At 34.2% G+C, this 124,693-nt stretch overlaps 1 protein-coding gene across 3 annotated transcripts; it reads right to left on the bottom strand.

Moving 5' to 3' along the window:
• Window positions 1–15,818: 15,818 nt before the first annotated feature.
• Window positions 15,819–81,143, bottom strand: LOC129760105 (POU domain, class 3, transcription factor 3-like). Of its 3 annotated transcripts, none has more exons than XM_055757688.1 (3): window positions 80,723–81,143; window positions 46,099–47,937; window positions 15,819–20,087 (listed from the first exon to the last, which is right to left on the bottom strand). In XM_055757688.1, exons 2-3 carry the CDS (start codon window positions 46,482–46,484, stop codon window positions 20,078–20,080), a joined length of 396 nt encoding a protein of 131 aa, XP_055613663.1. In that variant the 5' UTR covers window positions 46,485–47,937; window positions 80,723–81,143; the 3' UTR covers window positions 15,819–20,077. The 3 variants fall into 3 exon arrangements, with proteins under 3 accessions (XP_055613663.1, XP_055613662.1, XP_055613664.1); XM_055757687.1 differs by having other exon boundaries at window positions 80,734–81,143; XM_055757689.1 differs by having other exon boundaries at window positions 80,951–81,143.
• Between the last annotated feature and the right edge of the window lie 43,550 nt (window positions 81,144–124,693).

Here is a 124,693-nt window from a genome sequence, read left to right as displayed (position 1 = left end):
GCATAAACAACACCTTTTCTGTAAATTTTTATTTCATCAAAAAACGCTTATGTTCTGAATTTAATTTTAAATTGTTCTAAATGTTTTTTATCGTTATTTTATTTGGTATTGTTATATTTGTTTATCAGCAAGTCATCAATCAAATTGATGATTGCAGATTTTTGACTTGTTTTTGTCGCTTATTCCTGACTCCTATTTATTGTACGTTGTTGGTTTGAACTGCAGTACGACTTTCGATTTCATACTTCATATGACTAATGGTTTTGATTTCTCATTCGAGCCTCAATTCTGACTCCGGACCTTCCGATCCTTGACTTCTGATATAGATTCCCGTCTTTGATTGCGGAATTCTGGTTGATTTCACTTTGTTCTGGGATTTTCATCCTACTGGATGTTTCATCTCATATTTTCTAACTTCTGGTTGATGATTTCTATTTGAATATTCATTATTCTGACTGTTGCCTTACTTTCGACTATTGAATTCTGAATGCTGACGACTGTTCGATAGATAGCTTGGAATGTATTACATTTGTCGCCCTACTAACAGTAAATTTTCTCCAAAGTTTCTCAGTGTAGTTATCTGTGACTTGTAACTAATTTCTGACTTGTCTAACGAATGTATCACCTTTTTGATTTAAATATTTCCAAAAATCATGAGGACCAAAGTTTCATACGAACTTCCCTTCTTGGATAGCATGCCTCAAATTATATTGGTTTTGGAGGTTTTGTCTATGTAGTACAGTAAGTAATGATTTATTCGAGAAAAATACTTGGGAATCAAAATAAAAATGGGAATAATTCTCACGACCTTGGTTCGGTTCGAAAATTTCAGCGAACAAAAACCGCACGCAAAATGGACCCGGTCGACCTTGCCGTGCGAGACGATGGAAATTTTCCCCCGAAAAAATTTGCACTTCTAGAACGACTGAGAAAACGCCATAACAGCATGAATCCGCGTCTGAGCACAAAACCCAAACAACCAACAATCGAAGAGAAGAGGTGTGGTGGATCGCTAAATTATGGGAAAATATAGTCCACGCGCCCCCGCCGTTCAGGCGTTTGATGCGTGTGTAGCGGCAATTGTAGTTGTTATGCGCGTGGAGGGGAACCCAGACGCACCACCCGCAGGCCAGCCGTCAAGTTTTAACGTGAGGCGAGACGAAACGATGATCCTATACGCGTAGTCAACAGTCGTAAACACAATTAATTTTAGGCCTAATCACGACTGGTATTGTTACTAACGCGTAACGCCCGAAGAATGTGCACTTTTTACATGAACACACTCGTTCCTTTCCGGTTTATAAAAAAAGGGTTTCCCGGCAAAATTTGGTGCAGTTTGGAGAAAGTGATTGCAACTAAATAAAGGAAGCTACCGGTCGAAAGGAAATGTTTGAATGAATCGAACGACGACGACGTCTGGCAGTGTTGACAATCAACGAAGTCGTTGTTGGCGTTGGCGTCGACGTTTGAGCCCCGATGATGGTGTCCGCCATAATGAGGGGTGATTACGTCAATTTCCATTGTCACAACACCCTGTGCCATACTTAAATAGGGGGGAAAAGGGCAATTAAATTCTCTGAACCGGGCTGGACATTATCGGTTCGATCGGACTGGTTAATTGTGACGACAATTGGCGACGGAGCAGTGTAGTCAGTACCGGTTTAGGGTTGAATTGTAGGTTGTTTTCGATTAAAAATGAAGTATAGCAAACATTCAAAGGGGACGTTTTCAAGCGTCTTCATTTTGAGTTGAGTGCTAAGTATAATTTGAGTGTTTTCCGATGTCTTTGAAAGATTGCATGATCAACTCTTCAGTTCTTTTTTGACATATTACTTCTGACAGTTTATTCAATCCATTATTTCATCCCAGATAAATTCAACTATTCACCACTTCTTTTCCAACAACCTAGTTTGCATGAGTATTTCTTGGCACAATTAGGCAGCCCTAAGTGATAAACACTGATCTTTAACAGAGTTTCGACTGCCAAACCTGGCATCAAAACGCAACGCAGCCCAATTGAACTGTCAGAGGTTAAACGGGCTCGATGCATATCTCTGAAGCGCGCCATTATCGTAAACCTCGCAAGTAAGTGCTAAATTTCCCGGTGTGAGAACCCATCACAATCTAGTCGAAAATATTTTCGCAACATTGTACTTAAATCTGCGAGCAGCGTCTACCACACTTCTCTGAAACTGATTTTATCCACCAAATCCGCAGTCGAGTAGTCATTCAGCGTTGCTGTGTTTACGGCCAGCTCGGAAGCAACTGCAGCTAATTAATCGGTTTTCTGAACCTACAACTACGCTAGACTTTGGCTAATTACGCCCCTATAGATGTGAGCCTTCTAGAAAGAAAAACACACAGCTAATTATGCCCGCCTCTCCCTTCGAGGAGCAAAATCGCAACAACAACAACACTAACATATATTATTTACGAAAAATGTTCTTGTTAAAGGGGTTTGTGGGGGACCCGAGCGAGGGGGTTCAACCTTTATGAATGAATATTCAAAAATGCCGGGCTTCCATTCATCAAAGTTTGCCAACCATCAACATCATCAGTTGGTTGGCTGTCTGGCTGACTGCAAATTGCCGATGCGTACCTTCTCGTTCTCAACTCAACTCAACTCAACTCAAATCCGGTGGTTTCGCTTGATTCTTGTAGGAACATATGCAATTTTCTTATCTGGTTGTTGTTGTGGTCCCAGCCAGAAGCACTTATGTTATGTTTGCGCTTATAATTTTTCTAATGAATTTACAACAGCGCGGGGGCCCTGGCTTAATTTTTTTGAGGGGGGGGGGGGAAGAATCACGGGGAAAAGTGCCAAGATCAGTGGCGGCAAATAGGTTTTATTGGGAGGCTTTGACTTAAGAATCTATGCTTTTCAAATCTTAATTAAAATTTGAGAGCCACAGAAACCAGTATAAAAATATCTGAATAAAAAAATCAATCAATCAGATCGTTGAAACCGAATATTCTGAAAAGAAATCTGAGTAAAAGTAAACGAAATCTAGAATTATGGAGATGGATCTCAGGACCCCTACAAGAAGTGGGAGTTGTACAGTTATAAGAATATCAAATTTAGTATCGGATTTTGTCTAGATAGCATTGTTTTAGAGATACAATGATTATAGAGAAAACTTAACAATTTAAAAAAGTGGCATCATTGGAAGACTTTTTAAAGATATGTATGTATGTATGGGCCTTTCATCGGTAGTAAAAATTATGATTTTCTGTAATTTTACCCTAAAATTCTGTGATGGGAACAGCATGACATTTTTTGAAAAGTCATGAAGAAATTAGTCTTTTTTACATTTCACTTAAGAAAAATCAATTGACATTACGAAACTTAGCATGTTTTTCCAAAACAAAGTAAAGCTTAGTTCTTTTAGAACTGGGACAGTTGCGAATGCGTGTATCTCAAAAACCTTTCGTTTGATCGAAAAACTTTCTATGAAGGAAATTAAGGTAATCTTATGACAATTCATGAAAAAATTTGAAAAAAAAATTTATTGATTTTTTGTAAGAATAAATTCTACTTTATTCTTGGTACCTCCCATCGGCCAGCGCACACTTTTTTTAGTCATGATAATGATCAGTTTTTCCACAACAATTTCCAACAGAACAATTTTTTTTATGAAAATGAAATTATTGTCATGTTGTCAAGAAAAATGGGAAAAAAAAGGAAAATGGAGTTCAGCAAACGAAGTTGAGTTCTAGAAATTCGCACCTTATTAGTCTCACTGAAAAGCTGAATAGCAGTTTTTCAGCTTGATTGTGAAACTTGAAAGTTAGGAAAATATATTTCAAAACATCAGAAGTCAAAATGCGTTGACTTTTATACGCAAATTTAACTTTATAGACTAATACTGAAGTTTCAATTGTTCAAGAAGTGTGTTTCAAATCGACTTGTGCAAAAAATTGATTTTTTTTTTTTTGAATTTTTTTATTATTTTAAACAACTCGAACGGTTTTAAGAAGCCAACATTGTTGAAGTTTCAAAATTCTTCAGATCAAAATCTATAAGAATTTCAATTGAAAGAACAATTTTCTAATAAACATAAACTAAGATTGCCCTGTTTTATCCGGGTTTGCCCGGATATTAAATATAAAATTTGGGAGCAATCCGGCCCGGCCCGTTTTTCCGGATTTCATTTAAAAATTTTATTTGGCAAATCTAACGACAGAAAAAAAAAATTGTGTAGTTAATTTTTTAAGCAAGTTTTATGAAAATAATCATGAATGGTTTTTTGGGATCTTTAAACACGATTTTAAACCTTCGAGTTGTTGAATTTGCTGAGTAATTTCTGGGTTTTGAATCAATTTGCCCGAATATCGGTCGTATTTTTGGTCGTCAATTTTGATTTTGACGATGCTCGGATTTCACAAGGTTTTCATATCAAATAGCCCGGATAAGTCCGGTCCGGATACTTGCTGAAAAATTCTGGCAACCCGTTTTTGTTGTTTTTTTGTTGAAAAATCATTTACTTGATCAAATGTGATGGTTTCATTTATAATTAAGAGTAAATGAATAAAACAAGAGCTGAAAATCCCAACATTAAAATAAAAGAGGAATAATTTTCCAATAGAAAAAAAACTAAACAAAAAAGTGACAACAGTAGGGCAAAATTATACAAAACTTATAAAAAAAAAAAGCAAAAAACGGTTTAAAAAAGCTTAGCAAAGCTGATTTTAAGCTAAAATATGTACTCATGAACCAAAGAAAAGAAAAATAAATAAAAATTATGCAATAAATAAAAAATGGGGAAAAATAAGATAATTAGACAATGTGCTTCATTGCATGTTTTCTTGCTGAACAAAATAACGCAAAAAACTTTGCAATACTGAGAATTTGATAGGGTTGAAAAAAGTTTAGTCGAAAAGTGAGACCCAAACCACTGCTCTATTAAAGCAAAAATTATATACCGAAGAACCAAACAGAAAATGGAACCTTCACCAGAGTTAATTGCCTCGTACGCGAAGAAGCCGAAGTTGCCCACTATTTCCTAATTTTCTTAATTTGAATATGCTGGGTTTTTTTTCCTTTAGCTTCTACCTGATTTATGAAATAAATGCATGATTTTTCCTGGCTTTTGTCTTTTTTCTCACACCTTGTATTTCGGATAAATTTGTTTCTATAGTAAGGTTGCCAGTTTGCCCGGTTTAATCCGGATATATAATACATCATTTTGGAACAGTCCGGACCGACCCGGTTGCCCGGATTTTATTGAAAAATACCCAGATTTTGCCCCGATGTTTACTTTTTTTTTCAAATCAAACTAAAAAAATAAACATTATGAGATGTTATTTTGTTAAATTTATGCTTAAAAAACCGGTTTTTTTCGGGCGAGTTGTATAAAAAAATCAGGAACGGTTTTTTCGAAGCCTAAAATACGGTTTTAAATCTGTCAATAAGTTTCGATGAAAAATTTATTTTTTTTAATTTTTGTTGAGAAATTTTTGGGTTTTGAGCAAATTTGTCTGAATATTGCCCGGGTCAATTTTTATATCAAATGGCCAGATTTTGCCAGGTTTTAATATAAAATGGTCCAAATTTGTTCGGCCCAGATGCTGAAAGCAGAGATGCTGAAAAATTTGGGCAACCTTATTCTTTAAACAGGCAATATGATGCATAAAAAATTATCATCGCCTCGACAAATTGAGGGGAGCAGGACAAGGGAAAAACCAAGTATTATTTGAAAAATTTCCAAAATTTTGGAAAAAAGTTGTTTCAAATTCAAAGTCTTGTGTATTTCCTGATTAGGTGACTGTCTAGTTCTATTTTTAGCCAAATTTGACGTATGACGATCTGATAATGTTAAAACCTAGGCTAATTTGATACATACCAACGCCTCTCATTTTTGAAAAATACGACATAACAAAAAAAAATTGAAAATTGAAAGCAATGAATAGATAAGCTCGTGAAATTTTAGTTCACTTTCCTAAATGGATTATTTTTTTATTTCATAAGTTTATTTCAAGATATAAATTTCCTCTGATTTCTCAATAAAAATATCGTATTTGATTTCCTTTTAAATATTTTTGTACAGAGTGTATTGAATTTTTTTTTTTCAACTCTTACATGTATACTAAGGTGCCAGATTGCCCGATTTTACCCGGACTTGCCCGAATATTTGTCAAGTCACCAAATAAGTTTTACCTCGAAGAGGTGGAAAGTACCTTTTTTTAGATTTACCTTTTTTCTCGGTGAATTGTACTTTTTCATTCTGCTCAATTCGGGTTAACTTCTCCTTGCTATGAGATAAGCTTCTTCATTTTTAAATAAACCTTTTTTCTAGGTTAATCATACCTTTTTTGTCAGCTCGAATCACTTAAATTTTAACTCGTTGAGCGGCGACCTTCACCTCGATGAGGTTAAAGTTTCCTTTTTGAATTTCGCAAGCATTCACCTTTTTATCTCGGTAAATTTTACCTTTTTATTATTTTCCGTGTAAAAAAGCCCGGATTAATTCACTTTATTTGCAATAAGGTAACAAAAAACTCAAAATTAGCTATTATAATTTTTGATTTTACGTTCAAAAACGATTTTATCATGAACGGATTTTTCGGAAGCCTAAAATACGATACATAATCTGCTGATATGTATTGCTGAAAAAAAATATTTCAAGTGTTTTCTTCTTGATTTTTATTGAATTATTCCGTGTGTTTCACCTAATTTTCTCGGATATTGTCCAGATTTTAAGTTCAGAATTTAGAAATCAAATGCCAGGTTTTTAGAAAAATACACCCACAAATCAGACTCTACTTCAATAATGAACTTCCTCGTAGGTAGAATTATCGGTATAAGATTCTATGCCGGAACGGCATTAACAAGCTTTCTAATAAGTGGCATTGTCCGCTCAGCGCAACCGCATTGCATATGTCTGAAAGAACCCAAATAAAACATATCCCATAACCCATCACAAGGCAAAGTACAATGGACGTGCCAATGTAGTGCCTTTTATTGGTAATCGACGGTGGCAGAAGGACTACGACAATAAACATTCCTTTGCTAACCGACTCAGACAGTGCACTGGGTAACATACCGGACTGGCAAGCCGAGATGAGATATTGCAGTGAGTTCGATTCTCACTATGTATTTTTTCTGGGGGATGAATTATCCAATAGGATGAAAATCCTATAAATTTTTATCTTGTTCCGCTTGAATATAGTGGTCACACATCATTCTGCTTGGGAGCTTGAGTCTTTAGTGCTATTGCAATAATATTATCTTTGGTAAGTTAACTTTCAGCGTATTTTCGACACTGAGATTTGCTAAACAGACATTGAATCCATTCAACCTCTTCTATGAGTGTATGCTCGGATTCGCCCGGTACGGATACGTCCGGAAAAAAAATCTGGCAACTTTCATGTAAACATATTAAAATCAACAAAACTCGTTAGTAAAGAAACTTTTAAGGAGAATCCATGAAGTTATTTATAAAATTTTAAAATTTTGACAGAAAAGTACTCTCATCTGTGTAAAGTCCATTTAAACGCCCTTTTAAAAGAACCAAAACATTCCACATAATGAACATGAAGGCAAAGTTGAGGTGTTAACGTCAGTTGATCGTTTTCTATTTCATGCATCCCTTTCATCAGAAGAAGTGTTTGAAAATCAGACATTTGAAGGTTTTTCAAATGCATAGTTTAACAAGTTAGTAGTAAACAAGTCAAATTAATAAATTTTAACCTAATTTTGGGTATTGGAAGCATAATTTATAAGCTTTTATATCGAAAATAGATACTTTTTCTTAAAAAATGTCATTTTGCTCAAAGCTCCTTAAGTATATTGAACGATAACGATAATGCCCCTTGGAGCGTTTGGTACTGGTGGTCCACTCTTCTTCTCTTTCTTTGTTCCTGACTTCTATGCGTTCTCTGCTGCACAATAGGCACGACCAGGTTATGTTTTTGATCATTTCAATGTTTATATGTTTGAATGAGTGGAATGACGAAATAAATAATAAAATATTTTTATTATTTTTCGTTTGCGGACTTAAGTCCTGGCTGTGGAAGTTAGATTAGTGATTATTCATTTTTGACTGAATCAATTGATAAAATTCTTTTTAAACGACGCCCATGACGCCGTTTAACTGCCTTTCTGGTTGAAGAACAAGTGGTCTCTAGTGCTTGTAGACTGAATGTCTAGCAAAATTGCAGTTCTAAGCTGCTGATCTTACTCGAAGCTCCCCTCAGTCAGTAGCTACTACTTCACAGCAAAATAAAACCAGCAGGGTGTAAATTACATTCATTGCGCTCATTCACTACGCGCCACTCCATCTCATTCATGGATTTGGTTCGCGAGCGTCAATCGACGCGACGACCTAACGATTGAACTACCTGCGGCAATGTAAACACACCTCTCTGGGGGGAGGTTTATACCATTGAATGAAGGCTGGGTTAAAGGGTATTAAATTTTGAACTACTGAATCTCAAGAATTGACTGACTTTAGCATCGGAAGTTTAATTGGGGACACACCCAGTTGGTTTAACTTAACATATCTGTGAATAAGACTTCAGCCCAAAGAATTAGAAATTAGAAATAACTCGTAGTGTATAGCTTCATAAAATCTGGAACAGATTTTCTACCAATTTGAGAACAAAAAACACAAAATTCGAACTCTGCGATCATTTCGACATTAAAGGCCTCACGTCATATCCGACGTTTGTTTTCCAAACTTGTTAGTACTCGACGCCAGAGTCACAAGTTCGTCGTGTGGCAGCCACATCCAGTCAAAACCGGCTTCGCTCCCCAAAAGAATCAATAACTTCATGCACGCGTGAAACACGTTGTAGATCTTTCCCCCAGCAGTGTGACTGTTTCGTTCCGGAGCAACAACTTTTTGTAGCTTTCTGGACCAAAACATTTAGCACCGATACGAAAATTAACCTGCGTCAACAATGGCACGTTTTTCGGCTGTCCTCTAGACGTCATACTATGTATGTACAGAAGAGTATCAAAACACGACAGAGTTTGGAATTGAGAAAAAGAGAAAAGTTTGTTTTAACCGATTGAGATTTGTTTGAATATTTTCCTAAAAAAAATGCAAAGATTTTGTTTAAATTCAACTTAAACAGAATGAACAGATGTAAGTTTGAATTGACAAATAGTTAAGTATGTACAAAAGTATCAACAAAAAAATTTCCCTTCAGCATGATCTTGGAGACTTTCACTCCAAACATGATGACAGCAAACAAACCTCCAATCAACATTGAGCTGTGCACCTGTTTTCGTGTTCCTGACAACAATTATGAGAGTTTAGAACCCATGTACGGTCGAAAAGTATCATCGATGCGAGGACCAAAAATGTCTCTGTGGTCTCAAATAATTGCGGTTGTTAGCATAGGTACTTGCAATGCAACCTTGAACAATTCTTCTCTCGTTGAAATTAGTCTTCCTCGTTTAAAAAGGAAGGAAAAAAACACGCCTGGAAACTGGGAAAATTAAAGATAAACAACCAATAATAGCCAAACGATGTCATCATGTTATCATATTCTTTACCATCGATGACACAAGCTGCTGGATTGGAGCAGTATTTATAACGGTCGCCATACATAGTAAGGTTCAGTCCCCAAAACCAACATCGTAACAACAGCCTGCCGCAGCAGCAGCAGCAACAGTTCGCTCGATTTGGTTGATTATATTGATAAGCCATAAAAAAAAACACATCATTCGAGCATATTAATGAAATTGTAGGGAACAAAACAGCCGTCTCGCGGACGTTCCTCCTCACTCACATATGACAGGATATGGACCGATACGATTTCGATGCGTATATTGTGTATCGTTTTTGCCACCCAACCGAAAGAGGGACTCGGCTCACCCCGTTTTTCGTATCCCTATCGAAGCTGTTGATGCTACTGTTGCTGATTTTGTTATTAATATTATTATTATTGTTGTCGAGGACGTTGATGATGATGACGCTGGCGATGGCGATGGCGATGATATGGTTGAACCGCGCGACCTGATATGCAAATTGGGTGTTGTGTAGGATATTCTCATTCAATTATTGGATTTCTATGTAAATGTTTCAATTTTGTGGAATAATTGCGGTATGCAAATCCGCATTATTGTTCGCTTTTCGGCTTGAATGGACGACGGTGGTGGCTTGAATGATGAAAGACGACGAATGAGGGTTGTCGCGAGCTCATTGAGCTTCGGGTGGATTACAATTTTCATTGGAGGAAGCTCAATTTGCTTGATTGGTTTTGCTCATAAGCTTAATTTTGTTTTTCGGAACTCGATTGTTATTTAACGCCCGTGCTAATTTGGGTAGTTTATTCGAGTACCTGGCTTAGTTTGGATCGATTGAGAGTCAGGAATAGGAAAATTTACAGTCATTCTATAAACAACAAGCGTTATAAAATTGTTTACCATGGCTAGCTTCTACTTATTTGTAAGCATCTCAACAAGGGTATTGGAAAGACAGCTTAAAATTGCGAAAACTAGAGTCCTGAGGACAGCTTCCAAAAGACAGCAGAAAACGTGAGCATTTCAAGCAGGTTGAGAGGACATCTTGAAGTTACAAAAATACAAGTCGGGAAGACGACTTCATAAGACAAAAACGACAAATCGAGCAAAAAAGCGTGTCGGGAGCACAGTTTATAAAGAAGAAGGACAGCGAGTCGAGAGAACAGCTGTAAAAAAGTTTGGAGAGATTCGAATACAGGTTAGAGGACACCCAGCAAACATAAAATTGCATTAGAAATGATAGCTCAAGTCGTTAATAACGTTAATGCGAATCACAATTCCTACCAAATAAATGAACAATCGTAATAAAGGTTATTTAAAGTCGGTTCAAATCGGATATGAAAAAAAATCAACCATGTAGCAGATTCCGAAGATGATTTCGCTTAATTTGTTCTCCTGCGCAGGCTTTAAGTGAGAAAACAGCCTCGATTTGGGGTCATTTTTGAATTTCTCAAACCCTGGGGTCTTAAAAGCTTCGTTTTGGTTCAAAACTTATCCATATTTTTTTTCAGAATTTTTAGGTCATGTTTACATAATTAAATTTGAACATTTAAGTTTGTATACGAAAATTAAATTTTTGTTCTGAAAAATCATTTTCATGTTTGTTTCTTCTGTGCAACAGAGCCTGCTAATGATAAACAATAAATTCAATTGACATCACTGCTTGTGCCCCACGAAGTATTGCGTGAAAAGTAGTCACTCAATACCTCGCTAGGCAGCCAGCAGTGGTGTCAATTGAATTTATTGTTTATCAATTCCAAAAGACATACCCCTCTTAAACAGTGAATAGCTTTTTTGCCTAATACGAAGTAACGGTCTTCTACAAAGTTGTACAGCAGAAAATTTTCTTTGGAGAATTTAGAAATTGGCACAAAAATCATAAGCAGGCTCGGTTCCACAGAAGAAACCGAAATGATGTTGATTTTTTAGTACAACATATTCAATTTTCCCATATAAACCTATGTTCAAATTTACTCATGTAAACGTTACTTAAAAATTCTGCAAAAAATCATGGATGAGTTTTGAGCCAAAACAAAGCTTTTAAGGCTCCAGGGTTTGAGAAAATGACCCCAAATACTCAGTCCAAAGAGTCCAATGAGAGAAGCGGCAAAAATCGTCACTGACATAAATGCATGCGTTGACATAAAAAAAAAGTGCTCTCTTGCATTCATTCAGTATTTATGAATGAGGTGTCGAATATCGTCCAATTCGTATAGTTTTTATCGCTTAAGCCAGAAGTTAAAAATATGTAGGGGAGAATGAGTATACTTGATCCCTGGGGATTCTTGATTCCTAAGCTTTATCTTGAAAGTGGAATGTCTTTCATAGATCAAATTTTCTGGAAAAATTTGCCAAATAGAACAAAACAATAAACCTTAATAAATCTTAAAAAAAAAAATACATTTTTTGTATTATTTTACTTTGTTTGAAAAATCTAACCAAACTTGACTTGAAGATCTTTTTTATCACTTTGATATGTTACCCCCACGAAAAAATTACTCTCACAATATTTATTCCTATATGTCAATCGTTAGAGTATAGTGTGAACTTCTTAATAGCATATTTTCTAAGCAATAGTAAACTCCCAATTTTTCAAGAAAAAGTTTTCCAAAATGTATGTTATGGGTAGACTTGATCCCTCGAGTCCAAAAAAAAATATATTTTGCTTCTGAATCATTGCTAGGCACGAAATTATTAACATTTACCCAATAACTTCCTGATCAAAAGGTTTCGAATAAGTGCTTTTATCTAAAAATTAGACAATTGTGCCTTTAAGTATGCAATGAATACAGAAAAGTAGACATTTTAGAATTCTATTAGCCTGACACTTATAAATAAACTGTGAAATGAAAACTCAAATGGGTAATAAAATTAATTGAACTTTTATCGTTAGATTTTGCTTGTTTTTGCCAGAGCTAAGGGCACCCTGAAAACAAGTTCAGGTCTATTTTCTGTTTTAAATCCCCCCAAAAAGGGTTCTAGTTGAAGGTTGTCAGATTGCCCGGTTTTATCCGGGTTTGCCTGGATGTTTAATACAAAATTTGGGAACAGTCTGGCCCAACCCGGTTGCCCGGATTTCCTCGTAAAATGCCCGAATTTTGCTCTGACTTATTTACTTTATTCGGCATATTCAACAAAAAAAAACAAATTGTGCTGTAATTTTTTAATAATCATTAAAAGTTTCTCGGAAGCCTCAAAAACGATTTAAAATCTGTCAATGAGTTTTGATTAACACATTTTCTCAATTTTTTTACTTGATTTTCGTTGAGTAATTTTTGGGTTTTGTCAAAATTTGCCCGGATATTGTCCTGATTTATGATCGGCAATTTTGAAATCAATTACTCGTATTATGTCAGGTTTTGTATAAAATTACACAAATTTGCCGGCACGGAGACGTGCTGAAAAAATTCTGGCAACCTTGTTCTAGTTAATATACGACTTCATCTATCGTTCTTACTATTGGGAAAAAAAAATACATACGCGCAGTCAGAAAAAGCAAAAGACGGCGAGCTACGAAATTTGTCCAAAATGATACGATGAAAATAACAAAATGGGATCAAGTGTCCCCATTCTCCCATATGAATATCGACTTTGGTAGTTAAATACTGTTTTTGTGAGTTTTATACGATCATTCAACAGTGTATTTAGAACGTATAACAAAGTTGTTGAGAATTATACCTACAAAAATGTTTACTGGGGCAGCTTTAAATTGAAAATCATTCTAAAACAGAGAAAAGTGGCGAATCGGAAGGATAACTTAAAAAGGTGAGGTAAAAATTAAATAAGGTATGAGAGCCAAGTATGAATACATTAAATTCATAAAATCATAGTTCTTATATCAAATTTTAACTTGTGAAACACTAACAATATTTAAAAAACAAGGCTCCTTTAACTTCGCACAACATGCTCCATACCACGTATTTCAGTGGTTCCAAAAACAATCCAAAATTAATTTGAAAAAATTAGATAAAAAATGCAAAAAAGTAGAATAATAACAATGCCAAAATCGAAGTTTTTCGTATTAATTCTTCTTAATGTTATGTGTGTAAATCCCCTAAACAATCTAATAGTGAAATGTTGGGATATTTGACACAAAACCCGATATTCACAAATTAAAATGTGAAAAAAAAAATTTCAGTAGAAAATAATTCTAGTATTCTGCGAAATCTCTTCGAATATTGCCACCTTCTTCTCAGTCTTCGACAACAACTTCGCTTTTTATAAAATTTGTTTTCATGATTTGGATTTGATAAAATATTGCTTTGATGTAATGCCATGTGATCCGGAAATTTCAAATTGAAGTTCCAATGATTAATTTGTTTATTATTTTTATATTTGAAATATGTTCATAAACAATCAATTTCTGATTGAATACTGATCTATCCACAAAATTTCAAATTGAAATTCATAATTCTGATTTAAATTTTAACTGTGAATTTAACTGTGATTTTAACTGTGTGTTTAACTGTTCTTATGTTGGCTCAAGGTTCATGTTAGGTGCAATTGGGTTTTTTGTTAGACAACTTTAATTTTTTTTTAATAATGCGTATCTATAGCTTGAGCTCTGGGTGCTAGAAATTAACATTTGCAATATTAATTTAAAAAAAACTAAGAATTTTCCGTCCAACCCAAATATATATTAATACATTGATGAGAACTTTAAATTTTAAATTGTAATTAAAATTTTCAAAACAGTGCTTAGGGTGAAATAAGTAAATTCTTGATTTTTTGTAATGAATTTCTAATAAATATGATTCTGACTCATATGATTAGTATTTTTTCACATTTCTTTCCTAATGAAGAACACGGTTATCAGTAACTGCATAAAATTCATAAATAACACAAACCAAAAAATTATCGTTTTCTTAGATTTTTTTTTAAAATATTTTTATGAATGAAACAAGAACTTGAAGTATGGTTAGGATAAAAATGCATACGTGTACTTTCGTACTCCCAATTAAAACTAGTCGAAAATTAGTCTATTTTATTCCACCCTCATTTGTTCAACATGTTCATTTGATTTTTTGGCCGGACTTTTCAAAATCGTTTCCCGTGCATTTGAAATATTTTCTTTACATTTCTGCTTATTTCGAGTTTTGATTCAGCATAGCGTATCTTTGATGAAGTTTTGAACATCATAAATTTTAGGCCAGTTGTAAGAAAGATGTTAAGCATCTATCTTGAGTTTCGAAATAAGAATTCAGGAAAAAACTATAAACACGCAATTTTATCAATTTTTTATTATTTTTTTTACTTATTTCTGCAGCACGACTTTCAGGTTTATTTTTTATAGGATTTGTAAAGAAAGTCCACTGACTTTAAAATATATAATTCCCACATTAAAAAACGCTATAAAATTCAATTGAAAATAAATCTAAGGTTAATCTTTCATTTAAAACACATTTTTTTACTATTCACAATATCCGTGAGCTAATAAATAGTTTACTGACGAGAAATTGATATGCTACGTTTCGTTATTATCAATTCCCAATATTTTCTCAGTTTTCCTAGTTTTCCCAGTTCGCTAGCCACTCTGCTATTTCAAGGCCAACATAATAGTTGTTCGAGAGAAAAGCTGTAGCTTTGTAAGAGATTTTGAAGTCCTGTCACTCTCATTTTTATTTCGACCCGGGAAGAGGGCTGTCAATTCAAGTTCCGCCTATTCGTCGTAAATCAGAACCTGTATAAACCGCCTGAAATAAATCAATTTTGACTACATATTTACGAACGAAGTCATCACTTGCTCGATTCTACATGTTATGCGCAGGGAAAGCCATAAACGAATCATGAAAAATCACTGCGAACAAAAATTTATACAAGAGCCATGAAAACTTTCAATGTTATCATTTCTCTTGTGATTTCATGTTAGACCCAGCTAACAACATCAAATGAAAGGAAAAGTATATACATATTTATCAAGGGCAATGGATTACACGAAAAAGCATAAACTAAAAAATAAACGAATTGAAAGAAAAAACTACAATATAAAAAAACTAATAAAAAAACAGATCATAATTATAAAAAAAATACAAAAATGGCAAGGATTTTCTGTACTCGAAATAGTGAATTTCATAATGTGCGATTTCATAATTTGCAAATTTATAAGGCCGGAACAAATTTGAAATCCTAAATTTTCCATCTGGAGTTGAGACAACACGAGAAGGAGTTAAAAAAAATAATTCAAGCTTTCAATAAGTTGGAAAAAATTGAACAAAAAGCTGCATGCAATCTATGTTGACTAAAAAAAAAGGTTATTAAAAAGAAAAAAAAATTTGAATACAAAATGACAGAGTTCTAATTTTGTCATAGTAGAATTTTTTGTAAATTTTTGTATTTTTCCCAATTTTGTCATTTATGTTATTTTCAGCACTTTGTTTTTTTTTTAATTTTGTCATTTTTGTTAATTTTTTTTTTTCAATTTTGTCATTTATGTAATTCAATCCATTTATTCCTGTTTTGTGGATAATTTTTCCAATTTTTTCTTTTTGTTATTTTTGACATATTTGGTATGTTTTGTCAGATTAGAAATTTGAATGTTATTTTGTAATTTTTGTAATTTTATGTCATTTAAGACCTTTATGTCATTTTAGCAATCTTTGCATTGTTATCATTTTTAACATCTTTGTATTTTTATAATTTTTTTGCCTTTATTGTCATTCTAGCCGTTTTTGCCAATTTTGACATTTTCATAATGTTTTTGTCATTTTTGAAATATTTATTCAATTTGATCATTTTTGTCATTTATTTTTCAATTTTTTTATTTTTGTCATTTTTAGTGTTTTTGTCGTTTTCGTCATTTTTTTTTTAATTTTTGTCGTTTTTGTCGTTTTTGTCATTTTTTTTAAAATTTTTGTCGTTTTTGTCATTTTTGTCATTTTTTTCATTTTTGTCATTTTTGCTATTTTTGTCATTTTTGTCATTTTTGTCTTTTTTGTCATTTTTGTCATTTTTGTCATTTTTGTCATTTTTGTCACTTTTGTCATTTTTGTCATTTTTGTCATTCTTGACATTTTTGAGATTTATGACATTTTTGTCATTTTTGTCATTTTTGTCATTTTTGTCATTTTTTTCGTTTTTGTCATTTTTGTCATTTTTTGTCATTTTTGTCATTTTTGTAATATTAGTAATATTAGTAATTTTTGTCATTTTTGTCATTTTTGTCATTTTTGTCACTTTTTTCATTTTTGTCATTTTTGAGATTTATGTCATTTTTGTCATTTTTAACAATTTTGAGATTTATGTCATTTTTGTCATTTTTGTCATTCTTGACATTTTTGAGATTTATGTTATTTTTGTAATTTTTGTCATTTTTGTCATTTTTGTCATTTTTGTCATTTTTGTCATTTTTGTCCTTTTTGTCATTTTAATTATCTTCGCCATTTTTGTCATTTTTGTTAAATTTTTGTCATTTTAGGAATTTTTGACATTTTTTAAATGCTTTCGTAGATTTTGTAATATTTATTCAATTTTGTAATTTTTTGAATTTTTTATTTCAGTTTTGTTATTTTTGTCATTTTTGCCATTTTTTCATTATTGTAATTACAGGCCCCTTTCGTTTTTAGCAACACGCCCGAGAATTTTGTGTTGCCTAAATCGAACCGTGCCAAAATTGAACGGTTTTTTTCATCAACTTTTTTCTTACCTATTAACGAAAATAAACCATTATTATTAATATTTACTCAATTTGTTTATAATTTTTTGATAATTTTTATTCTTTTTTTTTTGTTTTTTTTATAATGTTTTAGACAAATTTGAAACTATTTTGTTATGTTCAGAATGTTTGTTAACTTTATCATATTATGACATTCTGTTAAATTTTTGTTATTTGTAATTTTTGAAATTTTTGTAATTTTTACTGCTTTTACCATTCTTGCCATTTTTGTAGTTTTTGTCCTTTTGGCATTTTTTAAATTATTATTAATTTTGTCCTTTTTTGTAACATTTTTCATTTTTGTAATTTTTGTCATTTTTTTCATATCGACCACCCCGTCTCATTTTCTGGAGCTGGAAGTCCCTACTGGGTCTTTTATCGGAATCGGTGTTTCTAAAGTTTCATCCTGAACATTTTAAGTTTTTCTGAATCTGGTTCGTTTTAAGGTTCCTCTAGTTGTTGATTTTATTTGGAAATTCCCTTCCAGGACCGCTAACTTTAATAATCCCAGAAGAATCTTGCTCCACACATCAAAACTAACACACACAACGAAGCGGCACTAATCATCGTACCCATCTCGACGTTCGTTGCCGTTTGCTGGTTCTGATTGACACGGGAGATGTCGTCGTTGTCAACGACAACGTCATTGGCCTCGTCAGTCCTCGTTGTTTCGCCGTCGCTCTTCCAGCCAGCTGGTGGCTGTAGCCTGTCTGTCCTCTGTACTGATACTGGGATACCATCAACCTATTAAGATTCATTAGCACCGTGTAAACAACGACAGTAACAACACACCACGTTTGAATTTGCTGCGGAAAGCAAAAAAAAATCTAATGTCAGCTGCTAGCAGAGCAGCAGCATGTTAGCAGAAAAAAACACTCTCAAGCAAACGACAGCCTCGGCTGTATGTGCGATGCGGAATGATAGCAAGAGTCTGCTACTGGCAGCCAGGCAACAGGAGTCGCGGATTCCTTATCCACGAGAACGCGGATTTACCCATCCCACCCCCTTTGAGTGTCTCTCGTTTCGTTTTAGGAGGGTGGGTGGTTGGATGAGTTGGAATGGTTTGGGCTTGGGAAGTGTCAGCGGCAGCCTTTTGTCAATTTGACAATCATTTTAATTTATAATTTCAACGAGACAATCAACGCGGGAGCTCCTTGAGCTAGCGAGCGAGACTACAACGACGAGATAATATCATCAACAAATAAGAGGGAGAGCAACGAAAAACGGGATGGTTTCCTTGACGGGATGTGGGTGGGTGGTCTGGTTAGAAGGGGGGGAGGGAGCTGCTGTAATCAAATCTTCAAAGTCGGTAGCTCGTCGTCGTAATACCGTGGCGTGGTGACATCGTTCGAGGGATTCCGACGAGAGAGCAACTCCTATGTACATGAAGCTTGTAGGATTTTCCCTTTTTTTCCTCCACTTGTGAAGACGACAGAAGACGCTGTTGAACTTTATCATAACAATTTGTGTATGCATGCATACATTAGCATTGATTATTTTGCCCCGTTTCAACAGACAGGACAAGTTTCGCGGGACTTCAACAGGGTTTTCCTCTAGCGAGAGTTCTCGAGAACGATGAGATGCCAAACTCCGTACCTATCATGTGTCACTCGTATGTCACACGAGAGGCTGTTCTATTTTCTATCGGATTGACAGTATGTAAAATCTGTGTATTTACATTTTTGTCTGAAAACTTGTCTTTTTCTTGAAAAATATGTTGAAAATATTGTGAGTTCAGTATTCTAAGGCACAAACAAGATATAAGTGTAAAATTAAAAAGAAAAGAAAATTATGGGTTAAATCTAGTGTTGACTGAAATTTTGGTATTAAGTTTAAACGACTCGTGATTGCCTCAAAACTTCTTTAATCAGGAATTTCACTGTCCATTTTTTCGCTTCCAAATAATGAAGACGACAGGGCTGGAAAGTGGTTGCATCTGTCAACTTAGCAAAGCCACTCCTTCTCCTGATGCATACACGAATCTGCAAGCATGTGTTTCTGCATGAAACCAATAAGAGAAACAGTAGCAGCCACACCATCATCATCATCATCATCATCAGTCAGTCATTCAGTACATACACAGTAGCAAACGGTTTCCGAAGCTGAAGACGATAATTAGGTATGCATATGAGGAAATTTTGCGGATCCCGCGCAAATGAAGCAATTTAATATTCCAATGTTCACAGTTATAAATACTCTCTCGGCGAAGACGAACACAAGTCGGCATCTTCGCCGTTTTCGTCGTCGTCTTCGTCTTGCTCCCTGGCGGTGCATTTCTCCAGTGTTTATTGTAGGATATGCAAATTAGCACACACTCCTTCTCATACCTTCTAGAGAAGGTACCGGCCTTATGCTGATTCAACAAATTGGATCGAATTCAACACCACCACCGGTTGTCGTATTTTGCATGAGAAGAAATCGTACCCGCCCGTCTTCCTGTTAGCTTCTCAGATTTACAGAGTTATTGTTTGATTAAACTTCGAATAATTGGAACTTCACATTCACCTGATCTGACACGTATTATACGTAAAACTTATTTTTATCGATTTTTAACCTTAATCCTACATATTTCTATAATTTCTGGGAAGTTATTGAGCTGATCAATATTGTTCCTAATCAATCTTCGATTTCATAAAAAAAAACAACCCGATGAAACCTTTTCAATCAACATATAATTAATTTTCAGTGTTCAGCCTAACAACCTTGAGAAAAGCGAGCAAAGGTAAACTTGGTTTCTTGTTGTGAGGCGGGAAGTAGGTAATCGGTGGAACATCGTCGAAGAAATCTCTCATTAGACAATCTGGCCCCCGAAATTGGTGGCGAAGATTTACGGTGAGACCCAACATTGCTTAGAAATGGTTCATCTTTTGACGGGCTGGTTTTGTCACGATTGTGGAAATTTCCATCAGCTTCCTTAAATTACTTACGAATTAAACGATGTGTTTGTTGGTTGGTTAAACATACCTGGAAGAGAGAAAAAATAAAAATCATTAAAATTTAATACAAATTTTAACTACAACTATTTTGTATAATGAAAAAAATGTAATAAATTAGTTATAATTCACGTTCTATGTGTCTATGTGTTCTATGTGAAAAATCATTACAATTCTCAATGTTGTATTTTTTGGAAAAGTAAATTTCTATTCGTTGGAGTGATTCAGTAGAATTATGCTCCGAACCGAAGACTTCTGAATAAACGTTAATAATGACGCCGGTCACGTCCTGTTACTCCTAGCACATTGAAGCAGATAAAGAGAGATTAAGGGTCGCGATTGTGTTTTAGAACCCAGGTTACTTCTGCATCCTACTTATGTAACTGAATTTCAATGAAAAAAAAACATCAATAACATTAAGTTTTGCAAAAATCTATGGATTAAACTAAAATTTTCATCCCAAACATCATAATTTTTTAATTTATTTTTGTTTATTTTTTTAAAGACATATTCCAGCTTAACCGATTTAGGTTTTACAGACTGAATAAATGACGTGGACAACTTAACATTAACATTTAATACCCTGTGCCAAGATGGGAATCTAACCCATGCCATCAGTGGATCCAGCGATTACCGTCTTCCCACGCTAACCACTCGACTACCGAGACGCACAATTTTGATAAATTTCAATGTTCTAGTTAGAATATGGAAGAAATCCTGTGTCGATTAGACAAAAATGGAAATCGAGACTCTAGAGATATAATGTTCAATATTTATTCATTTTGAATCTCTGTTCACTTATTTTTTTTAACATTATTTTTAATGTTTTCAATCAAATTTTCTGCAGTTTATTTTAATGTTTCTTTTGTTTTAATTGAATTTATTTTTCCAGTAATTGTTGATTTTTATTATTATTTTTGTTATTGACATTAATTTCATTTCATTCATTCATATTTTATTTAAGTTAATTTTCCTGTTTTCTGTAACTCCTTTCATTTTTCATGTTTACTAAATTTTTTTAATTTTAACTTGCTTAATTTTTTTCATTTGAATTAAATTTTGTTTTGTATTTTAATAAAATTCTTTTGCTTTTTTTTGTTTTTTGTTTTTGTTTTGTATTTTTTTATGTTTTTTTTTTAGTTTTTTTTTTAAGTTTTAATTTTGATTTTTATTTTGTTAAGTTTTTGTATATTTTCTTAATTTATATCCTTTTGTTTTTTAATTTCTTTTGTTTTATTACCATTTTTTGTTTTTTTTTTGTTTTTTAACAATCTTTAGTTTTTTTACTAAATTTGTTTTTTTTTTGTTTTCAATATACCTCTGTTATTTTTATTTAACTTTATTTTTTATTTTCGTTGGATTTTTTTAATATATTAACTATTTAATTTTTTAAATTGATGCTTTTTTTAATTATTTTCAGTTTTTTTTTTCATTTTCCTTGGATTAATATTTTCTTTCGTTTTAACTTTTTTGCTTGGTTATATTTCTTATGATTTTTATTTTGTTTTGCATTTTTTATTTTTTTCTTTTCTTTGCTTTTTCATTTTCTTTTGATGTTTGCTTGTTTTTTTTTAATATTTTCTTTTGTTTTTTTTATTTCTTTCGATGATTTGTTTCCTTTGTTTTTATATTTGTATTCTTTTGTTCTTTTTTTATTTTTTGTTAATCTATTGTGTTTTTGAATTTTCTTTGGTTTTTTTTTCATTTTTTTCTATTTTATAGTGTTTTTTATATTTTTTTTTATTTTTTTTTTATTTATTTTTATTTTTTTTTTATTTTTTTTTTATTTTTTTTATATTTTTTTTATTTTTTTAAATTTTTTTATATTTTTTTTTAATTATTTTTTTTATTATTTTTTAATTTTTTTTATTATTTTTTAATTTTTTTGTATTATTTTTTTAATTTTTTTTATTATTTTTTTAAATTTTTTTTTAATTTTTTTAATTTTTTTTAATTTTTTTAATTTTTTTTATTATTTTTTTAATTTTTTTTTATAATTTTTTTAATTTTTTTTAAATTTTTTGAATTTTTTTTATTATTTTAATTTTTTTTTATTCTTGGGTTTTTCTTCAATTTCTTGTGATTTTTGAAAAAAAAAATTTTTCAATTTTATTTTCTTTGATTATTTTTTTTTTGTATTTTTCATTTTTTTTTTCTTGATTTTTTTATTCTATTATTTTATAATTCTCTTTTTTTGTTTTTTTAATGGTTTTTTTTTTGTTTTAATCCTATTGTTTTTGCTCTTTTTTATTAAAGTTTTCTTTATTTTTTGTTGTTTTTCTTTATTTTTACTTTTTTTTTGAATTTTTTTTATTTATTTTTTACTTTTTTTGTTGTTTATTTATTTTTTTAGCTTTTTTTGTTGTTTTATATTCGGATTTATTTTTAATATTGTAAATTCATCATGATACCTGATAATATTGTAAATTCATCGTTCATTATATAATATTTTTTGGTTATTTTTTCATTTTTTTGTCCTTTTTGATTTTTTAAAATTTTTGTTTTTTCTTTTGTTTTTTCTTTCATTTTTTGTTTTTTCTCTTATTTTTTGTTTTATTTTATTTTTTTTATGTTTATTTTTTATTTTTTTGTTTTTTTTTTATTTTCTTTTTGTTTTTTTTTTTTGTTTTTTTATTATATTTTTGTTTTTTTTTATTTTTTTTTTATTTTTTTTATTTATTTTTTATATTTTTTTTTATATTTTTTTGTTTTTTTTTTTGTTTTTTTTGTATTTTTTTTTGTTTTATTTTTTTGGTTTTTTTTTTGCTTTTATTACTTTTTTGGTTTTATAGTTTTTATTTTCTTAATTTTTTTACATTTTTTTATATTTTTTTGATTTGATATTTTTTTGTTTTGTTTATATTTTTTGTTTTGTTCATATTTTTTGTTTTTTTATATTTTTTTGTTTTGTTTATATTTCTTTTGGGTTTTTATTTTTTTTAATTTTTTTTATTTTTGTTCATGATATTTAAGTTGTTTTTGTTTCTTTTTGCTTTTTGTTTTTCTTTGTCTTGAATGTTAATTGCTTTTAAATGTCCAATGCTTGGTTTTCCATTTTATGTTTTCATCTTCGTAACTTATGTTTGCATATTTGTTTATCTGTTTTAGGTTTTTGTTATTTATCTCCTTTGGATTTTTTGTTTTTTGAATAGGTTATTGCTTCGTATTATTTTTCCGTTGCTGGATGTTTTTCTTGTTTTTTTTTTGTATTTTCATCGATAAGGATTTTTTTTAAGTTATTTATTGTTCTTTCTATTCTGTTTTTTTGTTGTTGTTGTTTTTTTTTTTGCTTGTCTATTTATTTATATTGTTTTTAATGTTTTGTTTCTGTATTTTGATGTTTATTCGTGTTTATGTTTTATGTGGTTGTTTTTTGTTTCTGTAAATACATTCGTTCTTTTTCGTTTTATTTAGATATTTTTTATGTGTTATTTAGATTGTTGTTGTTGTTTTTTGATTCATTTTTCATTTGATTTTTATTTTTGACTTTTGTCATTTTGTTTCTTTATGTTTTTGTTTTATAATGTCCGACGCACTGATTTCAGTTTATGCTTAAACTTTTGCTTGCACCCTTGTTCATCTGGTTTTTTTTCTTATCTGTAATTTTCTCCTTTAAAAATTATTTCCGTTGGTTTTTGTAAATAGTTATTTCTGCTTTATTGATTTTTTTTTTCTTTGGTAATTTTTTTTTGAAGATTTTATCCTTTCTTAGTTATAATTTGTTTTTTTTTTCGGACTCTTTGTTGACTTTTAAATAGTTTTTTCTTCTGTTCATTCGTTCTTTAAATTTTTGTTTAATTACTTTTTTTGGTTTATTCTTTCCCTTTTATCTTAGTTGTTTTTTCTTTTGGTTTTAATTTTTTTTTATTGGTTGTTTTTTAATTTGTTTTTTTTTTTTGTTTCCAGTTTTATTTGTTTTTGTTTTTGTATTGTGGTTCGCCTTTTCTTCTGTGTTTAAATGAGTTTATGTTTGTTTTTTTTTTGTTTAACAAATTGTTGGTTGGTTTGTTTGGATTTTGTATATTTTTTTTTTGAATTTTACAGTTTTAAGTTTAAAAAAAGATATATTTTGTAGAACATTGTTTCAGACAACTACCCACAATCTAAAGAATTCTATCATTCCTAAGAAAAAGGTAGTAAAATGTGCCCACCGTTTCATTGTACGTAATCATCCGGTGAGCAACAACCACGCAACCTAATCATTGCTGACCGGGCAAGCGGCGTATATGATTTCCGGCCACTCAACCTCCTGCTTCCCCTTCACCTCCTGCTTCCTGCTTCACCAATTCCGTGAATTTCCCGTTAGCAGCTAAACATTCTGTTCTAGAAAATTTCATGAGACGGTGCTGGCGGTGGGGCTGCCTGGTATCAATTTGCATATCAATTGGCGCCCAATAGCCAGGTTCGGGTAACTGAACCGAAAAAAAAGAGTCGTACACAAGAAGAAAGCAGCATAAGTGCACCCTTTCACCATTCATTGGGACGGGACTGGGGCGCTCATGCAATGTGTGTTCTGCCAAGTGATTTCTGACCACAGCAAGGTGCTGCTGCCGGCCTCCGAAAATTCTAGGAAGTTTTTCCCCCGATATGTGTTTGTGTGCCCTCCGTTTCGCTTTTAGTCAATGGAGTTAGTACACGCGCGCGGATATCGCAACCTGTTGTTGTCGTCGTCGTCTTCGTCATTCGGATTACCTTGAGGGGGCTGCTGTTGTGGAGTAACTGTTCTTGGTGTTTTCCGTTTTCGCCCTCTCCGGTCTTGTTGGGGTAGGGTGTCAAGTTCCGGAAAAGTCTCATTTCTCAGTTACGGAACATGCACATCGAAGGACCGGGATCCGCATTTTAACTAAGGGCACAACTACGCGGCCGCCCATTAGCTATTAGTTAGGCAGGGCTTTTCCGCGGTTTTGCGCACGCCAGTAGGTGAAGGCTGCTTCCTTCTACCCTCAAACACAACACAGGACGAACCTGTTCCTTCTTCTTCCAGAAGTCGGTTTCGGTTCAGCCAGAACCGATTCAGCTACAACAAGTGGTCAATTACTACTTGGAAGCAGGTTTCGTGTGTAGGCTTGAGGAAAAGTGCTACTCGCATGAATTCACGCGACGATTTTCGGAACACGATCCTTGAGTCTTTGTTGAGGAGTGTCCCTTGGAAGACACGCGGAGGATTCCCTCTAAACTTTACCAAAAGCCTGCCTGTATGTATTTAAAAAAACAGAATTTTTCAGGTTTTTTTTTTATATTAAAGATGTAACGCTTTTGAAAACTCAAAAACGTACTAGAAAATTTCAAAAAATTCGAATGAAGATCGAATGAACTTCGAGAGTTCCCTTTGGAATTATCCGATAGAGTTATAGCTTAGCCAATATCGGTTTACTTTCGATTGGATTAAGATTTAGGATGCAAGGTTTTGATATAAATGTAGTTGAAAAACAGTGCCACCCTAACCCACACACAAAACTTCCTATTCAGGGGTGTGGCACGACACTAACTATTGGAAGGATGATGCCGGGGACTACCTTACTGGGACACACGAAAAAAACGGCTGCTGCCTCCGTGATTCCGTTTGTATCCACGTAGCACGTTAATGGTATCGACTGTGGTGGAATATTAAAATCGCCGGATTACACGCATCCCTCTCGAAACCGCCCCGCCACCCTGTCCTCCCCCATTTGGTGACCAAGTTCATCGACGTCGTCACCAGTTCGTGTTCGGAAAGGAAAACGACGACGACGACGGCGGCAGCAACAAGCTTTTCTCAGCTCGCGATGATCCTGGGACAAACTAACTAGTGAATGGGGATGTTACGTCTGACTGAGTTGCTGCTGTCTGCGTCGTCATCGCCATTTTTCGTGCTGTGAGCGGGTGGCGTGCCTGGTTGGCGTTTTCTTGGCGTGGTGCGTACCACAATGGACATCACGAACTCTTCCCCGGATGGCGGTTTTTCCGTTTTCGATTGCCCTCACACGTCCGGCGACCGACCGACACGGCGAAGTCAACCGGTTTCGTTTCGTTTCGTTTGCCAATATCAGCTGATCGGAACCGGCACACGTCTCTGTCTGGACCTGATTTACACCAACACATGGTCGGAAAACCAATAATGCTGCTGCAACCAGACGGTTCGGTGCACGAATCTTAAAACGGGAATCCTCCCCCGTTCCACCCCAGATTGTGGGGGGCCAACCGTTTAAGAATTGAACTAATACTCTAGGTACCGTTACGACTTGCCATTTTTTTTCCAGAAGCTACTCAATAAGTTCATGTTGTCATGTCATGAGGACGCGCGCGCGCGTACCACTTGCATGTCGTGCGCCATCAAACCGAACGTGAGCTGTGACGCGTGACGGTCGCCATTGATTGGAAGTTCACGTGCAGAGAAATCTGCAAATGTAATGATGATCGTTGGCACCCAGAACTGAACCGTTACCCCTGCACACGTTATTCATTGAGGGCTATAGCATCAAAGTTGAAGTTGGCAGGAAGGTAAGAATCAAAACAAACCAAACCTGCTAATGAGTGATTTGTTTTCGCACAACTTTTCGACCAACACACAACAGGTGCAAAGCAGCTGACCTGCCACCAGGCAATGGCGTGAGCAGGTGCCGTTTTGACGGGTTCTGAGGCGTACGGCCAGCGGGAGAACGCTCCTAAACTGCTACTCGGAGAGCTACCCATTTAGCACTTGGCGTACGTTATCTCTATTCCACAAGGGTTATACTACTTTGAGAAATATTCTTGTACTAATAAAATTAGATTAGACTGGGAGCAAGTTGCTTTCCGTAAGTGTTGCACCCAGTGAAGCACAAAACGGTCATCTGAAGTCATTTGAACATTGTCAAACAAATTTCTGACGGTCGCCATGTAAAAAGAATAGTAGCCTTACTCAACGTGCATATAAATTGGGTGCTTTTCTTTTGAGTTTCAAAATCATATAAATCGATTAATGACAGTTATGGTAAAACAAAATTTGGGAATCTAGTATTTGACGGTCCCACATTGGAACTCGAACCATGGCTGCAAAACATTCAGAATTTAATTGCAATTATAGCATTGTACGGTCAGTTCCTTTCCATCTGAATTCACCCGATAATGAACAGAAAGCTCAATCCCGAAAGCACTCTGCATACTCATTCACGATTCGGCAACATCGGTTGTCAGTCAGTTTCAGGCAAACGATGCTAAAATTGAAAAAATCTTCGTTCCAATATCATTAAGTTCAGTTGATTAGTGACAAAGCTTGGACGAATCTACTCGCAAGACTTGGGGAAATTGGATAATTGCAGCTGGAGGAATCGCTATTTTTAAGGACATTTATAACAACAAAAGGTTTTTTACAAATTGGGTGAAGATGGTTGAGAAATGAGTGTTCGGATTGGCGAGAAAAACGCTGACGAGGGAGTGTGTGGGGTCAATTATGAGACAAACATGACAAAAAATGGCAATAAAATGACAGAACATGACAAAATTATGACAAATGTGGTAAAAGTATGACAAAAAAAATGAAAATCTGATTAATACTTATGACAAAAATTTTACAATAAATTAAAATAAAACTTGTCACAACTATGTCAAAAATATGATAAAAATATGACAAAATTTTCAAAACTATGACAAATCTGAGAAAAATTGGACAAATGTGGTAAAAAAAATTTACAAAATTATGATAAAACTATGACAAATATAAAAAAAGAATTAAATAATTGGGATAAAAAATTGGCAATGAAATGACAAAGCCGCAGATCCCGGCCTACAGGGTAGCGTTCATGTCTTCTAAGCCAGCGAACATAAGATCGAATCTTGGTCACGGCATACATAGTACACTTTCTGTGGGTTGGTGGTCTTAGCATTTGTAAGATGCCTCATATCCTCGAAAGTTGTACGCCTAGAAGTTAAGTAAAAAAAAAAGGAATCTTTTTGAGGAAACTTCAAGTTTCATTGAAATCATGTCTGTGTTTGTGATCGTTTAAAACATGACAATATTATGATATAAAATGGACAAATAACACAACACGACAAAAATATGACAATTGGAAAAATATGACAGATTTATGACAAAAAATCTGACAAATATGAAAAAATAATGATTAAAATATCACAAAAAATTGAAAATAAAATGAAAAAAAACCGACTATGTAGAAATATGACAAAATCATAAAAATATGACAAATGTAGGATCTGTCGAATTATTGTCATATTTTTAATACGTTTGTCAAAATATTGTCATGTTTTGTCATTTTATCGCATTTTTTTTTGTCATAATTTCGCTAAAAAAAATTCTAACGGTGTAAAAGATTTTTGCCATTATTAAATATGTTTATCATATTTGTGAGATTTTTGTCATCATTTTATTATTTTTTGTCATGTTTTGTCACTGTGTTGTTTGAAAACTAATTTAAAGCATTCAAGTTTGCAAATTTCAAATCAATATTTCCGAAACACCAGAAAACGACTACGAGTGAAAATTTCGAATAAAACAATAAGAATCAGTGTCCAGAAATAGAATGCATAAAATAAAACAACAGGTTTTTAAAAAAAAAAACAACAGGTTTTAAAACAAAAACATAAATCCGAGTTCTCAAATAATTTAAGAACAATTCAGAAATTAACATGGATTGAAAATTAAATCATGGTCAGGACAAATGATAATAATTGCTAAGTAAGGATCGTATCAATTTTTATATAATTTTTTTTCATTTTAGATTGAAAGGTTGATTTTAAAAATTCTTTGCAAATATTTTGAATTTGGAAAAAATATCATCACAATAAAATTAAAAATCTAATATCCTTTTTGAACTTGAGGAAACTTAGTCAAAACACAATTTTGGTGATTGAATTTAATTTGATACAAGGAAGAAAACATTCAATTCTATTTCAGGAGTGTCAGTGATCAAAGTAAGAGATAATATTATTTTATACATCCATTTTTTTTTATTATCATGAAAATTAAGCTTCAAAGTTGCTATTTCGAATTAATTAAAAAATCATGATCAATTCTAAACCGATACTTTAAAATAGTAAAAATTAGTGAAACAGTTATATATTTTCAGGTTCAGTTTGAAATTTCAGGGTCTGAATATGTTGACATTGTCAATTAGACATTCATTCATATAGACATTCTTCATATTCAAACCTTGAAATTTCAAACTTTGAAAATTACGCTTGAAAATTTATAACTGTTTCACTAATTTTTATTATTTTAAATTATATTGGCTCCTAGAAAAGACAAAAGGAACAAAGATTGTTTTTCATATTTAAATTTAGGTATAGGTTTTCAGAACACAAAAAATTCAGAAATCTTGAACTTTTTTTTGAAAATTTAGAAAATATGAAGATGCGAAGGTTTATTTTTTGACAACATCTTACCTATTTCAAAAACTTATATATAAAATTCAATTGATAACTCGATGAAACAGCTTTTTAAGTGCAATGTTTTGATGGCTGATTTGGAAGATTTTGGCGTCTTGGACTCGAATCTTTCGTCAGATTATGACTATCTATCTATTAAAAAGTTTAAAAACTAATCAGATTTGAGTGAAATCACTCACCAATACTTAGGTATAGGTTTTCAAAACACAAAAAATTCAGAAATCTTAAAATTAAAATAGTAAAGCTATGAAATTTGGTAGCTTTTTCTTTAAAAATTATGAAAATATGAAGATGAGAAGGTTTATTTAATGACATTGTAGAAAGTCTTTTTTCAATAAAATCGTCTTACCTATTTCAAAAACTTATATATAAAATTCAATTGATAACTCGATGAAAAAGCTGATGATGGCTGATTAGGAAGATTTTGGCGTCTTGGACTCGAATCTTTTGTCAGATTATGACTATCGATCTATTAAAAAGTTTAAAAATTAATCAGATTTGAGTGAAATCAATCACCAACTGATGAACCAAAAAATCTACATGAAAAACGAAAACTATTTCTGAATTTGTTTAATTTCCTTTTTCAAGAAGTAATATTTTGCGTATTTATTCCAATATCGGAGATACAATGATTAAAAAATCTGACATCACTAATTCAGTATTGGTATTGGCATTGGTATTAGTATTAGAACTTTTTTCATAAATGTTGAGAACAAAGTAACAGAACTTTCTAGTCTACACTGAAGAACTAACTATATAAGAACGATTTTTAGATAAATTCAAATATGATGAAAACACATTTGTGACAGTCTTTCAAATAGCGGCAGTAAAAAAAGTAAAAAAGAAAAGGTTTATTTTGATTGAACAAATTTATTGAAGACTCAACAAAAAAATTGACTTTTTCTTCTAAATAACATGAAGAAAAATTTCGATCAAAATTCCCGTTTCTTGCAAAATGGGGAAAATAAACAAAAATAAAACTTCCGTAATTCGCAGAAATGAAAATTATTTGCATTTTCAAAGAAGTTCATTTGAAACCTTTATTTTCAAATTTTTTGTAATGTTTTACAATTTAAAAAAAAAAAAGCAGGAATTTTTTAAATCATTTTCACTTATTTTCAAAAGTTATTTTCTAAAAAACAAAAACTTATAGAAAAATAACCAAATTGCATATCTCGATTCAGGGCACCCAAATAAATCAAAATTAGCTCAGAAATACTTTGCACCTCGGAAAAATATTGGTGCCTTGTGTGATTTATCAAAACGCCTTCAAATGGAAAATTGAACATTTGAAAAAAAAAAAAACAAACACAAATAAAATTGAGGCTGAAATGGTTTTTTTTTTGTTTTTTTTTATGACACAACCGATATTTGTATATTCAAAATGATTAGTAGTAAATGAAGGGATTTTGGGGTTTTGATTTCTTTTGCTCATTATGTTGACAATCGTGAGTAGTAAACACCTGTCACATGGCTTAAGATTTGAATTTTAAAATTTAAATGAATTTAAAATAAGTTTCATCTTCGGTCTTCTGTCTTCTACCACCTGTCTTCTGTCTTCTGTCTTCTGCCTTCTGCCTTCTGTCTTCTGTCTTCTGTCTTCTGTCTTCTGTCTTCTGTCTTCTGTCTTCTGTCTTCTGTCTTCTGTCTTCTGTCTTCTGTCTTCTGTCTTCTGTCTTCTGTCTTCTGTCTTCTGTCTTCTGTCTTCTGTCTTCTGTCTTCTGTCTTCTGTCTTCTGTCTTCTGTCTTCTGTCTTCTGTCTTCTGTCTTCTGTCTTCTGTCTTCTGTCTTCTGTCTTCTGTCTTCTGTCTTCTGTCTTCTGTCTTCTGTCTTCTGTCTTCTGTCTTCTGTCTTCTGTCTTCTGTCTTCTGTCTTCTGTCTTCTGTCTTCTGTCTTCTGTCTTCTGTCTTCTGTCTTCTGTCTTCTGTCTTCTGTCTTCTGTCTTCTGTCTTCTGTCTTCTGTCTTCTGTCTTCTGTCTTCTGTCTTCTGTCTTCTGTCTTCTGTCTTCTGTCTTCTGTCTTCTGTCTTCTGTCTTCTGTCTTCTGTCTTCTGTCTTCTGTCTTCTGTCTTCTGTCTTCTGTCTTCTGTCTTCTGTCTTCTGTCTTCTGTCTTCTGTCTTCTGTCTTCTGTCTTCTGTCTTCTGTCTTCTGTCTTCTGTCTTCTGTCTTCTGTCTTCTGTCTTCTGTCTTCTGTCTTCTGTTACCTGTTTTCAGTTGTTAAATGTTTTCTAGTCTGATCGAGAATTGGCCTTGATTAATTTCAACGAATCGTTCCAAAACACATTTTTGGCTCTAACTTGGACTATTTTTAACCGATTGTTCTTCTACAAATTCGATTGCAATGTCCTTTAAATTATAAAATAAGTGTCACATCGATGTACATAGGTATCTTGTAGTTTTTTTTATCGATTTTAGCTCGAACTTGGGCTAAAGATACTCCATTTTAGCACCTAATCATCTAATGACTGCATCTAATAAATGCAAACATTCATTCAGGTCGAGAAAAAAGGTAAAATTAAGAAATTTGTAGTTTTTTGTGGATATTTTAAGCCACCTTAAAAGTTTTCAACTGATTCATAACTCTTGCGGGAAGTAAAACCCTAACGTTTGAATTCGGAAAGCCGTAAATGAAAACAAAATAGACTTTGAAGACAAATCAGGTCCCTTAGATTTTGTTTAAGGCGTCGAGCGCATTCTTAAAATATTTAATTATAGTAGGTTACAAGGAATAATCAAAAATTATTCTATATTTCATTTTGGATAATTTTTACAATTATTTATAGCGGTTTTGAATCAGGTTTTAACGTAAATTTTTAACACTAACAATCAAATTTGTTCGATAACAAACTTATCCCCTTCTGCTAAGCCGCTGATAAAATATCGCTCATATAAGCCGCCTCCATATAATAATAAGCTCCACCCACCGCGCCTGGTTTCTTTTTATTTTCTCGCGGCTGTAGTGCCACGAACACTAGCTAGCAGCAGCAACAACAGCATCGAACGTTACTACTAACAAACGATTATTTGAGCATTTCCCACTCACACTTGCCGGGCGGCTTCGGAGGCCTTCTACTAAATACAAAAATGATAATTGCACTCGAATCGAGCGAACTATAGACTACTCAGTCTTTATAGGTATGAGGAGGCGACGCGACACAACGCGATCAGTGGGAATTTGCTGCCAGCAACGACTGTTTACTCTCGCGAGATCCCACCGGGGTCTTTCCCATCGGAAACTGTTGGGAGGTAGCCGGGCAAGTTGTCTTTTTTTTTATTTTCGTTGGAAAAACAGTTCAAAACTCTTAGTGTACCTACATATAAGTGTAAAACTGTATAGGTAAACAAACAAACAGACCCACGCGGCCGGCTGACTAAAGACCGGAGAGCTGGAAGTTCAATCAGCCGGCAGATTCGACCGGCCGCTGCCGGTGACTCCGCCCATCTCGCTCGCGGCTGTGTTTTTCCGGAGGTTGCTTGCTATAAAAAAAAAGTACGGCTGCTGATGTTAGCGCAGTTTTGTTTTCAGGTTTTTTTTATTGCTATCTGGTTTTTTCCCATATATTTTTTTTCGAGGTTTGTCGCTTGGTCCCAAAGCTGCCGTTGTGATCGTTTGGCAGCTTCGAAGAGTGATTTCATTTTGTTTTTTTTTTCTAGCAGCCATCGGATGGATCTTTCGTATAGTCCATGGACTAGACTAGATTGCGTAGGGCAGCAGACAATTTGTCAAAACGTTCTTTAATCTAATATATAAAGATGAGTTGGACTATATATGTTTGTATGCACCTTATACAAATCCACACCGCTTAACCGATCAGCCTGAAATATGGTACAGTTATGTGTTTGGACCATGGGAAGGTTTTAGTAATAGTTTCGAGCCCCTCCCACCTGAGAAAAGAGACCCTCCCATAGAACTTTCGTTTTTTTCCCACAAACCAAAAGTCATGGCACCCATTTTTCAGAACCAATTTTTTCCCTTTGGCGGGGTTGTTTTCACCATCACCATGGGCCGGGCATTAGAAACGACCTTCAAGAGTTCACGTGGACTGGAAAGCAAATCAAAGCTCGCTGAGCATCAAAGATTTGAAAGGTAAAATTTTGGCGGGTGTTTTTCCTTCTACTGTGCAAAACACGTGGTACTGGTACGAGATATTAGGATGCAATAATGAGCATACATTTCGTATTGAAAACTACAATTATCCTGTAAAGAATATATTGACTAAAATTGCAGTGATTTTCAATGTGCTGCCTACCGCCTCGCTGGGGGGCTTTGAGAGTTTACAAGGATATACAGTGAACTAAACAGTCAACAGTGAATTGGCTTCTTCAGCTGAATTACTATTTGGACTGAATGCTGAAAAACTAATGAACCGATTTTCATAAACTCCAGCTTTTAACCAACCATTTTCAAATTTTTAGAATTCCTTAAAGAGAAAGAAAAAATCATTAGATTCAGAGTAACATATATGTTGAAGGCTGCAATTTAAACGCTTTGATAGCCGCCGAGGAATCTAAATGGGGGATTAGAAAATTGATTAGATAATACCATCTGAGGTTTTTAGTTTTAAACCATCCTATTGCATTGGCCAATTTATTTATACTATATATATCTACCATCCAATTTTGAAAAAAAAACTGATTGGTACTGCGAGTTTAAACAAATGATTTCAAAGAATTTTAACATTGATCACTCTTCAAAATAATAAATGAAACTCAAATAAGACCACTTCCATAACATTTAAATGTTTATTTCGGTTCAGAGATGATTTCTTTTTGATAACTCCAAGAAACTTTTAGTGCAACTTTCAACATTTAAGAAAAACAGTGTTAAATTAAAAAAGCAACAAAAGCAAACATACAATTGAAAACATGCCAAATGAGTCTTAAACATGGTTTAACAAGGTTCGGAAGTGTTTTTAGAAATTTTTAATTAAATAAAACTTAAATATACCATTGTACAGGGAGATCATCCATCTTGAAAAGTGGGATAGTCTGCAAAAGAGATCAAAGTGTTTTGTGGTAGAGAAGAAGGAAATTATTTTGAAATTCAATTCATAATCCTTAAAACTTTAAGCTTCTTCTAAAAAAATGAAATCGATAAACACAGTGAATGATCTCAATAAAAACTTTAAAAAGACTTACAAAACTTACGCGGCCAAACATGGGCCAAATTTCTTAAAATGATGAATATAAAGCTTCCAATATTTCGAAAAATCAAACGACTCATTTTGATTAAGATCTTTTGTGAACCCGAGCAAGGCCGGGTAAAATCAGCTAGTATTCAATAAAGAAGTTTAATAAATTAAAATCTTTAAGACAAAAATCTCCAAAACGATCCCCAGTGACGGCAAAATTTGTTATACATTTTTATGATAGGTGATTTGAACAATCTAAAAAATACATTTATTCAGTCAATGGTAACTTTTAATGCATATCAAAATTAAAATCTTAATTTAATTCAACTCATTATTTTTGAAATTAATGCTAAACTGTAAAGAAACTTTGGGATAGTTGAAATAAATTTCCAGAAGTGTATAGGTACTCATTACACAACTTAGAAGATGTATAAAAGCAAAAATATTCCAACATAATATTTTGTGGGCTTGTGATATAGCTCAGTTGGCAAGTCTGTTGTCTCCTAAGCCGATGTCCGCGAGTTCGAGCCCAAGAGTAAATATCGAACACAGTTGTACCGGATAAGTTTTTCAATAACGATCCGCCAACTGCAACGTTGATAAAGTCGCGAATGCCATAAAGATGGTAAAACGACTATAATCGAAACAAAAAAAAAAAATAATATTTTGTCACATTTTTTTTTTTTTTTCAATATTCCGCTAATGTCGCCGCTGATTCTGATCCCCTAATCTAATTTAGGGTTGCCATCCGTCACGCAAAAGCGGGACATGTTCCGCTTTTTAAGAAAATGTCCCGCCACACAGTGGTTAAAATCCCCCAAAAGTTGGAAAAAAAGTCCATTTTTCAAGTCAGCGACAACCATAATTTTTAATGTTGGAATCGAATCTCCAATATTCAAGGAACGTGATGATGTTATTAGATATTTTCTAGGAACTTTTATACACCTTCCATGGAACAAACATGAACGACAACTTAAACACAAAAATTAAAGATAGGATTTTTTATTCTCAACATGGAAATTTTAAAGTTTTTATACATAGTTAAACAAGCATTGTTTGCTTCGATATATATGCAACTTCACCATTAAACATCAGATTTAGTATTGATACAACAAACCTAGAGGAATTTCGGAGCCAACATTGAATTTTAACAAAAATATTCATAAATAATTGAAAAATATTCAATTTTATAGTGTACAGCTTGTGGTGATATCATAAACTTGAGGCACACTGTAGGTTGAACCTCCTATCACTATACCTATGTACGCCTCCGCTACAAGCTATCTCGTCTAGCACAGCTAGGCTGCTTACGACCGCAGATACGGCATTCGTGTGTAGGCCACCAAACGTACTACTTCGACTCGCTATCACACAGCTCAAACCCCATTTTTGCAATTATAGAAAACAAAAATAGCAAACTTTGAAAAAAATATCAATTTCTTATTTTTTATTCAACTTTCCACCTAGAATCTTTGACAAAAAAGCTGTTTATTAATTTTTTCCAACTTTTTTTGATTTTGGACCACTGTGCGCCGTCCCGCTTTTTTCTCAAAATGTCCCGCTGTTTCCTGAGAAAACTTTTGTGATTGACCTTCAAAATAGTTGGTCCGTATTTGATGAAAACGCTATTTATAAAATCTCTACTCGATCATTATCAACTGCGGTATTTTTTCCCATCTTCTTTTATCCATTTATGATTATCAAATCTAGAAATGTTTTTACTTAAAGAACATAACATTCACCGATAAGGCTGTAAGGAATTAAATAGGTAACACTTTTATGAAGTTTCCTGACTTACACTGGAAAAACCTAAATTTAGCCTGAATTTAAATTCATTGGTTGAACTCAGAAAATCATTCAAACATAATGTTTTTTGTGTGTGTGTGTTTTTTTTTTCGAAGTTTATAAGAAAAGAATAAATAACACGTTTAGTTCTTAGCATTTTTGCCAGATTTTTCTCCAGGCAGGATAAAATAGAACAGGACTACCTAGCGAAAAAAAAACTATTTTGAATCAAACAATGAATGAATGGACGAGTATAATTAAATAAAATAAATTGTCAAAAACGACTGTTTAAAAATAAACATAAAAACACTTTTCAAATTTGGGATTTTTTATTACTCTGAAGTGTTCGCAGTTTACAAATATGGAAGTTTTCTTTAGAATCCATTTTTAAACCAATTTTATTCATCTATATTTTATTACATTCTATGAACTTTTTTAGCTGAAGAAACATTTAAATAGGTATGAGAATAGTCATAAAAATTAGGTTTTTAAAAGTTTTCAAAATGTCTCGCTTTTTTCGGAGATATCCCGCTTTTTTCATGAAATGTCACGAGAGTATCTGGGTAGCCTAGTCTAATTTAATCTTAAAAATCGTTTGCATTCTAATAAGTTTTTTTTTAAATAATTGATACTGATAAGAAAATAAGCTGTTTAAGAAAAACGAATTTGAGCTGATTTGATGGAATGTAATAAGAAGGAAAAAACACCCACCTATAGGATCTTAGTGAAACTTCATGTTTCCTTGAAGAGATCTAATCTCTGATTTCATCTTGATTTAAAAGATAAAATATTTCTCTAAAGATGTCATATATGATACAACATTTTTTCAAGCTCTGATTGGAAATTAACTTTTCGAATGGTACAAATTAATAAAATTGCTTTGAAAGATGTCAGCTCAATTCTCATGAAAAAAAAGGTTCATTTTTAGTGTTTTGAGAAGAGGAATTTAAGAGGGATTTACTTGTTTATTTGAAACCGCGGTTCGTAATTGGGCTTTGTAAGTTTTATCTCTGAACGCTCCTAAGATAAAGGGTGAAAAACGACATATTAAGTGAGGCTAAAATTGAGAGCCCTTAATTTTAATCAATGAATCATATTTTTGAAATTTTCAACGGAAAATAACAATATTATAATCGTTTGAGCCAACACTTTTTTCTGACTTCCCAGATTATATATTATCGTTTAATTTTGGAAGGACTTGATTGAAATTACGTTTGCTTGTAGAAAATCATTCAGTAGAGTTAGAGCCCAACTTTTAAATTTTCAAAAATAATCAAAATACCAAACAAATTTGGCCATGTTGAACGATCCTCTAGAGTTGACCAATGGACTGAGTCGAATAAGGGTTATTTTTTAATTTCTCAAACCCTGGGGTCTAAAACGCTTCGATTTGGTCCAAAACCCATCCATGATTTTTTGCAGAATTTTAACAAAAAGTTTACATGAGTAAATTTAAACTTTTAGGTTGGTATGGAAAAATTGAGTATTTTCTACTAAAAAATCAACATGATTTTTGTATCTTCTGTGGAACCGAGTCTGCTGATAGTTTTTGTAGTTTTTTCCTAAAGAAAATTTTCCGCCGAACAACTTTGTCCAAGACCGTAACTTCGTATCTTATTAGGGAAAAAGGTTATAAGCTGTTTAATAGGGGTATGTCTTTTGACATTAAAAAATAATAAATTCAATTGACATCACTCCTGGGTGACTAGCAAGGTATTGCATTACTACTTTTCATGAAATACTTCGCGAGGTTCCAGCAGTGATGTCAATTGAGTTTATTGAAAGACATACACCTATTAAACAGCTTATAACTTTTTTGCCTAATAAGATACGGAGTTACGGTCTTGGAAAAAGTTGTTGAGCCGAAAATTTCCTTTAGAGAATTTATAAATTGGCACTAAAACTATTAGCGGGCTCTGTTCCACAGAAGAAACAAAAATGATGTTGATTTTTCAGTACACAAATTTCAATTTTCTCATACAAACCCAAAAGTTTAAATTTACTCATGTAAACATTATTTTAAAATTCTGCAAAAAATCATGGATGAGTTTTGGACCACAACGAAGCTTTTCAGATCCCAGGTTTTAAGAAATTCAAAATTGACCCCAAATCGAATCAGTCTATTGAGACAAGTGTTCTTTTGATCAGGTTCATCTCCCAACGTTTCGATTCGGAGATATATCTTTTTTTTTTTTTTGGTTACTTTTATTGATAAGAACTGTAGACGTCATTTATAATATTGATTTTGTGTTCAATTTAAACTAAATAAGGAAAAAAAAGAATTTTAGTATTACTTTTTTTCCTTAAAAGATTTTAGATGAAAAATCGCTTGAGCAAGCTGTCTAGAAAGTTTATGTAAATGATTTCCTGATATGCAATTTTTCAATGTACTCTGTCGATTTGCGCCTTCAATAATAAGTTATGGATACGTTCATCTGAAAATAGCCACTACGCCTCACATAAGGCCGACTCTTCTTGATTGAACACCTATCGAGATGGTGCTATCATAGTAAGTTGCAATTTTTATGAGAATGTATCAATTTCCACTACATGACACTAATTTATGGCGGCCAATCTCTCGTCGTCGTTTTTTTTTTTACTTTTTTATTCAAAAGTCGCACCGTCTCATCTGAGTACAGAAAACGCACAGCAGGGACCTGACGCACCAATTTCTGCAACTAGCCATAACTTTTCACATTCGATTTATAGGCTCCGAGCGATTATATACCGCGCATCACTTGAACATTTCATGCGTGCAAGACTTCCTGCCAGCCAATACCTTCTGATCTCCCTTGCTTCTACTCTCCAGGTGTCGCTGCAAATCCGGTGCAGTGTAACTTAATCCTACTTCGCGCTGAATATATTATCATACTAAAACCGGCCATCTTTCAAGCATAAATTCGCGACGCGATAGCCAATTCTTTAAAGGGGGAAGTAGGAAAAAAAAGAGGCAAGAAACGCATCACCCCAATAAGCGAGGCGCACACGCTGGCGCGCACGCTTAAATCTGTAATAAATTAAATTTAATGTTATGTTATCTTTGTTTTTCCGCGTCCCAACCTCAGGTCCTCGCCGCCGCTCTTTTTGTGTTTGCTCAGGACCTCCTGGAGAAGCGGCCCCGTCAACATTATCAGACAGACTCTGTTCCATCTTTGAGGGTTTTGGAAGAGGTACTTTTGAGTGAGAGCGGAAGGAGGGGCAACTAACAAAAAGGCCACTGACATGTCTACACCCACCCACCCCTCAGAACCAGATCTCAAGGGGGGTTCCTCGTGTAGGTTGCTAACCGCCCCAACAACGCACAGAGATGTCCTGCTGGGTCCCCCCGACAGTTTCCGCTCCGTTTGTGCTGAAAGGGATAAGTCGTCCTTTCATGGATGAATTTGGTGGGATTCCTCCATATTGGAGCAGCAGTATCAGTGGGTCCAGATTCGCGTCGTTGTCGCGCCCGGTTTCTTCCATGCTGGGAGCCAATTGCGCTGAAGTGTAGCAACAACAATCCGCCTTCGGTCATCAACTGAACGGTTTGCTTTTTCACTTTTTGAAAAGTGAACTCAATTTATTGGTTTACTTCATATAACACGCAATAAAAGTTACTCCGCTTATGAGATACCGCTTTGACCTAAAGGAGGCCCATACTGAATTCTTGTTGTGGATTTGGGAAAATCCGACATTGAAAACATACACCCTTCTTTTTTAAACTCAAAATTAAGTTTGACCGAGGTTCAAAACATAGTTCGATTCTATGAGCTTTAAGTTGAGTTCCTTTTTTCCTTCCATCCTTCCTTTTGCGATGGTTCAAAATGGAGTTCGTACTAACTCATAACTAATCCCATTCGTGCCATTTTTGCCGAACCGCATTTCGCTAGCTACAAATAAAGGCATAAAGAAGTTCATATTGGAATTCGGTTATCGAACTTAGGTTTGAGTATGCCAGTCAGAACTTAATATTGCGATTGCCCATTCAAACTCAAAGTTGAGGGCTGCAACTGAAGTGCTGTTTTGAACCAAAACTGCTTAATTTTGAGTTTAAAACAAGGAGCGTGTACGTCATTTGTGAGCAGGGATGCCGAAAAAAATTCTGTGTTTTAGCGTAAAAAAAAATCTGACTTTATTAATTCCCAAAAATTGCATAAAAAAATTGTTTGATTCGAAATTGGATTACAATTTGTACAAATTGTAAGAAGGTAAGATGGGTTGAGAAAGCAAGGTTGGTAAAAAGGTAAGATTGATATAGCATTGATTTCTTTTTATTAATAAATGTATTTTTTAGAATGATCAATCATTTAACAGCTGGGCAGCCGAATTAATAATCTCAAGAATGCAATTCAGCGCATGCGCATGCGAAACTGCAGTGAATACATGCACCGATGGTGAATAATCCATATACATACATATCACTCGGATTACTTTCGTGAATTTCAATTGGTTTCGTTTTTTATCTCATGGCAGTATCTAAAATTTTTTATCACAGTTATGCGTGTCGATCTAATCCGGATTTTTTTTTATTAAAATCAATCAAAATCCTGGGGTTTTATTCCGAATTTTCAAATAAACAATTCTGGCAATACCGGATATTATTTTTAAAAATTTTTGAAACTATAAATGTAAATGGGTTTGTTTTATATTAAAAAAAATCGATTTTCTACCAAAATATTCACTTTCCCATAAACATTTTGTTCTATTTTCAAACCATTGCACTACTAAAATTTGATCAATTGTTTAATTGCATAATCTCTTTTTAAAGAAACTATTTGAAAAACTACCAATTGAGTATATTTGCCATTGTATATAAAATTTGTAAAACTTGAACAAAGTGGAATGAGAAATTTAAGGCATTGTGTTGTTCGCATAAAACAAAACAACTTCAGCAAAAGCATTGGGAAAGTATTCCATTTTTAATTTTTTGTTTACAATTGCATCCCAGCATTAAAATTTAAAGTGGAATTAAACTATTTTTCTTCGTCCGAATTATCAAAGGTCAACTCTGAAAAATGAATTTTTAAGTAAGGTTTAAAAAAATCTTATAAGTCAACGTCAGACATTCGAAATGAACCAATTTCCAAATTTATTCCCCTGTAAGGCCTGAACTAGTATTAAATTCTTCTTATGTCATCTCTCTCTTCGATTTTTCAGAAAATTCAGAAGGGGGAAATAATAAAAGTCCAAGGTATTTTATTGAAAAATTCGATGAATTATTCAAAAACTCAAAAAGTTGAATGAGCGGAAACCAAATTGTAGAAAATGTAGTTTGTATCACCTTTTGAATTCAAGATTTTGTCAAATGTTCAATCTAAAATTACCAGATTTTTGAATTTTTGCATGAAAGCTCTTGTCTAATTTATATCAATTTACTGATAATATGGATTATTTTCTATTATCACTCCCCTCGTGATGTTTCAACTCCAAGTGTCATAAGAAGCATTACAAATTTGATCCGGATTTTAAAGAAAATTATTTACAAGATCAAATTCAAATTCTAAAAACAATGGAGGAAAACAATTTAGAAAAGTACCCTCTGATTGAAGAATAAACACTGACTCTACCAGTGGCTTTGGTGCTCATGTTTGTTAACAGATTTTGGAAGATTTTGACGTCCTGAATTCGATGCTTCTGTCAGATTTTGGCTGTCGCTTCTAGTTATGGAGATGTGACGTTTGGATGTTTAAAAATGAGCAATTTTGAGTTAAATCAATCATTGATATCTAACGAACCAAAAAAAGCACATGAAAAAATAAAACTGATTATGAATCTATTTAGCATCGTCCACATTCAATCAAGAATCTTTAGCTATGATCATTATTTAGTATCCGGGCACTTCATTCAACTTTAGCAGCTTTGGGTTGGTTATAAAAAGGACTATTATGCCTACGTGTATTTGAGACATTTAGGATACAAAAAAGCATGGCAAAAATAGTTTTGCACAATCGCCTCGAAAATTCTTCATTATCGACTTGAAAACTCATGAAAAAAAAATTCTGAATAGTTTTAGGCCCAAATGATTAAGAAGTATAAGGAGCCACTCTAGGATGCTCACGAAGTACAAACCAAGTATCGGAGTGGAAACCTTGATCTCAACCAGTGTTCTGAAAATCAATCAAAACAAACACTCAGGATGCGTTTCTTGTTGGAAACATTCTGATTGTATAATGGGATAGCGCCTCTCGCAACTGATTCGCCTGGCTGGTATGCAATCTCGATCAGCACTCCACTCAGCTATGCAAACCGAGTCGCATCATTCAGAATCATCGGTTTTGTAAACATCGCATATCAGAGATGAGTGAGATACAAACTGATCCATTCTGAATGTCGCTCACTCAGTATCTGCCTGATTTATTAGAAATTCAAAATTATTTTTTGCTGGACGAGAAAAATCAAACAGTTGTGCGGGACTCCATAATTTCTCAGTAATGTTAACGTGACGGACTACAGTTTAATAAGAGAACTTGTAAAAATTGAAAAACACGGCGAAAGTGAACATCTTTCCCTCTCAAACACAACTACAATTTGATTTTGATCATACTGATGTTAAAAAACGATATGAAAACAAATAAATTTATTAATTTGCTATGTTTAAAATCAAACAAAATACGCTAATGATCGGTTGCATGTATCACTCACTCACTGCCTGATCCATTCACTCCTGATCAAAACCAACATGATTCGCCATATGCATTGCGCATTGGTGAGATTCCGATTTGATGATGGTGCTGCACTGTTTTGACAGCAAGCATCGTGCGAGGTTATCTGTATTTTAGCGATGCATTTAACGATCGTTGATTGGATAGGTCCAGTAGCAATCAATAACGAAACCCGACCGCTGAACGTTCCGCTGCGAAGTGCAATCAGAAACATTCATTGAAAATGAGTGATTTTCGGAACACTGATCTCAACTATGGTAAAAAGTCTATGATAATTGGGGATAACTTAATGCAGACCCCTTAACTATGCAGTAAATCCGTTTCCGGCAGGTAAAAAGTGTTGCCGGACTAGTAGACACCAAGTGTAGAACTAGTAGTGAGCAGTTCCATAGATCGCAGTCTGTACAACCGGTTTTTACGCAATGTGTCAGATGAACTCAGTAGCACGTTGACATACGTTTACTCGCTAAATCTCAGCAACTGACTCCGTCACTACAGTTAAGAAAGTGGTTGGGCATGGGTCGATGTTATCAACGAAAACGCTCAAGACTGATAAACCACATATTATGATGGCATGCTTTGGGTTCAAGAAATGATCATGATTTCGATCTAGCTGGCATTTTCGTTAAATGTCAGTAGTTAACAGTCACCATTACCAGCTCTGATTAAAACTTCGTTTGTTTAAATAAGTGTTTTAGATTTACATCATATCTATATCGAGATTCGAGAGTGCCGGAAAACTACTTTTAAATCAAGAAATTGATTTAGCTTAGCTTAGCTTAGCTTGATTAACTACTCACATCCACCTTTAACCGTAAAACCCGAAGTGAACCCGAAAATTTGCTTGTTCCAAAAACATATTATAATAACAATCACTTCGAGGTCCACGATCGCTGGCGTGGCTCAGTAGAACAAGTTCCACATCGCCAATGGTTGCTACTCCGTGATTGACCGAGGCCATCAATTTTAATCAGTGGTAAATGAATGGTGCTTGGGATTAGCAGCTCATTCACACTGCTCAAAACTGATACTCTCTCTTTTAACGTCAATAACGGCGCCGGCCAAGTCCTAGTAGTCAATAGATAGATTGGAAGAAAGAGAAAAGGGGGAGAGGGGTTGAAGGAATTGATTGGGAGACACTTTTGACTAGTGTTACGATGAACCTTAAAAATTGTTTTCCTAACTTCTATTAGTTCATATTGAAATCTTTCAGCTTTTAAAACCGTTAAATCCGAAATGCAAAAAAAACTGTTTTAAAGACAGATTTAAAAAATTAAAATAATTGAATTTTTTTAATGATTTGCAATGAAAAAAAGACATTTCGAAATCCACGATTGTTGGTGTGGTTCGGTAGAATAAGCTTCACGTCACCAATGATTGCTACTAAGTGATTGACCGAAGCCACCAATTTCGCACAGAGGTCAAAAGAAAGGCGCTTGGGATTAGCATCTCATTCTTAATGTACAAAACTGATGCTCTCTCTTGGAACATCAATAACGGCGCCAGCCACGTCAATAGAAAAAAAAGAAAGGAATGAATTAAATGAATTTGTGCTTGCTGACCGAGGTTACCTCTGCATCCTGGCAAATAATCTGGTTTGGGAGGGGGTAAAAGATCGTGCTTTCTGTTATGTTTCTAATTTTAACCAAAAACCTGCTATTTAAACAAGATCCATACATTTTATAAAATGCTTCTGTGTTAAAAACTTACTATAGTTTCTATAATGAATTTTCGCACTTTTTCATCAGAGAATTTCAATATCATACATATGTAAAACAATGTAGAAAAATCTGAAAAAGAAATTCAATATGATCCAATTTCAATAACTGAATTTTTTTTCAATAAATCGTTTTAAAACCAAATCATTGGTGTTGTAAAAAAAACTGTTTAGAAAAATAGTTGTTCTCTGTCAAGCTTTATTGTTTCTGATAAAAAAAAAAACACATTTTTTATTTCAATTTATCAAATCAATGAACAAATCAATTCACGAATCATTGTTCAATATTGAATATCATTGACATCATTCCAGTTAATTGAAGGAGTTTGTTTCAGGATTCGATAATTTTTCCCAGAAATATCTTCAAAAAGTTGAAATACAGTATTTTCAAACACCATATTTAAAATTAATAAATAAAATCAGATAAACATGATGCCGAAGGAACTTTTCGGGTTATTTATAATTTAAGAATAATGTTGCATCATTTTTCTGAAAATTACAAAAAATACTTAGCTCTTAGATTTTGTTTGGATTTCCTAGAACTTTTTGACGACCTTCTGAATCTTCATCCTACCGTTCTCCATTCTAGAACTTCACGCGTTGTGTATTTCCCTCGTATGGTTGATACCGTAATACTTGAGATTCCTTTCATCGGCATTTTTCTCTGATAGCTTCCCAATTCCACGTCTTGTGCGAAACGCAGCTAAAAGGAAGCAACCTTTCTTTCGGGAATTGACCAAGTTAAATTACAAACACTTTTTACAATAATATCTTTTTTTCACTATACAGTTCTTAAAATTTTTCATCCTCAAAAACACGTCTCTACTTTTAAATCAAGAAATTGATTTGAATATTATCTTTGAGATTTTATGAAAAATATGAAAATTTTTCCGATGATTTGCCAAAATTGATGCGATGAAATTCCAAAGTTTTTCTCTTTAAAATATATTGCTTCCCTTTAATTTTTTTTCATCACCAAAGGTGCATAGAAGTTTCATACATGTAACTAAAAAGTTCACTAACGGCTGACTGGAAGGCACGCACACTTTTAATTACAAATAACAGACACTCGTGTTATTGAGCTGCTGATCATACTCTGCTGAAGTTCGATCAAAAGTAAGCTCAAAGTTAACAGTAGCTCCAAGAAGAAAAATGGTTTTTGTGTTTTGTGTACCCTTTACTTAGCCGAATGTCAACTTTAAGTACTTCTGTTTTAAATCGAGCTACTGATCTTTAAAAGCTCGGTCAAAAGTCAGCTCAGTGTCAAAGGAAGCTCCAAGAGGAAAACCGATTTTATTTCCTTGTGTACCCTTTACTCAGCCGAGTGTGAACTTTCAACGCTACTGTTCAACTCGAAATGTGACTTTACTTGGACAATCTGTCGATAATTCTAAGCCAACTTACCTTCTCCGCTTGGGAATGCCAAGCTGCGCGTTCAGATCCGTAAGCTGCGGATCCCCGCCGATGCCACCGAGCGGGCTCACAACACCTGCCGCTGCGGCTGCGGCTGCAGCAGCCGCGGCCGCCGCCGCTGACGAAGCCGTATGCGTAGCGCTAGCCAACGAAGGCGGCGGTGGCGGCGGCATATGGTGCGGCGACGCGTAATGGTGCCCTAGCAGCGACGACGGCCCCGCCACATTGTTGTAGGAGGTGATGGTGGACGGCGGCGTCGAAGGCCCCCCGTGGTACGGAGGATAGCCGGCGTGATGGTGCGTCGCCGGCAGGTACGCATTGCTCGCCGACGCGTAGTGTGGCGGACCTTGCGATCCACCCTGCGCGTACGCGTACATCGTGCTTACGTCATATGGTTCCAGTTTGCAGAATTTTTGTGGAACCGTGCGGGCGTCGAGTAGGGCGGAAATTTTGCTGCGGTTTTCTCGTTACCCGGGCGCTAGCTACGAGATTTTTCCTTCGGGTTGTTGGTCGTCTCCTTCGAGTTGCTCTTTTGAACAACAACAACAGGAAAAAAAGGGCGCGCACTAATCAGATCAGCCCAGCCAGATAATTAATACGTTTAATTCTTTATTTGCTTTATGCGCCCCGTTTACTCTGGACGAGCTCTCTCACTGCGCTACAGGCCTAAAGGGCTATTATTTTCTTCAACAAACCAGCACGCAGCCTGCTGAACGATCTGAATTTGATTACAATACGATATTTTGCAATAAAAATTTATTATCAAAAATTATACACATGAAATCATAACTTTGCACAATTTATTTCTGGGCACTGATTTTCGCCGGGTTTCGGCTCTCGGCTTCTTTCTTTCTTTCTCGGCACTCCTACGCGCAGCTTTCGGAGAGACAAATGAGCCAAGGGGGAGGGGCAACGTATTGCTAGATCCACTCAGCTCAGTTACAGCTTAATGTTCACTTGTTCTGCGCGCGCTTTATTAATATTTAATTTTATGATAACTATTTTCAATACAAACACTCAACCGAGAAGGTTGTTGGCTAGAGCTTTTCCAAAGTGCACTTCTTTATTCGTGAAATCTCGATTGCAGATAACTGGGAGGGGGTGCTTAGGAGAGAGAGCCCTTCGCACAAAAATGATCGTTAAAACAACTTCTTCTGGCTGAACACCGAAAACAGCAACAACATCAACAACAGTAAGATGATCCCCAGACGTTGTCGTCTTTCTTTTTTTTTTTTTGCTGAGCTTTAGTCGACGACGAAGAAGCTCTCGGCAGAATTCTCTGTTGCGCGATAAGGTAGCGTGCTTAGAACCTCCGGTGGTTGATCACACACAAACCCTTGCACTACTTCTCGCGTCACCTTGCCGAATCCACGCTCAACCTCGTCTTAACTCTTCTTTGGCTTCAGCTTCAGGCGTGCTCGGTTGCTGCAACTCTTATGTTTTTTAGCCCTTCTATACCTCTCTCTGTCGGTCGTCGGCCAATCCTATCCACAATCCGATGGACACTGCCGCTCGTTTATATTCGTTTATTTTTTGCCTTGCCTTTCTGCTATTATCATAATTTCATTTTATTTTAATTTTTCCATCATTATTGTAATCTCTTCTTTCTTCGTTTGCAAACTCTCGGAACACACAACACTCACGACGACGACACAAACGGAAGAACCTTTCGGGCCGGCCGGATTTCACATTCAGTCGAGGCGTCGGGCATTCAACACTTTTTTTTCACTCTCTCGCTCTTTGGTCTTGGAGCACTACGCTTGATTTAGTTCAATCATCGTTTGCTGCCTTCCAAATTGGCAAAGCAATTCTCCGCTGCTGCACCAAAAACTAGATCATCAGAAACCGAAAAAACAGCTTTAGCAAATACAACATACAAATCGCATTCATTTAGAGGAAGGTAATTCTCATTTTTGTCCTAAAATTATCAAAGACGGTGGCGGCAACGGCAATGATGGCGGTGCACGGCGGGCGTCGGGCGTGACCAGCAGATATGCACAAGAAATCCGGCCGGCGACACGGCAGCCAAGTAGCTGTTTGATTTATGACTTTCACAACCGATGCCGCCATCAGAGTCGTCGTCCTCGGCGAAAAGACCGAAATAGCTCAAAGGGCTTCTTTCACTTCTTATTGGTCATTGTCTGTGCTGTGCTGCTACTGTTACTATTACCCAAAGTACGTCAACAACCTCCTCCCGGGGTGTATGTGTGGGTTACCTTCCGAAACATTCTTCCAATCTATTGCGTACGAACTCTATATGGCCCAACCTAAAGATCCCAAAAACATAACCTGATACTTCATACAAATTGTTAAGTTCTTCTAACAAATGGAACAATCCAGAAACTCAACCTTAAAAGTTTTGAGAAAAAAAATAAGCAAATTTAAATAAGGCCTATTATGACATCTCGCAAAAATGTCAGTTTGACAGTGACACTGGGGTATTTTTATTATTATCTAATTAGCTAAGAATTTGCGCCGAAGGGCCTCTAATTTGCTCCATAATTACACCAAAGCTCGGTTTTTTTTTCAACAGTGAAGATAGGCATCCTGAGTAGACTTTAAAGGCTAAATCAATAGCAAGCAGTAACCAAAATGAGCTATCAATACAATAATGGTAGGTATAATTTTGTCAAAAAAGTCTGCTCGGAATGGTTGATCGAAATTCCAGCTTTCCAGCACCAAAAATAACTTTCGAAGAATTTCCTTGCTTACTAGCTTAGAGTTCATTAAAAATATGTTGACTCAAAAGAGCTTTAAAATATTTGAGAAGAAGGAAGTTCAATAACTCAAAATGATGCTCTCAATCTTGGCCCCCGTGCCTTTAATAGGCCTTCTCGATGCTCTTTTTGTTGATCTTCCGCACACACAGTGAAACAGATTTTTACTAAAAATGCTTAAATGCCAGTTGACACATTCCGTAGCTTTTTCAAACACTAGGACAACAATGAAGAAGATGATAAAATTGAAAAAAAAAATGACAAAAAAGACAAACACAACGAAAATGACTAAAATGACAAAAATGCCAATAACGACAAAAATGATAAAAATGTCAAAAATGACAAAAAGAACAAATATGACTAAAATGACAAAAAATTACAAAAATGACAAAAATGACAAGAATGAAAAAAATGTCAAAAATGACAAAAATGACAAAACTGATAAAAACAACGAAAATGACAAAAATGACGAAAATAACAAAAAAAAAAAAAAAGAAATGAAAAAAATGGCAAAAATGAAAAAAAAATGACAAAAATGACAAAAATGACAAAAATGACAAATGACAAAATCGACAAAAATGAAAAAAATGACAAAAATGACAAGAATTACAAAAACGACAAAACGGCAAAAATGAGAAATATGACAAAAATGTCAGAAATGACAAAAATGACCAAAATGACAAGAATGACAAAAACAACCAAACGACAAAAAGACAAAAATGGCAAAAATATAACAAAAAATAACCAAAATGACAGAAATGACAAAATTGTCCCAAATGAAAGAAATTACAAAAAAAGTATTTTTGTCGTTTTTTGAAGATTATTGACATTTTTTCTCATTTCGATCATTTTTGTCATTTTTTTTTTTTCAATTTTGCCATTTAAGTCATTTTTGTCATTTAAGTCATTTTTGTCATTTCTGTCATTTTTGTCATTTTTGTCATTTTGATCATTTTGGTCATTTTGGTCATTTTGGTCATTTTTGTCATTTTTGTCATTTTTGTCATTTTTATCATTTTTGTCATTTTTGTCCTTTTTGTCATTTTTATCATTTTTATCATTTTTGCCATTTTTGTCATTTTTGTCATTTTTGTCATTTTTGTCATTTTTGTCATTTTTGTCATTTTTGTCATTTTTGTCATTTTTGTCATTTTTGTCATTTTTGTCATTTTTGTCATTTTTGTCATTTTTGTCATTTTTGTCATTTTTGTCATTTTTGTAATTTTTGTAATTTTTGTCATTTTTGTAATTTTTGTCATTTTTGTCATTTTTGTCATTTTTGTCATTTCTGTCATTTCTGTCAATTTTGTCATTTTTGTTATTTTTGTTATTTTTGTCATTTTTGTCATTTTTGTCATTTTTGTTATTTTTGTCATTTTTTGTCATTTTTGTCATTTCTGTCAATTTTGTCATTTTTGTTATTTTTGTCATTTTTGTCATTTTTGTCATTTTTGTCATTTTTGTCATTTTTGTCATTTTTGTCATTTTTGTCATTTTTGTCATTTTTGTCATTTTTGTCATTTTTGTCATTTTTGTCATTTTTGTCATTTTTGTCATTTTTGTCATTTTTGTCATTTTTGTCATTTTTGTCATTTTTGTCATTTTTGTCATTTTTGTCATTTTTGTCATTTTTGTCATTTTTGTCATTTTTGTCATTTTTGTCATTTTTGTCATTTTTGTCATTTTTGTCATTTTTGTCATTTTTGTCATTTTTGTCATTTTTGTCATTTTTGTCATTTTTGTCATTTTTGTCATTTTTGTCATTTTTGTCATTTTTGTCATTTTTGTCATTTTTGTCATTTTTGTCATTTTTGTCATTTTTGTCATTTTTGTCATTTTTGTCATTTTTGTCATTTTTGTCATTTTTGTCATTTTTGTTATTTTTGTCATTTTTGCCATTTTTGCCATTTTTGTCATTTTTGTCATTTTTGTCATTTTTGTCATTTTTGTCATTTTTGTCATTTTTGTCATTTTTGTCATTTTTGTCATTTTTGTCATTTTTGTCATTTTTGTCATTTTTGTCATTTTTGTCATTTTTGTCATTTTTGTCATTTTTGTAATTTTCGTCATTTTTGTCATTTTTGTCATTTTTGTCATTTTTGTCATTTTAGTCATTTTAGTCATTTTTGTCATTTTTATCATTTTTGTCATTTTTGTCATTTTTGTCATTTTTGTCATTTTTGTCATTTTTGTCATTTTTGTCATTTTTGTCATTTTTGTCATTTTTGTCATTTTTGTCATTTTTGTCATTTTTGTCATTTTTGTCATTTTTGTCATTTTTGTCATTTTTGTCATTTTTGTCATTTTTGTCATTTTTGTCATTTTTGTCATTTTTGTCATTTTTGTCATTTTTGCCATTTTTGTCATTTTTATCATTTTTGTCATTTTTGTCATTTTTGTCATTTTTGTCATTTTTGTCTTTTTGCCACTTTTGTCATTTTTGTCATTTTTGTCATTTTTGTCATTTTTGTCATTTTTGTCATTTTTGTCATTTTTGTCATTTTTGTCATTTTTGTCATTTTTGTCATTTTTGTCATTTTTGTCATTTTTGTCATTTTTGTCATTTTTGTCATTTTTGTCATTTTTGTCATTTTTGTCATTTTTGTCATTTTTGTCATTTTTGTCATTTTTGTCATTTTTGTCATTTTTGTCATTTTTGTCATTTTTGTCATTTTTGTCATTTTTGTCATTTTTGTCATTTTTGTCATTTTTGTCATTTTTGTAATTTTCGTCATTTTTGTCATTTTTGTCATTTTTGTCATTTTTGTCATTTTAGTCATTTTAGTCATTTTTGTCATTTTTGTCATTTTTATCATTTTTGTCATTTTTGTCATTTTTGTCATTTTTGTCATTTTTGTCATTTTTGTCATTTTTGTCATTTTTGTCATTTTTGTCATTTTTGTCATTTTTGTCATTTTTGTCATTTTTGTCATTTTTGTCATTTTTGTCATTTTTGTCATTTTTGTCATTTTTGTCATTTTTGTCATTTTTGTCATTTTTGTCATTTTTGTCATTTTTGCCATTTTTGCCATTTTTGTCATTTTTATCATTTTTGTCATTTTTGTCATTTTTGTCATTTTTGTCATTTTTGTCATTTTTGTCATTTTTGTCATTTTTGTCATTTTTGTCATTTTTGTCATTTTTGTCATTTTTGTCATTTTTGTCATTTTTGTCATTTTTGTCATTTTTGTCATTTTTGTCATTTTTGTCATTTTTGTCATTTTTGTCATTTTTGTCATTTTTGTCATTTTTGTCATTTTTGTCATTTTTGTCATTTTTGTTATTTTTGTCATTTTTGTCATTTTTGTCATTTTTGTCATTTTTGTCATTTTTGTCATTTTTGTCATTTTTGTTATTTTTGTTATTTTTGTCATTTTTGTCATTTTTGTTATTCTTGTTATTTTCGTTTTTTTGGAATTTTTGTCATTTTTGTCATTTTTGTCATTTTTGTCATTTTTGTCATTTTTGTCATTTTTGTCATTTTTGTCATTTTTGTCATTTTTGTCATTTTTGTCATTTTTGTCATTTTTGTCATTTTTGTCATTTTTGTCATTTTTGTCATTTTTGTCATTTTTGTCATTTTTGTCATTTTTGTCATTTTTGTCATTTTTGTCATTTTTGTCATTTTTGTCATTTTTGTCATTTTTGTCATTTTTGTCATTTTTGTCATTTTTGTCATTTTTGTTATTTTTGTCATTTTTGTCATTTACGTTATTCTTGTTATTTTCGTTTTTTTGGAATTTTTGTTATTTTTATCATTTTAGCATTTTGTCGTTTTTGTCGTTTTTGTCATTTTTGTCATTTTTGTCATTTTTGTCATTTTTGTCATTTTTGTCATTTATTTCATTTTTGTAATTTTTGTAATTTTTGTATTTTTTGTCATTTTTTGTCATTTTTTGTCATTTTTTGTCATTTTTTGTCATTTTTTGTCATTTTTTGTCATTTTTTGTCATTTTTTGTCATTTTTTGTCATTTTTTGTCATTTTTTGTCATTTCTATCATTTTTGTCAATGACCAAAATGACCAAAATGACCAAAATGACAAAAATAACAAAAAAATACAAAAAAAAAAACGAAAATGACGGATATGACTGAAATGACAAAAATGACAAAAAAAATAATTCTTTTGCCATTTTTGTCATTTTTGTCATATTGGTCATTTCGGTCATTTTTACCATTTTGGTCATCTTTGTCATTTTTGTCTTTTTAGTAATTTTTTTCATTTTTGTTATTGTCATTTTTGTCATTCTTGGCATTTTTGTCATTTTTTTAAATTATGTCCTTTTTGTCATTTTTTGTCATTTTGGTTATTTTTATTTTTTCATGTTGAACTAAAAAGTAATTTTTGTCATTTTTTTTCATTTTTTTTGTCGTTTTTTGTCATTTTTGTCATTGTTTGTAGTTTTTTGTAACTTTTTGTAATTTTTTGTCATTTTTTTTGTCGTTTTGTTGTAACAAAAATGACAAAAATTACAAAATTACAAAATTACAAAATGACAAAATTGACAAAAAAGACAAAAATGTCAAAAATGACAAACATGACAAAAATGCCAAAAAGACAAAAATTACAAAAAAGACGAGAATGACAAAAAACTACATAAATTACAGAAATAACAAAAATGACAAAATTGTCCCTAATGACCAAAATTGCAAACATTTTTGTCATTGGGGACAATTTTGTCGTTTTTGTAATTTTTGTCATTATTGGTTATTTCGGTCAATTTGGGCATTTTTGAAATTTGGATTCTTTTTTGTCATTTTGGTCATTTTTGTAATTTTTTGTTATTTTGACCATTTGGGTGTTTTCGGTCATTTTTGGTCATTTTTGTCATTTTTAAAATGTCTGTCATTTAAGTCACTTTTGTCATTTGTTTTGAAATACTTCTTATACATATTTCATGATCAGGATATCATTTTTTTTCTCGTTTCAACATCACCTACTGCCTGTTTCAACATCGTTTTCGGGTATGATTCAGACAGCCATATTTATGGCTGAACTGACGCGTATTTTAATCAATGTTCTCATTTTTTTTCTCCGCGTAGGGTCTGCTCAAGAGATTTATTTAGGCACTAACAATTTGTGATTTTATTCAATTAAAGATTAACTTTTTTAAGCAATTATTTGGACTTTTCAAATGGCGTTAAAGACAGAAATTTTTGTTATGACGGTCGCCATGTTCCCCACATGGATTCAAATACTGTGGAAAGGTGTTTCTCTTTTAATTATCAAAAGCAGAAAAGATCTCAGAGAGCTTCACCCACAAATCCAAACGAACAGCTCACTGTCAACATTGATTAGCCCGCGGCGCACTTGGATGATCACTCGACCGAAACCGAAAGGTCACGAGTTCGAATCTCGCGGGCGTTACTAATCGCTCTCTTTTTCATCCACACAACGCCGCCGCGTGTCTTTTGATTGGCACAAAAATTGACAAATTCCTCGAACCGATTTCTCTCTCTCTTTCTCTTTCTCTGTTTTTAGTAGGTATGTCTGTCGTAGAAATCTTTGCCAATTTCCATCCATGGAAATCCGCACAATCAGCCAATCAAGCGTGAAAGCCGAGACGCGCTGCTCTGCAGTGTGACAAAATCCAATCCAAAGCTTCACTTTGACACTTTGTCGTTGCACCGCCAAAGCAACGAATGTCGTCGTCATCCCTCTTTTAAGGGGAGCTCTTCTGATTTGTAGGGCTTAGGGGAACCGGAGTCTCTTTGTCCAGTAGCCCGCCGGGGACACTTCGCTTAGACCGTGAGCTCTTTGAGGGGCAGCTCAGGAAAGAATTCAATCACTGACGCCTCTTCATTCCTGCTGCTCTTCGCTTTTGTTTCAACACACTTCTCCAGCCAGAGACGACTATGTAAACTCATGCATTGCGCTGCACTTTTTTGCATCTCTCTTTCGAAATGGGTAGGAATTGGCAAGCGAGCACACATACACAAACACACGTACTAACAAACCAGGCAGGGGACGCATCGTCAACATCGTGAGTGCATAAAATCGTTTTTCCTTCCTCGGAAGAGTTTAGTATAGACGGTGGAAAAAAAAGCTGGAACTGAAACGATTCTTCAACGTTCTTTCAAGTTGTTACAGATTTTATTTTACGTTTTTTCCCTTTTCCGATTTCTCCCAACTTTTCCCCTCCTTCCCAAGCAAGGTAGCACAGGGGAGAGGAAGCTTCAAAAGCTTTTTACGATTCCCCGTTTTATTTTTTAACTTCAGACGTTCGGTTTCGCTGAAAGCAATGACTTTTCGCTTTGCTTGCCCGGTGCTTCTGTGATAAGAATTTGAGATTTGAATTTAAATTTAACACTTTTGCCAACTTCGGACTTTTTCTCCACCTCCCTCTCGGTTTGTTGTTGCTGCCTTATTTTCATTCCAGTTGCAAATTGCTAGTCGCTGTTGATTTTTTTTCTCTCTTTCGGCTACTCATGGGTTTGAACTTGAAAAATGCGATTTTGCTTAAAGGGAAGCGTAGCGAGCGACCGAAAAAAATGTTGTGTGTGGGATGAACTTCACATTCTGTAATCTTAAACGGGTTGGCCCCTTTAGTTCTTACTCAGAACGTTTAGGCTACCGGAATTGGAAAATTAATGAACGTCGCAAATCGATTAGGGTAAATGTACCCGAACTTGGCCCCTAAGGCATGGTTGACTATATTTCCCATGATTGTAGTCTTGCTGTAATATGTACCTTCAAAAGTCCTTCGACAAATATGATTGCTTACTAGCCTGAAATGTAGTAAAAATATGTCCTTGCTTTAAAGCGGTGGATAATTCGATATAAACCTGATCAAACTATTGATTGAAATGCTCCTTATTGTGGCCCCCGTTCCGAATTGTGGCCCTTTATGAGTTCCTTAAATTGGCCGCCTCTAGAAGAAATTTGCCTCACTAATACAACAACAGCTCCCACGAATTCGTTGATAATATCCTGGAAGGAAGCACAACAATGTTATGTGTTGTTTTCAAAAAGTCGAAAGTACGAAATGTCAACCATTTTTTAGAATTGATATTTGCGTGCAGAATTATAATCTTACGTAAAAAAGTTTCATTTGTTTGTTTCAGTTTTTGGTGTGTTTAAATTTCTATTATCAGAATGACAATCTAGAACAAATAGGTTCCAAAATATTGCATTGGTTAACATAAATATGTTTATTAACCGAGCAAACAAATCGTTTGTTCAATTTTTTAAAATCAAATCATGATAGATCTGTTTCCATTGAAGTTAACATACGATAGTGAATGTTCATTTTTTTTATTCCACTCCCATAAAAGGAGGAGAGACATTTAAAAAACCATTATGACCGAGGCAAGAAGCAAGCTGAAGCTAAAACTCAAGTAAGCGAACGATTCTTTGAATCATACCTACATATTTAAAATGTCGCCCCTAGGAATTTTCTAGCAATCGTTTGCGTACACCCGGAAAGCAAAACAAGACAAACTATCGCTCACTCCAGCCAGCTTGATAGAAATAGATTGCATCTCACTCGTTCGTTTGGGGACTATAGCCAATGAAAGCGAACAACAAATTTACAAGCTGGGTGAAATTCAAGCTGCATCCCGCTCGCACTCATGCAAAATCATCATCCAAACTCGGCAGCGCTTCCTTCGCATATTCCTTTCCTACGGAAAACAAACGTCGTCACCTCTGCTGATGCACAGTGATCCATAATATAAAACAAACTTGGTCAAAATATTATTTTTGATTTCACATGAAATTGAAAACAATAAAATTTAGCTCTTAATAACATAATTTTTCAACATTGTAATGCAACTACACTTTTTTAATAAACATAATATTTAGAATGTCATAATTTGAACTTTGTGACCATTCCTTTCAAAGCGACACATAAACAGCAAATGTTCATTTCCAGCACAAATAAAATGAAATCAAAATACGTTGGACCTTATTTCCATTTGTAGATTTCTTTTTTGGGTCTGGATAAAGTTACTTCAACGTTGAGATCCAAGATATCGATTCGGATCCGAATTCTGTTGATTTCGTGCTCAGAAGTTGAGAGGAAAAGTTCTAGAAATGTACCAAGAAAAAGGCAGCTAAACTTTTAGTATTATAATTCCAACTAAGATGCCAAATACGCTTGTGAGATAAATAAATTGATTACAGTCCAAAATACATTTATGGTATTTTTAAGTTATTTCAATTCAATCATTCTTTTTACTTTCGACCGGTTTTAAATTTCCAGACCACTGTGCACTAACGGCCGACGATTCGGCTGCCGGCTGCCGACTACCGTCTGCCTGCTGATTTCGTTCTCACACATACATACAAACCTCAATTAGTGGAATTTCATGCCAAGATTAGGCGAAACAAATGTTTATATTTTCTTCAATTTTAGATCAAATTTGTACGTTGTTTGGAGTAGGTTATAATTTTATATTTTTTGCCACGTTTTGCTGTAACCAACGGTATTTTTTAGTGATTTTTTCATAGGGAAGTGTGTTTTTAAAATCGATCCGAAGGTGGCAGATGCACTAGCAAGGTAGGTTCATTTCAGATTTTTTCCGAAAATCGTAATTTTACTTCCAGTTCGTCATGTGAAAAAAAATTATTACGCAGTTATTTGGATTCAATTGCGGACAAATGCTATGCAGAATGTAGACAAATGCGATTTTCTTTTATGTTTGATTTATTTTATATTTTTAGGCATATGTTTGACATACAAATTACCAAAATGCATTTTGGCATGCCAAGATAAGGAGCATGCCAAGTTAAGGCTCACTTACCCTACTGATATTTGCTTGCCTTGTTTTTCCCTTCCTTTCGTCCAAGAAGAACAAAGTGAGATTGAAATTAGCATACCGAATCGGAACGGAGAGGAAGACTGGCTGACTGAGACTGAGACCAAAAAAAAATTGATTCACGGAAAATATTTAGAAAATTGTTTGGAATGAACTTTCGGAGGAATTTAGTATAAAGACCAACATATCAAATTTAGAAAACCAGTGGAATTTGTTCACCAACTCTAGTGATGATTAAAAAAAATCAGTAGAAACAGTATATGGCGACCGTCAAAATCAATGGCATTTGTCTATAATGACGTATTAGATTTTAAAATTTCAATTCTGTGGTGAAATGTTTTATAGCAGTGTTTAAATTCATGTGATCATTTTCTCCCAAATACTCAAAGCTGAAATGTTTTGTCAGTGGAATGAATCTGACATTTTTGTCTGTTACGAGTGTCTGTCTCCAAGAAGCTTCTTTCCAGTCTTTTTCTCCCTCACAAACTTTTGAAACACGACAGCCGTTGAACTCCACTGCTGCCGCTGCCTATCCAGAAAGGATTAATTTTTCAAGAAAACTTGTCGGCAGCTCATCAGCAGCAGCAGCAGTCCAAATGTGTAACATCGCTAGCTACCCAGCTAGCTATCGCTCCGGGTGAAAAGTCCTGTTTTGCGGAAACAAACCTTCCAACAATCCAACAAGAAGAGGAGCCCACCAAATGTGAAATGAGGACGCCCAAAAATCCTGCAGCTGTTCCCGCGACCCCGAAACGGAAAAACGTTGGGTTGAGTTGGGTCTGGAGTGCGCTCTCCACCAGAAAACTTTCCGAAAGTGGCGCAGCGAGCCCATATCAGCAGCTCAAGGCGGCAGCTGTCTCGCTTCACATCTCTGGAGCAGGACGATTTGAACGTTTTTTTTCGTCTTGTTTCCTATATGTTAAAAGTATTTTGTTTCGATCCGTGTATGTCATTCGAGACAAGAACAAAAGTTTTTCGGAACAATTTAGCTTCTAGGACAGTCGAGGTCCTGGCGTTTGGTTGATTTTTTGACCGAACAAAGATCACTGCTTGACGTATCAAAATTGTCGGTGGCTCCGGCTTTACTAGGAACAAAAAATAAATGTGTTTAGAAAGTTCAACAATTACCAAAGAAACTTCAGTCGAAAAAGGTTGTGTGGTCTGTGGCATTGACTTTGCCGGACTTTCAAGGTCGTGTAATCGATGGTCTTATAGATTCAAGGGTACGGAAAAAATCAAAACTTTTTGTCAGCATTATCTACAAACATATTCTCAGTAAGTAATAGAAACACATATTTACGATAAATCAGCCATCATGTTGGGTTGATTCAACAGAGCAAAATTTCTAGACTGTCGATTGCCGAAACAAACCAATGGCGATGGCTGATATGGCTATATTAGTCCATTCCTGGTTAAAAAAAAACCTTGTTTTCATGTTGAAAAAATGGTTGAAATGGTCGTCAATGCAACGCTAGATCAGCCATACATTTTCAACTCACGTCAAACAACAAATTCTGCTTGATGCAACTGAATTAACGGCTCAGAGTGAGACAACCATATTTATGGCTGAATTTAAAAAAATATTGATTTTTGCCTGACGTATCCGGACCGGACCAATCCGGGTAATTTTATTTAAAAACCTGGCAAAATCCGGGCATTTGATTTTAAAAGGTTCAACCCAAAATCTGGGCCATATCCGGGCAAATTTGGTCAAAACTACGCAGTTATTCAGTAAAAATCAAGAAGAAATGCTAATCAATCACACCAGAAGATTTTAAGTCATAATGTAGGCTTTCAAAACACAAGTCATGATTATTCGAATACAACCAAAAAAAAAACAAATTTTGCCAAAACAAATTTAAAGCGATGGTTGAATTGGCTATATTATTCTATAATTGAATCATCCCTGGTTAAAAGAATAATTATTTCGATTTTAAAAAATGGTTAAAATGGTCGATAATGTAACGCTAGATCAGTCATGCATTTTCAATTCACTTCAAGCATCAAATTTTGCCGCCTTCAACTGAATTAACGGTTCGAAGTCATACAACCATATTTATGGCTGAGTTTATGCGTTTTTAAAGATAATAATAATTAAGATTTTTTCCGGACGTATTCGGACCGGAAAAATCCGGGCCATTTTATCTAAAAATCTGGCAAAATACGGGCATTTGATTTCAAATGTTCAACCCAAAATCCGGGCAATGTCCGAGCAAATTTGGTCAAAACCACACATTTAATCAGTGAAAATCCAGAAGAAGACTCTTGAAATATTTTTTTTTTTTTCATCTAACCACACCAGCAGGTTTTAAATCGTATTTTAGGATTCCAAAACACAAGTCATTATTATTTAAATAAAGCCAAACCAAAACCAAACAAAAACAAATTTTGCCAAACCAAACCTATAGCGATGGTTGATTTGGCTATATTATTCTATAATTGAATCAACCCTGGTTAAAAGAATCCATTTTTTGATGTCGAAAAAATGATTAAAATGGTGGTAGACAATGCAATGCTTGATCGATCATGCATTTTCAATTCACTTCAAACATTAAATTCTGGTTGATTCAACTGAATTAACGAATCAGAGTCAGACAACCATATTTATGGCTGAATTGAAAATAAGGATTTTTTTTTCCGGATAAATTCGGACAAATCCGAAAAAATCCGGGCTATTTTATCTAAAAACCTGGCAAAATCCAAGCATTTGATTTTAAAATGATCAACCCAAAAAGCCGAGCAAATTTGGTCAAAACCACAAAATCGTTCAGTAAAAATCAAGAACAAAACACTTGATTTTTTTTTTCATCAAACCACGTCAGCAGATTTTAAGTCGTATTTTAAGCTTCCAAAACACAAGTCATGATTATTTGAATGACACTTCATTTTTTAACATAAAAATGAAAAATTATAATAACTCAATTTAAGTTTTTGTAAGATTTAACAAATAAAAGGAATCTAGGCAAAATCCGAACTTTTCCAACGAAATCCGGGCAACCGGGCCGGACCAAAAATTCCTATAATTTTGTGTCAAATATCCGGACGAGTCCGGATAAATCTACACTTGATGATTTTTGTTTTATTACATTTTTGCTCAAACCATGAATGAATAAAAAAAAATTAGAATATTACTTTTTTAATACTATTTGATTATTTCTCTTCCATAAATAGTTTTTCGTGTTAAATAGAAACTTTTGAGAATATATTCTAAAATTTTGTAAATGATGATTTGTATAAAGAATCCTTTGGTAATCAAATAGGAAACTTTCTTACAATGGTTGAAAATTCAAAATCTCATGAACTTAGCTTAAAATTGCCAGAAGTTTTCCTGAACCTAACCGGGCCGGGCAATCCGAGCTATTTTATTTAACACCTGACAAAATTAGGGCATTCTATTTCCAAATTTTCAAACCAAACACCGAGCATTGTATTTCCAAATTTTCAAGCAAAACCCCGGGCTATATTCGGGAAAATTTAAAAAAAATCCAGAAACTATTTAATAAAAACCAAGACGAAAAACATTTGAACAATTATTTTTCATCGAGAAACATAACCAGATTTAGAATGGTATATCAGGCTCCCAAAAAATCATTCATATTTATTTTAATCAATCTAGCTTGGAAAATTTTGTAATTGGGAAAACAATTTGAATTTTTAGTTTGATTTTTCATGAAAATTTGAATGAAACCAGACAAAATCAGGATTTTTTCAACAATATTTAGGCAACCGGGCCAAGCCGAACTTTTCCCCATTTTTTTTAAATATCCATTTTTTTTTTAAAAAAAGGTTGGAATGATTTCAAATTTTTTTTTCTTATTCGGAAAAATATTAACTAAATGTAAAAAATGCATAAGAATTTCAAAAATCATGAATCAAATTTTGACGGAAATGTTAAACCAAATTTAAACGACGATTTCAAACACAGTTAGTCAAACATAGTCTAAAATATAAAAACACAAATATCTTTTCGATATTTATCATTAAATATCATGGAAAGTACAAATTGTTAAAAAAAAGAAAAAAAATTCAGATAAATCAAAAGTGTCAAAAAAAGTCAAAAATTTAAACAATGCCTTAAATGTTTAAAATGTAAGAACTGTCAATGCTATGAAAAATATCTAAAATGTCAAAAATGATAAAAATTATAAAAATGTCAGAGATATCAGAAAAGTCAAAAATGTCAAAAGACGTCATAACTGTTAAAAATGTCTAAAATGTTTAAAATGACAAAAATATCAAAAATGTCAAAAACGTAGAAAATATAAAAAAGTGTCTTAAATGTGAAGAGACATCATCAATTGTCAAAAAATGCCAAAAATATCAAAAATGTAAAAATTGTTCAAAAATGTCAAAAATGTTTAAAATGTCGAAAATCAGAAATATCAAAAACATTTAAAATGGCTATAATGTTTCAAAATATCAAAAATGTCAAAAATATCTAAAATGTCAATGATATCGTAAATGATAAAAATGTCAGAAATGTCAGAAATCTAAAAAAATGTAAAAAGATTATAATTGTCAAGAATATCAAAAATTTAAAAATTGTTCAAAAATGTCAGAAACATCAAAAGTGTCGGAAATGTAAAAAATGTTAAAAATGTTAGAAAAGTAAAAAATGGTAAAAAATGTCTAAACTGTTTAAAACTTCAATAATGTCCAAAATATCAAAAATGACAAAAATTTCAAAAGACGTCATAATTGTAAAAAAAAATATCAAAAATGTAAAAATTGATCAAAATTGTAAAAAATGTCGGAAATATCAAAAGTGCTAAAAAAGTCAAAAATTTAAAAGATGTTTAAAATGTCAAAAATGTCAATGATAGATGATTTTTAATTTAATGATTAATGGCATTTCGGTGAATTATACATTCAAATAGGAAGTAATAATAGTATATAGTATAATTCACCGAAATGCCATTAATCATTAAATTAAAAATCATAAACCAGCGGTGATAAACTGTTAACACACACACGTCAATGATAGATAGATAGATATCAAAATGTAAGAAAAAATTCAAAATGTCAAAAATGACAAAAATGATAAAAACGACATTTCAAAAATTTGAAAAAAGACAAAAAAAGACATCATTGTTGAAAATATCAAAAATGTCAAAAATGTGAGAAATATAAAAATTGTATAAAATATTAAAATTTTTAAAATTTCAAAAATATCTTAAATGTCGAAAATGTTAAGAATGTTCAAAATGTCAAAAATCTCGAAAGATTAAAATTGTCAAAAATGTCAAAAATATCAAATAATGACAAGAATGTGCCATATTTTTAAAAAAAATGTCAAAAATGTTAAAAGACGTCATAATTGTCAAAAAATTCGAAAATATCAAAAATGAAAAAAAAATGTTCAAAAATGCCAGAAATATCAAAAGTGTCAAATATGTTAAAAAAGTAAAAATGTTTAAAATTTCAAAACTGTTTAAAATGTCAAAAATGTCAGAATATCCAAAATGTCAAAAGTGTCGAAAATGTCAAAAATATTTAAAAAAAAATGTCAAAACTGTTTAAAAAGTCAAAAATGTCAATGATATCAAAATGTAAAAAAAATTCTTAAATGTCAAAAATGTTCAATATGTCAAAAATATCAAAAATGTCAAAAGACATCATAATTGTCAAAAATGTCAAAAGACGTCATAATTTTCAAAATGTCAGAAATATCAAAAAAGTTAAAAATGTCTAAAATGATAAAAATGTCGAAAATGATAAAAATGTCGAGAATGATAAAAATGTCAGAATTGTTAATAATGTCAAACATGTCAAAAAATTATAATTGTCAAAAATGACAACAATGTCAAAAGACGTCGTCATTGTCAAAAATGTTGCAAATACAAATTTCACGAGTCTAGCTCGTGGTTGGGTAAAAAGACTATGTTATCTTCTTCCTATTGCACAACTTTGTCACGAGCCGATAAGTCAAAAGGACTATTTAGATGTGAGAAAGGATATTACAGTTGGTCAACAATGACACAAACTCCTTCACCACGAGTCAGACTCGTGGAGGTTTCACTTGAGGCACAAATTCCGCACCACGAGTCAGACTCGTAGTGATAGCCCAAACTATTAACCAGAGGGATAACTATAGTTGATGCAAGAATCTATACAAAAAAAATAGGTTTATGTGATAAGCGCTGTGTTGCACCGTGCACGTCAATGACTAAATTCTGAGTATTCAAGTTATTTTTAGTTTGTCAATAGTTTTGAGAAACTTTTCCCCCAAATATCATTACAACAAACAATCTGGGAAATCCCATAACGCATTTACTGATTTTATGATCCAATAATAATCCGTTTGTCTTCACACTAGTAAGGTGTCGAAAAGAGCAAAAAAAACACCTGGCCATAAAATGCATACCCGGAATGTACCGTAGATGGTAGGTACCTTCCGATGGGAACCCAATTGGATTCCTTTCGACTTCCCCTCCTAATGCCCATCCTTATGAAACTCATCATCGTCCTAGGTCGTCTTCTTCGTCATCATCATCATCATCGTTGCCTGCCATCATCATGAACCTCGTCATCAGGCAAAAGAATTCTTCCGCATTTTTGTAATTTCTGGTGCCATTTGTTCCTCTGCGGCGCGGAGCTGCCAACAAGTCTGCCTTTGGGCTAGTTTTGTTTTATCGTATTCCTTCCTTCTGCATTTCCTTCCTCTTCTAGAGGTGTAGAATACCAGCCAGCGAGAGTTTAAAAGACTTTGACTCTGCTCTGCCGTTATGAACAAAAAAAAACACATTCGAAGTCGTCAGAGTGTTAAAGGTGCGGGTGTTGTTTCCTTACGAAAAAAGTATCCCTGCAGGCGTTGTCGGTTGATTTCGGTTCCCTAGAACAGGACAAGCAAGTGTCTGAATGACCCTCTTTTTTCCGGAACCTTAACACCTCCGTCTACCGAGTGAGGAAGATGAGGCGTGAAGAAGTTCTCAAGTTACCCGAAACGCTTGATTGCAGAGGAATATGTACCGTATTCCTACACTAAATGGGTAGGAACGACGTCGTTTTGCAATAAAAACTACGGAAGGGAAGTTCCGATGTTGATCCTTTGACTCCTGACGATTGTTTTCGATGTTATTATTTACTCACAATGAGAACGAAGGGAATAAAACGAGTGGCAAGGACATTCTTCCGCGTCTCCCGGTGCACCTTAAAAACGGGACTTGGCAGCCGCGCATTAACTGCTGACCTGATTCCGGCGATGGATGTGAGAATTGCTGCCTGCCGATGACTGTCTCTCTCTCTAGGCGTAGATCCACCAAATGTCGCGATATAACTCCTTAGTAGGGGTCTCGCGTCTTGACAGCTGAGGAGCACAGTTGAATGATATCATTCGGAGAGGGAATAATTGATTCAGGATGCCCAGGAAGTATCACTGTTTTGAACAATGGATTTGTTGAATTCGAATTGGTTTTTTTATATTTTCGTGAAAACCAAGTACTCAACAATGGAAAAAATTAAACTTTAAAAAGTTAAAAAAAAACAAATTCAAACAAAAGACTTAAAAAGAACAAAAAAATAACTAAAAAATGATGAAAAATGACAAAAATAGTAAAAATGACAAAAAAAAATGAGAAATAAAACAACAAAAGTGATTAATACATCCAAAACATGATAAAAAAAATATATATTTTTTTTTTGTTTCGATTATAGTCGTTTTACCATCTTTATGGCATTCGCGACTTTATCAACGTTACAGTTGGCGGATCGTTATTGAAAAACTATCCGGTACAACTGTGTTCGATGTTTACTCTTGGGCTCGAACTCGCGGACATCGGCTCAGGAGACAACAGACTTGCCAACTGAGCTATATCACAAGCCCTGATAAAAAAAAAATAATAAAATTGGTCGAAAGTTGACTAAATACAACAAAAATGATAATATAAATAATTTTTTGTAGTAAATAGTGAGAAAAAAGTTAAGAAAAAAAACCGTTCAATTTTGGCAACACAAAATGTTCGGGCATGTTGCCAAAATCGAACGGGTTCTGTATTTGTTTAGCAATTTTTCCGGCAAAATCCATCTTTTCTACACAGTATTCATTTTACCCCAATTTTTTATTTAAACAAAAGTGTTATTCGCAAGCAGGTTTTAGACTGCTATAAAAACAGTTTTGAGAAAAGAAATTTACTAGAGCCAATGGTTTACCCTGATTAGTTAAATTATGCATCAATTCAGCCATAAATATTGTTGTCTGGTTCTGAAATTAAAATGCATGGCTGATTTAGCTTTGCATTTCAATCCCTTTATCCTTACCTTTAACCAAGCGTTGATTTGCCTTTCAGTAGGAGAGAAAGTGCCAAACCAAATAGGGATACGGGAATTATTCAATAATAATTTCAATAATATTATTCCTCTCGCTGGAAGGGGGTAGGTAGTCTCTCAAAGAAAACCCAAATGTTTGCATAGCTCGAGAACTGATTGAGCAAATTAAACCAATTTTGGCATAGTAGTGTTTTTTGACACGGGGAATGTTCCTATGAAAATTTGGTAACCCTCCCTTCTTCCATGGGGGAGATAGAAAGGGGGAGGGGGCTAGCTTACATTTTTTTAACATAACTCGAGAACTAATGGAACCAAATTTGGCATGGAAGGGTATTGGTATACGAGAAATGATTCTATGATTATGTCAGACCCCTTCCTTCTTTCAATGGGGATATAGGTAGGAATAAAGGGGGCTTCCATACCTTTTTAATTGCAACTAGAACTATTCGAGCAAATGGAACCAAATTAGAAGATTTGAATATTGTTCCAGTGGGGAGTTCCTTTACAATTTTTAACATAGCTGAAAAACTAATCAATCAAATGGAACCAAATTTGGATAAGGAAGGTATTTGAATACGAGAAACGCAACTATGATATTTTAAGAACCCTCTGTTATTCCAGAGGAAAAATTTTAAGGGGAGCTACAATTTTTTATACCTATTGCTCGAGAATTTATCCTGCAAATGGAACCAAATTTAGCTTGGGAGGATATTTAAGTACGAGAAATGTTTCTATGAATATTCAGTACTACTGAAAAGAAAGAGGGGTTTACAATTTTTGGCATGAATTCAGAGCTTATCGAGGAAATGGAACCAAATTTGGCGTGGGAGTGCATTTGGATACGAGAAAAGGCAATATGTTTATTTGAGACTTCTTTTTTCTCCAATTAAAGATAAAGTTAGGGAACAGGGAGGCTCCCATGCAATTGTTTTGCATAAACCTAGAACTTATCTAAAAAAATGGAACCAAATACGACATGGGAAATCAACCTTCTGCCTTGCAGTGTGGAAAGGGGATATGATAGGGTTTTGATTGAGAAAAAAATGGGATCTCAACCTCTTTCCAGCAGTTATAGATCGGAAGGAGAAAGGAGGGCTTTCATACAATTTTATTGGCATAAATCAAGTAGTTATTAAGCAATAGAGCCCTGATAATATGGGGAGGTTGTTTGCGACTTATCAGACAAATGGAACGAAATGTGACGTTATTTAGATACTTAAAATGTGTCTGTAGTAGTTTGTGAGCCCTTACCGCATTGAAAGGGGACAGTGAGGAATTCATACCAGTACTCAATACATTCATTTTGGTATAATTAAAGAATCAATGTGAAGTTTATGAAAACAGAGCATAAATCGCAGATATTTGAAAACTAATTTAGAATTCAATAAGAAAATTTGATTAAATCATCTTTGTAGTGCAGTTAAGCGGTTGCTTTTGAATAATGTTAAAGTTTCATTTAAAATGAACAAAAAAAAATTAAATAATTCATAAGGAAACGGGAAGGGGAGCACCCAAACAAAAGACAATGTTTGCATAACTCGAAAACCGACCAAGCAATGGTAAAAAATCTATTGGGTACGAGGAATATTATTTAAATGGTTGGGTACCCCTCCCTCCTTCCATTGGGGAGATAGGAAGTGAAGAGTGGGGCTCCTGTAATATTTTTTGCGTAAACTATTTAATCGAGCAAATGGAACCAAATTTGGAATGGGAGGGTTTTGAATGCGAAAAATATTTTTATGATAGTTTAAGAACCCTCTCCCTCTTTTCAGTACGGTGAATGGAAGGGGGAGGGGGTTTCAAACATTTTTTTTTGCGTTACTTAATAACTGATCAGACACAAAGAAAAAAAAATAGATGAAGCAGGGTGGCCACAATTTCCCACATTTTTCCCGACTTTTCCCATAGGGTCGTACAAAATTCCCGTTTCACAAAAACAAAAAAAAATCATTCACAAAAGCTTATTTTTTTCTAGTGATTAAATTAAAATTAGTTTATTTGATAAGTAAATTCAATTCACAAATCAGTTAACTTTAGAATCTTATGTACAATCATGAGTTTTATTTTTCAAAAATCTCGTTTAAATGTGTGTTTTATAAACTTTGAAAAATCCTAAGCAATAAAATATGTAGATTGATTTTCAAGTCGTGATATCAGTTATAAAATATTGTATTGATTTTAACGTGTGAATTTAGATCATAAAATTAAGTGATTTTACATTTTATCCATACAACCGCAATATTCGTTTCTTTCTCCTTGATATTTCATCTGAAAACATTTCCTAAGTTTTTATATTAACAGGAGGAAAAAAAGTCGGAATTCGATCAGCATTTTCAGCATTTTTTCGAGAAACTTCTCTCAGGATGAATGTTTAACAAAAAATAAAAATACTATAAAAAAGAAATTTCAGTTGATAGTATGAATAATAACGATAAACAAAGTTTATGAACTGTGAGGAAAAGAATCAGAAGATTTTAATCCAAGGAACTAATTTCCGATTATCATGTTTGCTTTTGGAGTATTGTAGGGAAGATTCGAATTCTGTTGGTTCAAAATTTTCTTATGGCGATGGCACTCAGTTTAGCCTGGTCAAACCCAACCAAATATTCGTTGATAAAATAACTAAAGGTTCAAAATGTTTAATTTTTACATTAATTAGAAATAAGCTCTAAAACTCCATAATATGCCAAGCGTTTATTGGAGATTATTCGTTTAAAGAATTTTCTCTGACTTCACTTTATATGAATAATGGGTCATGACTAATGACTCATTCCAGCTTGACATGACTACTTTTTGGCAGGTTTTTTGGCATAGATTTCTAATTTTCCAGTAAAGAACCCCAACGATACATATAAAGATTATTAAATTCCCTATCCAACAAGCTTATTTTTGCCTTTTTTTTCGACTTGCGGTTCCAAAGATATTCAAGAAAAGCGAGACGTAACTTTTCCAAAATAAAATCGTAGAAGCCAAAATTATGGTCTCCTTCACATTTTGACAAAAAACAATCTGATAAAAATTATCAGAAAGCAATAACACATAAGATTTTGAACCAGATTACAGATAAACAATACGTTGTTTGACAAAAAAGATTTGCTCGAAATAAAAATACATGTTTAAGAAGACTGATCCTAAATGTTTGGCCGATACACTATACTGTGCTGTGAGGTGATCCTAAACTTTTAGTCGATACCCTAAGTAGCTATTTTATTCATTTTAAGTAAGTTGCAATTTTTGTGTTTGATGCGTTTTGATAAATATGGAATAAGAATTGAATTGCAACTGCAATTTTGAATCTTAGGAACTTTCCCTTTACAAGGATGTATAAAAGCAGTCGAGCCTTCGAAAGAAAAATCAATAAGTAGATAATTGTTTTCGACTGGTGAAATTGTACAACGGGGAAATATTTCAGTTTTTTCAGTCAATTCACGGAAACACCTTCTCTTCTTATTCCGACGTTTCGTTCTTTATTTGAACTTTTTCACAACAGTTAAAAACTTACAGAAAATTGTGTTTCTTCATTTGGAGGATCAATTACAATTAAATTCGCATACATACACTAACTGGACACTTTTAACCATTACAACGCTAGAAGATATCAAAAGAAAAAAACCTTAGTCGAAAAGCTTATTTTAATATTTAAAATGAAAATGAATGCCTAGAGCAAACTCCAAACACGAAAGAAAAATCTCAAAAACTCAAAAGACTTTGATCACTAGCTGGTTGCACTACCTGTGAAAAAGTTGAAATATAGAACGAAACGTCGCACATAGGAGTACTCTATGGAAAAAGTTGGCCAAAACCTGTTTTTCTCTTTAAAATGATTAAAAATCTTTTTTTCGTTGTTTTCATGTATACACAACTAATTTTTAACCAAAATTTCAAATTTCTTAATTTTGGTCTTTTTGGGTCACCCTTATAAAATGTTTGTTTTCAAGTAAATTCGAAGCAAACCAGCCGATCAGCTATCAGAAATGATGAAAAATACCATTTTTTAAACAAACAAATCAAACGCAATAAAAAACGTTTGTATAACACAAAGTAAATGCATGGCATGCTCGCTATCTGAAACAAAATTAGGGACAACAATCGCTCAAATTTTTAGATTTCAAAATAGAAAATAGCTCGAGTTCGCAAGTATGCGCACGATTTTTCTTTTGAAAATGTTTAAGGAAGTTAGAAGCATTCGTGTGCAATGTGAATTTTTTCCCGGCGGAGCCCGGAAGATAAACTACTAATTTGTAAAAAAACGATATAGGTTTGTTAAAAAAAACATTGCACTGATTTGTTTAGCTTCTCTACTACATGTGTTTATCAAGAAATGAACGCAATTTCAACCATAATTCATTGATCATATTCAAACTGAAGATTTGTAGAAGAAATTTTGGTAATAGTCACATTATTCTGCACTGAAAATAATAAAAAGGTAAAATTTACCGAGTTAGCAAAGGTGAACGCTCGTGAAAGCCAAAAAGGTAACTTCTACCTCTTCGAGGTGAAACAGTGAGGTAAAATTTACCTGAATCGAGGTTGGAAAAAAGGTACAATTCACCGAGAAAAAAGGTGAATCCAAAAAAGGTAAATCTTACCTCGTAGCGAGGTGAAGTTCACCTGAATTGAGCTCGATAAAAAAGTATAATTCACCTAGAAAAAAAGGTAAATCCAAATAAGGTAAAATTTACCTCGTAGCGAGGTGTAATTGACCTGTATTGAGCTAAACAAAACGGTACAATTCTTCTAAAAAAAAAGTAACTATTCGCCGAACCCGTTCATCGAGGTTAAGCTGTTTTGTCATTCTAGGAACAAGTTTTGCTTTGTGCCTTATATGTGAAAATCGGAATAGAATGGTAAGTGTTCTTAAATATCATTTAGTTGTGCTGGTTCTCGTCATAATACTATTGATTTTGTTTCAGATCGGCCCATAGAGCTTTGAGGTGTATTCCACGTCATCCTCCAGCCGGAAAAGCCGAACCTGACCGGATTAGTCGAACGGAGGAGGCCATGAATGTACGCAACGCAGGTGGATTCAGCGGCCATAGCGGCTCAGAAGAACGCGAAGCCGAATTACCAGTCCCTATTTATCTCCAATAAATATCATTTTTAAAAGAATTTTGTATTTTTTTTTAATTCTTATTGAAGAAAACTATCAAACCAACCAGCATTTACCTTTTAAATCAGTAAATGGGAAAACGGTATTATTTACTATTTTGCTAGGTGAAAAAGGTAAAATTTACCTTTTTGCGAAAAAAGGTAAAATTTACCTTTTTGCTAGGTTAATGAAAAAAAAGGTAAAATTCACCTCGCAAAAAGGTAAATTTTACCTTTTTTTTTGTTTTCCGTGTGCATGTTACGCAGTCTGTAATTGTACGTGTTTACACCAAATTTTGGAAGACAAAATTTATAATTTTGATACATCAATGTTTTGAGTTATGCCATTACAAACTCACTATACCGATGGTTTAAAATCGACAATACTAATATACAGCAACTATCTAACAACCAAAAAACCTAAAAAAAATAATTTTTCTCAAATTTTAATTTCGAGGTTTTGGCCAGGATTTGGGGTAAAATACTCCTGTGTGCGTCGGAATCAGAAGAGAAGGTGTTTTTGATACGTGAATTGGCTGACTGAAAAAGCCGTAATGTTTTCCCGTTGAAAAGTAAATATTTTATAAACAAAAAAAACACTAGATTTCGACGTTTCAAGCATTTTTAAGTCATTCGGCAACAAAATTCAAATTTTGAATTTTCCGATTTCATTTGGTTCCACCTTTGGTGATTTTAAGGGTAAAAAAAACAAAACTTTGAGCGCTTTGAAGCACCCCTAGATCAAGTCCGATTGAGCTAAAATTTTGAACAGGTCAATTTTATGGGCAAATCTACAAAGTTTATATGGACGTAATTAAAAGTTCGATCATTAAATTTTTCCCATACATCTATTGCCACCCTAATGTATACGGGATTGTACAGACTCCATTTTTTGGAGATATTATTTCCAACGGAAGGTTGATTCATTTGATTCTTGCCTCAATGTTGAAACCGACTTATTTCCGATGGTGCTATTTAGCGTGCTTTTTTGGCTTTCGACGAATCTAAGGCGTACTTTTCGATTATCACATAATCATCCTGAAATACTTGGAATTTGGTTCCCTTCAATTAAAATTATCTCCTGATACCTGTTATTTGTTGCCAGAACATGTAACGAATTTAATTCGAATTATATAAGTTAAAGTTTAAGTGAAACCGATCTTATCAGCAGCAAACCCAATTGACTTTCATCAACGATCTCCAGCCAGTGCAGTGGCGTGCGTTTGAATTTCGTCTGTCTGTCGAGGAGAAACCAGACCTTCCAAAAGCGATAAGCCGGTAGTTCGAACCATTCGTTCCCAAGGTGCTTGATCGAAGCGCTGCCTGGGCTGTTGATGAGATGCCATCAAACGAAAGGGTTTAAATTTATATCGTTGAATAATAACCTCAATTTTCACCGTTACGAAAAAAAAGACGGCGGAAAAATTAGCAACTGCATCAAGAACGCCCGAAATCGCTCACCATAATCATCACACATGTGCAACCACCAGCGAATGAACGAATGAACGGCATTAGCAGTAATAAAATAACATTTCGTGATAAAACAACTTCGCAATAAACCTCTCAAAGTCTCAAGTCTAGTCGAGCTAAACCGGAGGAGTGATAGGGACAGCTTCAGCTCACTCGTCAGCTTTGCTCTTCCTCGAAGTTAGCAAGTAAGTGCGCTTATCGCAATTAATAACCATTACATCAAAATTTTCCTGTGAGAAATTCAATCATTTTCTCTCCCTTTCTTCTTCGAGTGAGGGGGCAAAACTTTTTGAGAAGTACACACGCAACACGTTCCACTTGGGGTAGTAATTGCCTGGCAGTTGTTGGACAGAGACAACCCTCTTAAAACTTAAAAACTGTTAAGGGTAGGTTTTCCTCCGGGAGACTTTTTCGAAATTATAATCCTAAATTGAGTGCTTATCGCTGGCTGGCTCCAGCTGACATTATCACTGTTGTGCCTGTTTGCCCCGCACTGTAAGTGAACATGTGCAAACCCAAAGTGCTCCCCATGACAATCGATTTCCGTTTCACTTTTTTGCTGTTCGTTCGCTCAAATTTCATTAAGCCCCCGTGCCGCATTCTGGGCAGCTCTGAGAGTATACATGGACTTGGACACACCAAGCCCAAGCCAGAAGAGTAAAGAGTAATAAAGTTTATTTAATTTTTAATTTAAATTTCATTAAGAGCCCTATGTGTCCGAACGAGATCCTTCCCGGTTTCCTTTTTCCTGGTCGAGGGAATGTGCTCCCCGGTTGATCCCCGGGTTGCGTTTTGTGGGCAAAATATGCAAAAATATAAATTAAAATAAAAGCAGATAAACTTATTCTTCTGGCTGACTGGCTGGCTGGATGTTTTACTGCTGCTGCAGCCTGGGTTTGTTCTGTCTTTTTTACTGGTAACTGCTATTTTTGCGCAAACACATACACACTAACTCTCGGATAAGAGTGATAATAAAGAAGGAGAAAAAAAATGAGTTGGCGTCAGAAAGTGCAAGATTGCAGCAAACGGAACAGCCTGGAAGCAAATATGGATTCTCAGGGTTGTGGGTGCATTTGTTACAGTCAGTCTCAAAATGTGTACACTATTCAGGTTGTACAAAGTTGCTTCGTTTGCAAATGTGGATCCAGTGAATATTAAGTTGTTTTATGTGTCCAGATTCCCGATTGGGGAGAATCATAAAGGAAGGAAGCAGTCAGATTTAAAACTCAACAAATGTATGAGCAATTGAAAAAATAAAATCTTGCGTGAGCTTTCATTACGTCGTATGAAACAATCAGTTTTAAAGTTGAGTTCTTTTAGAAATGGGACTGTTACGAATGCGTGTATCTCAAAAACCATTCGTCTGATCGAAATACTTTCTATGAAGGAAATGAAGGTAATCTTATGATAATTCATGAAAAAAATTGATAAAATATTTATCGTTTTTAGTAAGTTTTTTTTTTATTTTATTCTTGATACCTCCTATCGGCCGGCGTACCCTTTTTTCAGTCATGATTTTGATCCCTCTTCTTTCAATTTCTGCAACTTTTCGGTTCAATAGGAAGTGTTTCTAAATGCGCATATTGGATAATATGCTCATACAGGCGATTAACGAAATGAATGATAGATCAACATATCCAATCAGTTCAGTGTGAGGGTAATCCGCGTTTGAAACATGGCATGAGAAAATTTTATTGTTACACAAAATTGTCCAAAAAATTTAAAAATTTAAACAAGATTTTGACTAGTCTTGTTTAAATATATTGAACTTTTTCAATCGTACGTACGGAATCCTAAAACAGAAATGTAAATGGTTTTTCTTTCTTATGCATCTGAAAATCAGATATTCAACAAATTGAAGCTTTAAGAAAAATTATAAATGTTAAGCTATTGGAATAAGAGACGGGTTTGAATGCCCATATCAAGCAGGTTAAATGCCTCTATCAAGAATAGATAAGTTATGATTTTTTTTAATTTTTTATCATTGAGAAATTTAATCTACGCTCTTATTACAATTTGACAGTGAAAATAGAACAGCTTAATAATGATCTGGTAAAAATATGATATGAACAAAATATTACCATAAAATATGACCATATGGCATCCCTAACTATGATTTACGCAAAAGAACTAGTGATATCTAAAATTTTGGCAAAATTTCAACCTTAACAGAAGGACCTGTTAAAAGTTTTTAACAGAAGGTTCTGTTAATAGTTTTTAACAGAAAAATTGCTCAAACGCACTTAAAACAAATTTTCTCTTATGTTCATAAAGTTTTCATACTCCTATCTGTTGGAATATGGGAGAAAATGAGTATTTTCCTTAATGTGCGCATTTAGCCCGCTTCTCCCCTAACTGTCTGATAACTGCAAAGTTCTTTTGAAGTCAAGAATGCCATAAAGATGGTAAAACAATACAATCGAAAAAAATGATGAAAAAGAATGATTTCAGGAAGATAAAGAATGTAAAGGGTTCGATCAAGCGTAACCCGAACCTTTCGATTGGGGAAGTGATTGAGAAGGTCAATTTTACTAACCGACCAATAAAATATACTAATTTCGTCAAAAATATTGTAATGGTCTCGAAAAGAGCTGTTTAGCAGGCATCTGAAAGATCTCTAGTGAAAACATTTTCGTTGTCAAGTCTCGTCCGCATGTTCCAGAGAACAACTAGAAAAAACGTTTGATAAATTAGATATCTCGACTTTACGTGGCTGACGATCTGTGAAAGAAGATGCCTCCAAAATCGATAGCTACCTTCTAAAACACTTCCATAGGTCCCACGATTTTGATACCTTGTTTTATCGTGCCATTGGGTAAAAACTGCAGTAGAGTAAAACAAAAGTCAACGGTTTTGTTTTTGTGTCGGATGAGGAAAATCTGACAAACTTGTCTTACCTTCAATAATAGAAAATTTTAAGTATCAAATAGAAAATGTCATAAAAAAAGGTTTTTTTTTTGTTTTGTCTGGGATAGTTTAAAAAAAAGGCTGGTTCAAAGTGTGCAATAGATCGCTGCAGAAATGAAATTTTGACTCCCATATGTTTTAAAGATATATTTCGAGTTTGCAAACATTAGTGCGAAATATGTAATAATACGATTGTTCCCTAAATAACCACATTTTAAATTATTATGGACATGTTTATCAATTCATCAATTTTTCATATTAATTCATCCAGAAAATTCCGATATGTTTGAAATAAAATATCTTCTCAGCAATCGTTTTAGCCCGTTTTTAAGCTTAATTTTTTGCCAATTTAAGAAAATAACAGATTATTTCCTAGAAAAAAATCAATAATAATTTAAATTTGAAAATTTTTATTTTCAACCTCTACGCTTTACCAGCTTTTAAATCAATTGTCTGATATACTTAAAATTTAAAAAAAAAATATTATAATTTTATAACATCGATTTTTTTTTGAGGTACAAGCTATGTTGGTTTACATAAATTTGAGGTCAAAAACCAAGAAATATTTTAAATTCAAATTTTTTATAACTTTCATCAGCTTCTCTGATGATTCTTTAATTAAAACAACCTAAACAAAATATAGGAGATGTAAAAATTTATAAATTTCAAATTTCTCATACAAAGCTTGCAGCGGTCTTGTGAACAATATAGAAGAATGTGTTGCATTTTTTTAGTCTTTGATGTTTTATGATAAGTTTGTTTTGTTGAAAAAAAATCTGGTAAAATAACTGAAAAGTGAAAAGTAGACATAATTTGTCACATTCAATAATTTGTAAAAACGAACACAAACACATAAAAGATGTGTTTAATGTTCCCTCGAAGAAGGAACATCTTACAAATGTTAAAACCATCAACTCACAGAAAGTGTACTATGTATGCCATGAGCGGGATTCGATCTAATGACCGACTAAATTGAACTCAAAAGTGTAGTGTTCCAACTATCGAAAAACAAAGATTCGGAATCGTTGAATAAAACTCCTAAAACCTGCGATTCCCATTCGATACAGAGTCGAATAACAAATAAAACTTCGAAATATGATCCATATTTTTTTCTTATACAATTCATGAACGTAAAAAATGGCCTTTTTTATATATTCTAGATCTGTGGTATAGGTAAACATTGATTATTTTAGGATTGTATTCCGTGGTGGTTTTGATTCAAAAATCTAACTTAAGTTGATTTTAGAATGTTGTTTTTCCAAACTGATGTTTTAATACAAATACTGATCCAAAAGAATTCTTAAGATCCTCTTCAAAGTTTTCTCTAGCTTTCGTGTAGCGAGAATGTTCTCGAATTTGGTTTTTTTTTTTATTTAATTTTCATCCGAAATAGCCTAAATTTCTCAATAAATTATAGTCATTTTTGATAGTTTCGTTCAATAACAATATTTGTAGAAAAAAACTAAAAATATCCAAAATTATAAAAATTATTTATGTTTCAAGTGGTTTTCTTCGGGATTTTTTTTTGTTAAATAATATTCGGATTTTGTCGGGATTGTTGGTTGCAAATTAAAAATCAGGTTCCTGCTATCAGAAAAAAAAATCTTCCAGATTTATCCGGCTCGAATAAGTGCAGGAAATCTGCGGAAGGGGTTCTTAAAATGGTGTTGGAATGTGTGTACTATAAATTATCGTAAAATGCAAATGAATACATTCGCAAAAAACTTCATGAGAACCACTTGTCAATTGATTTCATAGAGATTAATTTTATCGTATTTTCCAATTATTATGTATGGGAGCCTTCCCTGCCTTAGGTGGGAGGGACCCAAAAATTTACTACAACAATTGTTCACGCGAAAAATTTTACATCAATTGGTTTAGTGGTTTCTGATTCTTGAAGAACACAGTTTCAAAATCTATCTATTTAAATGTATAAAAAATCTATCTATTTCTCTAGATATTTTAGTAATGTATACTAAACTTCAAACAACGATAAAACGCTTTGAACAAAAACCAGACCTCCAATTTTTTTTATATGGTTAAGACTGTAATATTAACTTTCAAATGCAATCATCGATCAAATTTTCGAATTGCTCCATATCGTTGCTCAAAAAGAGTCATTTTTCAACACAAATTGCCTAATAACTTCAAAACAAATATTGATAAACCGTTTTCTACAAAAGATGGGCATGATGATTATCTACAATCTTGTCGAACAAATATTTTGGACAAAATATCACCCAGAAAAGATATGATAAAATAAACGGTTTTTTGTAGAACCGTCCTAACCTTATGAAAACAAAATGCCATTGATCTTTTATTTCAACAGATAGATGTTTGATGTCTTCGACAAAGTTCCATGAATTAATAGGTTCTTCAATATTGTAGAACATGGTAGGCCGATATTTTATCACAGTTAGGAAGTAAGTTTCATATCTCAGAAACTGTATGAACCACCCTAAAATAATTTAATTAAAAATGACCTCCTTCAGTTGTTGTAAAAGTTTGTCTAAGATATCAAATGCATAAAACTTAACTCTCATTATATATATTTAAGTTTTGTAGGCAATCTATCTTAACTTTTATACACAAAATACTAAAACGTGTCCAGAAAATTTCGTTACCGTGAAATTGGCCATAGAAAAGTTTTTTTTTCTTTTGTTTCGATTGTAGTCGTTTTACCATCTTTGTGGCATCCGGAATATCATCATTGCAGTTGTGATCAGTTATTGAAACATTTTAAAGAAACAACTATGTTTACTCTTGGGCTCATTTTGTGACAATATTCTGTTATTTTCAGTTAAACTTTCTAACGTTATTAGTAATGCTAAACAACACAAAATATGAAAATGGGGCCTAGGAATCAATTTTTTTCCAGTTTTACTTATTATGGGCAGGCATGTTTCGAGTGATTATATAGACTACAACATGCTACTCCTAAAGCTTTCCAAACTGATAAATGTTATTCTTGTTATCATAATCATAAATTTTATCTCCATTTGTGTTAACCATTGATTTGATGTTCGGTTTGATCAATCTGACCTTTGATTTAAGCACCATGGAGAGATTTCTCAAAATTCTGTGATGAACATTTTCTCAAAATTCTGTAAAATTACAGATTTTTCTGTAATTTTGGCAACCTTGTTCAGCTCAGGAGGCAACTTACTTATCAACTGAGCTATATCACAACACAAGTAGGATTGTTTAATCTCGGATCGATCTTTTGATGAACAATTTTTTAAACTCATAATTTCGATTTTTTGGATCGATTTTTTACCCAGGAAAAAATCAATTATTTAGATTGGTTTGTCTTATCTTGGTCTTGGAGTTTCCAATCCAGATCCAATTTTGAATGCCAATTTGTTAAAAGTGCCATCCGTTGGGTATCTAGTCGATATCGATACTTGAAATAAGTTTGGCATTTTTGTGGAATTTTAAGTCTGCCGATTTCGATATACTGATACCGAAATTATAGGGTCTTTTAGCCTTTTTTTCATGCATAACGCAAAAATTTCAGATTTTCCTGAATAAAATGCCCGCATTCACTTCTTCATGATTTTATTTCACCTGTTTCTCGGAAAATCATTCAGAAAAAATATGAAACACGTTGAATTTCACCTTAAATATTTCAAGCAAATTGTGAAGTAATGCTCTAATTTATAACTGTCTTGAGCTATTTTTCGGGTTTTTTAAGTAAAGAGGAGTTTTAAAACGTTCTAAAAAAAACCCCATAGTCGAAGGCGTTGAAAATATATTATTAGCAAAATTTGATTCCAAGTGAAAAAAGTTACACGTTGCAATACAAACGATTTAACGCATGTATAACACATAAAAACTATGACTATTTTCTACCTCGATTTAAGTGTAGGAAATTATTTTTTTTTGTTTTAAAGTTTTGGCTACTTTCAGGTTTATGATCAGACGCATTTTGCAGGTTGCAGGAAGACAATTTGAACCCAATATGTTTCTTGATTTACATACACTCTTTACGCTACTTGCAGAGCTTAAAAGATAATCGTATGAAACAAATTTCATTCTTAACGTTTTTCACACTCTCGCAAATCACTGAAAAATGTAGCTAAGAGGCTAAATTTAACTTAGGAACAACAAAAAGACCACTTGAATTTCATCACTCTCGAAAAAAATATTTGCAACGACGGCGGAAGAACCCAAACTTAGTGGTAGAACAAATATTGCGAACACTCGCTCGCCTTCTCCGGCGTCCATTAGATTAACATAAATTTTCGCCCATTTCTATCATTTTGTACCATCTCCGGCGGAATGGTCCTTCACGATGATAACTATTACCCGAGGAATGATTGTTCCTCAACTGGAAGCAGCTGGAAGTTCCACACACTCTTCACTACTTGATCCGGAAGGCCGAAAGCCGGAGGCCGGGAGGAAGTACTCCCAAAAAAAAAATCCAAATGTCTGCACTAGCTAGCTGGGTTCTGGTTTTGTTTTCTTTTGTATTTTTCCTTTTTTTGCCCAGAGTTGCTGGTGCCGATTTATTTCCTCTCCCTTCTGCTGTTGTTGCTGTAATGGCTCCCGCTATTCGTTTTTATTTTGGTCGGGAAATATTTACAGGAATGTCTATTTACTTTAATATCACTTCCACTCCACACAACCCACAGTACCAACTACCCCAGACCATATCCTCCTAGCTGTTCCTCCGGACGAAAAGGTATCAAAATTCACCACCCCTGTCTTGTTTCTAGGTTTTTTTCCTCTTGTTTTTGGTACTTTTGGTCTCGGTCTTTTACAGGGAGTTTTCCGACCTCCCGAACGACAGACCGACGGCTTTCCATCCGTGGTGGTTTACCAACAACAGACACGTGTTCCACGTGAAAAACTGCTGCTCCGAGGAAGGAAAAAAAACAACCGAAATGACTGTGTGGCAGTCGATGATGATTCCACGAAAACTCCACACACCAAAACCGTTTCGAGGAACCAGCGAAAAAAACAAAAAAAAACTACGGAATCACCGCCAGGATCAGAAGCCCACGAAAATAACAAATAAAAGTATGTAGGTAAGTATACATATATTTTCCAACATTCTTTTGATTGGTGGCAGACACACATACAACCGGGGGAGTCACACATACAGCGGCGTAGGAAAAATCGCTATTGTTATTAGTAGTGCACCGTTTCCCTGGTTCCACTTTTCCCCACATGAATCCCCATTTCAGCCCACTTGCCGAAGCACTGTCAAGGACCTCACAGTATTATTTGTGGTAGTAGTAACAGTAGCAGCAAGGAGGAAAATCGACAGTCAGATTTTCCACTGTATTTTTCGTTTGGTTTTCCAGTGCGATCACACTTGGAGATTTTCAGCAGCACTATCAAAACAGACTAGCCGGAGTTTTCCGATCTCCCCCACACACATCATCCCCCCTAACCAGTACACACCAGTAATTCACCTTGGGAATATTTTTCTCGAAGTTTATCCACTCTAAACGAACACCGGAAAATATCACATCGATTTCGGATCATTCAGAGACACTAGAGCCACAGAATGCAATCAATCGGCGCGGATACGCGGATCCATGAATCCTTTTTTCTCCCTTCGGATTGACACAGGGTTCTAAACAGTTTTCCCTTGGACGAAGCCACCTTAAAAAGGACAGCTCTTACTACCTCTAGTAGTATACACGAAAGAACGAAACCGCTCACTCCCTATTACTCGTCGTCCGACTGAGTCACACTACAGTACACCACGAATCAGAAAACGAAACGACACTACCGCAGGAATCGAATACCGACTGACTGACTGACTGACTGACTGTGCGACAGGGAGCCACAGAAAAAAACACGATCCGATCACGACGAAAGCTTCAAACTCACTGGAAAACCGTGTTCGGTATTCTAGGGTAACTAGCCCGAAACAACCAGTTCAACGCGAACGAAGCTCTCTCATTTTCTGTGTTTTTCTCTCTTCCCCTCTCTCTCTGCGAATGTTCTGCTGCGCTGCATGCAAAAGGCTTGAAGAAGACTTCAATTCGAATGCACTCTCACACACCCACCACCCGCACATTCAACTCAATCAGAAGAAGAAAAAAAGCTGGTTGGATGGGAAAACGATTCGGAGAGAGAAGAGGGAGAATCATTTCGCTCTCTGCGTTCGTTTCACCGATGATGAGTGATGATGATGATGATGACCGCGGCCGTGCCAGTGCAAAACCGGGAGCCCGGACCGAGTGAGTTCCTCATCACTCGATTTCGTAGTTAGTGAATGAGATTGGCAACAAGAGATGCCAATTTTATTTTTGTTTGTTTAAATTGTTGAATGATTTCTATAGGCTACAAGTAAATCTCAGTGCGGTTTGTTATCATTGACGAGTAACCAACATTTTCATCCGGCGGACGAAATTTTAGAAATGAGCAATGTCTGTGGCAACACTGCCGAAAATAATTCTGTACTTTTAAAAAAAATCTGACTTTCTGTGATTTCACCCAAAAATTCTGTGATGGTTTTCTGTGATGCTATTTTTTTTTATTTCATTATAAATTCATGATAAATTGGATCTTTTTAACATTTTACTTGGGAAAAATCAACTAACTTTACCAATCTTATCATACTTTTCTAAATCATAGTTATAAACCTAAATTTTGTATCGGAAGGAAAAATAATATAATTTTTAATCCATTCAAAATTAAAAAAAATCTGTGAATATTTTAAAATTCTATGTTCTGTGATCCAGATTCTATGATGAAAAATTGCTCAAAATTCTATGAAATAACAGATTTTTCTGTGATTTCGGAAACCTTGGTCTGTGAGCAAAGAAATTTTTTAGCATTTCTTTTTCATTTATAACAAATGTTTTCTTCTTCTTCTACCGCCAATATGGCCATAACTTGTATGCATCCTGGATAAAGAAAAACTTGCGTACGTCACTTTTCTTTTCAACATAGTATCTGATACATAGAATATGCATTGAAGATACTAATACGGCCAGGCCAGCCATGTGATGGAAAACGTCAAAGATTCAGAAACAAGAGAGGAATGAAGGGTAGAGTTCTCTGCCAAATGCTTCATAAGATTCTATTGGCAATGCCATGGACGTAGGAACGAATGGAGGTGGGGAGGGGGGTGGGGTGAATGTTAATCACCATGAAGTTTCAAAAAGCCAAGCGAACTATTCTTCTCTAACTCAAAATTTTAAATTCTTAATCAAGTTTTGTTAAAAGACTAAAATTATCCAAGTGTAATAATCTCGACTCAGAATTAAAGCCAAAACCCCAAAATCTTACTCCAGGTCCACAATTCTACCACAGTTTTTCTAAAATAATTCTTACATGTTGATAGAATGAGTCACGAATATCGAATTTGAATAAGATAAGATATACATACATACAGCTTGCCAGATTACCTATATGTTGCCCGATTTTGTTCATTCATAAGCAAAATCAAACAAAAATTTTTAATTGATTTTTGATACCATCCGGTGTTCCCCAAAGCAGTCATCTAGGACCGTTAATATTCATACTGTTCGTTAACGATTTATGTGACATGTTGACGTCGCATAAACTCTTTTATGCAGACGACCTAAAGCTTTTCCGACAAATTACATCACCGCTAGACTGCATCATGTTGCAGAATGATCTTGACGTTATTATGAGATGGTGCGGTTTGAATGGAATGTTGGTGAACGTCAAAAAGTGCAAAACAATGAGTTTATCAGGAACCCGTAACGTGCATCAGTATAACTACACCGTTCTCGAAACTGTTGACACAATAAAGAACCTCGGTGTTACCTTCGATAGCCGGTTGAGATTTCACACGCATATCACTACAATAACCGCCAAGGCTTACGCTATGCTTGGTTTCCTCCGTCGCAACACAATCCATTTCAACGACGTGTATGCACTTAAAACACTTTATTGTTCGATCGTCAGAAGTATACTTGAATACGCAGCTCCAGTATGGGCCCCATTCCAACTGACTTTGAGTCAATCTCTCGAAGGTGTCCAGCGAGCGTTTAATCGGTTTGCTCTTCGGAAACTTAACAGGAATCCCGAAGTCAGGACTCCCTATGAACATCGATGTAACCTGATTCATCTTGAAACGCTATCCCGTAGAAGGAAGTTCCTGCAATGTTTATTCACATTCGACTTACTGAGCGGCAATATTGAAAACAACGATCTCCTGGATTGCATAAATTTGTATGCTCCTACACGCCCGCTGAGGAACCAAATGCTTCTTTGGATTCCATCTCATCGAACCACGTATGGCTACTACAACCCAATAGACACATGTAACCGTTATTTTAATGAGTGTGTTAATATTTTTGATTTTGGTATGTCTAAGCAATCATTTAAAAATAGGTTAAGGCATCTCTTAGAACAATAAGTCTGTGCGAATCAATATTTTTTCGAAGACTAATAAATTGATTCTTTAGAGAAATAATAACGTATTCAGCGTTTAAATTTGTTGAACAATTTTCATCAAAACTTACATGAACGATTTTTTATAAACTTCAAGTATGATTTAAAATTTATTGATATGTTTTGATATTTAAAAAAAACAGGGTTTAAAGTACTTTTCTTCATGATTGTTTTCAAATAACTTCGATGTTGGCGGATATTGGGAAAAATAACCCGAAATTGTCCGATTTTAAGCGGAAAATAACCGGTAAGCTTAGGTTACGATAGTTCTGGATTTTGTGGAACCAAATATGCTAATAAACATCAAAATTGAATGTCTGATCGATTTCTGATTCTTTGTTCAATGTTTTTGGTCATTGAAATCCAGTTCGGATCATCATTGGGAAAAGAAACCTGATTCGAATCTTGGTTATACATTTGAAACCATCTGAACTAGATGCATTTTCCACATTCGAAACTCATTTCGGAATGTTGAAAATAATAAAAATTACAACTATTAAAATATTTCAATTTTAAATTCTTTTGCAGAATTTAATGTTAAGAAAGTTTCATAATGGTGATCCGAAATTAAAAGATCCAAAACAATTTTATCATCCGTAATTAGGCCGGAACAAATTTCAAATCCTTCTTTTATCACTCGGAGTTGGAACATCGCGAGAGGGGGGACAATAAAAAATAATGCGAAAAACAAATAAATTTGAAGAAATTGCACAAAAGCTTGTATGCAACAAAATTACATACTACATCATTGCACAAAACTTATAAATCAAGTAATTTTTTAACGAAAAATTCGATAAAATCAAGAATACACATGGTGAAATAACTTCCATCTTCCAAAATTTGTTTTTTGGTCTTGTAATCTTTCGGATACTTGAATTTTTTATCGAAATTTCCATGAAATACTTAAAACTTTAGGGGAGGGGTGACGAAAGAAGAAATTGATATTTGTTCCAGCCTTATCATTAGATTTACAAATTGAATTTCAAATTACCAACTGAAGAAAGAATTCATATTAAAAGGCGAAAATTCAACATTCAATAAGAGATTTCTGTTTGGGGATTTTGCTACAAATTCTGTATTGTTGGTTCATAATTAAACCTTAGATAAAAAATTCGTAGTCAGATTTGAAATTCAGATTTCAAACTCAGGTTCAAAAGGCAGGATTCAGATCCAGAATTCAGATTCAGATTCAGCTCGAAGTTAAGTTTTATAATCATACTAGCTGATCCCATACGAACTCCGTTTCGCTTTCAACTTGGAATATGTCATGAACAGTTTCTATGAAAGTCAATTGCCAAGCATTTTCCAGATTCATTGTTAAGTAATAATTGCAAAAATATTGGACGATCACTTCGTCTGTCGTCTGCTTCTAAATAAGAAATCAGGAATCAAAAACCACGTGAATAAATTTCGACTAAATCATTGCATAACAACGCCATTTGTATGGACGACCCCTTACGTCGACCCCTGGCAAAATATTTGACATCTGAAATCGATTGCCCGTCCCTGAAAACTACCGTGGCCAAATTTTCATCCCAATCCGATGTATAATAACGACGATATTTCAAAAATATTGAAAAGTTTATATGGACGACCCCCTTTGCCGGCCCCTTAAACTGAATTGAATACCTGAAATCCATTGCTCATCTCTCAAAACTCTCGTGTACCAATTTTCGTCTGAATCCGATGTATAATAACGACAATATTGCATCAACAGTGAATAGTTAACATGGACGACCCCTTTGGCCGACCCCTGATTTTAGTTTGGATAAGTGAAATCGGTTATTTGTCCCTAATAACTCCTATGTGCAAATTTTCATCCCAATCCGATGTATAAAAACGACAATATCACTAAGATACTGAAAATTTAATATGGACGACTCCTTTTGCCGGCCCCTTACACTAAATTGGATACCTCAAATCGATTGCACGTCACTCAAAACTATCGTGTATCAATTTTCATCTGAATACGGTGTATAGTAACGTCAATATCGCAAAAACAGCGAACAGTTAATATGGACGACCCCTTTGGCTGACCCCTTACACAAAATTTTACACCGAAATCGATTGCTCGTCTTTCAACACACTCGTGTGCAAATTTTCAACACAATCCGACGAAAAATAACGTCATTATCGTGAAAACAATATTTGTCTTGTATGGACGACCCCCTTCAGAAGGGGTCATCCAAAAATCTGAAAACATTTTTCATCCTTCCTGGTCCTAATGAGTATCCATGCCAAATTTCAGCTCTCTAGCTCTTAAGACGGCTGAGTCTATAGAGGACAAACAAACAAACAAACAAACAAACAAACAAACAAACAAACATACAGAAATTGCTTTTTATATATATAGACTAGCTGATCCCGTACGAACTTCGTTTCGCTTTAAATCATTGGTACGTCAAAATGAATTTAAAAAATGAATTCGAAACATTCTTTCGACAATTTTGGGGAAAAAATTCAACAGTGTTTAAAGTTGCTACTATTACTATCACTTGAAATTCAAATTAAACGGTTGATTGGCTTTATAAAAATTTATGTGAGAGTGTTTTCTTCTCGATCGGTTGCAAAATCTAGACATTATGGCAGAAACATGTACTATTTGTTTGTGTGCACGACTCTTTTGCTTGACCTTCACACTTAAATTGGTATCAATTAACTGCCTCCAACAAATCACTGAACTTTCAATGAAACCTTCTTTTACTGTCCCATGGCCCGAAATTCGATAATTGAAACCAAACCTCAAAACTCCCATGTGCCATTTTTTCTTTTCAAATTATATGTAAAATATCGTCAGGAAGTTTAAAAAAGTGAACAGTGAATATAGACGCCCCTTTCGCCGACCCTTGACACGGAACATGCTACATGGAGTCAATTGCTCATAGTTTATAACCCTCATCTGAACATTTTCATCTCAATCCGATGCATGATCACGACAATATCGCGAAAACAGTGAGCAACTAAAATGGACGGCCTTTTTTTTACCACGATTCAAAACTTGACACCTGAAATCAATTATCTTTTCTGTTAAACTCCCATGTGCCAATTTTCATTACAATTTTATGCTCAATCAAGAGAATATCGTAAAAACAGTGAGTCAAGATTTGAAACCTGAAAGCAAAAGAGCGTCCCTCAAAACTCCTATGCGGAAATTTTCATCGCAATCCAATGTAGAATAACGTCAAAATCGCAAAAACATTAAAGTTGGGTATGGACGACTCCTTCAGCCGACTTCTGATCCGCAATTAGAAACTTGAAATCGATTGCTCGTCTTTCAAAACACTCATGTGCAAATTTTCATCACAATCCGGTGTATAATAACACCAATATCGCACAAACATTGATCAGTGAATATGAACGACCCCTTTGGCCAACCCCTGACCCTAAATTTGATAACTGTAATCGATTGCTCGTCTCTCAAAACACTCATGAGCAAATGTTCATCACAATCCAATGTAAAATAAAGCCAATTTCGCAAAAACATTAATCAGTGGATATGGACGACCCCTTTGGCCAACCCCTGACCCTAAATTTGATAACTGCAATCGATTGCTCGTCTCTCAAAACACTCATGCGCAAATTTTCATCACAATCCGATGTATAATAACGCCAATATCGCAAAAACATAAATCAGTGAATATGGACGACCCATTTGGCCAACCCCTGACCCTAAATTTGATAACTGTAATCGATTATTCGTCTCTCAAAACACTCATGTGCAAATTTTCATCACAATCCGATGTATAATAACGCCAATATCGCAAAAACATTAATCAGTGAATATGGACGACCCATTTGGCCAACCCCTGACCCTAAATTTGATAACTGTAATCGATTATTCGTCTCTCAAAACACTCATGTGCAAATTCTCATCACAATCCGATGTAAAATAAAGCCAATATCGCAAAAACATTAATCAGTAGATATGGACGACCCCTTTTGCCGACCCCTAACCCTAAATTTGATAACTGTAATCGATTGTTCGTCTCTCAAAACACTCATGTGCAAATTTTTAAAATAAAGCCAATATCGCAAAAACATTAATCAGTGGATATGGACGACCCCTTTGGCCAACCCCTGACCCTAAATTTGATAACTGTAATCGATTGTTCGTCTCTCGAAACACTCATGTGCAAATTTTCAACACAATTCGACGGAAAATAACGTAAATATCGCGAAAACAATATTTGTCTTGTATGGACGACCCCCTCCAGAAGGGGTCATCCGAAAATCTGAAAACATTTTTCATCTTTCCTGGTCCTAATGAGCATCCATGCCAAATTTCAGATCGCTAGCTCTTAAGACGGCTGAGTCTATAGAGGACAAACAAACAAACAAACAAACAAACAAACAAACAAACAAACATACAGATAATTGCTTTTTATATACATAGACTAGCTGATGCCATACGAACTCCGTTTCGCTTTCAACTTGGAATATGTCATGAACAGTTTGCATGAAAGTTAATTGCCAAGCATTGAATTCATTGTTAAGTAATAATTGCGAAAATATTGGACGATCATTTTGTCTGTCGTCTGCTACTAAATTTGAAATCAGGAATCAATTGACCATGCAAAAAAAAACCGTGTATAAATTTCGACTCAATCGTTGCATAACAACGCAATTATTGCCAAAAAGTTAAACCCCTTTCGGTGGCTTCTTATGCAATATTTGATATCTGAAATCGATTTCCCTTCCCACAAAACTCCCGTGTGCCAATTTTCAAAGCAATCCGATGCATAATAACGTCAATATTGCTAAAAACGATAAACAATTAATCTATATGGAGGACCCCTTTCGTCGACCCCTGGCAAAATATTTGACATCTGAAATCGATTGCCTGTCCCTGAAAACTACCGTGTGCAAATTTTCATCCCAATCCGATGTATAATATCAACGATATAGCAAAAATATTGAAAAGTTAATATGGACGACCCTCTTTGCCGGCCCCGTACACTGAATTTAATACCTGAAATACATTGCTCGTCTCTCAGAAATCTCGTGTACCAATTTTCAACTCAATCCGATGTATGATAACGACAATATTGCATTAACAGTGAATAGTTAATATGGACGACCCCTTTGACCGACCCCTGATTTTAGTTTGGATAAGTGAAATCAGTTGTTTGTCCCTAATAACTCCTACGTGCAAATTTTCATCCCAATCCGATATATGAAAACGTCAATATCACTAAGATACTGAAAACTTAATATGGACGACCCCTTTCGCCGGTCCCTTACACTGAATTTGATACCTCAAATCGATTGCACGTCACTCAAAACTATCGTGTACCAAATTTCATCTGAATACGATGTATAATAACGTCAATATCGCAAAAACAGCGAACAGTTAATATGGACGACCCTTTTGGACGACCCCTTACACATAATTTGACATCTGAAATCGATTTCTCGTCTTTCAAAACACTCATGTGCAAATTTTCAACACGATCCGACGGAAAATAACGTCAATATCGCGAAAACAATATTTGTCTTCTATGGACGACCCCCTTCAGAAGGGGTCATCCGAAAATCTAAAAACATTTTTCATCCTTCCTGGTCCTAATGAGCATCCATGCCAAATTTCAGACCTCTAGCTCTTAAGACGGCTGAGTCTATAGAGGACAAACAAACAAACAAACAAACAAACAAACAAACAAACAAACAAACAAACAAACAAACAAACAAACATACAGAAATTGCTTTTTATATATATAGATAAAACATATATATACATTTACATAGGTATAAGTTGAACTTTCACATAAAACAACCTTTTTGCACAAGTTAACATTTGAACAGACAAATAAATTTTTTTAAAGTTTAAAAAATTTGTTTCGTTTCAAATATTTTCGACTTGGTACATTAGACTGAGTCGATTTGGGGTCATTTATTAATTTTTCAAAGCCTGGAGTCTAAAAAGGGTCGTTTTGGTTCAAAACTCATCCATGATTTTTTGCAGAATTTTTCAGTAACGTTTACATCAGTGTATTTGAACTTTGAGGAGTGTATGGGAAAATTAAATAATTGGAAATGGAAAATCAACATCCTTTTTGTATCTTCTGTGGCTAATGGTTTTTGTGGCAATTTTGAAATTCTCTAAAATTTTCCGCTGAACAACTTTGCCGAAGAACGTAATTTCGAATCATTATAATCGAAATAGTTATTAGATGTTGAATTGGGGAATGTCTTTAGGCATTGAAAAAAAAATTCAATTGACATCACTGCTGTGTGCCTATCGAGGTATTGCAAGACTACTTTTGATGTAATACTTCGCGAAGCACCAGCAGTGATGTTAAACAGCTAATAACTTTTTTTCCTTATAAGATAAGAAGTCACGTTCTTCGACAAAGTTGGTCAGCGGAAAATTTCCTTTTGAGAATTTTTAAATTGGCACAATAATCATTAGCAGGCTCGGTTCCCCAGAATAAACAAAAATTATGTTGATTTTTCAGAACAAAATATTCAGTTTTCTCATAAAAACCTAAAATTTCAAATTTACTCATGTAAACGTCACTTAACAATTCTGCAATTTTAGAATTAGAACAAAAGTTAGGTTATACGAGGCTGGCAAGATAAAGAAAAAAATAGGATAAAATACTTTAAAAATCATTTTGCGAACACTAGTTACTCACATCATTGAATTATCTTGTTGAAGCGATTGTAGATAGAATGTTAGGCTTACCTGAAAAAAAAAATAGAAATACAAAACAAATACAAAAATCAGTACTTATTCATTTATTTTTAGTAAGGATAAATTTTATATAATGTCCTGTGTATTCAAGCTCTCACTGATTAAATCGTATCATGATGGTTAAAGATCATCAGAATGTTCATCAGAATGATGAATATCACCCTGAAAAAAGTTACCCCATTTTGAAGTCTTATAAGTTTTTTATCATAAGTCGAATTGAAATGCAGTCTTCGAATGAAATATTTGCCATAGTTTAGGCTTTAAGAAAACCCGTTTTCAAAATAAATCGGCCGAAGGGGATCAAAGCTATTTATGCAAAACTGGATTTTCTAGTTCCTCCCGGTTAAAATGTCTCAAAATCCCATACAAGCTTTAGGCTCGTTGAGCGACCCCTTGTACTAGACCTGGAATCAATTTAAGCCTGCAGCGCATAACATTTCACAAGCTTGAAATTTCCCATACAATGCCAGTCCGGCATAGAATTTTATACCGATAATTCCACCTTCAAGGAGGTTCATTATTGGAGTAGAGTCGGATTTGTGGGTGTAGCCGTCAAAACACTAGTACGTTCGCTTTGAACTTTTTTTTGTAGATTTAAGCCAGACTCGTATGGATTGTTCTTTATGCATTTTTAGATTTTTCTGCCAAATTTGGAATTGTTTGAACTTATCACTGTTCTGGGCAAATAAAAAATCTTAAACTGGGTACCAACTTGTACAGAAATTTATTTAGTTAGAAGTAAAAAATCAGCAATAAATCAGAAAACATATTTTTCTCATAATATTTTTTTTTTTTGTAAAATCAAAACATAAACTTTGATAATACAATATCAAATATTAGGACATGTCATTTTTTCTATCATTTTTACATAAACATTTCGAAAATATTTCCTGGTCATCAGTAAACAGCATTCTACAGCACGGTGAAAGAACGAATGTTACGTCGTTATAAGGAATGTTGTACAGATGACGTCCTATGGTGCTGTCTTGGTGGCAATTAGTGGCAGCTACATTTCATGTGAGCAACTTTAAATTTTCCGAGCTTCCAGTGAGAATAATCTCTGTCAAGGAGGCTCTGTAGGACTAATCTACTTCTGGTTCATCGATCTAGTTTGCTTCCGCCTTACGTTAGAAAGTTGGCTACATGGGTCTTAAGGTGAACTTGAACTGGTTCTGTTACTTATGAGTTTCAAGTTTACTGGTAAACTGTTGTATTTCATTTTCCCGAAATATTCCGGGGACCTTTTCATATTTTTGGTATTTGCCCTTCACTGCAGTAGATTTCCTCTTGACCGTGTGGAAAACCTGTGATTTTGATGTTGAACTCGTTGATTGTGCTGTAAAAGATGGTCGTGCAGCATGGTGTGGATCCGAACGACACCTGAAGTTCTCTGAGTGCGGCTTCCGGTAGAATTGTCTCTGAAGCATCTTGGAACAGGTTTAACGTTGAGAAAAGTTTGGGTTTTTTTTATAAACTGCTTTGAGACATCGATTTTGTATAGCCTGTAGTGGTTTTATGTCGCTTTCCTAGCAGCTCCCCAGATGGAGACCATATATTGAAATTTCGATTGCATAAATGCATATGCACCATGCATTTTTGAGATTTTCGGTAAGTATAAACCTGGATATCTTCCTCATTATGTTGTGTATAGCACTAAGCTCTTTCCTCGAACGGTCATTATTGAAAACACCAATTGATCAGCTCGTCGAAGGTCAGCCCAAGATACTTAAAACTTTCGACTTTCTCAATCACTGTTTGACCAACTTGAAGTTGATTGGGACAGTCGAGATGCCGGTTAGTTGATTTAGGAATGACACATTTGGTCTTTATAAGGTTTATCGACAAAATGTTTGCATCGAAGTAACTTTGAAGTGTATCCAGATCATTCGACATTTGAGATATTATTACGCTCACGTCAGAATGTTCATATGACAACGAGGTATCATCGGCAAAAAGTCTGGGTTTGCCATATAAACGAAGTTATATCCTATCTGGAGAATGCTGGCAAAAAGGTAATTCGCTGTACCCCTGATTGTATGCGCATCCTGTTTTTTAAGCAGTATTTTGTGATCGATCGTGTCGAAGGCCTTTCTTAAATCCAGGAACAAAACTCCCATGAATTTACGGTTGTCAAGGGATTAGTGAGAGAGGGCATCAAAAGTCGTCGATTAATTGGCGTGGATTATGCCAAACTGCCAAAACCCAAAGACAAGTAAGAGATGTTTTCTCATGTTTAAGTGTGGATTTATCAAAACTCCAATAAGGATTAGTGGCTAGGAGGCTGATGAGTGATAGGATGGATAGACTGATCCTACCACTTTCAGACCGAATCAACCAGAAGTATGGACAGATCTTCTTCTGGATGCAGTTCCTTTCGAGTTAAGCGGTTCCAGCCATAGTGTCCGGAATGTTTGGATACGAAGAAATCAGCAGAACATGCAATCTTCACATATTTCCTCCGGGATTGAGTTTGAAGCGTAGAGAACTCATTACTATGAACGTTGAGATCAATATCTCTGAAAGATGTTCAGCGACGAATACACGTAGCTTGCTATAAACAAGGTAATCTCATACGAGATGTAATTCGGATTAGGAAAGAGGACTAACGGAGACAAAGAGATGATCCGCGTAATTCTTCTCGAAAATCCGCGGGTGGCTGCTTTTATTCAAAAGCAACAAGATCGTAGGGTGCGTTAATGTTTTGATATAATGGAATTGCGTTAACCCTTTCCTTCCCACGAGGTTTTTTACGTTTTAAAAATAGAAATATTGATTTACAGCTAAAGTTCTAGAACAAAAGATGCATAATTTAAGCCTACTTTAATGATCCATTTGATAAATTTGAGTTTTGAGGTGGATCATATGTGCTCCATTGGGAAGATAACAACACATAGGGTGCAAATGAAAAACAGGAAATAATTGCAAAAAAACATGGAATTTCATCACTTCATTGATCACAACTAAAACGATCCTATTTGATAAAAAACTTCTTTGGTTTACGCATCCCTCGATAGTCTATTTATTGAAATATTTGAAATTTTCATTTTTGACTTGAACAATGGCCGCCATGAACTTTGCGCAAGGAAAACAAAACATGCCGTTTTTCGAGAAAATCACGAACTTTTACAAATATTTCGAGACATGTGGTCATTTAAGCAGATGAAATAACTATCCTGAAGCGAATTTTTTTGTTGACGAAATGATTTTCTTGAGTATTGATAAGAAGCTTCACAAGAAGAAAAGTACGTTTTGTTCCCAGTGTATCACCAGTGATCCACTTTACTTACTAAAAAAATTATATGTTTGAGTTGAAATCTAAGTAAACCATCATTTGATTCTGCTTGCATAAGCAACCTTCTGCACGTCAGTAATTTTATTTGAAGGAAATTATAAAAACTTGACAAGTTATTGAACATCAAATGACGACTTGATTTAAATTCGAAAAAAATCTGACTTTTTTGCAGCTTTTGACCTGGCAAGCAAAACCTAGCGAACCGATTTTCTTCAAACTTCGTGCAATGTTTCTTTACTCATATCTACACATTCGGTGAAAAAATGGTGTTGATCCAAAGCTCCCAGTTCAAATGCGAGCTGTGCGAAGTTGTGGATCACCTGTGCTACCATGGGAAGGAAAGGGTTAAACAGGGTTACATCGAAACTCATACTTTCATCGTTCTTACCGAAGTACTTCAAGGGAGTCATTTGGGTCCACTACTATTCACTCCGTTTATAAACAACCTGCTGATTGACACGGTGAAAACTTCGGATACTCAATATCGAACATAAACAGTGATCTCTTTATCGTTTAAGTTAGGTTTTCAGGATGGTGTTTTTTTTTAATGTATCCGGTAGCTTTCCATTTTATTTCGTTTTGGAACTCGAATTATCAACAAAAACTAACATTTCAAGCCGAAATGCATTTTGCATTTAATACCTTTTTCGCCTAACCCTAATCCGTCCCAGATTTATTTCAACTAGTTACGAGTTCTTGGAGTGTCAATTTGACACTCCTGGTTAATACAGACTCCGTTCGTTTTTGGCAACATTCGATTTTGGCAACATTCGATTTTGGCAACATCCGATTTTGGCACATGTGCCAAAATCGAACGGTTTTTAGAAGCGACATTACCTTTTAGTTTTCTCTATAACAGGACCAATATAATTTTGACAAACACCAAAATTACGTTTTTAGGTTCAGAAATGGTGATAGAATACAACAAAAAAATCATTTTTTTTTAAATTTATAAAGTACTAAAAAATAACAAAAAGACGAAAAACTGAAAAAAAATCAAAAACAAATACAAACAATAGAGTAAAAATGACAAAATCAACTGAAAAATGATGAAGAATGGCAAAAATGACAAAAAAACATTGATTTATAAACAAAACAAAAGCAGTGCAAAATGCATCAAAAACATGAGAAAAAAACTATATAAATTCTAAAAATGGTCGGAAATTGAATTAAAATAACGTTAATGATAATAAAAAAGTAATTTTGTAAAAATAAGCGACAAAAAAATTTAGAAAAAAAACCGTTCGATTTTGACAACATTCGATTTTGGCAACACAAAATGTTCGGGCATGTTGCCAAAAACGAACGGGGTCTGTACTGCAAATTCTCTCTGGTTTCACGACCGAATTGTTTAAAATTAATAGAATTGAAAACCTCGTAATGTACCGGTCTGTCTGTCTATTTATGTAATGTAATATTGGCCAATTTTTCTCAGAATAATCCCAAAGAATCTATTCGATGCTACATACATATGTGTCTCACATCCAAGAAAGCATCAAAATTTCAAAACTAGTCCATTAAATATTAGGGTTTTTTAAGACCAACGAAAGCGCAATTCAATCGTTTTCAAATTTCATAAACAACTCGACATGCAAAGGACATCGCGGAACGCCTTCGCATGAGTGCCACAGGTAAAATGCAGTCGCGCGCATTTGGGTACCCTTAGAAGAACACTCAGTTTCCAAAACTCTCCCTCAGCGAGATCTCTCTCGCTCTTTTCGAAAACAACCACCCCCTGACTCGCTCGCATACATAAACGAGTGACACCAACCAGGCAATACATCATTCGTCAACAGCCTTCGCATCGAGAATAGGGAAGAAGATGCGATACGAGAATAGGCGATCCAACAGAAAAAAACCCTACTGGTCGTCTCCGTTGTGGAAAAACCCTTACACCAGCGTACACACCAGAAGAAAACGGGTGGCACTCGTCCAATTCTCACTCATACATAAACATTGGATGGCATGGAACCAAACATTGGGACCGGAGACACAATATTTTACCCATCTTTCCAAGTTGCGGCGCGGCTGAAAACGGTACAACACACAAGTCAAATACTTTGACAGCGCAGTGGAAACAACACGAACGTCTTTACGAGACGACGACTATTTGCTTTGCCCAAACCGAGCGAAAGAAGATTCTTGCTTTCGTGAAGACGAATCAAGGGATCAAGGAAACAAGAGAAAAGGGATGCTAGTGGGAATTTAGGGGTGATAATGTCATTTCCGTTTGACTCGTTTTACTTGCTTGATGGTGGTTTGGTTTGGTTGCGAAGTTCGCGGAAATGGGAAAAAGGCATCCCCCAACCATTGGCTGACTTGACACCGGTGTGTGGACGAGAAGAAAATTTTCCCTACCACTATGCGGGGTGCAGGTTGTTGTGCTTGATTTTTTTTATTCGAGATGGTAGTGAATAAGTCGCAGTCGAAGATGTGCATTGTGTTCATCGGAACCTAAGGTGACGCACTATCCTACTGACTGGAGATGATTCTGAAACCAAATAACCACCCCCCGATTTCTGAAATGTAAAAAAACTATTTCAGATTTTAGATTCCAGATCAATATTTTGATATGAGACAAGAATGGAAATTTGTTTCAGAGCTCTAAATCAATCTAGTATTTTATATTTGATATCTTGGGTTTCATTAAATCTGAATATATTATTTCATTTTTTATTTTTAATTGAATTGAAATATGAATTTCGAATGATGAATCTTATTAAGACTTTTCAATTTTGAATCGCCATTTTGAAGTTTTGAATTCCGCAATAGAATTAAGTTTAAGAACGGATCTGAATATCAGATCTCAGATTGATTTCTAAATATATGATCATTTAGAGTTCCGGAACTTGATGGGAGATTGGATATGCAAAATTTTGGCAACGTTCTGTTGGCACTGAAAAGGACTACCTTGAATATTTTTCATATATCTAAATTTACGTGTTTTTGTGAAATTTACGATGCAAAAGAACATGGTAAAAATATTTTTGCACAATCACCTAGGAAATATGCCATTGTCGACTTGAAAACTCGTGAACTGTTGATTTTTCTGAAATTTTTTGGGCCCAAATAAATAAGAAGTTTAAGAAGACTCACTAGAATGCTTACGTTTTTCGATCAAACGAATAGTTTTCAAAATACACGCGTTTGTAACTGCCCGGATTCTAAATGATCATTGTCTTAACATGGTGTTTTTTGTATTCGGAAAATACTTTTTTAATGCAGAGGTTTCTAAAATTGTGTATAAAATTTTGAATAAAATGCAAAACCAAAATTGAATAACAATTTTTAAACACCTTTTCAATTCTAGTTTTTAATGATGATACGAACTGAAAATTCAGAATCCTAAACTAGATACATATTGTGAAATATGAAAACAGAAATACAATTTAAATTTTGATAATAGGGAACCAAAACGCTTAAATGAGTTCAATCTATTGATATTTATTATTTAGAAGTGAGTTTCCATGATCAAGTTAGAAAATTTTGGAAATTTGTAGCAGAATTCTGACCCTGGAATAAGTTTTCGAGGTTTTGGCATCAGTTCTGAGCAAAGATTGTTGATCTTGATAAGCCTTACTAAATCATCCCAATTTGATTAAGAATTTAAAAATTTGAGTATAGAGTAGATCGGCTTGCCTGTTTTTGCTGGTTTCTCATAGGGGGAGTTTATGTAAAATGCCAATAATAATTCATAGTTTTGACACGTGATGAAATTTTTTTCACGTCGTTTCAATTCCTGCTTTACTTCCTTACAGGTGAAAATTTCTATATTCTAGACAAAATCAATCTTTACAGTCATTTTTCTATGCAAATATTTTCTCAACATTAGTCTAGGAAAATCGGGTAAACTAGCGTTGCCATCCGTCCCGCAAAAGCTGGACATGTCCCGCTTTTTTATTGAATGTCCCGCTGTCCCGCTTTTTCCTCAAAATGTCCCGCTTTTTTCATGGAAAACTTTTACAATATTCTTTGACCTACACTGGAAAAAATAAAACTTTATCCTCAATTTTAATTCATTGTTCAACACAAAAAAATCTTTCGGATCCGCCCTTTTTCTCAAAATAATCAACACAACAAAAAAAATTGAATTCGTTTTTTTTTTTTAAAAAAAAGCATCAATTTTTCAGATATGACATAATACTCTAAAGCCCTAAAGTTACAAAAAATTCTGATTCTGTTAAACGTTCTTGGAGCACTTTCAACCAATGCATTATAAATAACTTTGGTGTGTAGAAAATATTGTTTAAATTGTTTCCAAATGATTCAAAATCTCAATTTTTCGTCAGTATCTTAGTTAAATTGCTTTTTATACACCAATTTTTTCGACTCAATTGTCCTAAGTATACAATTATGGAAGATTTCTTTGATCTTTAAAAATTTTTAAAACCAATTTGAAATTTATTTTTATTGCGCAAAAGTTTTCTAGGCGATATAAAATCCTCCGTTTTCATATAGGACTAGAAATATTTCTCTTAAATAATGTGTTGATTTGCGAGAACCGTGAAAAATAAACGTGTTCATGGCAGAAAACCCGTGTAAATAGAAGTCATGAAATAAAAACTGAAGAAAATCTTATTGTACTTTGTACTTTCACGAATAACCTTGGCTGATGGTATGCGCACAATTTTGGCAAGTTTTTTTAAGAGTTTTTTTAATGTTTCGCTTTTTCCGGCTGTGTCCCGCTTTTTTGTCGTAAAATGTCCCGCTTTTTTTTTGAAAGTATGTGGCAAGCCTAGGTAAAACGGACTCTTTCTATATTTCCAAAATTACAAGGTTTGGCACAAAACTTATGACGGGAATATCTATAAAAATCTCATACAAAATTGGTCTGGTCTAGGATTGGTCTCAAATTTTGCCGATGATCTTCTGGCAAGTCAATGATCAATTTCAGACTGCAAACTGTAGGATTTTTAACAGTAGGCATACTCGGGCTACTTTAGTGCAAGGTGCAAAAATCTGTGTTTTGACGAAAAAAAATTCTGACTTTCTGTGATTTTACCCAAAAATTCTGTGACGGATTTCTGTGATGCTTTTTACATGAATTTCATCCAAAACGCATATAAAAAATCCTTATTTTTTACACTTTACTTAAGAAAACTCAATTAACATTACCAATTTTATAATATTTTTTCAATTCAAAGATAACTATCGAAAATTTATATTGGCATAAGAAAAATTATTAAAAAAAAAAAACGTCCAAAATTTGAAAATTCTGTTAAATTTGTGAATATTCCCAAAATTCTGTGTTTTTCATCACAGATTCTGTGATGAAAATTGGCTCAAAATTTTGTAAAATTATTGATTTTTCTGTGATTTCGGCAACCTTACTCTAGTGGCTGCTCTAGATAGGCTCAAATAAGTACAAAAACTTCAATTTGGGCTTACTTTTGTTAACACATACTTTATGAAGACCACACTTGACCACCCTGAATTGTATATTGTTTGAAAGGTGATATCTTTTTGAATGCTTAACTGTAAAATTTGTAATCGAATTCGTCCGAACTTGGTAGATATAACCAGTTAAAAATGAAAATGACAATTTTTTTTTTTAAATTGGTACAAGATAAAATCTTTCCTCAGTCTTCAAATGGATCTAAAATGTACACTGCATGCCAAAAGTTTGGGATCACCCGCTAAAAAACATGCAAATTTTGATCGTTCATATCTCAGCCGTCTTAGGACATATTGCAAATCTTCTGATCACATTTGAAAGATAATGAGCAATAGCTATCTCGAAGGTATTTTGCTCATAAATAATGTTTCAGTTTTGCACCTAAAACTTAACCTAAAGTTAGAACATTTTCAAAAAATCGCACTCAATATTCAAAGCCAATCATCTCGCGATAGGGTGAACCAAATTTCAAAATTGAAGTTGCATTAGAATACTTATTCTATACCTCTCAAAACACAATCAAAAAATTTTGTGCAAAAATTTAAGAATGTACTTTTAATTTATAAAGTAGACACTTAAGTTATCGTCCAAAAGTTTGGGATCACCCCTCAGTATGGTGTATCGGCCAAAAACATGTAAATTTATCTCATTCATATCTTTCTCATCTAACATCGTATTGCACATATGAAGGGTGCATTTGAAAGCTTAGGAATTGTTGTTTTTTCATAAATTCATTAAAAAATTATATTTTAAAGTGATAACCATACAAAATTTACCTGAAATTAATTGTTTTTTGAAAAATCACACTTATGATTGTGAATTTTTTATGGTTATGGATTTAAAATATAATTTTTTAATGAATTTATGAAAAACAACAATTCCTAAGCTTTCAAATGCACCCTCCAGATCTGCAATACGATGTTAGATGAGAAAGATATGAATGAAATAAATTTGCATGTTTTTAAAAGAATGATCCCAAACTTTTGGCCGATACACCATACTAGGGGTGATCCCAAACTTTTGGACGATAACTTAAGTGTCTATTTTATTAATTAATAGTACATTGTTAAATTTTTGCACAAATTTTTTTGATTGTGTTTTGAGAAGTATAGAATAAGGATTCTAATGCAACTGAAATTTTGAAATTTGGTTCACCCTATCGCGAGATGATTGGCTTTGAATATTGAGTGCGATGTTTTGAAAATGTTCTAACTTTAGGTTAAGTTTTAGGTGCAAAACTGAAACATTATTTATGGGCAAAATACCTCCGAGATAGCTATTGCTCATTATCTTTCAAATGAGATCAGAAGATTTGCAATATGTCCAAAGACGGCTGAAATATGAACGATCGAATTTTGCATGTTTTTTAGCGGGTGATCCCAAACTTTTGGCCGGCAGTGTATATTGAAAAGGTTTTTTTTTATCTCACTACTAGGTGGTTTAGGTAATATTTTCAAAAGTTCATTTTATAGCCCTTGTAATGTTGGTCATTTATCCCGAAGACACTATAAATCTAAAACGCTTAAATAGTTTCGGCAGAAAATAGTTTTGATCTTCTTTTTTTTATTTTTTACCTCTGTGTGCACCGGTAAAATAAACAAAATACGGTTGTCATATCGTACGCACAATATTTTGACCGCTAGTGAGGAGATATTTTGAAAGCGGGCACCTGGCAGGTTTTTGTCAGATTTTTGTTGTAGACAGGTTTTGCCCGTATTTTTCGGAGATAAACAAGGAGAAAAAATTGAAAAAGTTGATGTCTACTAACTGGAGGAGGGCTGAGGATCTGTGGAATCGGCAAATCAGACAGTCTTTCATAACGATAGACACGATAAATGACTAAATATATTAGGAAGAGTTCCTCCAAATGCGACCGTTTTTTCTTGCGTAGCACTTCAATAGGTCCCACAAAGTTTATACTCTGTTTTGGTTGGAACTGAAACTGTGCCATTACGCGAAAACTGTGGTGGAGTGATAAAAAGTCAAATATGTTGTTTTTGTGTCAAAGAGGACAACCATCAAAATTTGTCATAATTACGACCGAATTCAAAATTTTGAGAAATTTTAGAGGTAAAGCTTCAGGAAACATGGGGGGTTCAATTTTTTGTAATCTAAAATTCGGCCTGATTTCTCTTGGTAGTCCTTTAGATAAATTTTTAGGGGAAAACGGAACTTTCAGAGCTCTGAGGTCTGTCTGATAGAGGTGAAACTTTGGACATCTGTTTTTAGGCCGATCATTAAAAGTTCATTTATGGTCGGTTTTTTGAATTCGACATGGTCATTTTGGCTACAACTCTAATGACCGTAACCATTAGAGGGCATTAGAGTTCCCCAAATGACCCGACTATCGAAGAAGTTATGCGCTGCAGGTTAAAATTAATCCTATACCTAGTACAAGATGTCATGCCAAATTTGGACCAGATCGGATCACGGAAACAGGTCGCTCAACAAGCCTGAAGTTTGTATAGGATTTAGAGACATTTTGTTGTGTAGGAAAAAAAACAGTTTTTCACTAATAATTTTAGTATCCTGTGGTTGTTTTCTTTTGAAAGCCCAAACTATGCTCAGCGTTACGTTTTTGTTCCTTTGAAAAACATTTGCAACTATTTTTATGTTATTTCATCACAATTTTCGCCAGATCCAAAATTATGAGCAATCCGAGGTCAGCTGTAAACTTCAATATAATCCATACAGATATGCTTCTTAATCTATTTTCGAAGATTTTGAAAGGGATTTCTATACGATCTCTAACACAAATAATCGAAATAATCGAGATAATCGTCGAAAAAACGAATATCTACACTAGTTTACAGAATTCAAAAAAAATCGTGAACTTTATTGACCGACCTATATTTTTAATGTGAAATCGAGCGCTGAATCAGAAAATGCTATTCAAAAAAATCTCAGTAGAACAGGTTTTGAGTTATGATTCAAATATATAATTTTGGAAAAATAAAAAGAAGAACTTGTACTTAGATTGAAATATCTCGGTCTGCATAACGGTAATTTGAAATCTCTTTTTTTGCATATTAAAGATGAACAACATTACTCTTTTGTTTCAAGTCCAATCGTGTTACAGTCTTCGAGTGGAATATTTAAATATTAATAATATTAATCTATATATATATAAAAAGCAATTTCTGTATGTTTGTTTGTTTGTTTGTTTGTTTGTTTGTTTGTTTGTTTGTCCTCTATAGACTCAGCCGTCTTAAGAGCTAGAGGTCTGAAATTTGGCATGGATGCTCATTAGGACCAGGAAGGATGAAAAATGTTTTTAGATTTTCGGATGACCCCTTCTGAAGGGGGTCGTCCATAGAAGACAAATATTGTTTTCGCGATATTGACGTTATTTTCCGTCGGATCGTGTTGAAAATTTGCACATGAGTGTTTTGAAAGACGAGAAATCGATTTCAGATGTCAAATTATGTGTAAGGGGTCGTCCAAAAGGGTCGTCCATATTAACTGTTCGCTGTTTTTGCGATATTGACGTTATTATACATCGTATTCAGATGAAATTTGGTACACGATAGTTTTGAGTGACGTGCAATCGATTTGAGGTATCAAATTCAGTGTAAGGGACCGGCGAAAGGGGTCGTCCATATTAAGTTTTCAGTATCTTAGTGATATTGACGTTTTCATACATCGGATTGGGATGAAAATTTGCACGTAGGAGTTATTAAGGACAAACAACTGATTTCACTTATCCAAACTAAAATCAGGGGTCGGTCAAAGGGGTCGTCCATATTAACTATTCACTGTTAATGCAATATTGTCGTTATCATACATCGGATTGAGATGAAAATTGGTACACGAGATTTCTGAGAGACGAGCAATGTATTTCAGGTATTAAATTCAGTGTACGGGGCCGGCAAAGAGGGTCGTCCATATTAACTTTTCAATATTTTTGCTATATCGTTGATATTATACATCGGATTGGGATGAAAATTTGCACACGGTAGTTTTCAGGGACAGGCAATCGATTTCAGATGTCAAATATTTTGCCAGGGGTCGACGAAAGGGGTCCTCCATATAGATTAATTGTTTATCGTTTTTAGCAATATTGACGTTATTATGCATCGGATTGCTTTGAAAATTGGCACACGGGAGTTTTGTGGGAAGGGAAATCGATTTCAGATATCAAATATTGCATAAGAAGCCACCGAAAGGGGTTTAACTTTTTGGCAATAATTGCGTTGTTATGCAACGATTGAGTCGAAATTTATACACGGTTTTTTTTTGCATGGTCAATTGATTCCTGATTTCAAATTTAGTAGCAGACGACAGACAAAATGATCGTCCAATATTTTCGCAATTATTACTTAACAATGAATTCAATGCTTGGCAATTAACTTTCATGCAAACTGTTCATGACATATTCCAAGTTGAAAGCGAAACGGAGTTCGTATGGGATCAGCTAGTCTATGTATATAAAAAGCAATTATCTGTATGTTTGTTTGTTTGTTTGTTTGTTTGTTTGTCCTCTATAGACTCAGCCGTCTTAAGAGCTAGCGATCTGAAATTTGGCATGGATGCTCATTAGGACCAGGAAAGATGAAAAATGTTTTCAGATTTTCGGATGACCCCTTCTGGAGGGGGTCGTCCATACAAGACAAATATTGTTTTCGCGATATTTACGTTATTTTCCGTCGGATTGTGTTGAAAATTTGCACATGAGTGTTTCGAGAGACGAACAATCGATTACAGTTATCAAATTTAGGGTCAGGGGTTGGCCAAAGGGGTCGTCCATATCCACTGATTAATGTTTTTGCGATATTGGCTTTATTTTAAAAATTTGCACATGAGTGTTTTGAGAGACGAACAATCGATTACAGTTATCAAATTTAGGGTTAGGGGTCGGCAAAAGGGGTCGTCCATATCTACTGATTAATGTTTTTGCGATATTGGCTTTATTTTACATCGGATTGTGATGAAAATTTGCACATGAGTGTTTTGAGAGACGAATAATCGATTACAGTTATCAAATTTAGGGTCAGGGGTTGGCCAAATGGGTCGTCCATATTCACTGATTAATGTTTTTGCGATATTGGCGTTATTATACATCGGATTGTGATGAAAATTTGCACATGAGTGTTTTGAGAGACGAATAATCGATTACAGTTATCAAATTTAGGGTCAGGGGTTGGCCAAATGGGTCGTCCATATTCACTGATTTATGTTTTTGCGATATTGGCGTTATTATACATCGGATTGTGATGAAAATTTGCACATGAGTGTTTTGAGAGACGAGCAATCGATTGCAGTTATCAAATTTAGGGTCAGGGGTTGGCCAAAGGGGTCGTCCATATCCACTGATTAATGTTTTTGCGAAATTGGCTTTATTTTACATTGGATTGTGATGAACATTTGCTCATGAGTGTTTTGAGAGACGAGCAATCGATTACAGTTATCAAATTTAGGGTCAGGGGTTGGCCAAAGGGGTCGTTCATATTCACTGATCAATGTTTGTGCGATATTGGTGTTATTATACACCGGATTGTGATGAAAATTTGCACATGAGTGTTTTGAAAGACGAGCAATCGATTTCAAGTTTCTAATTGCGGATCAGAAGTCGGCTGAAAGAGTCGTCCATACCCAACTTTAATGTTTTTGCGATTTTGACGTTATTCTACATTGGATTGCGATGAAAATTTCCGCATAGGAGTTTTGAGGGACGCTCTTTTGCTTTCAGGTTTCAAATCTTGACTCACTGTTTTTACGATATTCTCTTGATTGAGCATAAAATTGTAATGAAAATTGGCACATGGGAGTTTAACAGAAAAGATAATTGATTTCAGGTGTCAAGTTTTGAATCGTGGTAAAAAAAAGGCCGTCCATTTTAGTTGCTCACTGTTTTCGCGATATTGTCGTGATCATGCATCGGATTGAGATGAAAATGTTCAGATGAGGGTTATAAACTATGAGCAATTGACTCCATGTAGCATGTTCCGTGTCAAGGGTCGGCGAAAGGGGCGTCTATATTCACTGTTCACTTTTTTAAACTTCCTGACGATATTTTACATATAATTTGAAAAGAAAAAATGGCACATGGGAGTTTTGAGGTTTGGTTTCAATTATCGAATTTCGGGCCATGGGACAGTAAAAGAAGGTTTCATTGAAAGTTCAGTGATTTGTTGGAGGCAGTTAATTGATACCAATTTAAGTGTGAAGGTCAAGCAAAAGAGTCGTGCACACAAACAAATAGTACATGTTTCTGCCATAATGTCTAGATTTTGCAACCGATCGAGAAGAAAACACTCTCACATAAATTTTTATAAAGCCAATCAACCGTTTAATTTGAATTTCAAGTGATAGTAATAGTAGCAACTTTAAACACTGTTGAATTTTTTCCCCAAAATTGTCGAAAGAATGTTTCGAATTCATTTTTTAAATTCATTTTGACGTACCAATGATTTAAAGCGAAACGAAGTTCGTACGGGATCAGCTAGTATTTAATAATATTTAAATATTTTTAAAATCCTATTCATGTTTGAGACTCGAACAACCCAGATGATCAGATCTTTCTGAAATTTGGTATGTGACCTTCTGGTAAACTAATAAATAATTTTGACTTGGAGCGAATGAGATTTACGATGTTTAGATCTTTCTATACTATGATTAGTATACTGCGATTCCTTAAATTATTTTAAAAAAATGCAGAAATTACTGTTATCGTAAAGTAACCGTAACTTCTTCAATTGCCAACCGATTTTGGAACCACTTGAAATCTTTGTTTTGAATTCACATTTAAGGCCAATAGAACATTAGATTTTTAAAATGTTACCATCGAGTCTAAAACTTTCGCTGAAACAAAATTTTGTCTAAAAAAAAATGCGTTTATTTATATATTTTTTCTATCATAAAGTCACTAATATCAACAATACTGTTGATGATGCTCCAAAATCGTGTTCAGATGATCGATAGCAAATTTGTTCACCTTGAATATTCAAAAAAGAGTTTAAAATTACTGCTATGCAGTCCGAGATATTTCAATCTAAGTACACGTATTTATTTTATATTTCCAAAATTTCATATTTGGAGCATTACTTAAAAAATGTTCTACTGAGATTTTTTTGAATTTAATTTTCGGATTCAGCGCCCGATTTCACATTAAAAATGACCTTCAGTTTACTAAGTTCGCAAATGCTGTAAACTTGTGATATTATGAAGAAGACACGAATGATAAATTCATATGTAGTAAAAATGTGTCAATCTAATCATTTTTAAGAATTCTTCTAATCATCAAATATCTTTGAGAACTTCCCATGCTCACTGTATGAGACACGGATGATAAATTCACCCAACAAGGCTCGGCCATCCAAACCCAAAATACGCAACGACTGACTCTCCGGTGACAGTTTCCTTTCATTTCGGGGTTTTGCAGCAGCAAAAACCAACCCTTAACCGACATGACGATCCTAAAGGTGGTGTTACTCCAAGATTCGTCCTTCAGAATGAAACGGCGACGGTCGAGGCGGCTAGTGAGTGGTTACCATTTAATGGTCCTCGGGGGAATATCCGGAAGCCTTTGCCATTTGGCGCTCTGGCTGCCGGAAAGCCACGCACCTCCTCTAGAAAGCAGGACTTCAATCTCCAGTGTCGTTCCTCACTCGGCCGTGCAATAGTTCTGGGGTTCCGTTCCGTCGGTCGAGAGACGTTTTGGGAGTGTAAGTTGTTTTCTTTTTTTTTCCCTGGTACGGCAAAACTTCTCATTCGAGTCTTTCGTTTCGCGCTTCAAAAGCACTTTCCCTCCTTCCGTTTCCTTGCAGCAGCAGCAGCAGCAGAACCGAAAACGGGTAGTTCGGTTCCCTCGCTTGATGATGGTGAAAGTGAAGGACATAAAATATTTTGACATAACATAACTCTTAGTTTGGCAGGACGACTGCAGTGAACGATGGGTAAAAGTTGCCTGTAGTTAAGTGTAGTTTCAACCGGGCGGTGACGCGGAGATGGGTTTTACGAAAGAATCAACTTGAAAACTTCGGTGAATGAGGGCGGAAACGAGACGAGAGGAATGTTTTTCCTAATGAAACCTCTCAGAAGTCTCTCGGGAGTGGACGACGACGGATGGACGGTTTGCGTAGGGTTGTTTTCGTTTTTTTCGGTTCGGACTTCTAATAGCTTTAAATGCCATCGAATTAGTTACTTGGAAATGTAGGTGACTGATAACTTTTTTTTTTCTGAAAAGAAATTAAAGCTTAAATAAATAATCTTGGCTTCTGGAAAGATGTCACATTTAAAAATAAGGACGTATTTTCGTATCTTTAAAAACGAACACACACTTCATATGTTTTATTGAAGAGATCTACTTAATTCAAAGGCGTACATCTTTCAAGGATCAAGGATTTCAAGGATGATGGCTAGCTGCTAGCATCTTACAAATGCCAAAACCACTAGCCCACAGAAAGAGTACTAAATATGCCGTGACTGAGATTTGATCTCATCACCTCTGGCTTAACAGACTTGAACGCTATCCTCCAGGCCACGGTCGGTGGCTTAACAATATCAAACAATTTTGTAATGATATATTTTGATCAGACAATGTTGACTGTTGTGCTATGCTTGGTCAAGTGTCTTAAGAAAATTCATGACATAAAAAAACATAAAATTAAAAAAAAAATATTAAAATTATCAATCTTTTTTATGACATTTCTCAGATTAAGCTTATCCTTTCACTTTCTCAAATCCAGATATACATGTAACGTTAAATTCAACTGAAATTTACGTAGCCAAAAATTTCAATGTTCAAAAATAATTTTCCTGACAACGGGTAAAATTTTCGAAATTCATGAAATCAAGCAAACGTATCTTCAAAACTTTACGCATCTGGAAAATTCAAAAATCTAATATTATTTCACATGTGATTCTTCAGTATTGTGCGTCCAATTGAATAAAGAATGAAATTCTATACATTGAAGATTATTCATCAATGCTTATTAAAGCTTGGATTACTGAAAAATCTGTGGTTTGATTAATTTAAATCTGTAATAATGTGGTTTTGTAGCCTTCATTGAGAATTCCTGACAAATAATAAAAAAAAAAAACAGTGCATCCTAACTGGCAAAATCAGTTCACGGATACTTATAAAGTTTCAAAACAAAAGTTAACAAAAATAAATCAACGTTGAATAATTCTAAATAAAAAATTAATAAAAAAAATCATGTCCTTCAATAAATCTTCGTTAAAAATTTGTGTGCTCTGAGTAAATATTGACTGCAGGCATCACACTTGAAATTTTAGGTGGGGTCAAAGATTCACAGGCTCAAATACATACAATTTAATTATGAAAAACTGCTTCGGGGTGTAAAAGTCAATTTAGTTATTGATTACAAGTATTAAACCGGTGATAAGGTTTTTAAATAGATTTTCAGAATTGAAATTTTCAATGCTGATTCAAGTTAGAAAAGCTGTTAAACTTTAATTTGTAGGGTGATTTGCCAATCGTTGGACAGCTAAGCACATGATTTTGGTTTGGTTTATGCTGTGTTTCAGTCATTTCAATCGAATTCACTTGATTTTTTTTTGTCGATTGCACTCACACAGGATAAATCAACAAGATCCAAAAGTTTAAGTGATCGAAAAAAGTGACATAAAAATTTAAAAAATCATTTAAAACAGCTTGTCTGTGCCTTATAATTGCACAGGCAAAATTTCACCGTGCCTAATGTTGTCCGATTTTTTTTAATGGTTGAACATTTTAAAAACCTTCTTAAGGCTCAGCCATTATATATTTCCTCAGAAACTTAAATCTGCCGCTGAATTTAACCGGAGCCATCTGAGTGAAGTGTTATTTGACTTTTTTTTTGTTTCGATTATAGTCGTTTTACCATCTTTATGGCATTCGCGACTTTATCAACGTTGCAGTTGGCGGATCGTTATTGAAAAATTTATCCGGTACAACTGTGTTCGATGTTTACTCTTGGGCTCGAACTCGCGGACATCGGCACAGGAGACAACAGACTTGCCAACTGAGCTATATCACAAGCCCTTTTGTGTGTTATTTGACCTTATTCGCCCAGTATTGAGCTTTTTCTTTATATGTCCTACCAAAATAAAATTTTGTTTCATTGAAATCCCATAGAAGGAACTGAAAGGTATTCAAAACTTTTTTTAAAGTGCCCATTCACAGGTGAAAGGATAAAAGGACCCATTCTGTTTTGCCCCCCTTTACCCCTATGAAAAAATGGGATTTTAAAAAATAATTGCTTTAGGACTCACTTAGAAGTCGATCGATTTTTACATAATGAATATCAATTTAAAGCTTTAAAATGGACTCAACCACGCCCAAAATTTCAGATCGTTCGTCAGATTTATTGAATATATCTTTTCAAAAAGTTAATTTATTTTGAATATCTTTTTTATGAAAGTGGGATTATTTGTAATAAATGTAACCTCTGAAGCATGTCATAAATCTTCAACAAACATTCATTTCACATTGAAATCCTTCCAAACAATTTTCCGGCTGAAAAACTGTTTTGATCAAATTAAGATTCAAAAAGTTGTGACTGTTTATTTTTCTGTTGACATGAAATACAGTTCTTTTAGATTTCTCGTATCGAAACTCGAGAAACAGGAGTTTTAGAACAAACTTTAGATTCTTTGCATAAAATGTTGAGTGAATGGTGGGGATAAAATATTTGAAAATAAATCTGATAAAAAAGTAGTCCCTCAAAGCCAAAGCAAATTAAGTGACTTTGATACTTTTCGGACATTGCAAGTTGTCCGACTTTTTATACATTGATATGTTTTTCAACGAAATTAATAATCTCAAAATTTCAATTTTTATATTTGAAGATAAAAAAAATATTTTCATGGAAATATGAAGTGTATTTGAATAAATGTTGAATTATTGAAAATCAACATTGAGTGCACAAAGTTTGAAAATTCTGAGTGGAAAACAGTTAATTTGAGCACAGAAATTACTAAAATAATAGTTATAAGAAATATCCACCTATTTAGCAAAAAAAAAAGTCATATTAAAAGACAATTCGAGTTTTTTTCACTTGCATGTAATCAATGAACGTGTTCAATTTTGTATGGAAACCTGTATGCATGAAGAAATATTTGCAAGAAAATCACTCAGAAAATTCAAATAAGCTTGAAAGGAAGTTTGTCTTTGATAAAATATTGATTTTACCTATTCTTAAGCTTAATTTATTTTACCAACATGAGGAGATGCAAAGTATTTCACGCAAAAAGTTATAACCATTTCAAAATAAAATATCCAAATCTATTGAAAAGTATTGTAAAATTGCAGGTTTTGCTTGCTGGAGCTTTTAATTGTTTTGCGAAGGTTTTATAAATCAACAAACTCATTGGCTATGGAAAGCAGTCAATTTAGATTTTTTATTTTATCCTACGGATGAACAGCTTTCAAATTAGCAAACAAAAACAATAAAATTGAAATTTTTATTTTGAGTTTTTTGAATGACAGCGAATACAAGTTAGGATTTGTTTCTGTTCACATGAAATGTATTGCAAGAACCAAAAAAAAAATTTCAAAAATCAAAAAATAAAGTTTTTCAATTTTTAGTACATCTCTGGTGATTTTTGAATGAAAATTTTCATTTCCAGTACAAATCAAAACACGTTGCGCTAATTCAAGACTAATCTATTGAGTCCTGAATTTTCCAAAAATTTTATTGCTATATTTGGCAGTAAAAACAAGCAAACAAACTTTTTGGGGGGCATCCATAAATTACGTAACGCTCCTAGGGGGGGGGAGGGGGTAAGCTCAAGCGTTACAAATTGTGACATAGGGGAGGGGGGGAGGTATGCTCATCGTTACGTAACGATTTTTACTTAAAAATTTCAGTTTTATCGCAACTATTTTTAAGTCATGCAATTTTTACAGAATGATATGCAAACCAAAATTAGCTTAAAATTTGTAAGCTTCAACATAATTGAAACTAATTCGAAACCTTTCCTCTTAAAAGACTCTGAGATAAACTCCTTAAAAAGGATATTGAATATACGTGAAATATCTAGTGGAAAACCGAATATTTGTAAATTTACCCCCAAGAACCCAATTCAACCATAAGACGAAAATTACTATTTTTCTCAATTGGTATAAAAATGCAATTTCGATTTTTCCGACGAATATTACTAAGTGGATTTTATTTGGCATAACAAGTTCTGCAGGAGTATGAACAAAATAAAGTAAACAAGGTAGATCATCAGTTAACAAGCACAGAGTAACTCGCAATAAGACAATCAATATATTTTATCAGAGAGTTATCATCATCAGAAACGATTTGGATAGATATTAATTCCGTTTTGAAGAACATTAAAAAATTTATGTCAAAATCTTTTTTTACCTCAAGAAATCAGTAAATGAAAACCTCGAGGGGGGGGGGGGTTATTATCAGTGTTACGTAATTTTCATAGGGGGGTACGTCGAAACGTTACGATCTGTGACATACGGGGGGGAGGGGGTTAAAAAAGTGCATTTTTTGCGTTACGTAATTTATGGATGCCGCCTTGGAGGTATACAAGTTAATAAATTTGAAATTTCCATACAAATCTTGCAGTTAACTTATGTACAACAATGGGACAGAAGGAGATTGAGCGGACCAATTGTTGCACGATTCGATATTTTCTCTGGTTATGTATGGATCGTATTTTTTTTCCAAAATCATGGTGTTAAAATTGTCCAACAACGTTTCGTAAAGAAAACCGATATGAAAAATGCTTTGTTCTGACGCAAAACCTTATTTGCCGTAGAAGGAATCTTAAGGTTTTGGTTAACAATTAGCACAAAAATCGTGCGAAAAAAACATGTAAAATTACAATTGTGGATAGATACATATTTTACAACAGAAAATATCGTAAAACGCCTCAATTCATCAGTAAACATTCCAATTAACATGATTCAGTATTTTTTTCGGGAAAAAGTTTAAAAACAGCTGAAATATGGACAATTTAAGTCAGGCTGTGCAACAATGGGTAAGAGGACAACGATTGTCATCACCCTAATTCTCAATTCTTTGTTTTGTATTTGAATTTAACTTTTTAGCGACGTTCAAATCTTATCTCACAACTCCAAAAAAAATGCATGCGAATTTATTTCGCTAAAACAAGTTAAAAATTTGGAATTTCATAAAAATTGTGAATAAAACCGGGAAAAATCGGGCCTTTTTCTGGATATCCGGGCTACCGGACCGGATCGGGCATTTCCCAATTTTTTCCTTGAAAATCCTGGCAAGCCCGGTTAAAAATTCGCGACTTTATATCAACGTTGCAATTGGCAGACAGTTATTGAAAAACTAATCCGGTACAACTGTACTCTTGGGCTCGAACTCGCGGACATCCGATCAAGAGGCAATAGACTTATTAACTGAGCCCGAGCTTCTAAATAAAACGGGTAACCAGTTACCCATTGCGAAAACACTAAGTGAATGATTGGAATACACTTTATGTGTAAAAGCTGCTGTTGCGTAAAGAAGCAGTTTTATGTGATTTTCGATTGCTACTTCGGAAACAGTGAAAACGAAAAAATTATGTATGTGATAAATAAGTAGTTTCACGAATACGTAATTGTTGGATTGTTTTTTTTTTTTAATTTACGAATGATTCAAGTCCGTATGAGGGACAGCTAAAAATAAAAATTGAGCGAGTCGTGAGAACAGCTTTAGCATGTGGTGCGCAATTTTAAGCGTGTCGAGAGGACGGCTTGAAATTAGAAGGCGTGTTGAGAGGACGGCCTGAACATATTAAGGAGAATTTCAAGCGAGTTGAGCGGACAGTTTGAAATTGAAAGGAAAGTTGTGAGCGTTTCGAAAATAATTTCAAGCAAGTTGAGAGGACAGTTTGAAATTAGATGGAGTGTTGGGAGAACCGCCAGTGCATGTTGACGCGATTTTCAACAATTTGAGAAGTTAGCTCATTTTTAAGCGGATTTGTGCCAACGTAAGAACTTAACTACACAATTGACACACGTAATACGTCGTGTGTTGATTGTGTTGAGAAGCTAGCTTGAAATTCAAGACGAGTTGAGAGGACAGCCTGAGCGTTTTAAATACAATTTCAAGTGAGTTGAGAGGTTGGCTTGATGTTGAATGGCGAGTTGGGAGGACCGCCAGTGCATATTGACGCGAATTTCAAGCGAGTTGAGAGGACAGCCTGAGCGCTATTATAAATTCAAGTGAGTTGAGAGGACAGCTTGAGATGAGGATATTAACGCGAATTTCAAGCGTGTTGAGAAAATACCCTGCCCAATATTTAATGACATAAAATGTTTCCAGCGAATTTTTAGCGAACAATGATAGAACCTGAGCCGAAAATATTCGAACGAAATTTCAACTAAGTTAAAATCTTTTTAACCGAATTTAAGGCTTTTCGTACTAGTCGCGCATTCAGTTGACAGGAGCTCTATCAAAAAGTACCGTTCGAGATCCAATGGCCACGCAACTTACTACTTTGATCATTATTTTCTTTGGAAATCATCTAAAAATTTTGTTTGTTGCTAAACTTTCCTTTACGGTAAAAAAAGGACAATTAGCCAATTAGGGTCAAATAGACCCGGATTACAATTTTGGCTGTATCTTCAAAACTTACTGAACCGATTTTCATAAGTTATACCATTTTGGAATCGTCTACATGTCCATTACCTATTTATGAAGAACAAATTATTATAATTTGGTTAGAGTCTGAAAATTGAGCCGGACTTTGGCTATTTTAAACATTTGTTTAAAGTAAAATTAAAGTAAATTCAAAATCATTGATTTTCATCTTGAAACCCATATTTTTTTACTTAATTATTAGCTCATATTTACAAAACTGAGCTGATAAATTATTTAATCTATCAAAACATAAAAACGAATAAAAACTAACTTCATTTCGTTAAAAAATATCTAATTTGTGATATTTTTATCATATTAAGAACCGCGAACAACATACAACGAGAGTTTTCAGAAACTCACTGACTCGTATTTCAACATGAAATGGCTTAAATAAGCAGATTTCAAATTCTTGATCTAATTGAAGTGTCGTATTTGATTCCTTATAATATTATTTAAAAATTAAATTTAACATTTCAGAGTAGTTTAGCTCAGGGTAACAAAAAGCTTAAAGTAAGTAAAAGTCGATAAACCTCAATGTTTATGTTGAAATTCTATGATTGAATACTAGAATTGGTCACACTATCAGTGTCACACTCAGGGTGGCCACAATTTTTTCATTTTGAAATTCCCGGTTTTTTCCCGATTTTCCCGGTCAATAATTCAAGGTTTTCCACACTTTGATTGTTCATTTCCGTCGACTTACACCAAAATTTTCAGTTTTTTACATTGGACTTGGACTTAGTTGTTTCAAAACACTCAAATCATTGAACACTTAAACGAGTTCGATTCTTTTTTAAGGTTTTCATCACATTTTATTAAAATAATAAAAAAAAAAAACCCACACAAAATCGTTATGGGTTTTTAAATCATGTTTACAAATTGTAAAAATGGTGTGTTAAACAGGACATTTCAATTTATCATTCGTCATGTGACATTCTTTCATTTTTTGATGAATTACAGATACCAAATGTGTTACCACAGCTCACAAAGTCCACGTCTCTGAGAACTAAAAGTTGTTCTGAGTAACAGTAAATTCGTCACAGTAAATTTAGTAAAAATTTTGTATTCAGACGTTTTACATTCAGTAATAAATGCAGTGTAATATACATTTATGATAAAAATTTATTCACTGATTCACAGAGGATTTTTTAGAATTGCCCATGTTTTTCAAATAACTGGGTAATTATGAACACTTGTTTTTAAGCATTGTTTGATTATCAAAACTTAACATTAATGTTTAAAATTCCAATAACCATCAAAATGTTGAAATTAAACCGTTATACATAACTTTATCAGTTTCTAAAATCTGTGTACAGTCCACGTACTAATTAATCAAAAAATGTTCAGTCATTTTGCATTGTCGTCAACATATGGTTATTTATGCACTACAAGACTCCAATTAATGTATTTTCAAAGAAATTTTCCGACTTAGCATAAAATTGTTTATGCCAGAGGCAAAACTCGATTTTTTCAGTACTCGACGTTACTATCCAACTCGGCAAGCTCCGTTGGATAAATTTACAACTCGTTCTAGAGAAATAATATTTTATCAACTTGTAGCAATAAATAACCATCACCCAAACATTGTTTCTGCATCTTGATTTCTGACTTCAAAATTTAAAAAAAAATTGGGCAACAAGTTAGTTTGTCTTGATTTAACAGTTTTGCGATTCATTTAAAAGCATACACTAAGATTTTATTAATGCGGTTTGGTTTTGCTCCATATTTCAAACACGGCTATATTTTACACGGTTTTTTGTCATTAGACCGATTTTTTTACATGATACTCACGAAGGACGGATTCCATACCGCGTAAAAAAATAACAATGTTTAAGATAAGAAAATTGAAAACATTTATTAAATTAAATTATACCAACTGTATTTTTTTAATTTTAAACTAAGAAATTTTGGTTTCAAAATGAATATTATAAGAAATGTGCAAAACAAATTCAAAATGATGATATTTAAATTTTTTTAATAAAATTAGAAATACCGCAAATCAATAAAAAAAAAAGAAGCATTTAATTTTGATTTTTATAGCGTAGCCAAATTGTAATTTATAATTTTGCAGTTTAAATTGATTGAAACTAGAATTAAATTGCCTATATTTACTATTTAAAAAATCTGAACTAAGGGACCCATGAATTTTATTTTAAAATAAAATTTCGATGTAGGTTTGTATCATTAAAATTGCGAATATTAAAAGAAATTTAAAAAAGAACAATGTAGTAGCCATAAAAAGTTTTACGAAAAACTTTTCTAAATCCTCTTCTGCAAAAGACCTCATATATAATCCCTAACTTTTTTGAAAATATTGTTGGCATTATTCACTACTGTAAGACAACGCTAAACTGATTTATAATTTAAAAACCTGGTTTCGTTCATTATTTAAACAATTAAAATTATTGGTAAACAGATCTATTTTTGGGCATCAATTAAACAGGTCAGTAAAAATATTTTCAAAAAAATAATTTCTCACCGTTTTCATTATTCATACAGTAGAGGGTTAGCTTTGTTTGCAGAAAAATGTGGATTTGATTTCAGTGAAAAAAGAAACAGTTGATTGTTCAACATATATTTTTATTGTGAGTCAGTTTTTTGTGGCACAATTATGAATAATAACTGTTCCGGTTAATGATAGAGTTATAACATATTTTGTAGGGTTTGCTTGAAGGGTAGCAGAAAAACAAACCTTTTAAATTTCTGTAAACACATGCTAAGCTAAGATTAACTTTAACAATTAATGCAAAAACCTTGTTGAAAAATGGGAAAATAGGGTATAAAAAACAAACAAGACTCAACAGTTAACATAAAATTTTCAGAAATTTTAAGCTAAGTTATAAAACGCAGATAACAAACACAACATGATTTGTACATGTTTCCGAATCTGCAAAGCATTAGATTCAAAAATCGATTTGCCGTTATGAATTCGGATAAACCGACAAGCCTTTATAAAGAAAATGACTTAGAATTTATTTACTATCCTCCTAAATTCCATTTACAACTGTGTTGAAGATTTTTTGTTGACTTATGCCTTGAAAATAAAATTTATTCATTCAAATTAAAAAATATTACAAAATATCCTTAAATTCTCATATTTCATCAGACTGTGATAAATAATAATGAAGGAAGCCTTAGTTTTCACAGAAGTTACTACTTAGAATTTTTCTAAAACTTTGCTAAAAAAATTCTTAAGTTAATCCTTGAATCGCAAAAACAAGTGCAAGTAGAAATAAAAGTAAATTGTATATTTGAATACGTCACCCTAAAACTACTCAAAATCAGCTCTCAACCCCCGGGAAAAACGTAGATTTTGTTACCTTGTGTTATCGGAAAGAAATAAATTAAAAATAATCAATTTATTGCAATGATTTTGTTACCATGGGTCTTTTTTAACATTCAAATTTGAATATTTCGTTTCTTGATGTTTTACTCAGAACACAGATATGTATCTGGTTAGAAATCAGTTCATTAGAAATTTTCGCAAATTTTCAAAAAATCTTAACATTCGAGTTTTTAAAATGTAATTTGAAATTTTTTGGATAAATTATTACCGGTAATGGAAAAAAGTTAATTTACCAAAAAGTGCGTTTGATAGGAGATGGTTTCCATCGTTTGACATTTCCAAACTTTCACAAAGAGTTCTGAAGTTCTGGAAAACATTTAGAGTAAAGTGGGGCAAGAGTACGCACTTAGTTGTGTACTTATTGTAACTCTTCAAAGAACAAAGTATCGATTATAGTAATTAAACCAAATTAAAGTAAGGCTCTTAACTTTGATTGTATGACGCAAAAAGTTTTGATTATGTTTGTAAACATTGATAAAAAAATCATATTTTTCAAAAATTACCAAAGCGTACTCTTACCCCACCAGTGGGGCAAGAGTACGCATGAGGTGGGGCAAGAGTACGCATATAATGTATTCCATTCTGGTCCGGTGTAAGTGAGGTCTTGAATCATTATAATCGTTTATTAAACAAAACAAAACCTTTATTTCATAAACAATAGTTAAAATAAAACAGTGTTTTTATGGGTAACGCTGTTCCTTCAGCAAAGGCAAAGGCGAAGTGACGCAAATCACTGAAAGTCAGACCGTAAAAAGCACTGTGCAGCGCTCTGCAGTGATTTACGAGATCCTCTGACTGCTGAGGGGTAAAAACTGAAGTGAATTGTCCATGGCTTTCAGCACCGAATCCCTGGTCGAGAAAAATGATTGTTATTCATAATTCAATACAAAAATATCTCCTGTTGATTACCTTCTTAAGGCGTTTACGCAAGGTTGATTCCGAAGTCCCGAAGCTTTCAGCAATCCGGCGCTTCGATTCTACGTCCTTCAATCACTGCCTGGCGTTTTCCAGCATCTCCGGAGAGCAAATCTTCCGGCTGTTTTTTCCTTTGTACGTCCTGATTATTGAAAAGATGATTATTTTTTGGGTTAGCTTTCCAAATGCTATCAAAAAGACGAAGGAAACCAACGCGTACTCTTGCCCCACCAAACGTGCGTACTCTTGCCCCCTACGACAATTTGTGAAAAAAGCTAAAAGTGCTAAATATTCCGATCATATCCTGGCATGAGTGTTCCACAGATTTAATCTATATTAATTATGTGTCCTTTGTCACGTATGCAGATTTGATTGGCGAATTTCCACAAAGCGTAATTATGTTTCCAAATACGCATAAAATTACATAAAAATTGGAAAAACTATAACTTATCTTATTTCTCCGACGTGCGCGAACCAAACCACAAACAAAAACACATATGATCAGCTGACTCGATGACCTGTCAAACCGGTACAGTGTTGCTAGTTTCAGTGTTGTCGTTTACTGTAAAAGGCTGGTGCGTACTCTTTCCGCCTGCGTACACTTGCCCCACTTTACTCTACAAGACTTTTTGAATTTCTCATCCCATTCTTTGAGCGATTTTTGAACTCAAGGATTCAGTAATATTAGTGAGTTTTTATCAATTTAAAAGTAATTGAAGAGAGATCGAAGTAGTTTGAAAATATGAAAAATTATGATATTTTTCTTTTACATTTTTGAAATTTTGGATTTTGACTTGAAAATTTAAATTATGATTCTGAATTTTAATTTTTGGTTGAATCCAAGATCTTTGAACCAAAACTGAATTTCGATTTCCTTTCGTTAATTTTTCCCGGTTTTAGGTCTAAATTCCCGGTTTTTCCCGGTTTTCCCGGTTCGATTTTCAATTCCCGGTTTTCCCGGTTTTCCCGGTTCTATGGCCACCCTGAGTGTCTTCATTATTAATTCATCATTATCGGTTGGAATTAAATATAGATGAAAATTTGGTTTATCCTCATGAAATAAAGGTTAAAATCTTTGAAAACTTTGTTTTGTGAACTTTTCAAACAACCAGTTGTGATCTGTAAAACCAAGTACATTCATTATTTCAATATGAGCATTCAATCTTTCCGAATTCTTAACAATCAAAAGTTTGGACGATTTCAAAATGGTGGTGCTTCTTTGGCGAGCACCTAGCAGGTTTCTAGCCAGAAACAGATAGAGTTACATCTACCATCACCCATCTTTCATTCCTTCTAACTTTCTATCAATCCGACTATAAAATTTCTTAATCTTAAGATGTTCTTTCCAAAAACATTTAACAAATCTTTTATTTTCCCATATGGAGATGAAGATTAATCCATAATAGGGAGTCCATATAAATGTATACGACAGAAATCATGCAGAATTATTATTGAACAGTTAACTTTTCATGTTTATGATGTAGTTAAGTTGCCGCATCTCAAAATAATAGGTTTTTGATTCAATACAACCATTAAAAAATGTTAACATCAACAACACCAACTGGTCGATTAACCGGGAGTAAAAAAAAATTGTACAACTTACTAGGAACAACTCTATCCGGATTAGCGGCCCATCAGAACAGATTAGCGCTGCTGGGGCATTAACTATAACTATGTAAGTATCTCAAAACAACAACCACCTTGGACGGCGCGGCAACAACAAACAATCACTCACCTGTAACGAAATGGAGAGAGAAAAAAAAACACATTAATTTAATAATTTAATTTACACACACTGTTTCGTCTTATCATCGCAAGGCTTTGGGGGGGCCATTGAAGCCGCTAATCAAATCGTATTAGTTTAATAGAGAAAATCGTTAACGGGTACGTTAGGCACGCGGTTTGGCGGTAAATCATCTTCCACATTGTTTTTAGTTTCAACAAAATATACGATCCCCAAACATGATCTTAATTTTACGAGCAGCAGTAATATTGACACCTTTGGGCTATCTGCCCACCAAACCCAAGCTGTGTAGAGTAACATTAAAGTGTAGATACGTACATCCTTCACAAATTTGAGGCAAGACAAGAGCGTTCCAAGCTTCGCTGAACTTGAAGAATCGCGCCGGGGTAATTTTGTTTTACACCCGGGCCGGACATATATTATTGGCCGTGTGTCTACTTCCAGTCAGCCGTCCATATCTTCAAGTATCTAAGCGGGGGGGTGGCTGAAGAACGAGAGATGAACCTTTTCCGTTCCCTCACCCTCGCTTAAAAATGGCTTGGCCAATTAACGGAATAATAAAATATAAATCAACATCAACAACCCAGGTGCCGAAGCTTTGATGTGCTGGTTTTTTTTCGTCTTCACCTCAAAAAAGATTTGCAGCAGTGATGTGTGAGATTTTTTACCTGTTGAACACACACCAGTCAGGGAAAATTTGGTGGCACGTGGCAGATTTTTATGTTCCAATTTCGATAAGACATAAATTTTAATTAGGAACCAAAGTTTGAAAAATTGTAGAAATGTTATCGGTTCAAAATTTTGTCTTTCTGTGTGTTGTGATTTCAACATTAAGGGACCAACACCCAAAGAAAATCAAAAAAAAAATAATCATATCGAAATCTCTGTCAAACATATTCGAGGGCATTCGCCCAAAATCAGGCCCCCTTTTTCTTCTCTGACGATGATCCGAAGAAAAGTCGTAAACCACCATCAGTAAACTTAATTAGTCGTACAACAGCAGCAGCAATCTCGGTCTCGGACTTTACACAGCTATCAAATGGCCGCTGGAAGATCGCCGTGTAAAAAGCTGTGAAATGGTGTCTGATTTTTACGATACAGCTGCTCGCGTGCCCCTTTATTGGGAGGGATTACGATGGGAAATCATGTTTGAGGAAGTAAACTTGAGTTAACAATTTAAAACATAATAAACAACGTACAAATATGGGATATTGCACTCCAAAGTTGTTGTTCTAAGAACGAAACATTTGTTGAGCTCAATCAAACCATCATTGGTAGTCTTCAAGGTAGTAAGTACTCGAGATAGTCAGGCCGTTAGGAAGTCGAACAGTAAAATAAACAGGCCGTAAAGTCGTCAGGCTATAAGATTTTAAAACCCTTTAAGATCTAGCGACCATCCAAAAGCATCTCGCGGTCTAATGATAAAATCGTTTCAAGCTAAAATTCGTTGAACTATAAAGTGTGATTAATCTTAATTTATAAAGTGTTCGAACCTTCCAGTCTAGCCATCAGGCTTCAGAGTTTTAAGGTCAAGCGTTGAAACCGTGAGCTTGTTTACATTTTAGGAATCTAAGTCGTCAAGTCGTGAAGGCTTTGAGAATGTCGGAGCTTGAAATTAGCAGACCTTTAAATACGGTAGATCTTGACATCTTTAGGGCCTAAAATTGTAGAATTAAGACCTTAGCGGAACAGGTCGGCAAGGCCTCAAGAGCACACGGTCATAAATCTCCTACTCCGACTCGTGGAATATACCTTTCCCAACGATTTCCATTACGAAGCAGGTCAAGTCTTATCCCCGCAACTTTGGTCGTTGGGAACCACACTACTCGGATACTCTCCGAAGGTGGAGCATCCTACGCACGAACGCGGATACCTACGGGTAAAGTGGCTCTCGACGCCGGGTGAGCCATTCGAGTCCAGTAGGATGACGTCTTCTTCAAGAATCATCCGAGTAGTTGCGTTAAGTCCCGCGCGTGCTGTGACAGGCGCAGGTCTTTTATAAGGTGCTCTCGATCAGTGGCAAATTTCGCATCCTGAAGATAAGAGGTCGGGCTTCCAGTCGTTAGAGGGAAGGTCAGGCATCAAGTCTTCAGGAGGAGAGGTTTGTGTGGTCAACCCCGAGTCTTTACAATAAGAGGTCGAGTCACGAGTCGCAAGAGGAGAGATCTGGCCTTTAATCAACAAGAAGAGGGGTATTATCGGTTACCTCGAGTCATTACAAGGAGAGGTCAGATCTCGAGTCGCTAGAGGAGAGATCGGGGCTTGAGTCGTTCAGAGGAGAGATTTGTGTACGTCAACCTCGAGTCGATTCGAGAAGGGGTCAGATCTCGAGTCGTAAGAGGAGAGATCAGGCCTCAAGCTGCCAAGAGAAGAGGTTTATGTGGGAAACTCGAGTCATTGCGAGGAGACATCGGTTGTCAGGTCGTTAGAGGAGAGTTCAGATATCAAGTCCTAAGGATGAGAGGTTTTGCTGAAAGTGGCCTCGTCTATGAGTATTGCCTTGGAGAGCACTATTGAAGCATAGTGTGTTAAACAGTTCGAGGTGGGACCTAGGTCTGCGGCCCCAGGTGCAGTTTAGGGAGTAGGAGGTATATACGGAGTATATCATGAGTCTTCCTATGGTACCCATGGACCAAGAATAACAAACTGGTGGGACGCGGTGACTCGCCGTGCCTTGGAATACAATCCGTAAACCGGGATTTACCACCTGTGGTTAACAAACAAAAAAAAAAAAGAACACAACCATAAATCTGCCTACCCACGAGAACAAATCAAGGTCGTCGCCAGATCGTAAAGTTGTTGACCCATAAAATCGTTTTCAGACTGTAAAGTCGTCGTCAGACCGCAAGCAAATCGTCAGCCTACAATGGCCATTACTGTCAGACCGTACGGACGTCGTTTCGACATACCCTAGGGTCAATAAGACCGTTAGTTCTTTGTCAGATCGTAGGGGCGTCATAACGTAGAGTTTTCAGACCGTAAGGTTGTCAGAGTCGTCTGGTCTTAAACTCGTCGATCGTAAGGCTGTAAGGTCGGTAGACCTTTAGGTTGTCGAACTGTAAGGTCATCAGACCGTAAGGTCTCCAGTCAGTAATCTTTAAGGCCGTTAGATAGTCATCATATGGAAAGATCGTCGTCAGATCTTAAGATCGTCATTAGACCGTAAAATCCTCCTCTGAAACCTTCAGTCTGTTAAGACGTCAAGCCGTAAGGTCAACGTCAAACCAGAAGCTCTTCTTCAGTTCGAAAGGTCGTTGTCGAACCATACATACATTTGTAGTCATAACGTAAAATCCTCATTGACCCTTAGTCGTCGATCGTAAGGCTGTATGGTTGCCAGGCATTAGTAAGGTCTATAGACCATTAGGTTGTCGAACCGTAAGGTCCTCAGACCGTAAGGTCCTCAGACCGTAAGGTCTCCAGTCAGTAAACTTTCAGGCCGTTAGATAGTCGTCATATGGCAAGGACGTCGTCAGATCGTAAGGTCGTCATTAGACTGTAAAATCCTCCTCCGACTGACATTTTCAGACCGTTAAGACGCCGAACCGTAAGGTCAACTTCGAACCAGAAGCTCATCTTCAGTTCGTAAGGTCGTCGTCAAACGTCGTTGTCTTAACATACATTTGTCGTCATAGCGTAAAATCCTCATTGACCCTTAGTCGTCGTCGGTAAAGTCAGGTCTTTAACTCGTCGATCGTAAGGCTGTTAGGTCGCCAGACATTAGTAAGGTCGTCAGGTCATTAGGTTGTCGAAATGTTTGGTCCTCGGACCGTAAGGTCTCCAGTCAGCAAACTTTCAGGCCGTTAGATAGTCTTCATATGGCAAGGTCGTCATTAGACCGTAAAATCCTCCTTCGACTGACATTTTCAGACCGTTAAGACGCCGAGCCGTAAGGTCAACGTCAAACCAGAATCTCATCATCAGTTCGGATGGTCATCGTCAAACGGTAAGGTCGTTGTAATAACATATATTTGTCGTCATAGCGTAAAATTGTTATTGACCCGTAGTCGTCGATCGTAAGGCTGTAAGGTCGCCAGACATTAGTAAGGTCATCAGACCATTAGGTTGTTGAATTGTAAGGTCTTCAGACCGTAATATCTCAAGTCAGTAAACTTTCAGGACGTTAGATAGTCGTCATATGGCAAGGTCGTCGTCAGATTGTAAGGTCTTCATTCGACCGTAACATCCTCCACTGACATTAAGACCGTCAAGACGTCAAGCCATAAGGTCAACGTCAAACCAGAAGCTCATCTACAGTTCGACATGTCGTCGTCAAACGGTAAGGTCGTAAGTCGTCGTCAGTAAGGTCAGGTCTTAAATTTGTCGATCGTATGGCTGTGAGATCGATAGATCATTAGATTATCGAACTGTAAGGTCCTCAGACCGTAAGGTCTCCAGTAAGTAAACTTTAAGGCCGTTAGATAGTCGTCATATGACAAGGTCGTCGTCAGATCTTAAGATCGTCATTAGACAGTAAAATCCTCCTCTGACATCTTCAGACCGTTAAGACGTCAAGCCGTATGGTCAACGGCAAACCAGAAGAGCCTCTTCAGTTCGAAAGGTCGTCGTCAAACGGTTAATAAGGTCGTTGTAATAACATACATTTGTCGTCATAGTGTTGAACCCTTTTTGACCCTTAGTCGTCGTCAGTAAGGTCAGGTCTTAAATTTGTCGATCGCATGGCTGTAAGGTCGCCAGACATAAGAAGGGTCGATAGACCCTTAGGTTGCCAAACTGTAAGTTCCTCAGACCGTAAACTTTCAGTCCGTTAGATAGTCGTCATATGGCAAGATCGTCATCACATTGAAGGTAGTCATTAGACCGTAAACCCCTCCTTTAACAATTTTAGTCACAACATACATACATTTGTCGAAATAGCGTAAAATCTTCATTGACCCTTAGACGTCGTCGGTAAGCCAGAAGATCGTCGACAGATCGTAAAATCGTCGCTAGGTCATAAGGTCGTTAGACTGTAAAATTGTTAAACTGAAAGCTCGTCAGGAGGAGAGGTTGTCAGGTCGTAAGATCGTCAGGCAGAAAGGTGGTCAGCC

This window comes from Uranotaenia lowii, unplaced genomic scaffold (assembly GCF_029784155.1).
Source record: "Uranotaenia lowii strain MFRU-FL unplaced genomic scaffold, ASM2978415v1 HiC_scaffold_44, whole genome shotgun sequence".
Lineage (NCBI taxonomy): Eukaryota > Metazoa > Arthropoda > Insecta > Diptera > Culicidae > Uranotaenia > Uranotaenia lowii.
Note: the sequence above shows the minus strand (reverse complement) of the source record. Positions and strands in the feature narration are given on the sequence as shown.

Bases quoted from the DNA above. Each gene is read 5' to 3' on its own strand.
- LOC129760105 (XM_055757688.1), bottom strand. From the start codon at position 46,484: ATGTACGCGTACGCGCAGGGTGGATCGCAAGGTCCGCCACACTACGCG.